Source organism: Ostrea edulis, chromosome 6, assembly GCF_947568905.1.
Source record: "Ostrea edulis chromosome 6, xbOstEdul1.1, whole genome shotgun sequence".
Lineage (NCBI taxonomy): Eukaryota > Metazoa > Mollusca > Bivalvia > Ostreida > Ostreidae > Ostrea > Ostrea edulis.
In genome coordinates this window covers 57365767-57509945 of record NC_079169.1, presented here as the reverse complement: position 1 = coordinate 57509945, position 144179 = coordinate 57365767, and the positions used below count along the sequence as shown (strand labels likewise).

The window sequence follows — 144179 nt, the reverse complement described above, 5'->3', positions numbered from 1 at the left end:
TTTGTGTTCATAAAAACATCCTTATGAATTCCTCTCTCTTATTTTTGTTGGTCGCCCAAGCCCACCAAATTATTGTGCTTTTGTTTTAATATCAGTGCTCCACAACAAGTCTGGCAACTGACACACCGTATTCAGAAAGCGCTTCCTTGATTGTGACTAATCATTGATAATATTTGGTTTAATAATGATAATACAATGGCATGGTTACCCAACCAAGCAGCTTGGAATTGGGGTGTACCAAGTTATTTGGTACACGCAAAAATCTTTTGTTCGAGGTGTGAAACATGTACTAAAATTATTTAGCCAGTTGGCGATATTTGCGATCCAATCATAATCGGCATTCTATTTACACATTAGGTTAGCAATAAATAACACTGTATTTAAACTTATCATGTTACGTTATATTGGGAAGACGCGCGATGAAAAATAACGCGATTATTGGAATTTACGTAACAATGCTAACAGTTTCAAACATACTCCAATTTTTATCTCGCAGGTTTTTTTTTCATTGAAATTTACAACCTGGTTATGTAACACGTCTTCTGCATGCTTTTCTTGTCATTTAGCTTAACGCTTACCGATGTGAACAACGTGGCTCTCAATCACATATATTCTTTCAAATGCTTTAACTTCTTGGGATTATGTTATTGGGCATGTCAATAAAAAGAAATTCAGAAGATTGATCCAGAAATTTAGCGCAAGTATTACGTAGACCTAGAGTCTGGTATGCGACAATGCCTATCTACATATAATACAATTATTTGCAATTGATATAGTAAAATACAGTCATACATGATGTATATGATCTGATGGCCATTCACGAAATGGATTAGAGGGGCGGAAATTGCACAGGCACTTGTTTCATACATGGGCCCCCCTCCTTAATAATACCACAAGGTACCTAACTAGATTTCGGACACCTCTCGCTTCAAGTCTCATTTTACGATTAGTTCGCTATTAATCCTCACTTTTGTGATATAAGTCGCTTTAATAGACATTGTCCTTGCTGGTATATCGTTTTCAGCACCTTACACGAAGCCCCATGTCTGTAAACTACTTGTTTATTAATCGATTCCTACAGTTTAACATTTTCAGACGATCCATCTACTACAACAACTTCCGGTCGTAAGATCAAAATATTACAACGTAATTTGATTGGTTACTAAGTAAACTCACAAACTTGAAGGTAAACGTCATGTCGTTTACAACAACGCAACAGCTGATTTTCGACAAGGCGAGGAATGGCCATTCTATACTAGTTTTGAGGCAGAGCGGTACCGGTAAAAGTCATTAAGTAAAGGAAATCACCCGAGCATTGATTCACGATGGAAAAACCGTGTCCGTAACAGCAACAACTTAGTCATATCTCATTAGCGGATTTAAGGGGAGGGGCGCAGCTCCCCCCTTCAAAATTTTCAAATTGAAGGTAAACCGTGGTCTCTTGTTTAGAAAAATGTAAACGACAATAGAAGCACTAATCTCTTCCACTCTCGGAGAAATAAATGACGAAATCTTTTGATTCATTGAATCATTTACTCTTATTGGGAGAACTTACATTTTTTCCAAAAAGCCTTAAAATTTACGTCATTTGATTGATTTCACCTTATCAAGGCAGATAGAAAATGGTAGGAATGACTACATGAATGTAGGGAGCATTTTTCAAGCCCTATAAAATCTGTAAAATTCAGGAGCTTCCGGGAGCTTCGCTCCCTGGGCCCCCACCAGGGTTTCGCGCTGGACCGCCCACTGGGGTTATGAAGGTGTCCCCAAGACTCCATGTCTCATGAAGTTGCGCCCCCTAACCGTGATTCATGCATCTTACAATATGCATGCAAGGGAGCATATAATTCATTAAGCTACGGTACCTATTATGTTCCGGATCCCCAAAAGGATTAATATTTGCAGTGAACAAATCACTAATGGCAAAGATTGAAAATTAAGATTTTTACATAGCAGAAAGAAAAAAAATAGAAATGAAACTTAATTTGTATTAATTATTATTGTATTGAAATTGAATTTGTGTGTGGGGGGGGAGGGGGGGGGGGCTTTTAATCAAGCGATCAGAGATTGAGACCTTTCACAAGCAAAGGAAAGAAAGAGGAGGAAAAGGGATATTCAATTCATATAAATTGAATATTTAGATATTTATGAATACATTTACTTGCAATTTCATATAAAAGGGAATGGAACCCCCCACACACCTCGCCCTTCCCGTGACATGCAACAGGCAAGTGTTTACCACTACCACCACCCAGCTAGAAATTCACTTATATACACAGCTTATATAAGCAAAATATATTAGTTTTTAAACAATTCTTAAATGGCTTACCAAAAGGCTAACGGATAACAATCCACAAGTATCTGAATTTTAATCAGTAATTACATGTAAATGTAAATTTAAAAAAAGGAAAAAAACCCTATATACATATTATGTTAAAAACTATATACATGTATATAATATATGATACATATCAATTAATTAATACTCGATTTGAGTCCGATTTTATTATCAAATTCGCCGAAACAAACCTATTCTCGGACACGGTTAAGCTCAGAAATTATTTTCCTTCTCATCCGTCGCTTCAAAGATCTAAACTCCCCCGCAACAATCCAGCAACGGACATCTATCTTATCGATATTTTGAACATTCCCACCAACAAGGTCTGACTACCATGTCGTGACGTCACGAAATTGAAGTTTAAACGAAAGTCTTTTTTTTTTTCAACAGAGCTCAATTACTTTTATGTTAGTCCTACATAGCCCCAAAAATTATATTATTCCTTAAAATAATTACTATTTGTTTTTCAGACGCAGTATATTTTATATCTATAAAAAAAATTATGTCCGTAGACCTCAAACCGGAAGTTGTTGTAGTAGATGGATCGTCTGAAAATGTTAAACTGTAGGAATCGATGAATAAACAAGTAGTTTACAGACATGGGACTTCGTGTAAGGTGCTGAAAACGATATACCAGCAAGGACAATGTCTATTAAAGCGACTTATATCACAAAAGTGAGAATGAATAGCGAACTAATCGTAAAATGAGACTTGAAGCGAGAGGTGTCCGAAATCTAGTTAGGTACCTTGTGGTATTATTAAGGAGGGGGACCCATGTATGAAACAAGTGCCTGTGGGAAATTGTTCTTTATTTCAAATTCTTGTCGATTTTTGTTGTTATATATTCATGGGCCACAGAATTGGTCATGTACGTCCATCATCCATTCACTCAAACAGTATTGTGTTTAGTCTTTTACCTCTATATTGAAATAACATTTGAAGGTAATTTTCATGGAGGTCGTGAGTAAAGTGTACACATTTGATGAATTTCCGCTAGACTTTAGTATTAAAATACCATGTAGAAAAATACCATGTAAAGCAGCGTCATTAATTTCATTACAGACCATCTAGTATGACCTAGTTATTTTATGGGAGTTTTCTCAAAGATATCTTCTTTTGTGCAAAGCTCGTTTTCTAGAATAGACCCCATCTCATACACGAACGCAGTTTTGCACGAACATTTTGATCACTTTTAAGATTTTCATATGCAAGATAACTGTAACCCTTGTCAGGGCATCCATGTCCTTTGGATATATTCTAGCCACGATTATACATTGTTTCTCCTAATTGTGTTGTCGCTGTCCTATCTGATGGTACTCTAATGTACATAATGCCGCTATGAAGCGACCATCAATAATAATTGATATATGGCGCTACTGTAAATGCTAATTTCATCGGCCAGGCCACTAATACATGTACCATTTATGAGAAATCTGGTGTGTCCATTTTCAAATCACCGTACTTATAAATTTCCACAACACACTAATTTAATTAAACATTAACACACCCATATAACATTCTGAAAGTAAAATAATGATGCTTTTCGAAAAATTACATTTGTATGATATTATAGTTCAACTAATTTCCTGTGAAAGATAGATAAAATAGAACTGATAATTAATGTACATAGACAACGCTATGCAGAAAGTGATAAATATCGACACTTTCACTGCTAAAGGAATAACGTTTGTTTTACTCCAGTAATAATTAACAACACGCTTTATTAACTTTGATATATACACCCCGTTGGACAAAGGATCAAACACACATTAATGAAACCATACAGGAAATCGAGCGGATCCATCGGAGATTTATTTCTTACTCATTTTTAAATTACAACGACGACGTGGAGCTGAAACGGGGAAAACGATTCTCCTCTGAAATGAAATTGGATTCCCTGAAGATGAATTGCGTCATTGCATCCAGACGTGTTTCTTTCATGGTGAAAATGAATTGTCTTAATTGAATGATATACATATAATATATGATTATACATGTAATATTGGTGTACTAGGACATAACATTCAAATTCATCATTTACTGTTAAATCGATTTATTTGTCTTGTTTATGGACCTATCATTTTTAAATGTTTGATTTTTATTTCTTATCACAAATGCAATGCAAAATATATGCAATATATAATAGAAAGTATATTTACAGTGGCAATGCTCACATGATGTATACACATGGGGAAAACAGTACTGCAACATCAAAGCCACTCCTTTATAAAATGTTTACAATATACTTGTATTCAATTGTCTATTATCCACTCTGTGGGCGGGAAAACGCCCTTGCGACTATCGTACTGACTTCCAGCATTTTTACGGGTTTTGTACGCAGTGCTTTAGCTCTTTATCTACCATGTACAGTCCGACAAATTCTGTTTACATTTCTTGCACATCAAAATTATGGGTTCTATGCAAATCTCATGCAAACTGATGGCAGATTATTGGAATGAGGGAAGCAGATCCATGTATGTCATTGAGGCAAATAGGACATCACGTGGGTCATCACCATTCAATCATCTGTAGAATTGTCAGGAAGTACCAGTTAGCAAATGACGTTAAAGATCGTGCAAGATCTGGACGACCCTGTTAAATATCCGTTCGGGAGGACAATGCACTCAAAAGGATGGTTAGACCTTTTTACCAGTTTAAGAAAGGGAATGGTTGCTATGTATACAATGTACTACAATGTATATCGTATATATATTTACTCACAAACTTAACATAAAAGTGCTTCGTACTCTTATTCAATTTGTGAGTAAAATGTCTAGAGTTTACACGTCGATTAAGTCTTCAAAAAGAATGTTTAATCCTATATTAACCTTAGTTAACTTTATGAAAGCTTAAGATAACGAACAGTGATCAATCTCATAACTCCTATAAGCAATACAAAATAGAGAGTTTAGCAAACACGAATCGCTGGATATACCAGAGGTGGGATCAGGTGGCTAGGAGGAGTAAGCATCCCCTGTCGACCGGTCACACCCGCCGTGAACCCTATATCTTAATCAGGTAAACGGAGTTATCCGTAGTCAAAATCTGTGTGCCACGAACGGCCTAACAATCGGTATGAAACAAGTCAGACAGCATTTGACCCAATGATAAGTTGCATTGGCAAATTAAATTGTTATAACGACCATAGAATTTGCGAAATGCTGATTTTAAACGAGACTGTTGGAACCCTTGCACCATCAACTTGTTTGTCAGTAGCCTGCTTCGATTCAAAAACTGACCATACGCAGAACAAGCTCTTGCGTATCGAATCAGTTGAAATGTGTAAACACCATATGCAGGTGATAATGGACATATAAATAAATAACCTTGCTCAATTTGTTATTGTTGTTGATAAGATTTGCCCAATAAGAGATCATTCTAGTAAAAATTGTTATATACAAAGGAAATAGTGCAATTTTAAGCTGGTGTGCAACAATAATCTATATTTATGTTTAGAAATGAGGGATATTCGACATGTCAAAAGGAAACGGGGTTAAAGAAGACGTCAGAGTAGCAAGCTGTAAAGGCTTGATTGGTTGAAAATAGGTCTGTTTATACATTATCGGATTGAACAGAAGTTCTATATTCACAAATATTGTCATCTTCCTAATGGACACAGAATCAAAAAATCAACCTTTTCTGGAACTAATATTTGAATATTCTCTTCTCCAAGTCCATGTGAAATTCAGTAATTTGTACTTAGCCTATAAGATAACTAGAAATAGCCAATTGGAGTTCATGTCACGGACGGCAATTTCTATTCTAGATAATTACATCATTGAGTTAATGTAAAACTTATACGGTACCAATTTTCATGCACCAGATGCGTATTTCGACAAATAATGTCTCTTCAGTGATGCTCAACCGAAATGTTTGAAATCCGAAATAACTATGAAGTTTTAGATCTAAATATAGCCAAAAACAGCGTGCCAAACAAGTGGAGCCAAATTCGTCCAAAAACCTTTGTGAATATTGCCTAAAATGTCAATTTCTGAGACTATGAAATTTTGGAACTCTTCACGAAAAAAAGTTACGAAACGTATGCGCCTATTGGGCAACTCTTGTATGTACAGCAATTAGTGTTAGCCATTTTAAAAAAGGTTTAATTTCCGATACAAAAAGATCTGTCTGATTTGAGGATTATTTTTCAGGATGTTGAAAGCGATATCCTGGTACCAAAACATGAATTATTAAATTTCTGATGTCTTCACACACATTTCCCCTATCTTATGTGGATATTTTTTCAGTTTGTTAGTTTTCCCGAGTTAGTATATAATAACCGACCGCTATGCAATTATGTCATAAAAATTGCATATTGTGCAACAATCTCCAGGCACGAAGCAACGGGGGGAGGGGCTCTTCCACTTTTCTTGCGGTGTGATGCGCTAACACGTTATCATCGCATTGACAGTTCGTTATTTTTACATGCAAAGATCGATTTATTAGCTGGCAGTAAATGGTAGTGGAAATGCAAGGGTGTGCCGGTGAAGTGAACTCATGTATTGAACGATAGACGCCCCTCCCCCTTTCCACGATTTTTGGGATTCTACTTTTCTTGCTAATTAAGAAATATTTTGAGACAAATATGAAGGCAACGTTTTTCCTCGTTTACCCACCCTTCTACTTTTAAAAACGACGCTAGGTATACCTGAACCCACTACATCTGTACTATTTGTTACGTGTGCCGGTTTAAAGTTGCCCAAGTTAACAAAGAAAATAAGATCTCGTTGGACATATACTATTAAAATCGCGATGTAATTTTGGACAAAATAATGGTTCTGATATTCTGTACCATATGGACACCATGAGTGAACCAATAGCGCAGTATCTATTGCTTTGTGGCCTTTTTGTGCGACACCTTTTTGATATTATTAGTGCTTTTTAGATGTACTAGATGAAACCCCGCACAATCGCGGGAAACCACAATTAAATAATAATGCATAGAGGAAGGACTTTTTTAATGCGTGTTTCAATTATTACGCACATGAATTGAATGAACGATATCTTTAATTCAAAGGAATTGAAGAACAATTTTTGAATAATTGAGTGCATTAGTAATGTTATATTTATTGATATCATGTACAGTAAATAATAATAATTTCAAAATTTGAAATTCAGTATTGCGAATATGTTTATAATGGTAGTTTTTGTCCAGTGCGACAATTTAAAGACAAATTATAAAATACATGTCGTTTCTTCCCGTCAAACGCAATAATCGAAAACATAATGCACTGTATGAATGACAAACAGAAAAACTGCTAAATTGTAAACAGTGGCCTGATTTCTTGGACATTATCAGGTATCGTACAACCTAATTTCGGTAAAATGTTTTAACTTTGAAGTTATAAGGTGCAAATTTCCCAGAACAATCTAGGACCATTCGATATCTGACATATTGAACAGTTTTCGACTTATCACTTACTTTCAAGATCTGTGTCATCACAAAACATGTTCAACCAAAATAAAAACTTGTTGTCTTTATCCATGTGTTTGTACATATCAGTGACTTCTAATCAATTATTACTAAAACTTGTAACAGTGACTTCTATAATCACGGAAATAATTAAGAACATCGAAAATATCAGATGAATATCGTATTTAAAAATTCATCAATGTGTCAAAACGTTGGTCTTGGGAGAAGGGGTGTCCTTCGTTGAGTGAGATGTATATAAGTAATATAATTATAAATCTTCATAAATTTGATAAATATTGGCCTAGTCATTTTGACTAGGATTATTATAATTATATATTAGCATGATTATAACTAACACTGAACACCTAGATGATTGTATGCTGATCATGTTGTAAACCAATCGCAACTTCTCGGCTTGCCGGAAAGGCCCGAAAATGTGCAATTGGTTGTAGATCTAAGCGTCTATGATGTCGACTCGTTCTGGGCGCTTCGTTGTGGAAATTTCCATAAGGCTGAATCAAAAATAAAATCACGGATTGAAGAAATGAACAGGCATTAATATTATATTTATTCAACAATTATCAAAATTTATTTCTTCTGTAATATCAAAACCAAGCATAGATAAACAACGAATTTACCCCGTGTCGTATTATCTTAGGTTGTCATTTAAAAACAAAGGAAAACTGGCTTAGATCCACCAAAGCGTGTCCGCCACTTTACTTTCATGTTTGCCATTTCAGGGTAGTTTATCGAAAACGAAAGTAGTTTTTAATTAATTTTACGATATTTACTAATCAAGTAAGATTCTATTATAGCTTACGGACTTCACCTCACAAATAAAACAATGTCAAAGGTGCAAGCAGTAACTCTGTAGCAAGCTTAATGGAGCTTATTGACAAAATTTGTTAATTTATAAGTATAGATATTGGCTGGGGTCAATTTGTGTAATTTACATAAAGAAAAATAGCAGTTTAGAAAATAACGAGAAAACTGTAACGCTTTACAATATGAATTAAGAATTGTTTGATATAAGGATTAATTCCAGGTATCAAAAGAAATAAACCTATTGGGAAAGTTTTTACAAAAATGTCTTCCATATTTGTTATAGTTTATGACTTTAGGCCAAAACAATGTAATAAGTTGTTTTTAACACATCATAATGCCTTTAGTATGTGGATATAGGAGGGAGCTTTTACTAGATCTCTTACGATGTAGCACGATGCATGTATTTATTCGTATATCTTCAATTTTGTCCAAAGAATGTAAGAAAAACAATTCTGGTAATTTGCAGCTTGTTTTTGCTGTACATTACATATGAAAGGAATAAGAAAGAATACCACTGTGTGAATTTATCATTTATCAACATTAGAAACTAAAACTGCATATTGCATAATTCTGTATAACAATTAACCGGCTGGGCTTAAATCAGAAACTTTACTAATTATATAATAGATGCATGTTGACTAGTTAGAGTTTAATGCAGGCTGACTAGTCACATGTCACAGAGTAATAAAAATCCACTAAATATATCAAAAAGGATTGTTTACTAGTACGCATTTTAAATTCGTAATTTCCAAGTGATATTTCATATTTTTGCAATGATAATATCCGGTCTTAATTACTTGGGGCTAATTGCTTACTTGCTTATATTTTTTTCTTGCAGCCATAACACGTCACTGATGCATACTATGAAAATGGAAATCTGAGGGAGTGTATAGTTAATGTTTCCCAAAGAAGTTCTTGATTGGCAAACACAGCAATGTTTGCTTGGCATGCGTTTATACGTGGCACATGCACTTGAGTTGTATATAACACAGAATGAATGATTATTATCCTCGGAACAAAGTCTGCTACCTCGAGATATAGTTTCACTTAATTGCGTTTGAGTACAGAAAATTTACGATTTGGTTTCTCTTAGATGCCTTTTATGAAAAGGTGAAGATAATGAACAGTGATCAATCACATAACTCCTATAAGCAATACAAAATAGAGAGTTGGTCAAACACGGAACCCTGGATATATATACCAGAGGTGGGATCAGGTGCCTAGGAGGTGTAAACAACCCCTGTCGACTGGTCATACCCGCCGTGAGACCTATACGAGGAATGGGCATGTATTGTAACCAAATTACTGAAGAAAAATACACACATTTTTATACGAAATATAAAACAACAACATTGGTAAGGAGAAATATTCAAAAAAGTAAAAGTGTAGCGTAGTGTGGTTTCGAACCATGGTAAAAATGAACCTCAGCATACAGTGACAGCGGTGTAGCTGACTGAACTACATTAACTTCAAGAACTTTTAGGGGGTATGAATATGAACCAGGTTGTCAAAAAGTAGGTTTCCTAATTCTTGTAGCTTTTTTGTTGAGAATTTCGACCCCCAAGACAGGGGTAACCCTATCAAAGTCCTAATATATAGGGAAAGGCATGCCCTGGAGGACTTCAAGGCCAAAATCCAAGTAAAAGTTGGTTCTAAAATAGGGAAAACGCCGTTTAGGTAAACTTTGAAGATTAATTTCAGCATTTCACATAATATATTGTAAATTTAAAATTTTCAAACATATACACGGCAAACATGGTGGAAAAAACAATGAGTGGTTGTTTGTTTGTTGAGAAATTTTCACTTATATTGAGACGTTACCAGCTCTAGGTGAAGTAACACAAATTTATACCCATGCTTATAGTGCTCAGGGCGAAGGCACAATCACTACCTACGTTTACATCTTAGGATGGCCACCATTGCACGAGTGGGGCTCGAACTTGTGATTTTCTGGTTACGAAGCGAACGCTGTACCACTGAGCTACCGCTACCGGTAGTTGATATAGTGATGTGACTTTGAGGACAATTGTTCTCCCCTATAGGTATTTTCTTTTTGTACCCTCAATTGATCCTTATACATACATATCTAACTTATTTAAAGATAGATTTATATGAAATCACTGTTATTTAAATAGGATAAAATTCTCGTCAAACTTAAGGCCAAATTATACTGTTAGTGAACTTAGTCCTTTGATTTTCAATAGAAAGAGAATGGAGATAATCATATAGTCATCACTAATATGCCCTGCAACGCTCAACATTATATTATCCATACAGATACATACAATGTCCGATGCTTAATCATCGTGTCATGTATCTGCATATTCCCAATTGTTTCATTTCTGTCTGAGATTTCTACTTAAGATCAGGCTTACCTAGAATCCCGGCATAGATTGAAGAAAAATCATTGAATTACATCCTGATATACATAGCCTTAAATCCTTCTGTGCTTTGCACGTAACCCAATTATAATCGTATTAATTTAATCAAATGGAAACCTCGGGGAAATCCTTACATAATGAACATCACTCTTCGAGTAAGCAATGGATCTGTATAAGGCATATGTCTATATTTGAAATAAAATACGTCTGTCTTCATAAATATACCATATATTCAATGAATTAAAACTATTCATAAAATAATTGTACAGATATTGAATTCTTTAAATGAATGAAATGAAATAGGCATGCACGATTACTTTTTTGAACGACATCTTCAATTCTTGTCAAAATAAGAATCAGAAGTACGGAAAAGAGCGCTAACTGTGCGAATTCTGGCATCTACATGAAATAAGGCTTTACCTCGGCAACATTAACACAGAATACTAATATTGTAATTTCAACACAGACAACGGAAACGTAGTTCGAAAAATTATACAATACATCTTCAGACACTCCACCATGAATTTGACGGAGAGTCATTATCTGAGTGGAAGACTGGGAAGACACTAATCGAAGTCGTAAATCTTCCTAATCCGACTGAGGACCTTTACTTATTGGAAACACCAGAGAAGGGTGTAGAATATTAATGGTTCCCTGCAAAGTGACCGTCGAACTTCCTGCGAAAGGTACTTTGTGACGTCTACAATCCCAGTATTCAGGTGACACGCCACTAGATGTATATTGTAATATGTCCGGTCATTACCTCCCTAGTGGAGAGCGCTTCATTTTCTATTATTGCTTTGCAGTCAAAAATATGCACAGCGAAATCCCATAAAATAAAGATTTTTCATAACCATATAAATTTGGGCCAATTTCTATTTTTAATTTGCTATTATTACTCGCACAAAGAGAAAACACTCTTTATTCATAAAACAAAGATCAAACAGTGCAAATTTAGTTTTGTGTATTGGTTTTTTTGAAAGCAGTAACTGTCCTTTAGAGATTGAGTTGGTGTTTGTAGTATTTCAATCTAAGATTCAAGACTTTAGAAATTATCAAATTACTCATGTATTTCATGAACATTGAGTGTGTTATTTCGTTTCCAGTGTCTTTGTCGAATGGATTAAATACAAATATTCCACGCCAGCACGGAGATATCAAATATGGCCATTATATTGATGGATAACTTACCAAATTTGTATGAACGTTCCGAGACAAATCCTATACTATAAACATTACGTCAACAGTCTCTCAATACGTTAATCTTTGTCATGAACACAATTGCAATACGTAGAAGACAAATTATTACATTCGACTGTGCATGACAAGTGCCAGACATCATAAGATATTTATTAGGCAGACACAATTCATGAAAAATAATCATTATTAATAGCTTTTTTATTTCAAAAGTGTTAAAAAATTGAATAAAACATTAAAGTGAGTAAAACAATGGAGTTGAATGCTGTCACGTGTGTTGGTGAAATTCATCCCTTTTGCAAAAATTCTGTATGGTTAACCAACTCCTTTGTTCTCGTACAAATCCATTAGAACTGCTGCAAAACCCTGCACAAGTACTGTTACCATATGTTTTGTCATTACTGTGAAAACGATGAAAGGGAATGATGTATTATGCACACAGCCATTACAAGGAAAACATGTCATCTTCAAAAATTTAAGTAAATCCCTTGACGGATAGCACCATATCTAATGAACTTGTCGACATCTTTGGTAAAGGTTACTAGTTCTTAAGCAAAGCCTGTAAATTGCTAATGTTTTTTTTCTTCGTGAAATGGGATTATTGATGCCATTAGAAATGCTGTGAGTTTGTTCTTAAGGACAGCATGGTTTCGTCATCCAGTAATTTAAAGATTCATTGTGGGAAGTCAACAAATGTGAAAGGGGGAAACGGATTTGTACTGTGGAATATATGCTAATACCAAATGACAATTTCACACAATCTATCTTGTACGTATAAAGTACTTATCAATCAATTCAAAGTACATCGTTGTTCTTATCTATCTCTAATCCTTTCCCCCCAGTCATATTCTACAACATACTACAAATAATATTGGTCGAGAAAGAAGATATTGAATCTGGTGGTTAGTATAATTAACGTATTATACATGTAATCACGTGTTAGGAGTACCAAGAATTAATTTCTGCTATCCGTTAGAGATACTGAATTGATAAATAGTTTGGCGGTTAGGTAATTTTGAAAAAGAGTTTGATTTATTAACAATGGAAACTGTTAAATGATCATCAATATTTAGTCCACGAAGAGTGCCTCTAAATGACTTAAAATTTGCAAACGACAGACACTTTGCTGTACTAAATGAACTTGAAACATGATGAACAAATACTTTCATCCATAAAGAGTAATAGCATAAAGGACCTACAATTTTCAGTAATGAAGCACATGGCAATTGGTATTTTCAAAGCCATTTAAGGTTAGAAATTTATCCGAAGATACCATTATTGATGAGGAGGTATCTGATAGTGTCTTTCCTTGGTTACTTCAGCTTTTTTTAAAAGAAGAAATGGTCGCCAAAATCATTCGATAGTCCATGCCTTAATGTACAAAATCTAAGAAGACTGAATTAGATTTCATAGAATCAGAAAAATTAGAAGGCGGGAGTGATTACGGGATTACAGAAACACAGCAGCACTTTGATATGTTTCTCGAGGACAGAAATAGAACTGTTGCACTTTTCTTAAATCAATTTAATGTTTGTAAAATTTGGCAGGTATTAGAATGTGTATTGATTTTCGCCAAATATTACAAAACATCGTCCACACGGGGTATTTTCAATACAAATAAGAACGGTGACTATGAATATTCGTAAGCATCACTAATTATTATGTAAAATTTTCACTGGAATCAATATTCAGGATCTACTGTCGTTACAAGAACTTACAAACTGGACGAAAAAACCATATACCTACAAAGGACCAAATAATGGAGATGAAAATTAACGCGATCTCGGATAATTCTGTAAAAACCCAGTGTCCTAAACTCTGCAGAAATCAAAAGATAAATAGGTAGACCCAACATCCGCAGTACAAAGACAACATTTTGTATTATGATTTAAAAAAAATACATTCTAAATAGATTATTCAAAATTCCCATGGGAGACGAAAAGCTTAAAGTATTTGATTTCGTTTCGTAAACAATTCTATAAGAAATATTTGAAGTTCATATATATAAACAAATCCAATGTGCGTTGAAAGATTGATTGATGTTTTCCGCCACACTCAACAATTTCTCAGTTATCTGGTGGCGTCCAGTCTTTATTGGTGGAAGAGAGAACCCAGATACAATGTACCTGGGAAGAGACCACCGATCGATCTTCCGAAAGTAAACGGGGAAACTTTCTCACTTACTGGCACGAACGGGATTCGAACCTGCGCCGACAGAGGTGAGAGGCCGTGTGATTTTGAGCGCGATGCTCTAACCACTCTGCGACGGAGGCCCCTGTGTTGGAAGGAAAGTTTATTGAACAAAATATGAAGATATTCTGATCAGTGTGTACTGTAGTGAATGTGATGATTGTGTATTGTAGTGAATGTGATGGTTGTGTACTGTAATTAATGTGATGATTGTGTACTGTAGTGAATGTGATGATAGCGTACTGTAGTGAATGTGATGATTGTGTACTGTAGTGAATGTGATGATTGTGTATTGTAATGAATGTGATGATTGCGTATTGTAGTGAATGTGATGATAGCGTACTGTAGTGAATGTGATGATTGTGTACTGTAGTGAATGTGATGATTGCGTATTGTAGTGAATGTGATGATTGTGTACTGTAGTGAATGTGATGATTGTGTACTGTAGTGAATGTGATGATAGCGTACTGTAGTGAATGTGATGATTGTGTACTGTAGTGAATGTGATGATTGCGTATTGTAGTGAATGTGATGATTGTGTATTGTAGTGAATGTGATGATTGTGTATTGTAGTGAATGTGATGATTGTGTATTGTAGTGAATGTGATGATTGTGTACTGTAGTGAATGTGATGATTGTGTACTGTAGTGAATATGATGATTGTGTACTGTAGTGAATGTGATGATTGTGTACTGTAGTGAATGTGATGATTGTGTACTGTAGTGAATGTGATGATTGTGTACTGTAGTGAATGTGATGATTGCGTATTGTAGTGAATGTGATGATTGTGTACTGTAGTGAATGTGATGATTGTGTACTGTAGTAAATGTGATGATTGTGTACTGTAGTGAATGTGATGATTGTGTACTGTAGTGAATGTGATGATTGCGTACTGTAGTGAATGTGATGATTGTGTACTGTAGTGAATGTGATGATAGCGTACTGTAGTGAATGTGATGATTGTGTACTGTAGTGGATGTGATGATAGCGTATTGTAGTGAATGTGATGATTGTGTACTGTAATGAATGTGATGATTGTGTATTGTAGTGAATGTGATGATTGTGTACTGTAGTGAATGTGATGATTGTGTACTGTAGTAAATGTGATGATTGTGTACTGTAGTGAATGTATGATTGTGTACTGTAGTGAAAGTGATGATTGTGTACTGTAGTGAATGTGATGATTCTGTACTGTAGTGAATGTGATGATTGTGTATTGTAGTGAATGTGATGATTGTGTACTGTAGTGAATGTGATGATTGTGTATTGTAATGAATGTGATGATTGTGTATTGTAATGAATGTGATGATTGTGTACTGTAGTGAATGTGATGATTGTGTATTGTAGTGAATGTGATGATTGTGTACTGTAGTGAATGTGATGATTGTGTATTGTAGTGAATGTGATGGTTGTGTACTGTAATTAATGTGATGATTGTGTACTGTAGTGAATGTGATGATTGCGTACTGTAGTGAATGTGATGATTGTGTACTGTAGTGAATGTGATGATTGTGTATTGTAATGAATGTGATGATTGTGTACTGTAGTGAATGTGATGATTGTGTATTGTAGTGAATGTGATGATTGTGTACTGTAGTGAATGTGATGATTGTGTATTGTAATGAATGTGATGATTGTGTATTTTAATGAATGTGATGATTGTGTACTGTAGTGAATGTGATGATTGTGTATTGTAGTGAATGTGATGATTGTGTACTGTAGTGAATGTGATGATTGTGTATTGTAGTGAATGTGATGGTTGTGTACTGTAATTAATGTGATGATTGTGTACTGTAGTGAATGTGATGATAGCGTACTGTAGTGAATGTGATGATTGTGTACTGTAGTGAATGTGATGATTGTGTATTGTAATGAATGTGATGATTGCGTATTGTAGTGAATGTGATGATAGCGTACTGTAGTGAATGTGATGATTGTGTACTGTAGTGAATGTGATGATTGCGTATTGTAGTGAATGTGATGATTGTGTACTGTAGTGAATGTGATGATTGTGTACTGTAGTGAATGTGATGATTGTGTACTGTAGTGAATGTGATGATTGTGTACTGTAGTGAATGTGATGATTGTGTACTGTAGTGAATGTGATGATTGTGTACTGTAGTGAATGTGATGATTGTGTACTGTAGTAAATGTGATGATTGTGTACTGTAGTGAATGTATGATTGTGTACTGTAGTGAATGTGATGATTGTGTACTGTAGTGAATGTGATGATTGTGTACTGTAGTGAATGTGATGATTGTGTATTGTAGTGAATGTGATGATTGTGTACTGTAGTGAATGTGATGATTGTGTATTGTAGTGAATATGATGATTGTGTATTGTAGTGAATGTGATGATAGCGTACTGTAATGAATGTGATGATTGTGTACTGTAGTGAATGTGATGATTGTGTATTCTAGTGAATGTATGATTGTGTACTGTAGTGAATGTGATGATAGCGTATTGTAATGAATATGATGATTGTGTACTGTAGTGAATATGAAAATTATTGCGTATTGTTGTGATTGATTGAATACTGTTTAACGTCATTCTCGAGAATATTTCTCTCATATGGAGACGTCACCATTGCTGGTGAAGGGCTGCAAACTTTAGACCTATGCTCGGCGCTTATGGCCATTGAGCAGGGAAGGATGTTTATCGTGCCACACCTGCTGTGACAGGGAACCTCAGTTTTTGCGGTCTCATCCGAAGGACCGCCCCATTTAGTTGCCTTTTACGACAAGCAAGGGGTACTGAGGACCTATTCTAACCCGGGTCCCACGCGTATAGTTGTGAATGTGATGATTGCATACTTTCTTATAGTGAATATGATGATTGCGTATTGTAGTGAATATGATGATGGCGTATTGTAGTTATAGGATTGTGAACTGTGGTGAATATGATGATTGCGTATTGTAGTGAATATGATGATTGCGTATTGTAGTGAATATGAAGATTGTGTAGTTTAGTAAGTCTCGCAATGATTGTGCATTGTATGATGATATACATGAAATAATGATTGTGTACTGTAGTGAATATCATAATGATTGTAGTGACTCTGCAAAAGAAATGAAGCAATGAAATGAAATCTAGTGAGTAAATTGACAAACCAGCTTTTCCACTTACAGTATCATACATAACAGAAGCACATCCCCCATTTGTTAAGGTTCGAAAATTACATTAATGGCGACTATTTGCAAGATCAGGTTGCTCAATCAAGGTTACAAAAGAACAAGAATAGATTTGGTATCGTTGACGAGATATTTGATTTCATTCCAATGTTACCAGTGATTAATGGCTGCTGCAATTGTCATTCATTTTCATTAATACATGTATTGCGTTCGGTTTAAGTATTCAACTCATGTTTATAGTTTGAATTGAGATCTACTGTTTAAAGCTTTAATACTTTGCTGTTCCATGTCTAAATACCTTTCCATGTAGCTCTAAATTATGTCTATTCTATAAAAATATGGTTAGCTTAGATTCACTACAGTGTAAATGTTACGATTTTAGTCTACATAAGAAATAGTGAAAATTAAACTGCAGTTGCTCTTCAAAACTGAGAGAGAGAGAGAGAGAGAGAGAGAGAGAGAGAGAGAGAGAGAGAGAGAGAGAGTTCATCGACTTCAAATATACATGTACGTCTTGGACTAAAACATTCAAGCTATATAAGGTTACTGGAATTAAATAAAAGTAATTGCGTTGCTTAATTGGGTAATTACTAAACCCAAACAAATCTTACAAAAACATCATAAAGTATTGTACGTAGGATGGATTTGGAAAAAGTAGAACAATGCAAATGAACTAAAGTTATTAAGTTAATTGTTCATTGAGTCTACTCAGAGAAATGTTTTCTCCCACGCAAGTCAAGGAACTATATTTATAGGAGGCATGCACGATTTTCCATGGTTTAAATATTAATGCCAAGAACTTGTTGTTCGAGAAACAAATTGTGTTCTATTACTGAAGTGTTAATGATATATAATCTGTGTCCTATTTTCATCTGTAATCAATGCTCGTTTACGAAACCGATATAATCATTTTTGTAGATTTTAAAACCTGGAATGCATTATATTTCATTCATGATTAGGGATTACTATATTCGCACACGATGATTAAAGTTTTCATAAATCTATACACAATATTTGGATTAAACAAAGGAAGTCCCTTTTCATTTATCGGTTTCGTCTTTACAGCGTTAATCTAGTTTAAGACTTAGAATCAAGATAATAACACTTTTTACAGCACGCAATAACTCAGAAGATTCATAGAATCCATGGCCTATGGTAATCACTCTGTCTATCTTTCTGTCAGTCCTACAGCAACTTCTATGGCACGCGTTCATAACTTGAAATAGGCAGAGGAAAAACCCTCCCGATTTTCAGACTTATCGCGGTGCCCTTTCTGACTTGTAAGTTTTCTAGTTGCTCTAAAATTATTTCAACCTGGGATGAAATTGAAAATAAATGTACGTGTAATTGCTATAATTTAATCCAGTATATCGTCACCATGACACTTCCATGTTAAAAATGTGCTATCCCCTTAACAACAAAGAACGGGCCTTACTCAGAGGGTGTGCGCGTCTTTAAACATTTCCATGTCACATGATCCCACCTCTGATATATCCAGGGGTCCGTGTTTGCTCAACTCTCTAATTTGTATTGCTTATAGGAGTTACGAGATTGATCACTGTTCGTTATCTTCACCTTTCATGATGGAAGAAGAAAGGTGGACAGAAAGTTAATGAACACATATTCAGTACCTGGGGATACTTGTATTGTCTACCAAAGCTGTATTTGTATACACAGTGGGAGTGTATGTGTTGTTTTAAGTCCCTGAGAGAATTTTTCACTCCTATAATGACGTCACCAGCTATGGGTGAAGTGCCTTAAAATTTGACGTGTGTATGGCGCTCAGGGCCGTATTGTATGACGCATGTGTATGACCGTAGCAGTGGAGTTCTTTATCGTGCTTAATGCCTACCATGACACGAGACTTCGGTTTAATCCCAATGACCTTGAGTGTTGGAGAAAATAATTAGTTATGAATGGGTTATGAGACACAGATGAACTGATATGGATAATTAAATAAAACAATCCCTACAACATTCAGAATTTTTTCATCCTTCATTCCTCTATCAATTATTTAAATATCAATTTCACACATGCTCCTCGTTTTATCATTAACACTGTTGGTAGTTGAAACGAAGCACATGTAAGAACGCCGTTTTTACATTCCGGTTTTTGTAAAGGATTAACCTATTTGTTTCACAATACGCTGCAATTACCAGGCATTGATCCGTATGACGACTACTAAATTAGTTATCAAATATGCATGAAGACGTCCTATATCCTAGTACCTTATCCTCGTGCCCTTATCATTTTTGTACATATCTTGTTTTAAAAAATGTGGAAGAAGATCACACAAAAAGCCCTAACATGCCTAATAAAACAGATAAAAATGTGTTCGGATGTTTTGTTTGTGGAAGAAGATCACACAAAAAGCCCTAACATGCCTAATAAAACAGATAAAAATGTGTTCGGATGTTTTGTTTGTGCCCTTGAAAAACAAGATTGCCAAGGGGGAAGATTAAAGACATCAAGAGAAAACGAATTGCAATGTATCACCTTTACCTATTTTGAATTGATAAGAATGAATATAATAGGACTAATGTACATATATTTTATGTAATTAAAATGTACTCATAACTAAGATTGCACCTGGTCCGTGAATAGTCAATACAACCACTCTCCAGGCAGGTGTCCTACGCATAACAAGATACCCTTGCGCCTCAAGGCTCATCTGAGTCATTGTATTCATACAGAGTGAAACTCTTAGATTAATTAAAAAATAAGGCAAGACTTCCTAATCAACAAATCCCCTGTACATACTTAACATGTATCAAGGCGCTTGTGTGTTATCTTGAATTACTGTTATACATGTATGTACATGTAGGAACGTTAATTCCCACACATTTACACCAAATTCAAGATTTAAGATTTCCCCCAAAAGGTTTACACTGATTTCTCAATGTTTGTATCGATGATATAGAAAAACACAGACTAAGAATAATTAATTCGGCATTTCGCAAATTCTTTGGTTGTTATAACGATCTAGTTTGCCAATATAACCTACATGTATCATTTGGTCAAATGGTGTCTGATGTGTTTCATGTCAATTGTTGGACCATTCTTCGCACTCTAATTTTGACTACGGATAACTCCGTTTACCTGGTCAAGATATAAGGCTCACGGCGGGTGTGACCGGTCGACTGGGAATGCTTACTCCTCCTAGGCACCTGGTCCAACTTCTGGTGTGTCCAGGGGTCTGTGTTTGCCCAACTTTCTATTTTGTATTGATTATAGGAGTTATGAGATTGATCACTTCGTTATCTTCACCTTTCATTCAAAAATTCTTTCAATGACACACTTTCAAAGATATACATATTCTGTAAATACTGGTGTCAATATTGTTCACATAATTAATGCATAATTGAGGAATGGAAATTGATACAAAAATGTGCTCTTCCTCATCAAAAGATTGAAAATGCTAACATTTATGACGTGTTTGTTTTTCAATATAACATTGTATCATACCGTTCATCTTACAAAGAACAGTTCACCGAATCCTGTTTTAGTCCCCTAGCGACGAAGTCGAAGGGGACTTTATGTTTGCGCTCCGTCCGTCTGTCAGTCCAGTTTTCCGCACTTTTTTCTCTGTTCTTGCAGATATTTATTTTATATTTTGTATGTTGCTTTGCCATAACAAGTTACAGATCAAGTTCAAATTTCGTCTCGGTCCGTTGATTTTTCGCTTAGTTATGGCCCTTGGACTTAGAAAAATAGCATGAATGATCAGTTTTCCAGACTTTTCTTTGGTTGTGCTTGCAGATATTCATTTGATATTTGGTACATTGCTTTGCCATAACAAGTCACAGATCAAGTTTGAATTTCGTCTAGGTTTTTTCATTAACTTATGGCCCTTGGACTTAGAAAAATAGCATGGATTGTTACTTTACATCCAAGTTTCTTATCTCTGTAGATAAGAGTACTACACTCATTAAAACTTCTAGCATAGTAATACAACAATATAGCTAAATTATTCATGATCACCTACATATGTACATGTCACAGTTTATTGACTTGGTTAAAGATCTAAAGCTAATTATAAATTTGTCTTTTTCCCTGGTCTAGTCTCTACTCGAATAGTAGTTGATTTCCAACCATTCCTATCCTGGTTCCCCAATTTTCCCTTTTACCAGAAGACATAACCTACATAATGAACTTTGAATATTGTTGTGGTACAGTAATTTTTGCACCTGGTAGGGGACTATGTATTGCCATGCAATACTCTCAGAATGCTTGTTGCTTTAAGGTAACTCACTACATCAAGACTTCTACTACGTCACAAGATAGCGATTCAAATTGTGTGTGAAATTATTGGTATCAATAGATCTGTTTGTATATCATCGCAGCTCAGTGAATAAGGTGTCGGATTAATTTACTGAACCGCAGATCCTGATTTCAAATCCGCTACTGTCTTTTGCTTATATTTATTGAAATAAAGTTTTGAAAATCATGTTTTTCCTCTCCCAAATTGCATATTTTTTGCTTTTGTTGAGACATATGTACATCAAATCTCTCATAATTAATCATTTCGCGTTGATTTGATCATTTCTTTCAAAGTGAAGTGAACTACCTTAAATGTCAAAACACAGGGGGAAAGTGTGAGAATGAAATATGTCATTTATAAAAGAAAACAAACAACGAAAATAGGGAATCACACACAAAGGGAGAAATCAGCAAATACAAGACATTGTCATATTGCACACGATATCAACACAACTGTCCCGATTTTCCCCATTTATATAATGGCGATGGGCATGACTAGATACTCACATCTTTGGCCTTATTGTTCACTATTCATTTGCTTTTATACGCTTTGGAACATTTTTTTTTCAAAGTTTGTGTTTGAACTAATCAGTATTATTGTTAGCTGTGAAAATTCTTTACGGGAGAAATCACGACAGATGTGTTGAAATCTTGTGTAATTATATGACAACATGTTTTATGTATTCCGATTGAACTACTGAGTCGGTAGTATTGTTATTGGTGTAAGTTGTTTATGGGGGGAAATCAGGGCAGATGTGTTGATATATTATGCAATGATATGAAAATGTTTTATATTCGCTGATTTCCCCCTTTTTGTTTGTGAACCTTATTTTCGTTATTTGGTTGGGTTTTTTTTAATAAAAGACATGATTCATTCTCACTGTTTTTTTTCTTATGTCATTTAAAGCAAAAACAAGCTTCGGTGAGCTGTGTATTGTAAGATGAACAGTATGAGACATAAAATAGCTATTATGTAGATAATAGCATTTATGGTGAAACTATTTTCCATAATATTAGGAGACCTTATTGTACCCAATTCACTAGTAGAACAGATTGTGTCTGAACCAATGAGAACTTTCTATGAATCACATGTTTTAAATTGTTACAAATCTCTTTGTTACTGCATTCGAAGTTGAATTTTATTGACCCACCGCCTCCGAAAATAACATATATCCAAAAGATATGCATACATTCTATCAAAATAAGGTATAGTTTACTTCGAAATTACTGGAAGGTTTCCGTTATATTTTTCAGGAATGCAATTATGAAATTAAGGCTATTGATGTCACAGTCTTGTTTAAAGTCGGCATTTTGCAAAATCTTTCAACATTATTCTGCTACTAGAGATAACAAGGGCACAAGCAGTGTGAAATCTATGCTACAGCAAATCCGGTGACAGTCATTCCGGACCCGAAAGGTCGTAATTCTGTATAGGACCGTGTATAACTCTGTGGACATCCCAGGTGACAGCTACCTATAGAGGACATCAGTGCGGACCAGAGGCCATAACCTGCGTTTCCCTATACCACACATTAGAGCAACTTTGAACGGCCTTCTTCTCCATAGCCTTCAGGAAAAAGTCACCAGTAGGAGTGGTGATAGCCGAAAGCCTAGACAGCTTTAATGCCCAGCTGTCCAAGGCTGCAGAGCAGTAGATAGCACACTATGATTAATGTTTAATGTTTTTAATTTGCATTGTACATGGACGTTCAAGTTCCACCTCACACGGAGTGGGAAATATTTATATGTATATTGCACTAAATCGGAAGAAGAAATGATAGAATTGTTGAATTTTGACACCTAAAACAATATCATACATATTAGATTAATTATAGAAGTTTAATAATTAAAAAAATATATGCTGCACATTTTAGAACTCAGGTTAATAGATTCGAGGGATTAATCCACGTTTTAAGGGAAACTCTTTTTAAAAGAAATATTAGGAAAATCAGTCAAGGGTTTGGGAGTCGCTATCAGGGATGGGCATGATTACTAAAAAAATGTAAGCGATTAATAATTGATTGCTTGGAGGGGTTTTGTGTAATCGATTATTAATCGATTACAGTCATTTTTCTTCTGTAATCAATTGCAATCGATTACTTAGGATGATGTAATCCATTAATAATCGATTACTTTAAGGTTTTTATTATATATACATGTATATAAAAACAGTTGTATTTAACTATTTATATTTACATTTGCAACTGTTTTCTCCTACATAACACTATTACAAGCAATACGTATTTATTTCTGGATAAATCTACTACGGGGTCAACAGAGGTCACGGCTGTGCGTATGAACATTTCTTAAAAGTAGGTAACAGGTACTACTTTTACTAAGGCAATACACATCTAGCAATCGCTCTCACTTACTACAGAAATCTTTCAATAGATGAAATCAACACCACAAAATGTATTTACGGTTTTATTTGTATTCCAAGCAGTGGACTTTCATCAAAAATTGATAAAATCATAACTGTAAACAATGTCTTTAGTTACTAGCCTACTAGGCCTAATGTATGTCTAAAATTTCGTCTGCTACTTCACCTTGGTCATCGGTGATGCGGAATTGTACCTACTGCTAGACGATGACATTAGGCTTTAGCAAAAAGGTCGTTCACAGGATGTATGGCCGATAAGTCGTCAAAGTGCATTAAGACCTACACACCACACTGCTTCCGTGCCACAGCAGCCATAGTGCTTGATGTCGGTTTCCAAGTTTATGTCGGGACATCGAAGCGAGGCGTCGTTAACAACCTATTACAAAAAATTATCGAGTCAGAAGAAGCGTTCAGTGAGCTCATCTATCAATAATTACATATCCAAATCCAAACCGTCCCTTACCTTCGTGCAGTTCCACATTCTCTGCGATGTTCAGTTCTTTCCGGAGATTCATCTGAGCTGCGTCCTCTGTCGAGCTGTCCTGTCTATAAATAATTTGCCTACACCTGACGACTGCCGCCCTGTTCTTCATGTTCCTCCATCTCAGTCTTCTGTTAACTCCGTAATATCCACAGAATATCTTTCAAAGTCGGTCTTCAACGTCTTCACTTTTCAAAAGTCAAAGCGCATCACAACTCTAAGTGTAACACTGCGCATCCCCGTTTAAATCATAATTCCCCCACCCCCTAAAATTAGACACATGGAAGAGTTTTCCATTATATACTCCCGAGTTAATGTATAAGTATATGTTGATATACTTGCTTTCTAGCGTCTTAATAATTAAAACAGTTCTTCATTTTATAGAACTTTGTTTTGTGTTGTCGTCATTTTGAACATCTATGACGCTTCGTTGTGGACGTCAACAATTTGAAATGTATGGAAACGTGTTGTTAACACAATTCAGCAATGTTACCGACCAAAAATGTAAATATAAGTAATAAGATATCATTTAAAAATATTTATCGGGATATAAATACGGGTTGGTACATGATCAAATTTTCCATAAAGCCCTTCGGGCTTTATGGAATTTGATCACGTGACCAACCCGTATTTATATCCCGATAAATATTTTTAAATGATACCTTATTTCTTAAATATATAGTTGAAACATGGTTGACATAATTCAACTATTTGTACACTCAAGTGAAGTTCTGTATATCCTTAGGGCTATTGAATTGTGATGAACAGTCATCAACATTGATTCACTAATTTAAACAGCCTTGCCAGGAACTTAAACTATATTTCCAACTTAACAAAATGACAATATTTTAGTGTAGAATAATTCAATGTAATTGAAAAGTAATTATAATTACACCACAAAATTTAGCCGTAATCGATTAAATTACGATTAAAAGTAATTGAAAATAGCTTCGATTACAGATTATTGTCGATTACTAAAAAAAGGGAATGATTACAATCAATTACGATTACTCGATTACGATTACCCCATGCCTGATCGCTATAGACCTCCAGTGAGTGCAGAGTAAAAGACCTCCGGCAAAAATTGCATCTAAGAATATTATAACCCTTTCTAGAGGCTAAATTTGCAAGGAAACACTATATTTAAGTGACTATATAATGTATTTTGCAGTTTCTCATTTGAAAGAAACTTGATATTTCAAAAAATACACAAACATTCTCTTGATTGATTGATTTTATATAGTTTAACGTCCCTATCGATAATATTTCACTCATATGGAGACGTCACCATTGCCGGTGAAGGGCTGCAAAATTTCGGCCTATGCTCGGCACTCTCGGCCTTTGAGCAGGGAGGGATCACGCCTGCTGTGACACGGGGTCTCGGTTTTTGCGATCTCATCCGAAGGACTGCCCCCTTTTAGTCGCCTCTTACGACAAGCAAGGGGTGCTGAGGACCTATTCTAACCCGAATCCGCACGGGACCAAACATTCTATTAATAAGTTTCCATATTAAAATATATAAATGGATGATATGAAAGGCAAAGACCAGTGTTAAAATGAGGAACTAGGGTCATTGGCTTTCTTCTACTTTTCTTACTTTTAAAAGCTTCCATTTGATCACATTCAGGGGCGAGTGGGGTTGGAATCAGAAGTTCCGCCATGTTTCTCTTTCTGAAACAGTGAATTGCGTCAATTTTCAGTCGAGACTATGCATCCGCTGTGTGCTACATGTTTAATTACATAGTTAACTCGTTCTTAAACCGATTTTATATACCGGCAATGTGCTGTTTACACGTATATGATGTAGCTACAGGAAGAATTGCGAATCATTAAATGTACAATCTAATTATCATAGTCAATTTAATCAAGTTAATTAATTAAGTTTTTTTTACTCAGTAAAACAGGAAAATGGAAGATTCAAAGGGAGAAACCTGTTTGAAAAATACCGAAAATTGGCCTCGATTAGTCCTAGGCTCATTCATATTGATGTTTTCTTCAAGTCACTTTATCAGTGTTAAATTATACAATGATGTATACAAATAACGATTTATAGTTACATAAAATTAAATTGATTATAATACTCATTAATAGGTTTTAAATTGTGACCATTGAGACGAGCGACGACCCTTAACATATTGTAACACAACTTTCGCCATTCATTTAACACAGTCGATGTAAACATTAATTAAAATTGCAAATAGAAACACCAGGAAATACACCACTCATAGTGTCATCTTTCTATCGCCAACCAAATAGAGATGTAAACCATGCCATGGCATTATGCAACGACATAAAGAAAATTGCAGAAAAATTTCCAACATCAACTATATGGATTGAAGGAGATGCCAATGTACCAGACATAGATTGGAACACAGATACAGTAAATGGCAACAAATATCCGAAAGAAATAAATGAACACTTCCTTACAATTGCAGCCGACACAGGACTATCACAAGTAGTAGACTTTCTGACACGTGAGGAATAAATTTTGGACATCTTTTTCACTAACCGACCCAACTTGATCCAGAGATGTACTGCTACTCCGGGAATAAGTGATCATGATACTATCCCATTTATTGAAACACCGACGAAAGCTAAATACCAGAAACCATCTAGACATAAAATTTATTTGTGGAAAAAAGCAGACATTAAGTCACTTCACAGCAACATGACAGTATTTGCTGAGGAATTCAATAAAAACTATACAGAGTCAACTGATGTCAATAAACTATGGAATAAATTTACTGAACAATGCAGCCAACTTATGGGGAAGTTCATACCATCAAAATACACAAGCCAAAGATACAACCAACCTTGGATAACTGGAGAAATCAAGCGTCTTACTAAGAACAAACAACGTGCATACAACAGAGCAAGAAAATCAGACAAGAAGAAAGACTGGGAAAAATACAGGAAAATGAAGAAGCATGTTCAATCCAAATGCAGAAAAACATACAATTCCTACATATCAAACATGCTAACTGACGATCATTCCAACAACCCAAAACGATTCTATGGATTTATCAAGAGTAGACGCACAGAATCTTCAGGTGTAGCACCATTGCGGAAGGAAGGTATACTTCACAGTGACACCGGAAGTAAAGCCAATATACTGAATGACCAATTTACCTCAGTATTCACAACAGAGAATGAAGACCATATACATGTACCAACCAAAGGAGATAGTCCATACCCCCACAGTACCAGACATCTCAGTACACCATGAAGGAGTCTACAAACTGCTCCGGAACATTAACCCACATAAAGCCACTGGACCAGACTGCATTCCAGACAAACTTTTAAAAGAACTATCAAAGGAAATACACCTATTCTGACTACCATATTCAACGCCTCAATACATCAAGGTAGAATACCAGAACAGTAGAAAGAAGCACACACCACACCCTTATTGAAGAGGGAGACAGGGAAGGCTTCCAACTATCGCCCTGTCTCGTTGACTTCAATTTGTTGCAAACTCATGGAGCACATAATACACAGTAACATCATATCACACTTTGAAAAGAATACCATTCTGTCCACGTACCAACACAGATTTAGAAAGAAGAGATCATGTCAGTCACAGCTAATCATCACCATCCAAGAGCTAGCAGATGCATTCAACTCCAGAGAACAAATGGACTGCATCCTACTTCTCCAAGGCATTTGATAAACTGTCTCACCAACACCTGCTCAACAAATGCCAATACTACGGAATCCGAGGAAACACACTTAATTGGATTACCAGCTTCCTACAAGGCAGGACACAACAGGTACTTCTGGATGGGAAGAAGTCAGAAACATCTAAAGTCACCTCAGGCGTGCCCCCAAGGAACTGTGATGGGGCCGTTACTCTTCCTGATATACATCAATGACTTATCTGAATTAGTATCATCAAGAGCCAGATTATTCGCAGACGACTGCCTACTGTACAGAAAGATCAGTACAACAGAGGATGCAAGACTACTCCAAGAAGATCTAGACAACCTGCAAAAATGGGAAGACACTTGGCTGATGCAATTCAACCCAGACAAATGCGAGATACTGAGAGTTACCAACAAGAGAAAACCCATCATTACTGACTACACCATCCATGGAAAACCACTAGCTACAGTAAAATCAGCAAAATATTTAGGTCTTAACATCAACAACAACCTATCATGGAACACCCACACAGGAACAGTGATTCAGAAGTCAAATAACATCAATGCATTCCTTAGAAGAAATATCAACACATGTCCTAGTAAGATCAAGGAGCAATGCTACATCACCCTAGTGAGACCAGTGATGGGATATGCATCAGTGATCTGGGACCCAGTGACACCGTCAAATATCAACAGACTAGAAATGGTGCAAAGAAGAGCTGCACGTTTTGTCACTGGAGACTACAGAACCACCAGTAGTGTAACCAGTATAATGGAACGATTGCAATGGGAGACGTTACAACAACGAAGACATACAGCAAAAGTCATCATGTTATACAGGATCATATACCAACTCATAGAGATACCAACAACTCATCTCATTCCTAGAGTGGCCACAGTAACAACCCGTGGACATGACATCCGTTTCCTCGTACCCTACTCTAGGACAAAGGGCCACCAGCAGTCATTCTTCCCATCTACCATCCGTCTTTGGAATGACCTACCAACAAGATCTGTCACCGCTTCCACACTGGATGGATTCAAAGATTCAATGACTGACCTTCCATAATACCAAAATGTTTTAGCTGTACATACTACCATACCAGCTATGGCTTTTAACCGCACCTGCACCTGATGTAAATATTCACCGTACAGTTTGCTAGCACGATGGTTCACATGGGCATTTGTAAATAGTCATCTGCGACAATACACCAGAGGTGGAATGCAGATTATTGGAAGAAGAAAAAGAACAGAGCATTGTGACATCATATTAGGTGCGATGGTTTTTTCTCTTTTTCAAACCAACAAAACGAGCGAAGATATGAGAAAGCTTGCCTGGAATCTAAAAACGTTGGTGGTACTTTCCAAGCAATTTATTTATTTTATCTGCAGAGTTGTCATTGAAGTATACCACAGTGACGGCGACATTTTCCCAGAGCACTACGGGCTATCTTCATCATGCTCCAGCTGATGAGAGCAGATCATGCGACTCAAATGTGTAATTATTGGAGCGAGCTTGTCGCGTCGTTGCAGATGTTATTTTTGTGGACTAGCATTGGATAAATTGCACCTATAATGAACCAAATCCACACAAAAAATTCGAATCGTTCTGTTCTAAATCAAAACCGAATCGAATCGAGGTAAATCGTTCCAGCCCTGTTTCCAGTATAGTGTCTAATAATAATTACTTCAAAATCAACATTACACTTGGTTAAAATTCACATTGGTATCAACGTCAACTGTTATATTTTTTAGGGGATTGATGTTGCATTTTGTTGTATCGTTGTTGCAAATATTTAAGTAAACATATCCAATCAAACTTTTTTTTATTACGTATACATATGTATATAAAAATTCTTTCACAAAATTTCATTCTGGCAGTTTACAATTTTAATGGTATTAAACATGCGCATTAATTGCAGTATCTCTGCCCATCAGTATTTACTCGTCCTGGGCGTCCGGACAAGGGACTACTGCGTCATGGTATAGAACCCTGACAAATGGTCTGGTGAATTCTGTTTCTAGCTAAAACAGCACGATGACACCTGATTCAATGTCTGCTTTCTGCAGTCTCGCTTCTAAGCTTGGTGAATCTGGCAATACTGTAAAAGTGGTTATTTACACGTGGGGGGAATTTACACTAATTTCACGGTCATGTAATATGCGCGGAAATTTCCCCCACGTGTATACTTATAAATAGTTCAATAAGTTGATATAATATATATCATATTCAGTTTGCGCGTATTTCCCCCCACGCGTAATGTTGGACGAGGAAAAACGCGTACTTAACTCCAAGCGTAAATAACCACTTTTACAATATTCTCTGGCTACAACAATATACACAATTTATCAGGAAATATTCCCTGACTACGACAATGTATAAAATTTATCTGGCAATATTCTCTGCTTACGACAATGTATACAATTTATCTGACAACATTCTCTGGTTACAACAATATATAAATTTATTTGGCAATATTCTCTGACTACGTTAATGTACACAATTTATCTGGCAATATTCCCTGACTACGATAATGTACACAATTTATCTGGCAATATTCCCTGACTACGACAATGTACACAAAATTTATCGGAAAAAGTAAATCATAAGAGCAAAAAGCATCATTTATATTGTATGTGAACGATTAATATCATCATCTTAAAAAGATCAGATGGCGACTCTGCAACAACAACCATCCCGTACACTCAGACCCAATTTTCTTAAAAACCGAATTACATGTAGAAGAATAAAAATGTGATAATAATATACATGTAATTACATGGTAGAATTGTACAAATCATTTCATATAATTATGAGAAACAAAGACGCGGCTTGTCTGATCGAAAGACTACGTGTCTATATTGCCTTGTGCCCTTGAATGGGATGAAGTAGTTGGCTGTGAAGGTCCTCCAATCGAACCATTTTCCGCCTGCACCGACTTCGTTGGATGTAGCAATCTTCCTAACCACGGATGCTACATTGTCATTGATTCAACAAGTAAACCTCCGACCTTTCTCTAAAATTGTAATGTAGGCAAAGCTGACATCCATTAAACATTTGCCATGATAAGGTACATGCATGTGAAAAATTGTTTTGAACTGCTTGCCACTCAATGTTCTCCAAACTAATTTCCCGGTGAAAGAGAAATAACATTGCATTTTTCAAAATTGCAAGATTAATATGCAATTACACATTGTGTTCACTTGTTGATCATTATTTTTTTTAGAATTAAGCTCTTTATTTTTTCTAACCTGAAGCATTACCACAGAGTAAGCGACAATCTATTTTACCCAGTCCAATATTCTCAGGATAGTAATGAAGCCTGTAAATTACACCAACAGTGCCCTTCAACCGTGTTTCATTTCCCCTCGTCAATAAGGAAGTTCAACTGTTTTCTTATACCTTTGTAAATTACAACCATCAAACTCTTCGTCGAAACTGCCATTATGTATTATATACACATTGTCTGATATAGAGCCTATTCAGAGACATACGTTGTAGATGCACAGCAGCTACTTTCCACTGCTACTCCGAACAGCTGAACCTTTCTAGGGTTGCAAAGTAAAGAGATGTGACTTGACAAATATGATGCGGGTGTGAGAGATAATTGAGGGTATAATGAACAAGAGGTAGATATGTTGACACTGAAAGCTGGCTGTACCGGGGCCGGTTCCTCGGTTATCTTAGGCTGTACCGGGGCCGGTTTCTCGGTTATCTCGGGCTGTATCAGGGTCGATTTCTCGTTTATCTCAGGCTGTACCGGGGCCGGTTATCTCGGGCTGTACCGGGACCGGTTTCTTGGTTATCTCAGGCTGTACCGGGGACGGTTTCTCGCTTATCTCAGGCTGTACCGGGGACGGTTTCTCGGTTATCTCAGGCTGTACCAGGGTCGATTTCTCGGTTATCTCAGGCTGTACCGGGGTCGGTTCCTCGGTTATCTTAGGCTGTACCGGGGCCGGTTGCTCGGTTATCTTAGACTACCGGGGCCGGTTGCTCGGTTATCTCAGTCTGTACCGGGGCCGGTTGCTCGGTTATCTCAGGCTGTACCGGGGCCGGTTGCCCGGTTATCTCAGTCTGTACCGGGGCCGGTTGCTCGGTTATCTCAGGCTGTACCGGGGCCGGTTGCCCGGTTATCTCAGGCTGTATCGGGGCCGGTTGCTCGGTTATCATTAGTAATATACTGGTCATATAACTGTCATTAAAAAAGCCTCAGTAACATCGAAGGATCTAGAGCAGCTAACTTGCTTTACGACATGGCCGATTGAATGTCACCTTTGTGTTGTTTACAGATAGGTCAAAGGTCAGTCGGGGGGGGGGGTGTCTTAAAAGCACCTCTGCCAAACTCCCTTCAATGTTTTATTTTATTATAATTGCAAACATTTTTACATATTCTATAAAGGGATTTCACTGCATGATAAAAGTATGCGTCAATCTATATTTCAACTAGGGCAGACCATGCTCCTCAGCATCATTAAATATGAACTAGGCAGCATTTACAGGCCGCCTATGTTTATTTCTCCGAGTTTGTGAAAGTCTATTTGTGATTAGATAATGCATCAAGAGATTTTGATGTAAATTCGCCAATGCTGTGGGTTATCAAGAATATTTGTTGGAAAACTTTGATATTCTGAAATCTATAGACGCATCTTAATCTTTTTTATAGTTGCATCTTAATTTTTTATAGGTGCATCTTCATCTTTTGACTGTCTACATCTAGCTTTTACTTTCGTCATAATGTAAAAATCTATCTTTTTTCGTTTCTTGTCATTTGATATAAAGAAAAGCCATGTTCCCTAATGGCTGAAAGACTCGCACATTCACATCTACATTCTCCATGCACGGATCATCTGATATATTGATATTCCCTTCGCCGCCATCAGATAGATTTCTGTACCTCGCTCTTCATCATACAGAGCATGTACACATGTGTTGAAATCTCGCCTGATTCACTGTCGTTACCTTTCCCACTAACAGATCACGTACCATTGTTCTGGTTAATGAGCTTTCTTGTGGGGGGAAATATTCAGTTGATATTGTCTAACTCCACAAATTTTATAATCAAAAATATTATATGTAATGATTTAAAATGAAATTCAAGTTTGTTTTAATTTCACCTCTTTTCTTCTTAAAATACTTTTTTCAACAAAAGTATATTATATTCTTTCTGGAAATTTTACTAAAATACAAATATGGAAGAAGTTGTTTACTGTTTGTTTTGAAAAAGAAACGAAAACTTCATAGAAACTGTTGATGTTTACAGTATTCTATAATGTACATAGTTGGAGATAATTTGGTAATAAAAACACTCGTTGAAAGGGGGAAAAGTATTTGCATCATTGTGGGCAGTTAGTAAGCGCTAGTGACGACTCTTAATCCCAAAGCCGATAGGTACTCGAAATGTCACCGACTTGGAGTAAAACATTATACAAACAACCAATCATTGGTGTAGTGTTTGAAGGACTCATTGGTGACGTCAGTAGTGACCGCTAGTTCTACACTGCCACAAGAGATACTAGACTACAAATAATAAACAATTTATTTTACATTTCTATAAGTCACTGTATGCCTTTTCAAATAAAGTCAACGTCTGTTAGCGTCCACTGATTTTTGATGAACTATAATTGTATTAATTAATGGTGACATCTCCATGTAAGTGAAAAATTCTCGTGAGGAACGTTAAACAATATACAATCATTTCCAATGCGAAAGATGGAAAGCAATACGAATGAATCTTGAAAATATTCGAAACTGCAACTACATCACATACCGGCCATTTAGTGCATGGGAGCTACATTTATTTATTGTGAAACTTGAGAGTCGCGTGGTCTCCTTCAAAATTTTCACAAAATCATGGCTGTCGTTTGGAAATCCAATTTCCGGACGTCCTAGTAAATTGAAGACACTATTTTAAAATTCCTTTGAAGTTCGAAATGCTTGTTATGTCATAAACATGTCAAAAGTATAAATATCTGATCAAAATATCAGCATCATAAAACTGAAATTCAAATTTTTGAAAAAGGATAGTTCCATAAACCAATATTATGGTTATATACGAAACGTTGTAATTTTAAAACGAATATAAACTTCGGTATTAAATGTATACTATTAGAAATCGTAAGATATTGGTTTTAATACAAAGACATCACTGCAATGTCTTTCCCATTAGATTAGTAGTGCAAACCGAAAAAGAGAAATCACGCTTATTTCACTGGTAACGTAATGCAACACACAACGTATTGCTACCAGGGATCTCTTAGCCTTATATCAGAAGTAAAATGTGCAAGTGTTTGTAACAGACTGATGAATTTACCTGACAAATGGATGACCTAGAATGTCCACGCTTCACTAAAGGAGACAATAAAACTCAAGACGCTGAACTTGAAGAAAGCGTTTGATGCCAATTGAAGAAACAATAAATGTTATTATATTGTACACATGACTTTAAGTATGTCGAAAACACGAGACATTTTGTATTACCGACTCCTACGTACAGTGTACGATTTATACTGTGCAACAAATATGTAGAAACTTTCTGTGCGCCTTATATAAAGCAGATTCTTAATACTACTAAGTAGAAAGTTGGGAAAAAATTTCACGATGCTATCATCTATTTTCCACGAAAGCCGATAAGTGCCAAGGCAACTGGCGGACGCCACTTAATTTATAAGGCGATCGCCACTAAATTTAACTGGCAGTCGCCACTTATTATCCGGTGTGAAATAATCGTATTGCTATCAATTTATTAAGTCATATAAATGTTTGGTTTCAATTGTTGAAAGCTAGATATGTGCAAGAAGATATCAACGTGCACTAAATATACCAATGTAACCAGGCACTTAGAACCGGGCGTCTGCACTCTTTCACATGTCAGACAACGTTGCTTTCCCGTTAATTTTACATACCCCCACCCCTTTATTTTGGTAGTAGCAGTGAATGGTAAGAATGTAAGATCGAATGAATGAACTGAGGAATGGAAGGACGAACGGTGCCCCCCCCCCCTCGATTTAGAAAATATGAAGTTTGGGTAATTTAGAATTTTAGAAGTCAATTTCTCCTCTGCCTGCCCCCCCCCCCCCCAACTTTGAAAAACGATGCTACACGTATGTTTACTGATCTAACATTTTCATGGGGAAAAAGACAACTCAGCAGTACGAAGTAATCTTTTTTAATTGGCAGTCATAACACAGTAGCGGCTTCCAGATAAATTAGGTGGCGGCCGCCAGTTGAATGAAGGGGCAACCGCTATATAAAGTATGTGGCAGTCGCGCGTTAAGTAAGTGAGAACCATCCAATGAGAAGTGGCGGCTGCCAGTTAAATTAAATAGCAGACGCCACATAAATTAAGTGGCGACCGCCAGTTAAATTAATATTAATCTATCTACCCTGGCTCCTAACGGCTTCCGTAGTTTTCATATTTTTTCAACAGTATCAGTAGAAGAAAAGAGCATAAATTGTACCAATGTAGATTAAAAGTGATAGTCGATTAGTAAAACACGTCACTTTGTCATATTCAGTGTTTGACACATATCAGAATCAAGATATAATACGATTCTGACAAGATTGTGCAACTACTGGTCCGCTGGTTAGGACATAAATTAACCAGGATGCATGAAAATTACAAAGTTCTTAATTGAAAATAGAAGGAGTGGTAACTTTATGGACGTGCAACGAAACTGCATTGCCATAATGAAAGCAAAAATGCTTAAGACAATAAACCCTTCAAACTTAAGAGCCTCCAACCTTTCCAAAGTGTGATTTTTCGCAATTCTGTGAGTAAATAAGGTATCACTTTCCCGATGTATATTCGTATTCTCTAGTCGGATATAGAAGGAAAATGGCCAATGCGGCGACAAAAATGAGTTTTCTTGATTTAGATAAACAGTTCATTCAATTTCCAACATCCATTACAGACTATAATCCTCCACATTAAGTCACTGATGTCCATTAGGGGAGAATGAGAATGCATGCCGAGTCCCAAATTAGCTTTGTTTTTTGAGCTGGCCGTCACTGCTTAGCAAATTTGCAACGCCTGAAAATATAAATAAAACATTTCTCCTAATAGTAATGTGACTTATTCAGTTATTTGTGCATCATTGGACTGCTACATAGTCTTATAGTACCCGACATTGAGCATAACTAGTTGTCAAAAACACTGTCGAATCTTTCGTGATGACTTTTATTTATTATTTTTATACGTTTAATGTATACACTCCCATCTGATATAAGGCAAACGGTGTAGAAAGATTCAAGTGCACTACATCTCGTCCTGTGATGACGTCATATAGACTGCGGATATCAATGTAAGCAATGGAAAATGTCAACAGGTTTTACAGGTTTTACATACATGAGCTGGAATATACATATTCCAATGTTACTGTTGAGCAAAGCCTGTACATGACATTGTTCAATCGTTATTTTGAATAAACCATACCAGTCTGTGTTTTTACTCTGTAGTTGATAAGCTGATGCCATTTGCGCAGTAATATCGATATTGGGTACATATTAGTTACTTGTGCTTCTTCTCATAATATTCTGAATATGCGTTGATACTTTTGGTTTCCTCGGTAGTAAGCACAAGTTTATATTATGACGTTGTAGTGAAATCAAGCACTACACATAACCAACATTAGGTGTGCGATGCATACATGTATTTCAGCTTCTCAACATTCCGTGTTTATATCAGTTATAAATCTATATACTGATAGTTCATAACATTTAACTTAATACGAAATGTCAGAGGGGGGCTTATTACAACTTCATGCAATTTATTTTTCTTGTAAATCCAGGGTATTTGATATTTAGTTTTCCTTTGATGAAAACGTTTTTGGTTAAATAGGTATCAAATGCCTTAAGGTGAATTGTTTTTCTGCAAATTAAACTGCCTTCACTTACATGTTCGTGTAAACACTGTACAGAAGCCATGTGACTATGAATCCTTTCACTTTTCCCCATCTTTAGATTTCTTACAATATACATGTACTTGCTTATATTCTAAAGCAAATTTTTTATACAGAGTCCTGTCTCGTAACATAATTACTATAGTATGTTCAACATTTTACGCTTTACATGTACATGTTTATCATGATTTGTTTTATAAAAAGGTAAATGTTTACAGATCTATGTAGTGTGCTTTTCTCATCTTTCTGTAAAATTCCTTGTTCAGCGATCATTCATTTCATCAAACCATTCCGCTTCTTTGATGCCTTCAAAGGGAAAGTGTATGAAGGACAATTTTTGTTCTCATGGTCATTTATTTTAATTTTACCTTACTAAAAAGGACTAAATTAAATAACATACTGGGATATTCACATTGATATTTTTCATTTGAAAACATACTGGTGAGAAAACAGTCAAACGTCGGTACGCAGTGTCACCGCGGGTAACCATCACATAAGACAGAGACACGTTTCTTAATGGAATGAGTCTTCACAGTGTAAAAAAGACTTTCCTGTTTATTGACAGTGTCATTTATAGCGATATCCTAATGACTGAAGTTTCATTTAAGTAGACACACAGCTGTATTGATCTTAACCCAAATACATTGTATTACGTCCGTGACCGTCGGATATTAATTTATAATTCAAAATAAGACGATGCTTTGAAATCTGTGCTTGGTGAAATTAACTTTGATGGAGAGGATATGAGATATTGCTATACATTCAAAAGTAGTATTAGATATAATGGATGTTCTTAGATCTTCAGCAGCCCACCGGGTTTGTGTTCGTGAAGAATAGCAAACATCTTTGATATGGCGATATACACGTACAGTATACATTATTTAGCGCTGTACTGGTAATTACTAGGATTATAAATGTAGTTCCAGATTCCATATACAATGTACACAGTATTTACATTTGCCAGTGATAATTTTAATATATTTTAGTTTTAGACATATTTTTACAAAATATGAATATAAGGAATTTTTTTTGCATTGAGGGGATATTTAAAGAATAGAGATATGGGACTGGCGATTGCACGAATTACCCATGTGTTTCCGCTGTGTATATTAACGAGCTCGCGCGATTTGGACGAACTTCATTCTTGTAGCTTCAGTGCCTTTATTTCCAGACTTTCTCTTCATAGTTTCAACACTATAGAAAAAACACGACTGGTGTTGTGAATTGAATTCCAGGGGATCGAATGATAAATTTCATTAATAAAATTGTTCTTGATATATAATTAAAAGTTAAATGAATCTGCAACACAAGGGTTTCTTTCCGAAGCATTCATTTACATCGTAAATCTCCTTAAGCGCAATTATGCGTGGTTACATTTACATTTTTCATATTTTTTGCGCAATAAACACGCAGTATTATTAATATCTTTTCCCTCGCAAATGACCTAGGCCAGATAAGCAATATTAATTATGAATATTCTTTTATATCAATAGACCATAATTCCCGAGAAATTTCCTCTAATTTGTCGCTAAACTTCCCAAGGAGAACTATTTATTTTATCGCCCGTAAGATGATGTAAGCACCGTCATTAACGTCGTTTCACGATTCTTTTGTTACAAAAAATTGTGATTCGCAGATCTCATGGAACTAAGCATCTCAAAACTTACTGTACTGGAAAATAGACCTAATCTAATTGTTTCAGCGGAAAACATCAAATGGTAAAATAGCTCATTTTATGGATTTAGCCGATTACAATGTTTATCTCAGGAAATCAGTTGTATTCTTTCAGAGATTGGCGTGATTAATAAGGTTGATTTTTTTGCGTTTAATCGATGTCTAACGCTTGTTCTTTCCCAAAGTTTTGTTTTGTCGCTACATGGAAGAGGTCAAATAAAATCTATAGAAGAGTCATAAATCAAAGGATACGTACCGACTTCTGAATCAAATAATCTTGCTGTTGGCAAAGAAATGTAATGGGCAAAAAAATTATATAGAGAGAAAATCTTCATCTAAAATGATTGGTTTTACACTGAACAAGGCCTCAGACAGTTCAAAAGAATTAACACAAGGCTCAAGAGGACGCACAGGCTGTTTCAATATAATTATTTCTGTGTGTACAATGTTGGAACCTTGACGGCACGGTTTTAAATTATGTAGGTTCAAGCCCGTAGGAATACCCACCGAGGTTCTTGGTTTTCAAAAGTCACATAGAAAGTCAATGAACATGTCTCAGAACTTTGTTCACCAAACACGGACTGCTGAATTGCGGAAACACTTATTATAGATATTGAGAGATGTGGAATCCATGTTTTTAGATCGATTCTATGTTAAAGAATGAATTATTCATGCTAAACAAAATATATTATTATGATTTAGGGGGTATCATTTTATTATTTTGTTTATATATATTGTGTGACCGTATAGTTTTGCCCCAGTTTGTCCACTATTAATTGCAGCCTCGCCCGGTCGCCTTCGGATGGGTGGATCCAATTGGTACATGTAATTGGATTGTGGTCTCTGGTTTGGTGGCTAGCCACTATTATTGAAGGCAGGCAGCTATTCTGTGGCATTTTACATGTTTTTTATTACTATCATGTATTTTGTTGGAATAGGGGTAGGTGGGTGGGATGGTCAGCTTGCATGATAATACGATACCAAATGGATACGACCAATGTGTACTAGTCTCCTCATCAGGAGTTGTGTAATTTGCATTTTTAATATAACAAATTAAATTAGTGTTTTACAGCAAAGTAAACACTAAATTGTAACCAATTTTTCTTAAATATTCGTTAGATTATATGGTCCCGTGGGGATCCGGGTTAGAATAGGTCCTCAGTACCGCTTGCTTGTCGTGAGATTGATTGTACATATTGTTTAACGTCCTTCTCGAAAATATTTCACTCAAATGGAGACGTCACCACTGCTGGTGAAGGGCTGCAAAAATTTAGGCCTATGCTTGGCACTTATGGCCACTGAGCAGGGAGGGATCTTTATCGTGCCACACCTGCTGTGACACGGGACTTCGGTTTTTGTGGTCTCATCCGAAGGACCGTGCTTGTCGTGAGAGGCGACTAAATTGGACGGTCCTTCGGATGAGACCGCAAAAACTGAGGTCACGATAAAAATCACCCTGCTCACAATTTTACAGCCCTTCATAGGCAATGGTGACGTCTCCATATGAGTGAAGAATTCTCGAGAGGGACGTAAAACAATATGCAATCAATCAATCATTCGTTAGATTATAAAAGTCAAGAATGTACGATATTGGATGACAAGAAAATTAAGAACTAAAAATGGATAACGATATCAGTAAAACCAATGAATGATCCCCGAAATTCATTTAACCAATGAAGTGCTTCATATAAGATATGACTCACACAATGATCACTAACTGTTGAAATATTGTTTAAATGAAGGTGTTTTTCATATATAAGGTATATGTTAAGTGACCGTGACCTTTACAAATGACCCTGAGTGACATTTGTCTGAAAGCCATTTCCCTATCATTTATTTGTGGGATATATGAAAAATACCCATTCAAAAACTGTTGAAACAAGAGGTACTGTGAGCAATGCTCACTAAGAATACCTCCCGCTCACCCCAATCTCCCAAAGGGTGTTGTTAATAGGTATAAATTACCTCTTTCCTGAGTGTAAAAAAAGAAAGGGTATGACAAAACCTTGGGTAGTCTCTTCTCTAGGGAGAAATGGATAAGAGAGAGAATTAAATGTGCGTTTTATTATGATCTTGGCTTTGAAGAGGGACCTTTGTTGAAGGATATGTAACGCACCCCATTGGATGGCAGGCGAACAGGTTAATAAGATATAGGACACTTGTACACAACTGACAAATAGGAAAGTTGTTGAAGTTTATTTCAGTGAAGGATTACATACCAAAGTATAATTTACATGAACTGCTTCCAAAGGATGCCTGCTGATATGAAAAAATGGTCACTGTAGTATGATCCAAAAGGTATCTAGGAACACAGCATCTCCATGCGATGAAAAAGGCCGTTTAAGAATTTAAATGGAAACCATATTACTACTTCCATATCCAGTGCGCTTGACCTTTGACCCAAAAATCAATAGGGAACATCTTCGTCCCATGGGTAGTCCACATGTATGATATAGTGATTGTAGGTGGAAAGGATTACGCTTTAGAGCCCGGAAACCATATTGCTACTTCGGTGTCCAGTGCGCTTGACATTTGACCCCAAATTCTATAGGGAACATCTTCGTCCCATGGGTAGTCCATATGTATGATATGGTGACTGTAGGTGGAAAGGTTAACGCTTTAGAACCCGGAAACCATTGCGTCTACAGACGGACGGACAGACGGACTACCCGATTCCAGTATACCCTCCCCCCCCTTCAACTTTGTTGTGGAGGTATAATAAAGCACTTTCTCCTCATATAAGATATATTTTAACAGACCTTGACCTTCCAAAAATTACATAGGTCCAAAAGATCAATAATTGTTGAAATATTATTGAAATGAAGTTTTGTTTTCATTTCCAAGGTATATGTTGCGTTACCTTGACCTTTCCAAAAAGACCTTGGTCCAAAAGATCGATAACTTGAAATATTGCTGAAATGAAGTTTTTTTTCCTTGTAAAAGGTATATGTTGAGTGATCTTGACCTTCACAAAATGACCTTGAGCGACCATTGTCTGAACGCCATTTGCCTGTTAATGATTTGCGTGATATATGGTCAATACCCGTTCAAAAACTGTTGAAATAAGGCAATTTCTCCCCATATAAGATATATTTTGACTGAATTTGACCTTCCCAATATTACATTGGTCCAAAAAATCAATAACTGTTGAAATATTATTTAAAGGAATTCTTTCTTTTTTTTCACTTACAAGGTATATGTTGGGCGACCTTGACCTTTCCAAAATGACCTTGAAAGACCTTGGTCGAAAAGATCAATAACTGTTGAAATATTGCTGAAATGTTTTTTCATGTAAAAGCTATATGTTGAATGATCTTGACCTTTACAAAATGACCTTGAGGGACCATTGTCTGAAAGCCATTTGCCTATCATATATTTGCGTGATATGTGATTAATACCTGTTCATAAATTATTGAAATAAAAAAACTGTTTACTTACAAAATTTATGTTCCGAGTGACTTTGACCTTTCCAAATTGACCTTGGTTCAAAATTCCTTGACTCAAGGAATATTTGTGATCAATGTCTGATGAAAGGTTTAAGAGATTGGGACTTTTATATTAAAAAAATGTTGAAATAAGGAACTTTTCTGTGTTTTGGGTGACCTTTACCTTTAAAAAATGACCTTGGCCCAAAACTCCTTGTCTCAAGGAACATATGTGATCAATTATATAATTTCTGATGAAAGCTTTAGGAGATCGGACGAACAGACAGACATGACAGCTAAGAGTAAATAAGGGGTACTTATTCGAAGTGAACGTCGTGTGGATATATTAAGCGATGCAGTTCCTAGGATGGACTGGGAGACGCAGGATCTAGAATCCGCCTGGAAAACGTTCAAACAACATGCTGATTTCATGTTCTCATGACCCCTCAAAGAAAAGTCGGAACCGGAAAAGTGTTCGTACCTTATGCTTTGGGTAGGGGAAAAAGGAAGGACGATATTTTCTACATGGAAACTCTCAGACGAGGAAGAGAAGGAACTTAAAAACTAAGTAGACAAGTCTGAGGGATACGTGAAGCCCATATCAAACGTGATTTTTCAGCCGTTATATATTTCACAGTAAAATTCAAGAAACAGGTGAGACATTTGAACAGTTTGCAAGTCTGATGGAAATCTTAGTGAAAGATTGTAATTATGACAAACCAGATGAAATGGTAAGAGACAGAATTATGATAGGAGTTCGTAACCCCAAAAATCAGAGAAAAACTTATTCAAGTCGGTTCAGAACTGCAGCTAGGGAATGCTATGGAAATAGCGCGCACTCACGAACTCTCACAGGCGCAAGCCAAATCTATGGTAGAAGATCCGTTGGTTAACTATGTTCACAAGGGAAAACCATCTCCACACAGGAAAAGTTTCGCTAAATCTGATAGAAATCAACAACCTAAAGACAGGATCAGTGACTCTAAGCAGGAAAAACTGTGTACTAGATGTGGATACAAACATGATGGAAAACCATGTCAAGCCATTGGACAAACATGTAAGAAGTGCCACAAAAGAGACCACTTTGCACAAGTTTGCCGAACCAAAACCAATAAAAGCAAATCAAAGTATGTTTGCCTAGTCGAGGAAGAAGACTACTCAGATTCAAGTGACACACAGAGAGGAGATGCAGTTCTGTATATGGGAAGCCTGGACGTTGACATAATAGACAAACACAGATGGACTAAAGAACTAGAAATATATGGAAAACGGATTACTTTTCAACTGGATACTGGAGCAATGTGCAATGTGTTGCCATTTCATGAAATTGAGAGGATGCACTGCAGACATTATAAAACCACCTGATGTACCATTGAGATCATATTCAGGTCACACCATAAAGCCAACAGGATTTGTAACTCTACCAGCCAAACACAAAGACAGAACAATTGATTTAAATTTTCGTGTGGTTAAAATGGATGTCAAACCAATTCTTGGAGTGAATTCCTGTGAAAGTCTAGGACTTGAATCAAGAGTATATCAACTTGAGAACAGTGGCATACCAAGTGACTTACAGGAGAAATACAGTACAGTTTTTGAAGGATTAGGATGCATGCGGGGTGAGTACACTCTAAAAGTGGATCCAAACGTCACACCGGTCATTCACGCACCTCGTCAGATACCAATATCACTTCAAGATAAAGTGAAAGCAGAACTGGACAAGATAGAAGCAAATGGTGTTATTGTGAGACAGGATCAGCCTACACCTTGGGTAAATTCAATGGTCACGACCATCAAATCCAATGGAAAAATTCGTGTATGCATAGATCCTCGAGACCTCAACAGAGCCATTCTCCGTGAGCATTTCCCACTTAAGACAGTGGATGAAATCATCACACAAATCAGAGATGCTAGTATGTTTACCAAACTTGATGCAACATCCAGAATTTGGCAGCTCAAACTTGATGAGCAGAGTACAAAGCTATGCACTTTTAACACACCATATGGGAGATATAGTTTCACCAGAATGCCCTCTGGCATCAAATCTGCTTCAGAAGTCTACCAGAAACCTATCTCTGATATGGTGAAGCCATCATAGACGATATTCTTATATGGGGCAAAAATCGACAGCAACATGATGAACGTCTACGACATGTATTGGATCGCGTAAAGAAATTCAACTTGAAACTTAATCCAGAAAAGTGTGAGTTTCGCAGAGACAAAGTCACATATGTAGGACATGAACTCTCTAAAGCTGGAGTGAGACCAGATCCAGAAAAAATTAGAGCAGTACAAGAGATGAAACCACTAGGAAATGTGAAAGAGCTACTGACATTTCTTCCAAATTCATCCAAAATCAGTGCACTGCACCATTGAGACAATTACTCGGCAAAGACATAGCATGGCACTAGGAAGAGGAACAAATGAAGTTTTGAGAAACTGACGAAGCTGGTGACAGAAGCTTCAGTACTTCGATATTACAACCCGAAGGAAAATTTAGTACTTACAGTGGATGCAAGTTCAAAGGGACTCGGAGCCTTATTCTTCAAGAGAATCAGCCCATTGCTTATGGACCTAGAGCATTGCCAGGCAGTCAGCAAAACTATGCTCAAATAGAAAAAGAGACATTGACAATCATTTTTGGCTGTACCAAATTTCACCAATATATATTTGGACGTCATGTCGTAGAAAGTGATCATAAACCTTTACAGAACATACTCAGAAAATCCCTTCATTCTGTTCCACGAAGATTACAAAGACTTTTGTTGTGTTTATAGAAGTATGACTTAAAAGTGATCTACAAACCAGGGAAAACAATGAATTTAGCAGACACTCTCAGCAAATCATATCTCAGTGAAACAAAGGAAAAGCTTGTTCCAGACATTGCAGTGAATTCTTCAACAAAAATGGAAAACGGAAATATTCATATCTAGTGATCAGTCATTCAAAAACTTATTTTGTTAAAGGGAATGGCAACCCTAACCACATAGTTGCTTTTATGAATAAAGTATTACTTACTGATATCGTAATTGACAGTCTTTAACAACAAAAATCCTTGCTTAACAATTAAATCAATATTAATCTATCATGTATTTTAAATTACCCGCCGCTAAGAGAGTGGCCATTGAAGTTCAATTTATGACGTCCCACTGTCTATTCCGGTTTATATCATCATTCATGACAAGTCACGAACAGTTAAATTTGGAGCCGTATAGATTTGAGCCCGTTCTTTCGCAAGAAGAAATAGAGAAAAGAAGATGTTCAGTCGAGTCGCAGACAAGGCAGACGGTAAACGTTCTTCATACAAATGCCTTGAACCTCAACTTGTCATTACGCAAATGATAGATCCACAGTTTACGTAGTTTTTCTTTTCAAATGACTTGGTTGAGTCGGGAATTTCGGGAGAAAACCAAACCTTTTTTCACATCTCCCCTTCGCATTAGTGTAATTAACTGCTTGCCAGGAAGGCATCAACCTATTTATTCGTAAGATCTACCACATGCACATCTTTGATGATCTCACAGGTGCTTGGGTTCAGGACCCCCCTCTGAATAAGGTACATGAGTTGATTTAATTAATTTCTTTGTTGAAAATATTTCTAATGAATGTCAACGTCTTGCATATCCAAAAAGTCCATAATACATGTAATTCAAAATAAGCCTTTAAAAAAATACCCTCACTGGTTATTATAAGTTCTGTTATAATAACTAGTGAGGGTATTTTTTAAAGGGCTTATTTTGAGTTATATTGGACTTTATAGGTATGCAAGACGTTGTTGACATGCATTGGAAATGTTTTCAAGAAAAAAAAAATGATTAAATCAACTCATCGAGGTAAGCTACTGACAAACAAGTGGATGGTACAGGGATTTCAACAGTCTCGATTGAAGTCAGCATTTCGCAAATTCTATGGTCGTTATAACGATCTAGTTCGTCAATACAACCTATCATTGGGTCAAATGCTGTCTGACGTGTTTCATACCGATTGTTAAGCCGTTCTTGGTACACTGATTTTGACTGCGGATAACTCCGTTTACCTGATCAGGATATAGGGCTCACGGCGGGTGTGACCGGACAACAGGGGATGCTTACTCCTCCTAAGCACCTGATTCCACCCCTGGTGTGTCCAGGGGTCCGTGTTTACTAAACTATCTATTTTGTATTGCTTATAGGAGTTATGAGATTGATCACTGTTCGTTATATTCACCTTGCATTCACTTGATATCTTACTTACCAGTTTCTCCTTCAAAGTATGAAGAGTTCAAGAGTGCTATAGCAAATGATGCAGAATTGCAGTCACTGCTAGACACAGTATTAGAGGGATGGCCAGGCTCTAAAGCTGAAGTTCCAGATGAGATCAGGACATACTGGAATGTTCGAGACGAAATTTTGTGTGTTGATGAACTTTTCTTTAATTAAAAGCCACAAGTTGATCATCCCGCAGTCGATGAGAGCAGAAATGTTAAACCTGATACACAGCTCCCACTTAGTAATTGTGAAGTGTAAAAGCAGATCCAAAGATGTAATGTATTGGCCAGGAATGTCCGAAGACATCGAGAAAATCGTGTCTCAGTGTGAGGTATGTACACAGCACTCTCCATCAAACCCGAAGGAAGCACTTATTCCTCTGGAAGTACCTGACAGACCATAGGCAAACATTTCAGCAGACAGCATTGAGTTTAAGAACCAACAATACCTGGTATCAGTTGATCATTACTCAAAATGGCCAGAAGTTGCAAAATTACCAGGACTTAGTAGTTATTCTACCATACAGTATCTAAAGTCCCAATTTTCCAGAAATGGACTACCTGATAAAGTCTTTACTGACAATGGACCACAGTTCAACAGGAAAGAGTTCAGAGACTTTAGCAAGGAATATGGTTCTGTTCATGTAAACTCATCACCTCATTTCCCGCAAGCCAATGACCAAGCAGAAAGAACTGTTAGTAGTCAATAACTTGTTGCGTAAAGTAAAAGACCCATACAAAGCTATGCTTGACTATCGTAATACTAACATAGAGGAAATTGGCTTATCACCTGCACATATGTTCTTAGAGAGAAGACTAAAAACAGATCTTCCTACTGCTTCTCCACTATTGTCAGCAGCAACATCCTCAAATGATCTCAAGATGCGCATGGAGACCAGAAAGAGCAGACATAAGTTACACTTTGACCGGCATGCAAGCAGAGAACTCGACCACTTAGATCAGGTGAAAACATAGTTGTGAAAAATGGAAAAGATTGGATACCTGGAAATGTGATGAATGAACACAGCAACAGATCCTACAGAGTCAAAACCAAGGATGGATCCAAATTCAGACGAAATCGTAAACATTTAAGACCAACTGCAGCTCAATTCAAGCATTATCAGAACCCCACAAAACAAAAATCTCTGACTCTTCAAATTCAACAATTAGGAAAGAATCATCTGATGAAAATCCACAGAATGCTAAGAGCACACCACAATTATCAGACTTACCAAAATCTGCTGAAACAGTTCCATCGTCGTCTTGCGTTGTTACCAGATCAGGACGCGTTGTGAAGTCGCCAAAGAAATTTGAGGACTTCGCCAATTGATTGTGTTGTGAAAATAGTGTTTTTGTGAAAAACCAATTAATCGTGTTGTGAAAATAGTGCATTAGTGAAAAGTGCTTTATATCTGTGTGTTTAGTTTGTTTGCTATTCAGTGATGTTTTGTCTCAAGATTCTCAGGAGCTGGAATTCTTAAGGATGACTCGGATTCTTCAGGACATTAATATATTGTTATTTACATTTTGAACTGATTGTTTTAAAGTTAAGACTTAAAATTTGCTATTGGTAAATTTTCTTACATATTTTAAAGTTTTATTTATGTCATAATGATATCAATCTTAAGTGGAAGGATGTAATGTATTCTACTTTTACCAAATGCCGTTCAGTCCCTGATGCGTTTGATTGAATGTGTATTGTCATATGTGTTGTTTGTTCTTGTATGATTCAGTTCAATAAAAAACGCACATGGCGTGGTCAGTCACGTATCAGTGGACTTGTTTTAAGAATATTACAGATGATCACAAGGAAATGCTCTTAAAAGAGAATTTCAAACCATCTATTAACACTATCGAAAACCATGAATAAATCGTGTTTTTATCAGAGAACATAAAACCTGCCGGTGCTGTTGGAATTGCTGTATAGGATATGACGACGTGCGTGTGCATCGAAAGCACCGGACAGGATAATGATTTTGTATCCCGGACCAGTCCTTATCTGATCACACAATAGGAAATAATCTGGCTTACAGAGGTTATGGAGTGCGAATTTGTTTTTTTGTTTTTTTTATCAAAATACACTCGTCCAATATATTCAGTAATGCAGTAGTAATGAAAAAAGATTAATATCGAAATAAACCGCTCTTTGATATGGCATGTCAGATGTTGCAATATTTTTTGTTCGGAACTTACGGCCTTTGAGCAGGAAGGGATCTTTATTGTTCAACACCTGCTGTGTCACTGGGCCTCGGTTTTTTCGGTCTCATAAAATTTGTCATTTGCTTTACCATGACATTTTTTCTAAAACAAATCATAGTTCCCAGAATTCCTCGCATAATCTATGCAGTAGCCAAACCATCTTTTGGAAAATGACTGTGGTGTCCTGTAGATGAGGAATAAGTTTATAAAATTCTCATTGTCATCACAGGAGTTAAATTGGCGTCAAAAACGACGTTTTTCGACTTAACAACCCTTATTCTCAGAATTTCTCTTAGATAATTGGTGGTGTCCTATAGATGTGCAATAGGCTTTCGGAATTTTCATTTTTATCCTGGGGGCCAAATAAGGGGGGGGGGGGCGAAAAAGACGTTCTTCTATATGTATCAGGTCTGGCGTTCGTATAGTCTGTACTTCGCTTTATTTGATAGTTTGTTGATCAGGTCTTCCAACAGTCTGTCGGAATACCCATGGGCACAAATTGTGCTCCTTTGTTAGCTGACCTGTTTTTATATTCATATAAAGTAGAATTTATTCAAAAACTTTTACACGAGAAGAAAAAATCTCTTGCTGTGGCCTTCAAATCGACATTTAGATATATCGACGACGTTTTATCTATTAACACTAACTTTCATTCATATGTCGATTCGATATATACCTGCGATCTCGAAATAAACGACTCCATGGCCACAGAGTCATCCACTTCTGCTTCATACTCAAGATAGTTTATAGAAAGTAGATATTGACGGCAAACTAACAACTCAACTTTATGACAAATGGGATAATTTCACCTTCTCCATCGTCAAATTCCCATATTTATGTAGCAATTTTTCATTATCACCTGCATATGGAGTTTATATCTCTCAACTGCTTCGATACGCAAGAGCTTGTTCTGCGTATGGTCAGTTTTTAAATAGAGGCAAGCTACTGACAAACAAGTTGATGGTACAGGGGGTTTCAACAGTCTGATTCAAAGTCAGCATTGTGCAAATTCTATGGTAGTTATAACGATCTAGTTTGCCCAATACAACCTATCATTGGGTCAAATGCTGTCTGACGTGTTTCATACCAATTGTTAGACCGTTCGTGGCACACTGGTATTGACTACGGATAACTCTGTTTACCTGATCAAGATATAGGGCTCACGACGGGTTTCACCGATCGACAGGGGATGCTTACTCCTCCTATGCACATGGTCCCACCTCTAGTGTGTCCAGGGTTTTGTGTTTGCCCAACTCTCTATTTTGCATTGCTTATAGGATTTATAAGATTGATCACTGTTCGTTATCTTCACCTTTCATATTTTTTATTGTTTAAGGATTTATGAGATTGATCACTGTTCGTTATCTTCACCTTTCATATTTTCTATCTATACTATAGACAACACCCTGGTCTCTTGGCCAGGTAAATAAGAATGACCATAGATGAGCTCCGCCCACATCCAGTGATCCGTGAAGAAACCGTACGGTATTTTTATTTATTTTTTGGTCTTTAATAGTACCCGAAAGATACTAATGGATCAACAGACAAACACACTGAACCATGATACATCTCGTCTTTGATAGTTGAAGACTAGTATGAGCATCAAACCTTGCAAGTATTGTTCATATCGTAATGAAGCTAGCCTGATTATATGACAAACAAGGTCCTGGCAGACTATTGCAGACTCGTACCATGATACGACCTGGCTGTCTGTAATAGATATGTTTATTTCACAAATAAGGGTCCAGGGGCACGCACAGTTTAAAAAAAGATACACTAGTAATCATTACAGTTTTAACAACAACAAAAAATGAACCATTCATCCATTTCATTTACTCGCTCAAAGCATTCACAATGGTACATGAGGTACGTAACCAAAATCATTCCGATGGACTACAGCTGTCAGAGTTCGCATTGCTGACCTGCGCACATTAACATAGTGTTACAAATATAATAGTGAAGATAAAAATGTATTTAACCCAATGAGATATACAATCAAAAATTACTAAACTGCTTTAAACACAAAAAAAAAATCTATGAAAATGTGAAAAAAGGGTTTAGTGCAAAGTGCTGCAATTTCGATTAAAGTTGGTCAACTGTGACGAAATCCAAACTTCATATATAATTGCTTATTAGGAAGCAGCACAGCGGGTTCCATATCAATAATTCAAAGAAGGAAACAAGGGGGTGGGAAATAAATGTACAAAAAGGGATAGTATAACCTTATTTCATTTCAATGGGTCAATCATGACGAAAGTTGAATGTATTGTTGTTCTCAATTTTTCTAAGCACAAAGAAATATTTGATGTGGAAAACAAATATATACAAAGAATGCAATCCTGCAAAGTGACTCATTTATGTATAGATATTCCGTACTTAAACTACACTGCAATATTCAAATCAATATCTTAAAACAGAATTTTAAAAAAGGTGTGGAAAACGAAAATGGGTCAACCGTGATGAAAGCCCAACTTGATCTGTAGCTGTTGATACCTGAAGGTTTAATGATACAGAAGAATACCTAAAGTATTTCCGCTGATTTCACCGATGTGTGACTCAAAATTCTTATTAGAGGTGGAGAAAACAATGGGGGGAAAAGAAAATCACAAAACTTGTTTGTACGGATAATTATACATTCTGTTAATTAAGGAGATATGCTACACCAGGGAAATTTGATATGGGTGAAAAGTTGAGGATACAATGTATGTACAACAATATTTTGAAATTAAAAACTTTCAAATTTACTTTATTTAGTCAAAAAATACAGATTTAGTAGAAAGTAATCTGGAAAAAAATTAAAAGCCCCGCTGGACTCGAACCCGCGATCTACAATTCAGTAGTCGAAGTGCTAACCTATTGAGCTACTCGGCTAGGCGATGAGATTTGAAATAAATAGGGAAATATTGCTGATATTTATATTTTCATCCATGTTTTAAAAGGAAGTCAGCCATTATGACGATGTAGAGTACATCCTTAATTAGCCACTTTGTGGGTATGCAGACGTTGACCTGTCAGAGAGGACAACGATTTCGATATCAGTGAAATACATGTTTGAAATTTTCGAATTAGCAGAGTCTGGATCGATCTTTCACTATTACTATCAAAGACGTATGTCAAGCAAAATTGCAACATCATGACGAAGTATAGTTCATGCAGATTACAAATATTAAAACATTAATCATTCATTTAAAATGACGAATAAATGTGAGTCCTAAAATAAATACAGAAACAAATTGGCTTGGAGACATACCCACATCTAGACTAGAAATGCAAGATATTAAAACGCGTTCTCCCAGCCACAATATTATTACAAAACACAAATGCGATAAAATCTTTACTGAAAACACAAGTGGTAAATACATTATCAGCTATTTTTACGTTTTCATTCGGTTGAATTTTGAGAGAGAGAGAGAGAGAGAGAGAGAGAGAGAGAGAGAGAGAGAGAGAGAGAGAGAGAGAGAGAGAGATTGTTTCAATGTCTTATTGATATCCGCATAATGATACATATAAAACCTTTTAATTACTATATACATGTACCAAATATATTATATTTTATTTTCTTGTTACAATTTAGCTCTCAGCCAATGCAGCTTCAGCTTCATTTTTACTTCTGTACAGTCATCCAAAGACTCAGGTGTGTTATGGAGTATGCCATAATCCTCAACCTCTATAATGAACAATAAACTCGTCCATATAGTAACCCTCAACCTCTATAATGAACAATTGAATAGACTCGTCCATATAGTAACTCTCAACCCCTATAATGAACAATAAACTCGTCCATATAATGCCTAGCGTACGCTGCATGTTTACAAATATAAGTGAATTTATCTTTTCCAATCATTTTGTAAAACGAACATACAATGTATCTGTTGATATGGTACTCATAATTTGAACTAGGCTACTTATAAATATAGGATGATATTGTTTTCTGGGACATGTATCATTTCAAATAAAACAAGGATGTGAAGAGGTCGGACCACACCAGAGTCCTTTACAATGTATTCATGCGCGCGGTGCGAGATGACCTAAGTAAGTCAAACAAAGTTAAACTCTCAAAAAGGTTCGAAATATTTTGTACTTTGTCTCAATTTTTGAATAAAGTAAAATGAAGAAAAATACTTTCGATAGCAAGTACTGCATATGACCGCAAATATTAAAGATAGATTGTGTAAACTGTATTCGAGATTTGAAACAAAATAAATCGCTCACGGCGGGTGCGACCTGTCAACAGGGAGTGTTTACTCCTCCTAGGTAACTGATCCCCCTCCAGTGTTTTTAAGGATCCGTGTTAGCCTTTGTATTTTTATGGTATTCATGAGATTGAACATTGGTCGTTATCTTCACTTTTTCATCTCGTCTTTGATTATAGTTTCAAATTCTGAGTTTTTATATTTGTGAAAGGTGAAGATAACGAATAGCGACCAATCTCATATAACTCACTGTTCGTTATCTTCGCCTTCCTATAAGCAAGACATAATACTGTGGAATCATCATTGTTCGTGGGGGATTAATGTTCATGGATTTCGTGGGGTACCTCTAACTTACGAATTTACGTGTCCTCGAACACTTTTTTTTTTAATCATGCAGGGTCACCTCTCCTAGTGACATCATATTGCTTATCCACGAAATTACGTCCCCACGAACTATCAAAACTTTGCTTACCCACGAATATTGGCCCCCACGAAATAAAATGATTCCACAGTAGTTAGTTTGACAAACACGGACCCCTGGACACACCAGAGGTGGGATCAGACAAACACGGACCCCTGGACACACCAGAGGTGGGATCAGACAAACACGGACCCCTGGACACACCAGAGGTGGGATCAGACAAACACGGACCCCTGGAACACACCAGGGGTGGGATCAGGTGCCTAGGAGGAGTAAGCATCCCCTGTCAACCAGTCACCCACATTGATACTAACATTGCTGCATTAACACGGGTAAATCATTGACTGTATTATTTTCCGGTACGTCATTCTGTTTGATAAGAAAATCATAGTTGTATAAAAAACCGAAATTATATTCACTAACGGTTACTTCCTGTCGTCTTTAACGGCTAATTCCCGTGGTGTCATTAAATTCCTGTGGTGTCATTAAATTTCTGTGGTGTCATTAAATTCCTGTGGTGTCATTAAATTTCTGTGGTGTCATTAAATTCCTGTGGTGTCATTAAATTCCTGTGGTGTCATTAAAAGCTATACTGTATGCATCATACTAACAAAATATATTCAAATACTTCGTCAATCAACTGTAAATATATGAATTGTCCACCATGTGAATTATTTCTATCTACTAACATTGCAAATCAACAATACAATTTGCACTCCATTAATTAATACTTAGGAATTATTAAACTTTTGCGGGAATTACTCTGATATGGTTTGGAGCTTACAAAACTTTACATGCAATTAGTGATAAGAATGAGGACCTTGGTCCTTACTCTCATTAAATGATTGTTAAAGAGTGTAATGGACAATCTAAGGGGGACATATGTAAAGGAGTTGCACCTCCAACCGACTTTTCATTGCAAAATCTGGTCTTAAACCGTTTATTTTGTGCCGCAAGTGGGGGACCGAGATTCCTCCTCTAAGGCACTAAGAGTACCATCAAGGTGCAGCACCTTCCATGGAATTTTCCGGATGTATCTTGATCTGGAATATCATTGAAATTTATTTCATACTAAAAATGCGTTAACTGTCTACCACGAGAGAAAAAATCAAAATTTATTTCAATATGTTTCAAACAAATAAGATTTCAATGTACATATATTTATCAATTCTTTCATTTTGCACTCTAGCATATGTGAACCAACCTCAATTATGCCTACCTTGAAACTAGTTAAATATTAGAGTATTGGCAAATCGCATGAGATAAAATAAGATGAACATTAGAGGTGCATGTACCTGTATAATATCATAAGTGAATGTACTGGAATTCATAGAAGTTAACAAGTGCATGCCATTGTAGATATTGAAAAAATGGTGTAGTTTGTTTACGTTTCATTTCTTTTACCAGAAATGTACTAAAATATTATACATTGATATTTGTATTAGATATTGAACCAGAAGCAACTACCTCAAGTTAATTACAGGTCTTGGGTAAACATTTTTCAGCCAACGTTTGATGAAATACAATTCTGTAAACAAAGTCGTTCATACACGTGGACATAATCACATGTCACCAGTTCGCGGGGAACCGTAAGATAAAGAATAAATATTTACTGCCGTTCAACTTCTCTATGGGAAATACATACAACAAACACTACATGTAAGTGCTGCGTTACTTTTGTCCAGATATTAAAGACAGACTAGAAAACAAACACTAAAAACGCCGTGTCTACGTTCAGAGAAACTCATTTTCACCTCTCGTTACTATTCACAAATCTCTATATACATATTAATGGAATAAAATTCATATCAAACAAGAAGTGTCTTAAAACCAGATATGCCACCATGTTGCAATAATGAAAATGATCAACTTTTCATTAATTGATATTATATTGTTTAACGTCCCACTCGAAAATATTTTACTTATATGGAGACGTCACCAATGTTGGTGAAGGGCTGCAAAATTTAGGCCTAAGCTCGGCGCTTACGGCCTTTAAGCAGGGAGGGATCTTTATCCTGCCACACCTGCTGTGACACGGGGCCTCGGCTTTTACGGTCTCATCCGAAGGACCGCCCCATTTATTCCCCTCCGACGACAAGCATGGGGTACTTAGGACCTTTTCTAACCCGGACAATGTACAATCAATGATACATGTAGGTTGTTGCGGCGCCGGGAGTTGGATCTTTGGCTCCAAGATCCATACCTCTAAAACACTGCAGCAATTAACGTATTTCATGATAAAAAAAAAAAAAAGAAGAGAAAACTACTGAGTACCAATTCATTTTGTCTAACTTGAATTGTGGGAGGGTTTTTTTCAGAATGAAATTCGGGGGCATGTTCATCAATTAGCTATCTTAAGACTAAGATATGTCTCAGACCACTCTTAGGACACATATTAGTCCTTAGATAGTTTCTGGAAGCTATGCTAATTTATGGTACATTAGTCTTAAAAATTGTCTCAAACTTAAGACATTCTAAAAGCTGTCTTATCTTAACTTGAGGGTAAATATGACAGTTGTTTACCACCGCTTGACCAACATCCACGTCGTGAGCGTGTGTTTCGGGATATAGATAACCCCATCGACTATTTAGATGACAACAATATCATCGCTAGGTACATACTTCATCGATATTTAATCTGTGCAGAAGTTTCGAAGGTGACCTAAAGTGACGCTCATTGTCCGTGTCGCTCCAAGTGATGACAGCTTTACGTTTTATGCGACGGGTAGCTTTCAGGCCGCGGCACCTGCATGACGTCCACTGAATATCTAGGACTTGTGTATCTAAAGTGATCAATGACGTCACCGACTGTTTAGTGAGACTTAACCGCGAAGACATCAAAATGTCCATTCAACAAGAATTAGGCCCTGTAATACAAGGGTTTCATGAAATTGCAGGTTTTTCCAATGTAATCGGCGCAGTCGATGGAACACATGTAAAAATCAAATCACCATTTAGTGATGAACACTTGTACGTAAATAGAAAAAACCACAACTATCATTCAGTTAGTCCACAGGTTTTTTGTTTTGTTTTAAAGATATTGATTTTTAATAACTTCTCAAGCAAATTTTCTCAAACAAGGAAAAATGTTAATTATCCGTATGATAATAAAATATCATCACAACAAGTCTTTGTGTGTTATCTGCATCTTCTGGTCTCACATGTTTGTTCCTAATTTGAGAAATGTTTCAAATGGTACAAAAACTTATCAACAAAATATAAAAGATATGTGAATATTTTCCAAGCAAAATGTTTTAATGAACTTTTACTTTTTAGATGCACAATGATGTTCTTTTGGGGGGGGGGGTGTGATGACAAACTAATATTTATTAAATTAACATTGTGTCAAAATGGCCAGGCAGCACACACAATTCTTTTATACTTGAAAACAGTGCGTTAAAATTATGTTTGAGACTGGTGTTGTGGCCGAGGGGTTAGTAGTTATCCGTTGCGACCATGGCTGTTGACACCCGTGATCAACCCTACAACTCCAGCAGAGGACAGATACAACAGAGCACACATTAAAACAGGCTTTGGTGTGCTTAAATCTCGATTCAGATGCCTCGACATGAGCGGAAGAACCCTTATCTACTCGCCGTTCAAAGGTATGTAGAATTACTGTGGCTGTTGCCGTTTTACACAACATGTGTATCGCCCATGGGGTCCCTACACCCGCAGACTGTGTTCCTGTACATGACAGGGGAAGAATCGGGAGCCGCAACTACATTGGTCCTATCAATGAGGATTTGACTGCGAGGAACCGACTCGTTAACGGAAGATTTGCTCGATAGTGAAACATTTTCATGAACTGTATGTTGTTACAGAGAAAGGTTTAGAGAAAAGAATACTTTCATTTCTCGCAACTTCTTTCAGGAACGTTTGAAGTTCGATCTCGGGAAAAATGCGCTTCGTTTTCTTGTCACAGATGCCTTGACTCGCTCTATGTATTGCGGATATAGATGCATGTGCATGTACTAGTATTGCACGCACGGATGATTCTAAATTGGAGCGAATAAAATGAATTGCTGGTCAAATAACTACAATGTGAAACTGCATAAACACAATACGCACCTTTGTGTTAAAATATAAATTTTTGGTGGATAGTAAGAACATCGTGTTTAAAGTTAATATATTTTTGTCCTTTCTTATTAAAAAATAATGTCAAATTGCTTTTTAACCAAAAGAAAATATCCATTTCTGCAAATGAGAATTACTAGTATTCAACTTAAGACATCGTAACTTACGATATGACTAAGATAGCTTCGGTTTACATCCTAAGATATGTCCAAGAGTGGTCATAAGATGTCTTAAGACACATCTTAAGAAGTGTCTTAAGACTATTCTTAAGATATCTTCATGAACATGCCCACTGATTTATGCTGCATGTAACTTTATCTAACTTTGACGTACTCACTTACAATAATAGGCCTACTTAATGCTGGTCAGATAAAACGTTAAAACCTTGTTTATCATTAATTATTCAAATATAGTTCAAACGTTTCACTCTGATTCAGTCATCTCATTGGTAACCAATATCCACAGGGGCTTTTTGAATCGTCTCCATTAGTGCATATCCCCCTCTGTAAAATACATAATGAATCATAGTACTGGTATTCAATTGACTAGCGAGGAAAATGAATGATTGTTGAAACTAATTATGTAAAACAATGGGATACAAGCACGATCAGCGTTGGGTGCAAGTGAACGTATCGGTGTATACAATTTCATTTGCTTCATGTTTCACTTCAAAGAGTTAATTTCTAGCAATTGGGTACACAACGTGCATGTCTAGACCGTCTATAGATGGCAAAGTGTGGCGTATTAATTATCTATGAGAGCATTTCTTTCATGGTAAAATTATACTTAAATCCATGTGAATTGAAATGCTATTTACGTTTAAAGATGTAATTCGTAGAAATACGTATACACGAAGATCAACAATCATCCAGGTATATCATTACAGAACGCATAATCAGAAAGCCGGATCCGCGTGGAGAGCTTTCTAAACAGATATAAAGACGAAGTGGACCAAAACGTAATTGAAAATTTCCGAAATTTTGACATTCTACTAGTGCATTGCTATTGATGACAAAGGTATATACGATGTCTATAAACTTTTGTAGTTTTAAATGCATTTTTCTTGGTCCTCTTATTAATATTCTTGCCTTCTAAGATTTATTTTTCACCGACAAATTGAAGATAATTTATTGGGATGGGGTGGACGAGAATAGTTAAAATAACACATTAGTTGTTGAATATACCTTGTGACTCCCGTATCTATTATATCATGTCCACTATTCACGTTGTTTTGAAGGATGCAGTAAAACTGCAGCTGATTGTTAAGTCATCGCAGTTTGATCAAAGCGTGGTCCTCATCACGAATAGCATATTTACAAAGGGAAGAAGTTAATCTCAGAAAAGTTTCAAATATTTAATTATTTTGGACTTAGATAAAATAGCTAAGTCTCCGTTGTCCGCGCATGCGCCAATCACCTTCCACACGCACAGTGATTGTACAATATCCTGTAATGCTGTTGAATTTTACTTAAAGCAGATGATTAGTACAAACAAATCTCCGCACAAGCGCGTCGCGATAATTTCCCGAGAGACCATACTTTCAAAAGCCGATTAAGATATCTTTCAGCAAATTATTTACCGAAGGAAAAAATATATCATCGTTATTAATGCAATTCTTTCAAAATCTATGGATGCATTTCTCATTATATTGACTCTTGGGAAGCGTTCATTTTTTTTTTTAGATGAAAACAACTCATGGAATCACAACATGCATCGATCTCTTCAATATGTAAACCCATTCTACTTTAACTTCGCGGGATGCTGTTGTATAGTACATTCGGTTGACCTAGGCCTTGAGAATGGGTGACCTGAAGTCTCATTTTAAACAGCTTAGAAAGAGAGCTGTTATAACTTAGTTCATGTAATAAGGTTACAAAGTGATGTCAGAAAACTCGAAGTTGAGGTACATTTCATTCATTACAAAGGACACGTGGACCTTTATACAGATCAAACACCATTTCCTTTGTCTAATACTTGAGAAGATAACTACATAGTATCAATGCTCTTCATTGTTATACGTTTTTGAAAAGCTTCCCCGATAAAACAAAATCCAGAAACCCATATCCCTTTGAAATACAACGCTATTGATTGTGATCGATCACTGGTCATGGGAAACCCTTATTCAAAAGTTTAGAAGAACCTCCTTTTCCATTAAGAAGGGGGATAAGTTTTCCAGTAAGGGGTAGATGATATGCTGCTCTAATAAAAATAAATCCCGAACGTGAATCTATAGACGTTCCTCACCAGCCAACAGTTCATCATCTGAAACTTTATACATTTTAACCGAAGAAAAATTTGCTATATAGGAGATTGCATCCTATATCATTGTATGCTCTGAAACATAAACGTCTGTTTTAACAATGAAAAATCTGTCTGAAAGATGCTCACATTTTTAAAATACGTTGTATTATATCATATTCGGTTAGTAAGGAGGGAATACATTTTGAGGTTTAAATGCAACTTTAAAGTACTTTGACTTCAAATATATGTATTAGTACATGTTTCACACTTCAAGCAAAAGATTTTTGCGTGTACCAAATAACTTAGTACACCCCAAGTCCAAGCTTCATGGTTGGGTAACCGTGGCTTTGTATTTCTAATTATTAGACCAATAATTAGAAATGATTGGTAACAATCAAGGAAGGGCGTCGTGCTTTCTGAATACAGTGTGTCAGTTACCAGACTTGGTATGGAGCACTGAATATTAAAACAAAAACACAAAAATTTGGGTGGCTTGGGCGACCAACAAAAACAAGAGAACAGACATGCTCTCTCTCTCTCTCTCTCTCTCTCTCTCTCTGATGTCTCTGTTATGCTCCATCACTAACATTTCATGAAAATAACCAAGGATGTGTACTCACTATCTTGTGTTCGGGCTTCGTTCACAAAATGATACATTCAGCAATCTGTGATTTGAAACAAATTCAAAAGATACAGGGACAGTTTTATTTCACTCTATCATCATATCTGATCCGTTTTTATTGGTCACCCAAATAGTCTGTTTTCATGATAATTTTCAGAAATGATATCTAGGAAACGCATGAAAGTATTTTCTATCATGCCCAAAAATGTCTAAAACATTAGTTTTAGTAAGTTCTCAGCTTAACTCCATTTGAAAAGACATGGCAGACACTCTTGAAACATGGAGATATAGTATCCATTGTATTTCCATATCTGATGACAAAAACAAAATTATAATATTTTGCCGACAGCCCGCCGTAGTTATTAGACACCGACTATTTATTAATATTTGACATCCACTTATAATTCATATTCATCAAGCATAACAGTGTCTATACATTGTGCAAGATTCATCTTCACATAATTATTCTCGAATATTCTATGGAAAAAAGGTTATGTAATATACGAAGCCCAGTGGAAACAGAGATGAAACCCCTTGAATTTTGGGACAAAAAACTCTGAAAACTGGGCATCCTATATTACTGCAAATCCTATTTCAACACATTTTCATTATATTGAAAATAAGAAAAAACTTGAGTTCACAGCTCGAAAGGCGGCTAGAGAATGACCACCTGAGACACACAATCGAACACTATGCATCGCAAGCATTTTCATTGGCTGAAATCATCAGCCCACGAATAACATACATCACATGACTAAAAACCCGTTTATACAATATTTTTCAGCTATACTTTGAAACACGGAAAAAATCTAGCATCCACTATATTTTCATATCTGATGACAAAAACAAAATTATAATATTTTGCCGACAGCCCGCCGTAGTTATTAGAAAATACAAAGATAGGATGTAGCGTATGTTCAAGTTACAATAAAGAAAACCACTATAATTACATGTGGCCATGTTCATATACAGATATACATACATAATTACAAATTAATGAAAATAACCAATGACACTTAAATGCCCAAACGTTTGGTGACCTCTAACCTATTTTCAACTGAATCCACAACATAGCAATCTTTGCTAGTTTCGCTTTTCCATCGTCCATGCCTTTTCCAGCATCTATCTCTAACACGATCTGAAGCATTGGCAACTGCCGTGGCTCCCCCAGCACGCATGGAATGCAACCCTAAATTCAAGTCACCACCAGTTAATTTCAACTTAGAAATGATGCTTTCTCTTGCACCAGTATAGATTATTTACTTTGTCTGCTTGGACGTTACGCTCGGCCCTGTTTTGTGCTTTGAATATTCGTTTCTCGTCTTCCGAGTCGTCGGCAAGTGAATTAGTTTCGTACTCCTGCACTACCCTCCATCCTGCTTTTGAGGTATCGGCCAGTTTGATAAGCTTTTGTCTGTTTCATAATGTCAATACCTTAAGATATTTTACGCCGACATGCATCAATGTTGTCGTTACTTATGACCCCGGTTAAGCTGGTGTCTGCCTCCTGTAGCTTAACAATAACCTTGTTATTATGCTTAAACTGTTCTTCGTTTCCACATTTCTTGTGAGTGTCACCGATAGTATCTTCAATCTTATTTAGCTGATTTTCCGCCAACTTAAACGACCGACTTCGCTGACAATAATGTTTCTCATTTCAGTCATCGTGGTACTTTGAGACGTTGTTAAAGCATTTTGAGCTTCAATACGGATGCTTCGTTGAAGGTCTCTGTCCAATGAATAGTTGGAATTATCGTGCTGCAATTCTGCGCGTATTTCATGCTCGGCGTCAATAACTTGAGTTCACAGCTCGAAAGGTGGCTAGAGAATGACAACCAGAGACACACAATCGAACACTATGCATCGCAAGCATTTTCATTGGCTGAAAATTATCAGCCCACGAATAACATACATCACATGACTAAAAACCCATTTATACAATATTTTTCCGCTATACTTCAAAACGCGGAAAAACAATTTATTAAATGTGTACAAAAAACCTAACAATACTTGAAAACTACTCACTGTGCACCCTCACCTGGCTGTTGAATACAGGTAAATTTCTTTTTAGGGCACAAATTATCAAACCCAGCCAATACAAACTTGCACCAATCAAGATAAATGCTGATGATCTTGATTAAAGGATAAAAAATACCGAAGGGTTATAATAAATTAAATAGAGACCACAAAGAGTTTTCATTTCTCGTGTGAAACATGTACTTATGTATGTTGTTAAATTTTTCTCTTGCCACTCCATTTGGTCCCTCGCTTCGCTCGGCACCAGATCTCTTGGTACTCGAGAAAAGTTTCCAACATATACGTATATAATAATTCATATGCTATTAAATGGCAGATATTTTGACAAATGTGACCTGCTGAGATTTCATGAGATCATTAAGCTAAATTGTTTGGTACTAGATTATATTGCAACATGAAAGGTGAAGATAACGAACAGTGATCAATATCATAACTCCTATAAGCAATACAAAATAGATAGCTGGGCAAACACGGACCCCTGGACACACCAGAGGTGGGATCAGGTGCCTAGGAGGAGTAAGCATCCCCTGAAACGATCTAGTTTGCCAATACAACCTATCATTGGGTCAAATGCTGTCTGACGTGTTTCATACCGATTGTTAGGCCGTTCTTGGTACACTGATTTTGACTACGGATAACTCCGTTTATCTGATCAAGATATAGAGCTCACGGCGGGTGTGACTGGTCGACAGGGGATGCTTATCCCACCTCTGGTATATCCAGAGGTCAGTGTTTGCCCAACTCTCTATTTTGTATTGCTTATTGGAGTTATGAGATTGATCACTGTTCGTTATCTTGACCTTTCACAAGTCATTGTAATTATAGATATAAGATTAAGAATGAAAGAAGAGTACTATATAAAAAGAACTGTGAATGAAACAGATATTGCGATATATACCGATATGCTGTAGTATGAGACAGCATTTAATAGCATTTACAGGATGTAACTTTTTAAGGACACACTGTATCTTATGGCCACTATTTTCCGGATCTTTGGGTCATTTAATTCTTTCAGACCCCTGGGGGTCATTTAACCCTTAACACTACCCACCGCGCAGTGTGGTTACCGATTCTCAAACCAAAAGTCAACGGTAAATTGTTCTTGAATAGCATATTCTTACCCAGCGTGTTAGTGCAAACATTGCTGTGCTAGGTTAAATTGACCGGGTGCGTTCAGTGGACGAACAATCCTTGAGTTCTGGTAAAATGTAACTGCAGATCTTTTGGACTCATCGGTTTGCTGCCGTAACTATGAATTAAAAGTTTATTGTATATTTCTTCAAGTAAGTACACTAAATTAGGAAGTACAATGGAGATAAATGAACATTTGCAATTATAATTAGGTTAATTTAGTGCAGTTTGTTTTGTTGTTGTGTCATTGCAACCATTCCTTTCGACTACTACTCACATTACCAGCATGGTTCTCACACACATATTTAGTCAATTCTAACTCTTCAAATGGGCCCAGGCGAGGTAAATATGTTAAAATATATGATATTAACAATTTGAATTGAAGTTTGAAGTAGGAATCATGTACATAACAGTTGATAATAGTCTGAAGGCTGATTGATACATGTATTTAGACACTAGGGTGGGGGGCTCTTATCTATTTAGTAGATAATTATTTGTCATAAAATTGGAAACCTCTGTGTACTGTATCCTAGCACCTAAAATTGTGAATTCTCATGTAAAAATAAACACTTTAGGGCAAAATATATTTCAATAGCTAAAAGACGCTAAGTATCATTAGTTTGTTGTCTTTGAAAAAACTTCGATTGAGCTCAATATTCACGTAAGCTATTTCCACAAATGACAAGCGATAAAGCTAAAAAGTAAAGAAAATCAAGCTCATTTGAGTGTTTATTATCACAGCAAATTCTACTGGAAAATATTGAACACGATTGACGAGCGAGAGCGCCGAATACATCTAGCCGGTACTGAGTACTTATTCTAACCCGGATCCCCACGGGATAGGTAAACAGAGGAATCTGTGTAAAGAACGGATTCGAAATATTCAAATTAACTCGAAATAAAAGACACAACAGTATTCCATATGTGCTTCATATTTATATATTTCAATGAACTTGCCTAACAATCGGTGTGAAACATATATGTTAGAACATCTTTATTCCCATTCTCTACCCAGAGTTCCGTGCGCTCCTTGCGTAACGCGTCCTCTGGTGAGGGAATGCTATATTCCTGGACATCAAGCATGTAAACTGTTTGCACGATTACCTATAATGAACCCTCTTCAAAAACGTTTTAAAAAACCCTCTTATTACAACTCGAGTTGACAAGAATATTAGTAAAACTGGTGGATGCTCCCCGGACTGCATCTAACCTAAGAACTATTTTATATGCCGAATGACTTCCACAACGATCAATCAGTAACCCTAACCTTTACAAATTAACCTTGAGTGACATTTGTCTGAAAGTCGTTTGCCTATTACTTATTTGTGTGATATATGATCAATACCTGTTCAAAAACTGTAGAAATAAGGAACTTTTTCCTCATGTAAGGTGTATGTTCTGATTGACCATGACCCTTCCAAAATGACCTTGATAGATATTGATCCAAACGATCAAAACCTGTTGAAATATTGTCGTAACTTTTTCAAACTGACCTTGAGTGACCTTTGTATGAAATATGAAAGGGTGTCCCGTGATAAGGATCACAACCTCCCTTGGCACGCAAAATATCGTTTCCTTGAGTTTCAAAAAAGAGTAGGCGCACTTGGGGCCGTCAAGGAAACTGCAAAACTCACTACCGAACACATTTCAGTTAAGTTAACCAAAATATGGATCTTTTTCTTGATTTAAGGTGTATGTTCTGAGGGACCTTGACCTTTCCAAAATTACCATGGTCCAACAGTCCCCTGTCCCAAGGAATATTTTAGATGAATTACGATGAAAAATTTAGGAGATGGAAACTTGAAATAACGAAAGTTTGTTCTGAGTGACCTTAACATTTCCAAAACGACCTTGAGAGACCTTGGTCCACAGGTTATTGTCTTAACGAACATTTGTGATCAATTTCTAATAAAACGTTTAGGAGATGTGAGCTCGGACGGACGGAAGTGATAGCAAGTTTATTATGCTCCCCCGAAAAAATTCGGGAAGCATAAAAATTGCAGTCAACAGTCCTCGATATAGGTAATACTAATTCGACAATACGAGGGGGTAGCTACATGTATTATAGGTTCCTTATATTTGTGGCTCTGTTCGGACGTTCTTTTAAATATATAAATAGTTTGCAGATTATTTTTCGAATAGTTTTGAAGGGTTAATTCTTTCTCAGATTCATAATCAAAATTTCAACAGGATAAGGAATTTCCCCGATATATTCATCGAGGGACTTCTCAATACAATTATCGTTTTTCATTTGTGAATATTGCGCCCCGGAATTGCTAGACTGTCTATCGCTTAGCGTTAAAAAAGATTTAGAAATCCCGAGCTGATATAAGGAAGTCAATATGAACCATATATTACGACAAATAATAGACAAGGGACATTTTGTCACTAACTTCCGATAAAGATATTACACATTAATGAGAAAACGTTTTAACTTGCTTGTATATAAAAGTAAATTATTATCTGGAGATTCTAGTATAGCTGGATCACGTTGATTGGTTGGTTGTTTATTGTTTAACGTCCTGCTCGAGATTTTTCATTCATATGAAGATGTCAACATTGCTGGTGAAGGGCTGCAAAACCTTGGTCTATGCTCGATTGGCGATTACGACCTCTGAGCAGGGGGGGGGGGGGTCTTTATCGTGCCACACCTGCTAGGACACGAGGCCTCGGTATTTGCGGTCTCATTCGAAGGACCGCCCCATTTAATCGCTTCTTACGACAAGCAAGGTTTACTGAGGACCTATGGTGACCCGGATCCCCACGGGATGGACCACGTTGGTATAGATCAAATGTTGAAATGTTTGAATAAAACAGGATTATTTTGATAAGTGAATTATGTGACGCGCACAATGTAATAAAAGTTTAATGTTCTGTTTACTTTCAATTTTTTTTAAATTCACGATTTCGGATAGATCTGCAAAGCCCCAAGTAGCAGTTCGGCGCCCACCATTTCTATATCTCTCAGAAAATATGTCCTCTCGTAGATTATCACATAATACAGACGTTGAAACCATCTCTATCACAGTTGAATCACATGACAGGTGGCACATGAAAGGTGAAGATAACGAACAGTGATCAATCCCATAACTTCTATAAGCAATACAAAATACAGAGATGGGCAAACAAAGACCCCTGGCACACCAGAGGTGGGATCAGGTACATAGGAGGAGTAAGCATCCCCTATCAACCGGTCACACCCGCCGTGAGCCCTAAATCAAGATCAGGTAAAGAGTTATCTGTAGTAAAAATCAGTGTGCCAATAACGGTCTAACAATCGGTATGAAACCCGTCAGACAGCATTTGACCCATTGATAGATTGTATTGGCAAACTAGATCCGTATAACGACCATAGAATTTGCGAAATGCTGACTTTAAATGAATATTAAAATCCCTGTATCATCAACTTGTTTGTCAGTAGCGTGACTCGATTTAAAAACTAACCATACGCAGAACAAGCTCTTGCGTATCGAATCAGTTAAGAGATATAAACACCAATGCTGCAGGTGACAATGGCATTTTGCTACATAAATATGGGAAGTTGACGATGGAGAAGCTGAAATAATCCCGTTTGTCATAAAGTTGAGTTGTTAGTTTGCCGTTAATATCTATTTTCAATAAAATATCCAAGTATGAAGCAGAAGTGGGCGACTCTGTGGTGTCTTTTATTTCGAGTTCACTGGGATATATCGAATCGACATATGAATGAAAGTTATTATTGTTAACAAATCAGACGTCTTCGATATATCTAAATGTCGAATTGAAGGCCACAGCAAGATATTTTTTACTCTCACGTAGAAGTTTTTGAATAAATTCTCTATCATATGAATATAAAAACAGGTAAGCTAACAGAGGAGCTCAATTCGTACCCATGGGATTTCCAACAGACTGTTGGAAGACCTGATCACCAGAAATCACGAAGATATTGTTGATGAGGAACTCCAGCATATTTTTTATTTCAACTTCTGAGTATTTGTGCGTGGAATCAGTATTTGTTAACAAAATAATGTTTTTGGATGACTAATCACTAAATCTGATTATTTCCGTTTTCCATTTTTTGTTGAAGAAGCAACTGTCTATGATGTCCAATACTTGAATATAGACGTCAAAATGTATAGTGCATGGGCATTCATATTATAAACCTACAAGCAAATATTTCCATGCATTTAAAAAACCCGAAAGATGACAGCAAAGCAATGAACGTGCACGTGTGTACGACGCAGCATTAGTGTTAATGAGATTCAATAAACATGTTAATGATATACTTACAGTATGAATTTCACTTTGTTTCCATCATATATAAGAGACTTGTGAGGATTTCAAAATTGTCCAATTAGCATTTAGCACACGTGCATGAATGTTCTGGGAAGCATGTTTGACTATACAACAATGTACCTTTGTGTTGAAAAGTTATGGCCATTCAAATAATTGAACTTTCAAAAACAATGCATGTGCGTGCGCATGCTAGTTTGAAATGTGTGTTTTATTGATTTGTAGATAATTGGAATTTCTATTTATGCTGTGATTATAATTTCATTTTTCATTCCCTTTGTTTATAAGAGATTTGCAAGCCTTTTTTGCATTATCCAATCAAAATGCAGACAAACATTCCAGGGTAAAATTGTAATTTTGACAATACCAATCAATTAAGGGTATCAAGATATACTCGGATATAAATATATTGTTTCATTGAAGAATAAAAAAGTTAGACTGATTCTAAAGTTAGTAGACCAAAAATCCAATGCATGTATTTTCAGACAGAATGATATTCGTTCCGCACATCTCCCATGCTATACTATCATTCTAAAAAGGTTTCATAGTGATCCCATGACACGTTTATGAGAACAGTCGTGGACAAAAATAGTCATAAGAAGAAAGAAATCTATCATTTATTTATTATTAGTAAATACATGTGGCATGTCTCAATTCAAAAACGTATCATACGTAGAACAAGCTCTTGTGTATCAAATCAGTTGAGATATATAAACACCATATGCAGGTGATAATGGAATATTGCTACATCAATATGGGAAGTTGACCATAATGAAGGTAAAGTAATTATGTTTGTCATAAAGTTGAGTTGTTAGTTTGATGTTATCATATATGTCCAATGAAATATCTTAAGTATGAAGCAAATGCGAAAGGTGCTGTGGTGTTTTATTTCGAGTTCACTGGAATATATCGATTTGACATAAGAATGAAAATGATTGTTGTTAATAGTGAAAACGTCGTCGATATATCTAAATGTCGAGTTGAGGGCTACAGTAAGAAACGTTTTCTCATATACACAAAAATCGTGTCCTTGATTTTCGAAAAAGAAATGGTTTATATGGGGTTGTCAGGGAAACTACAACACTTACCACCAAATATACTTCAGTGAGAGAACCGCCGTAAAATTGCTGAAATATGCCAAAACAGCGTAAAATCAATGAATCTCATGTAGAAGTTTTTGAATAAATTCTACCTTATGAGAATATAGAAACAGGTCAGCTAATAAAGAAGCACTCTTCGTGCCCATGGGTGTTGGAAGACCTGATTACCAAAGACTACGAAGATAGTAATGAGGATCTCCAACAACTTTTTGTTATCAACTTTAGAGTACTTTTGCGTAGAATCAGAGTGGTGTGAAACAAAGTCACTAAATATGAATACTTCCTTTATCCATTTTTTGAAGATATTTATGATAGCAAAAAGTCATGTCTTTAGTTTTATCGTGAGGAATGGTCGTGTAGATTGTTGAAAGTCATACATTTTGGTGTTGTTAATTTCAGAAAACTTTTGTGATTTCAACTTTTTTGAAAGTCCTTTAGAATATTTGTTAGAATCCACATTTGATTTTCACCACTTCTGGGACATGTTGTGGCTCAATACGTTTGGAATTCATCCTTCAAAGCAGTTAATATTTTCTTGAGGAGCAAAGATAGGGGCTTGGTAGAACATTTACTGGATCCAGCAATGTATCTTTGTTAGGGTTTTTATCAAGTTTAGGAATGCCTTATATGTACGGTAACTCATGTCCATTCGTTCTATTGTCTGGGATATTAAATGTGTTTAAACTGAAGCATGATTTTGAAAACCTAGATCGTTTGATTGGGAATTTGGGGGTATGAGTAGGGTTACAAATGTGGATTGAAATCTAAGTTCGTTTACAATACAGTTGTAATAATGAGTCTTACAAAGACAATGTTGTTATAAGTTTTAAGTCAGCTGGAACCAAAACATATCCCTCATGTACATTTCTAACCTTTCCAATTCTTTTATCACTAAACACAGAAGGATAGATATTACACATTTTTGTTTTGATGTGTCTAATACGTGGTTTTAATTTTCATTGTATACCTTTTATCCATTCTGACAAGGTATCAATTTCTTCTTTCTTTTTTTCATATTTAGCCCATCGTCTGGCATAGTCTTCGACAGAATTCATAATAGAGATGAAGTTCTGTCCCCAATTGAAAGACCGGGATTCTCTGAATTTAGGATTTTTTTTTAAGTAAGAGATCTCAGGGCCTCATTTTCAAATGTATCACCAGTAATGGCATATCCAGCTGGACTATAGTTGAAAGAAGACGAACAAGAATACGTAGGTGGATTAAGTAAAAGATGGTCTATATCTAAGCATTGTAAAATTTGTTTGTAATTAAAAGGTTTAGATGCAATAGTAGAAGTATATTTGTAGGAAATACTGGGTGTAGACTTGAAATATGCTGGAATACTCAAAAGACTCAAATATTTATGGCAAAGGGTGTTACTTACGTTGACGGCATCTATTCCTTTGTTCGTAAATTTAAGTTTAAGGAAGTGACTGCATGATTTGGAAGGATTACCATCCATAACCCGCAATGTTTTAAATACAAAATGTAGCCTGTGGTGGTCAACATCCATAATCATAGAGTTAAGTCTATATTCTGGTGCTGAAAATCCAGTAAGGACTAGCTTTGGCTTCTTCAAATAATGTGTTCAAAACTTTAAATGGAACAGAGCAAAGTTTTATGCAAATATGATGTGGAACTTATAATTGCCTGTTGATGTTAAGTAAAAGTGAATCAAGTGCAACACTTATCTCATTGATTATTTACTTGATTGAAGTTTGAAGTCCCTGTGATACCAGTCATCTACTTCATTTTGGCATGTATTAATTAAAAAGACTCCCGTTATAAATCTCGTCCGACACTTATGTTTTGAATACGCGTTTGGCGAAAAATTAGCTACTTGGATTTGTCATGTTTATCCTTAATTCTCAGTCATGACTTGTCCGGGAGAAAATGTCACACCCATGACCTCTTCATTGACGAATGGACCTCTGCCCTAACATCATGTCAAGAACAGAACAGGAAAAGATATTGTTTATGCATGGATAAGTACATTGTAGATACATACATGTGTTTCTTGCTGTAGTTAGTTTGCAAAGCATTATGAATAGATCATGTTAAGATGATTTTTGTAGTATGCTATATAAGTAGATCAACACATTACCCTCTTCTTTTGATTTAGTTTGGAAGAACCATTTGTACTTATTACACATTTGAATTTAATAAGTATGTTTTATTGAAATACCCGAGACTGGAAACATGTGAAAATGGATGAACACCTAGTAAGTATTGATTTCCTCGTGAAAGATACATGCATTAATGTTAAAAGTTGTGAAAATAACGTGTTTGTTAAGTAAATCCTGCCATATTTGAGTCGAAACGTCGGTCGAAGCGTGAACCGTCACCGGTTCCGGCATTTACACGTTTTCCAGATTCAAAACATGAAGGTGTGCGAAGATAAGTGGATGTACATGTAGGCTATTCCTGTCCACTTCTCTAAAGAGAATAAGCATTCAGGGCCGTAGCTATCAGTAAGGGTTCCTCTTCGTCTTTCGCGACCAAGGGGTTTAAAGTTCCATACGAAAGCCCCCGACTCTCACTTCTAAATGGCACGATATTGGCGAAGAAGCGATCTGTACGGCTAAGGTACGTGCGGGGATTCAACCTACGACATCCTAGTCTCTTCACTTACAACTGGTAACATATCAAATAAGTGAAACAAACAAACCCAAAATCTATTCATCCACTTGGTTTCATTTCAAACTCTTTAAATTTTCTTTAGTACATGATTCTATATTTAATATTTGAAAATGTCATTACAGGGAAGACAGCAAAAAATTACTGCAATTTGTACGCCATCCTAATAAAACCAAATTGCACCGCTCATTTGGAACTACCTGTATATAATGTTTATTTAGGTTTGCATACTCCAGGTGGAGTTAGGCTTTACAATGTGAAGATATGATCCCGAGAAGATTTGCTCAAGCTAGGCAAAACAAAAATTGTAAAATGAAGCCACAGTGACCTACTTTTGGGTAACGACACGCACAGATGCATAACATGACTGCGTTTTGAATGTCCTTCGCTTTCCATGAATATTCTAATTGCTGTATAAACTTTAATGTTATTAATCCTCTCTGAATGAATAAAAATTTAATGAGTAAATTGCTTAGCTTGACAGCAATCAGGTTCGATTTCCATACCTTTACTTCACAAGTATTAACTCGTTAGTTCAGTACTTCTTTCTGTACAAAAAATGATTCAACGTTAGGTAAAGTTGTTACCAAACAGGGGCATACAAAATGGTGTACAGCACGAAGATAGGAGACAATGCATTGAAGATAATTCCTTATGTCACAACCTTAGTTAATTGATATTTGTTATGATTAACTGTTCTAAACTTGTCGATCACTTCCCGTAGCAAAGGAATACGCACAATTCTTCACTGCTTACTACAGTTTTATTTGTTACAAGCTTCAAAAAAGATGTTTCGCATCTCGACGGTGCAGGTTTTGCTCTTTACTGTACATTATGAAAATAAGTTTTAATAGGGAATCTAATTAGTTAAAATGTTTTGGTGTGCTGTATGCTAAAGCTTTCTCCGAAAAAGGACAGCTTTTACAAACAATCCCAAATCATTGCAAAATGATAGCTATGTATGTTTAAATCATCTTTCATTGAGAAATAGTAATCTGGATGAAGTATTTATAATGTAAGGTAGAGCATTTTGATGTAAGATATTTAAAGAAGAGAGCTTTTGAGTAATTTGCATTCTAGAAGTCGTATTTGTCCGGAATAATTTCTTCGTTTTCTTGAACATTGCAATATTGTTTTGAGGCAAGTAGAGAGATTCAAATTACATTTTACGCAAGTATGGTTTAAGATTAATGCGTAATTGACATAATTTACTGCATTGAGTTAACATCGTCGTGTAACGAGATTATGTAATCATATTTGGTCTAAAATTTAGTGTTTTCTTTGGATTCAAGATTTGCAAGACGGAACTTAATACGGGATATATTTTCGATCTTAGTATGAGTGTTTTATTCTTCGAACCAGGAAATCCATCGCTGACCATGTCAAGAAACAGTGATGAAGTAAATCCAGCACGAATATGAATCTCACTGACACCAACAAAAAACATTAACAAACATCACCCAACATAACATTTGTTGTGTTTCTCTACTCTATCTAACTTATTTGATACGGTACCAGTAAAATATTCAGGAAGTGCTCCTCCTAAGAGAGCCATTTTATGACATTGGCAAGATGTGCGATCTTAGATTGCACAATGTAATCTTGTTCAAGACCTTTATGAACTGAGGCAATACTTTATGCCGTGTGTGATACTCACCCCAGTGATCGGTTATAACCTTTAGGCACAAAACATACGTGAGCAGTGTGACGTAGATCTATGGCTGCGGAATTTAATAGCTGATGAAGGTCATTTATAAATCACGTGAGCAGTGTGACGTAGATCTATGGCTGCAGAATTTAATAGCTGATGAAGGTCATTTATAAATCACGTGAGCAGTGTGACGTAGATCTATGTCTGCAGAATTTAATAGCTGATGAAGGTCATTTATAAAAGGTGATGGCATTCCGCTTGCAAATGAAAATGCTCTATTTTTATGAAGTCAATGAGTAGGTTTTGAATTATGGGGTCAAGTTTTAGAAATTTAACCATTTACATTATGTATCTGTTTTGATTAAACAGTGTAAAAACGAAAACTAGGGACTGGTTCACGATTTTTGAAAAAAAAAATTTCATTTTTGATGTTAAACATTAAAAATATAACTGAATTAATGTTGGCAGCCAAACTTTTGACCATCTGAACGCACGAATAAAAGCAATATTTTAGCCTTAAATCTGTATTATGTAAACCAAAACTCAAGTCTTTTCATGTATACAAACACACTAGTGAAATGTTAATTTTGTAATATAAAGCATCTTAGTTTTGCATACTCACAAATTTGTACTTTTAGATGACACATCTTACCCAAAGAATGCTTGAAATGTGAAAGATATAATAAACTTAGATCGATATCGATTTCTTTTGAAAATTTCGTAAACAATAACATACCGCAATCTTTGTTTACAAAACAAATAATAAACTCTCTAAAATCAGCTTCTGTGATAATGTATAACCATAATTTTTATGTGAAATTTTTTAAACACACATTTGACAATAGATTTTGATCATTAAAAGTGAAAAACAAAATTTTGGGGGAAATCGTGAATCAATCCCTATATCTAAACCTCTTCCAATTCTTTCTAAAAGCACGTTAACTTGGTAATATTTAATGAATGGGAGAAATCAAACCCGTCGTATAGAATACAGTGTAGGCGTTTTTAAATACCATAATACTATTGAACCACATCATGATCGAGACTTTGTTATATATGTATTAGGTTTTACATCCAGTTTACCGAATAATAAAGCGACAATTTATCACCTGTTCTAGGATTCCACCTGTTCAGTCTATATCTGACTGGATGACTGTCCTAACCGCTTACTGGCTAATCGTCCCAACCGCTTAGTCTACTGACTAAAGCACTAAGCTCTCAGTATTTTACTGTTTTTGACTACTGTAACCGTTTTGATGACAAAATGTCTTACTCCTCAGTCTTATTGTTTATGGCTAACCGTTCTAATGCTAAGTACTCAGTCTTATTGTTTCTGACCAACCGTTCTAATGACAAAATGTCCCAACTCTTCAGTTTTATTGTTTCTAGCTAACCGTTCTAATGACTACTCCACTAACTTCTCAGTTTTATTGTTTCTAACTAACCGTTCTAATGACTTCTCCACTAACTGATTAGTTTTATTGTTTCTGACTAACCGTTCTAAAGACTAACTCCACCAACTCCCCAGTTTTATTGTTTCTAACTAACCGTTCTAATGATTTCTCCACTAACTGCTCAGTTTTATTGTTTTTAACTAACCGTTCTAATGACTTCTCCACTAACTGCTCAGTTTTATTGTTTCTAACTAAACGTTCTAATGACTTCTCCACTAACTGCTCAGTTTCATTTTTCTAACTAACCGTTCTAATGACTTCTCCACTAACTGCTCAGTTTTATTGTTTCGAACTAACCGTTCTAATGACTTCTCCACCAACTGCTCAGTTTTATTTTTTCGAACTAACCGTTCTAATGACTAACTCCACTAACTGTTCAGTTTTATTGTTTCTAACTAACCGTTCTAATGACTAACTATACTAACTACTCAGTCTTGCTCTTTCTAACTAATCGATCTATTGACTAACTCCACCAACTGCTCAGTTTTATTGTTTCTAGCTATCCGTTCTAATGACTAACTATACTAACTACTCAGCCTTGCTCTTTCTAACTAATCGATCTATTGACTAACTCCACCAACTGCTCAGTTTTATTGTTTCTAGCTAACCGTTCTAATGACTTCTCCACTAACTGCTCAGTTTTATTGTTTCTAACTAACCGATCTAATGACTAACTCCACTAACTGCTCAGTTTTATTATTTCTAACTAACCCTTCTAATGACTTCTCCTCTAACTGCTCAGTTTTATTGTTTCTAACTAACTGTTCTAATGACTAACTCCACCAACTGCTTAGTTTTATTTTTCTAACTAACCGTTCTAATGACTTTTCCACTAACTGCTCAGTTTTATTATTTCTAACTAACCGTTCTAATGACTTTTCCACTAACTGCTTAGTTTTATTTTTTTAACTAACTGTTCTAATGACTAACTCCACCAACTGCTCGGTTTAATTGTTTCTAGCTAACCGTTCTAATGACTTCTCCACTAACTTCTCAGTTTTATTGTTTCTAACTAACCGTTCTAATGACTTCTCCACTAACTGCTCAGTTTTATTGTTTCTAACTAACCGTTCTAATGACTTCTCCACTAACTGCTCAGTTTTATTTTTCTAACCAACTCTTCTAATGACTAACTCCACCAACTTTTCAGTTTTATTGTTTCTAACTAACCGTTCTAATGACGAACTCCACCAACTGCTCAGTTTTATTTTTCTAACTAACCGTTCTAATGACTTCTCCACTAACTGCTCAGTTTTATTGTTTCTAACTAACCGTTCTAATGACGAACTCCACCAACTGCTCAGTTTTATTTTTCTAACCAACTCTTCTAATGACTAACTCCACCAACTTCTCAGTTTTATTGTTTCTAGCTAACCGTTCTAATGACTAACTCTATTAACTTTTAAGTTTTATTGTTTCTAACTAACCGTTCTAATGACTAACTCCACTAACTGATCAGTTTTATTTTTCTAACTAACCGTTCTAATGACTTCTCCACTAACTGCTCAGTTTTATTGTTTCTAACTAACCGTTCTAATGACTTCTCCACTAACTGCTCAGTTTTATTGTTTTTAACTAACCGTTCTAATGACTTCTCCACTAACTCCTCAGTTTTGTTGTTTCTAACTAACCGTTCTAATGACTTCTCCACTAACTGCTCAGTTTTATTGTTTCTAACTAACCGTTCTAATGACTTCTCCACTAACTTCTCAGTTTTGTTGTTTCTAACTAACCGTTCTAATGACTTCTCCACTACCTGCTATGTTTTATTGTTTCTAACTAACCGTTCTAATGACTTCTCCACTAACTGCCCAGTTTTATTGTTTCTAACTAACCGTTCTAATGACTTCTCCACTAACTGCTCAGTTTTATTGTTTCTAACTAACCCTTCTAATGACTAACTGTACTAACTACTCAGTCTTGCTCTTTCTAACTAACCGATCTAATGACCTATTGAACTATACCCCCAGTCTTGCTTTTTCTGACTGACCATTTTACTATCTAACGAGCTAACCACCCACTCTTTTCAGTATCTGACCAACCGTTTTACTGACTTTATGTACTAACTGCTCAACCTACTGAAAAACTCTACTAACCGCCTAGTGGTTTAAGGTGTCGCACTAATCGCTCTAATTGACATGTCCTTTTTTGTGGCAGACCAGACACTGTACTAACCGTTCTCTCTATAACTAATGACTATCCTTTATTGTCGACTGTGTTCAGCCTGCTACTGATGTACTCAAGCGAACAAGAGCAGACAACTGCCATGTTACGTGAAAGAACGATATAACTTTATACAAACTGAATGAAAGGGTCGATATGCATACAGTTGCATATAGATGTAATCAACAGCATGCATAATTCTTTTCATTGTGAACGATCCATTATTCTGTTCACTTGATGAAAATTAAAGCTGTTTAATATAAACATTTATTGTATAACTTTGTTCAACATTTTTCTCACACATATGTACACAATGGTAAATAACAAAAAATGGTCACAGAATTCGGACTTACATGTACATGTTGCATGGGTAAATGAATGAAATCATATGTCTCGTGTACACAGTTACAGCACGTACAGCTGTATAGATGTTACAATGAATGAAATCATATGTCTCGTGTACACAGTTACAGCAGGTGCGTACAGCTGTATAGATGTTACAATGAATGAAATCATATGTCTCGTGTACACAGTTACAGCACGTACAGCTGTATAGATGTTACAATGTAATTAGTCTATCATGAAAATATAATTAAATCGATACATGCACTTTGTTAACGAGTATTTAATGTCCACTTCTGGACATGAGTGATTATTACATCAACAGGTCAATGTGAAATATTATGCTAACTATGAAATGGAATTTTAGATCCCACTAGAAACTTTACACCAATGATTCAGTTTTCAAATCTGCTAACTCTACGATGCAATTTCAGAATGTGTTAAATTATAATGAATTAAATCAAGTATACAGCGCAGGTTTTGTCTCGTGTCAATATTGCCACATCTGTTATGCAAATAAAATACTATATTGCTTAGTCTGTTAGTGAAAGAAGTCTGTTAGTGAAAGAAATATACCCGACCCTATATATATATATATATATATATATATATATATATCCCTAAATCTGTATATTCCTTATTTTAGAAGTGCCCATACGTCTACAATTTTGGAAGCAGACGAAGTGTTATTGTGAACAGACGTGACGTCACAATTGAGTATATCATTAAGAGTAGTTCCCAGGCTTTTGCAGCGTGGGTTTTTATGGTTCGGTAAAAGCCCGGGTACCCTCTGTAGAATCTATCAAATATGTAAATGATAAGTAATACTAATGCATCTAATAAAATATATGAGAACCAAACACGCTACAAACAGCTGTATGAAAAGTGATATATATGAAGTATATAATATACACATTTCTGTCTCCCAATTATCTAAATTAAATTCAATAACATACTCTCTACTTTCATAAAACATCTGATTTTAGACATCAACGTTTAGACAATTTCAAAGCAAAAAAAGTAGATACATACTCAGATAATGTTGATTACTGCACAAGCATTAACAATGTCTCGCCTAAATACGCCATGATAAGACCATGCATGTACATCAATCCGTGCATTTTTCAACTGATTTACATACAAGCTTTCAAAGTAGTCGGGGGGGGGGGGGGGGGGGTTGCAGAGGAAAAAAGACCTGATAAAACCTGCATGTAGTTCAAAGAGGCAAACAATACAGCGTATCAAGCTTCTGGGTTATATTTTTCAGAGGGTTAAGGCATTGAAGCTTAGAAATGAATATCGATATTTCATATGAAACTGACAGATAAATGAATCGACTCTTCTGTAGGCATTTTTGATAAATAATTGTTCAGCTAACCATGGACCATCACAGATTCTATGAAAGTCGAAATAGTTCTCCGCTTTTCGTTATGTCTTGTGACAGTCCAATTTCAAAATTCTAAGGAAGGTTTTCTTAAATTGTTGATTGGCTAGCGCATAACAGAATGGATTGATTGGGCTGTTGAGGTAACATAACCAATAAGTAAACTGGTACAATTTCATGTTCACACAGTTCCAACCGTCATCGCAAACTCCAATGATTAACACCATTATATGATAAGGAGTCCAGCACAAAATGTACGCTCCAAGAATAAATGTAATTGTTCTCAAAGCTTTTCTGGCCCTGTTTTCCGATCTAGAATTCACCTTCTGGCGGGTTCGCTTACTTCGTTTTCGCCTTTCGCGCATAGTTTGCACTAGATTATGAAGAGGACTCATCAAACTGGGCTTTTCTTTATTAGCATCGTTATCACTGTTTCCTTCCATTTCATGGTTTATGTCAAGTGAATGCAACGCTGAAGTTCCATTGGATGGATTTTTAGTGGATTTGCCCTCCTCAGTGTTCGCATGATTAGGATCCCCCTCGGCATTTGTAGATATAGTGTTGCTTGATCCCTCCGTATTTGGAATGGGTAAATAGCGCCCTTCCCTTCGTTTCCAAACGGGCGAACATCGTTCATCTGTGGTTGCATCAAACGATATGCTTCCATCAGGATATATCTTCAGATTTTCGTTCGACGTGAGATTTTTCAGGCTGTCTTCCTCAATATATTTACATCCTTGCAATAAATCATTCTCAAGCAATTTATCGGTTTGCTTTGATACCTTTTCGTATGTCTCTGGGATCACTTCATCATATGATGGAGGGGCTTCTTCTATTAAAGCTTTTGTGGCGTTTATGTCCTCGTTCCCATCTGTTTCGGTTTCAGAGCCAGAAGTACCGGTGATAGTAAATGCTATTTTGGAAACATGATTAAATGACATTCCAAGCATTCCTTTTAAAGATGGCCGATATGTTGTGTCTGTTTGAACTGCACTGTTAACAAAGCACGTTTGTTCGTCATCATCAACATCGGGGTTTTTGAAATGCGTCGTCGACAATCCACAAGCACCCTGGCTACTGTTATTTTCTTCATCAGATTCAAATACAGGTGAACTTGAACGGTCCTCCTCTGGAGCTTTCGTAAAGCTCGTGGACTCGTCTGCTCTCATTGATCTCCCGTTATTATTTTCAGTCCCAAGGGTATTACTTCCTGTTGTTGATGTAATACGGATAGATTTAGATGCGCCCTTGTTTTTCGATAGTTCCATGGCTGTGGTCATCTTTTTGTGCTTGGCTTCAGCTTTCCTCTGCAGTGTGAGAGCAACGTAGTAGATCGCACCATAAAGTCCTATCATCACGACAAGTGTCGTCCAGTAGTAACCAATTGTTAACAGAAAGGTGAACAAAGGATCACTCATAAATTGTACTTCACACTGATCCGGTTGCACGGTTCTCTCACCAACAAAATATTGCCATCCAACGATGGACGTGAAGAAGATCAAAGTTGGAAAAATCCATGTCAATGATATCATAATAATCACCTTTTTCTCTGTCCGCCATGTCCGATATTTGGCTGGAATTTTGACAGAAAAAAATCGGTCCACCGTAATAAAGAAGACAGTGTATTGAGAGGCAAGACATACGGTCCAATCCAATGATAACCACAAGTCACATACTAACTCACCGAGAGGCCAGTATCCTAGAAGCAGATACAAGGTAAAACATGGCATAGAAAAGGTTCCGATAAGCAAGTCAGAGACAGCCAGGGAAGCAATAAAATAATTCGTAGGTTGACGGATCGTCCGCTCCAAGGCAAATGAAAGCAGTACAAGGATATTTCCAGCAACCGTTATCAACACAATGAAAGCCACCAGAACCCCCAGTAAAATTGTCAACCACAAGGAGTGGGGTGGGCTGTACGGGGCAGCGACCGTGACATTGGTATTTGTGCAATTGTCGCATAGAGTGGTGTTCACGTCCACAAGCCATGTGGAAACAGCAGGGGCGGAGGTTGTGGTCAATTGTCCGGCCATCGTGATTTACAATAAACCAATAGGATAGGCTTACACTCTTGAAAGATTATTCCAATGTCATGATTTCGTCACTTCAGCGCCTTCTTCCACCGGCGAATGATATATACACATTTTTTATTGAGTGAAAACAAGCCGAAGTGCCGTTGAGTTCAACTGGTCATCGTCTGTTCATCTGTAAAATGTAAAGTAGAATTTTTCCATTAAAGGACACATCGCATGTTTTTAAACTTTTTAATTTTTTCAGCAAAATTAATTCATTTCATGCCTAAAACTACTTTACATGTGTTTCAAATGAAACAGTTTGCCTAGTTTTCGAGTTTGAAAGCGATGAAATTCAAATCTTGCGATATGCATATTTTCTTCGATATTTTACGCGCCATTATCTGTGACGTCATATGCGACCTCGAGCGAGAATATTTGAAAACAGTTGATAGCCATTTCATAAACAGATTAGATTTAATTGACAAACAAACAATTATCACATTAACAGCTTGTAAATAACACTGCATTAGGGTGTTTTGTGCCGTTTAAGGGTGTACTTGCTGTCAGTAGAGAGGATTTGGACTGTGTTTTTTCCAATTTTCGAAGGAAGGTATGAGGGACAAGACGTGAATATTTTTTGTCGGCACAACGACTTTGCCATAAAACCCCCCAGTAGAATTTGTCCCTGTACTTTTTCAAACAAGCACTTGGACAAAGACGTAGATAAACTGCGAGAAAATGGTTCTATCGAAGCTACGCACTGTTACATATAGGCCTACGGCATATGCTTTCCGTTCTCATGGTTCTGCTCTCGAATTCAATACACACTCGCACCAACTGACCTTCACCTTGTAACAACATATAGGCAGAACTTTGCGAGCTGTGTCTACCAACTGGTAGTTTTAATTGAACATTCAATTATAAATAATAAAATATAATATTTCCCGACTTTGAATTGAATTATAATGCTTTCATGTTTTTTAAGGAACGCGTACGTGTTTACAACAACAGCACGCCGCGCTCCCACTTCCTAAGTAACAACGTTGTTGATAACAAAAAAATAATGATTAGGCCTAATAAAATTGTTGTAATAAAATAATTGAAAAGTATTGTGATTTTCACAATAATTTTGATCATCATTATTATTTTTTTCCTTTTTCGAAATGCACCCGTGACAGTAGGCCTATATAGTTGTCAATGATACATAATCGTATCATAATTTAGGCCTATCTAACTTCTCCAAAAATAAATTTAATAATAATTGCACTGTTTATTTTAGAAAAGCAACAACGCTAATTACAGTTGTTTACAGAAATAGCATTGCCAAATTATGTTTAGACAGTGATCCCATGTAAACATTATTTACTCGCAAATTTATGCAGATTTCATACTCGCTTTTCTCGCTACATTTGGGTTCGCTATTTGTATGCACTGGTGCCTAAAAGATATGACTCGGGGAATTTGTCGACATCGAAATAAATGTTATCCATGGTAAATAAATTAGGCCCCTAAAACCCGAGTTTTTAAAAATATCTAACACTACTTTTACAACAAGTTGATCGACGAAGGTCGCATATGACGTCACTGTACCACGTGACTACCTATCTAATTAAGTAGGATTTTTGAAATCGGGGCTTAGATTTAAGTCCGTATTGTGGCTAATTATCGCAATACTTCAGCGAACGAACTATTACAATTAATTTCTATAAGCAAAAGGAAGACAAAATACATATAATTCTGTATACTTTGAAAACACGAGATGTGTCCTTTAATAGCTTAGAGAGACACAAGACATTCTATACTGTAATTATTATATGGGATCAATATTGAGACCATTGATCAATCGGTTATAAGCATCATTTCTATATCGTGGAATGAAAAAAATGGACGCTAGTGTGCAAACGTAGATATCGAAAAGAAAAATGCGATCTATAAGTCAAATAGTGTAAGCTAAGGGGAAAAGTGTACAATTAAATGCTGTCAACCTTTCTCCTCAGGCAGACGCAGAAACTCTTTCGCCATAGCTCTCTCTCTCTCCTCTCTCTCTTTCTGAATATATATATATTATATATATATATATGTATATATATATATATATATATATATAAAGCACATAAATAGCAATGAACTCTTAAATGAACATAACTGCCCTAAGTGGAGAAATACTAGTATTTAATATAAAGCACAGAAAATTTCACTTTATTTGGATACCCACTTCCGCCCCTACCCGGGGTTGAACTCACGACCTGCGGAACCAAATCTCCTAGCAACATGTAACCAGCGCGCTAGACCGTTCGACCATCTAGGCAAGTCTGGCGTGTTGGTTACATGCTGCTAGGAGATTTGGTTCCGCAGGACGTGATTTCAACCCCGGGTAGGGGCGGAAGTGGGTATCCAAATAAAGTGAAATTTTCTGTGCTATATATATATATATGATAGTTTGTGAAAGTTATCAATTATCTTGGGGTAATGGAAACTACAGCATCTTAGTCGTACCTGCATGAATTGTTGAAGACAATTTATACCGACATTTCCGCTATTATCCTTATTTGTTATAAACATGAACTGTTGGCATTGATGTGTGACTTGTTGCATTGTAACATGCGAGTCATAGACTTAGTAGGTACAAAATGTCTTCATGCATGATGTCGTTCTACATAAGGGAAAGATAAAAACTACTAAATGTGTGTGCATTTGTTTGTGATGTGACCACGAGACGATGGATATGTATCACAAGAGTGACAGTATATGCCGCAATTAATTAAAGTCAAATTATTTATTTTTGTGCATGGAAAGGTGAAGATAGTAAACAGTGATTAATCTCATAATTCCCATACAGAATACAAAAGCAAGAGGAGGGAAAACACGGACCCCTGGACACACCAGATGTGAGATCAGGTGCCTAGGAGGAGTAAGCAACACCTGTCGACCGGTCGAAACCGCCGTCTCAATCGGTTATAAAGTTTAAAGTATCTAACCTATATTGGAACCAAATTATTGTTCACCATGATACACTTGAGAATTTTTAACTGATATTCTGATTCAATATTGCTGAATGGGGCGGTCCTTCGGATGAGACCGCAAAACACCCCCCACCCCCCCGGGGGGGGGGGGGGTGTCGCGGTGTGTGTGACACAATGGGAATCCCTCCCTGGTCAAAAGCAGTAAGCGCCAAACACAGGCCTAAATTGTGCAGCCCTTCACCGGCAATGGTGACGTCTCCATATGAGTGAAACATTCGCGAGTGGGATGTTAAACAATATGAAATCAATCAATCAATCTTGTTCATTTCAGTTTGCATTGATGTCAATGCTTATTTATAATTCGTCCTGAATAAAAGTGTGAAAAGGGTGAATCTGAATAAAAGTCAACAGCAGATACTTTGCGCTAATTTTACGAAGAAAAGTATAGGTCACCGTGCGAGATTAGTTTGTATATGCTAATTTTCTCAATCTCTACACCGGTCGTGGTTGCTGAATGGTTAGAACATTCGCTTTGCAACCGGAAGATCGCAAGCTCGAGTCTCGGTCGCAGAGTGGCCATGTTATATAAACCGAATATGTAAAATTAGGTACATATAGTAATTGCACCTTCACTACACGCACGACATTTAGATGTCAGGGTTGTGGTTCTTTGGCATGAGACTTTCAAACATCAAGGCCCTGTGTAACGACAGACGTTGATCGATGAAGAACCCCCACGCCTACTGCCCTGAGCGACATGCACAAGTCTGTGACACGCCATCCGTAGCTGGTAATGTTTCAATATGACTAAAAGTTATAGAAGGGACGTAGTCTTATTTATAAACGGGTGAGAAAAATCAAAAGAAAATTGAAGCTTACTAAATTTTGTACATACTTATCGAAATTTACAGCTTTAAATATTTTTACTTCATGTCAGGTTCTAATTCGTCGTCCTATTTTACATATAGGCGTATTACCACGAGACTGTGCCACAAAGAATCCCATTGTACGCGTAGGCTGGGTATTTGTGTAATAGTAATACTTTTTAAATGAAATAACAGAAAAGTTGATAATTATGACACAAAATTACGTTTTAGTCCATAGTCTTTCACCTCTGGGTTCACTAAATGTTACCGCTAACATTTCACGATAAAGTTTGCTATTATGAACAGTTATTCCTTGTTATATATTGCAATTCGAAATGTCCACTTATGATTTTAATAAGAATAGACTTTACGTCTCAAGCACGTGTGTGTGTGTGTGTTCACAGCACTAATATGATTGTGCAAATGGGCAACAGCATGTGGGAATTGTCACCGAAAACAAAATACATCTAGGAGAGATCATATGTGTTGAAGCAATCTAGAAAAAAAAAATCAATTACAATTTCACAAAGGAAGAACATAACAGTCCCTAAGGATCCGTAATTAAATGTTGAATCACCACTATTCATTGATGTCTGAAGTCTTTTATCTTATCTCAGTGAGAAAATTCTTTAACCGATTATTCATTTTATTACCTACAGATTGCAATCAAAAATCATTCGAGAGAAAGCCCAAACTTTTACAGGGTAGGTCAGGGTTACATTTTCGTAACCCATCAGATCTAACATGTAATTCTTAAATCGATCGTATTCGTTAGAGGGGTTAATCTTATAAATTATTAAAGATATAGGGCTCGGAAATACTTTAACCATACTGGAAGAACAATCGATAACCGAGGACACGAAAACAAGATTTATTTGAAAATATAGCGTTTAGTGGTACAATGCAAAGATTTCTCCAGGAAAAAGAAATGATACATAAAATTTCAAAACAGTTTCATGCAACTGTCGTTTTTAAATGTACCAGGTACTAGAAGCCACCAGTCCTGATACAGTTTTTCCAAACTATGAATTTTCGTTCAATATTTATGAGAAATTATGATAATGAGAGAAAGAGTGAGGGGTTGTCTGGCTGAACAAACAGCTGCACATCATAGTCTGGTGAATATTTTATACCCTCATCCAAAACTATCTGACTTTGTATTTTCCTTAAATATTCATGGCGGATACACGAAAGTAGAGAATACGGATCAATCCTTTGGGAAAGTTTATAATTACTGCCAATGGAGGGTCCAATCAAAGAGAATTATAACTTTAAAAGTACAAAGAAATAATCGAAATGAATGAAGTCCTTTTCACTACTAGTTGGCGTGCTAAGAAACTCTTAAAAAGCTAGAAATGGAACAGTGACTACAACACCGGCCTCGTAAGCAGGGATTTACACGCCTGAATATTGCACATCTCTGTTTTTCTGAAGATTTTAATGACGACCATAAATGCCATTCGCAAGTTCTGTTTCGCTTCCCAAGTCCCAACAAATTTAAGAACTTAATCAAGTTTCTGAGGATGAAAAATTCAGACAACATGCATTATTAAACGCTCGACGTTTACATGTGAGAGAGCTTGGTTCAATAAGTATTCTTATTAAATATATATGAACTGAATGCACCTTTTTTATAAGGATGTTTCGACATAACACTTGTAAAATGTTTTAAAGACAGAGAATAAACTGCATTAGTGAAAATCGACAATATTGTAGTATACCTTTAGGACGTGTATCTGCGTGCGTCTTTCCCTCTGACACCACAGTACATGTAAACTGTATTTTCAATCTATTGAACATGTTTAATCACTATAAGGTGTAATTTTTTCGAAGCGTGCATTTTACGAATTTCTAAATATCTCTGGGTTTTGTCAGCTGGAATTTCCTCAGTAACAAATGTTTAAGCTTATCGGTATGGTCATTTTCTTGATCCTATCAACTGCTGTTCGAAGTTAAAAGATAATGATATTATGTTAGTTGAACTCCACAGAAGGGAAATGACGTCACAATTATGTTTTCAATGCTGTTTGCCATATGCTCGTCACTGATGGTTACATTTTTTTTTATACTTCAAACTTGTGCTAGGCACAATAAATCTAAAAGTTTGTAGGAATTTTTACCTATTCTTTAAAATCATCTCCTTATCAAGCAATAAATTTTCCAATCATGCAGTGCACTCAATATGTAATGGAAATCAATAATTTGATCGGTAAGAGTATATCGACTGTCTTGTTAATCGTTATCATACTGGAGGTGGGGTTGGTTGAGGTGTGTGTGTTTTTTTGGTTGTTTTTTTTTTTTTTTTTTTTTTTTGTCTTTTGAAAATTCGATTTTTAGGAAAGTCATTATCACCATTTCCAGATTGTTGTTTTTAAAGGAAAATCCTTTGTGACAGGTGTATTTATATTCTTGGTCATTAAATAAAAATCACATTCGACACCCCGCAGCCGTATGAAAGAAATCGATGGCAGAACAGAGAGAGCTTTGACAGAAAAGCAGTGATTTAAGGCTATCCCTTGCATACTGTATTTTTTCAGATCATGAATTATTTCCCTACAATCGTCAGAAAATTTTATCAATTCTGTTCTTAGGGTCGTCGCTTTTAATTCCGATGAATGCGAGATATAATCTTAATGAGTCCGGTTAATATCGTTTTCCTGTAAATATGTTGATGTGGCGATCCGGAGGATGTGTATTAGTGCGTATAGGTCAATGTAAATGCTGTACAGAGTGACAATTGATAAAATCACAAAAAAATATCACAAAGCCTTGAATATACACGAATATACTCGAGTAGTTACTTCATCAGGAGTATAATGAATGTTAAAAGACACTGTGTATATATATATATATATATATATATATATATATACACACAAGTCTCTGATACATTGATTAATTAGGGGTAAAACTTTGATATATCAAATTTTAATTGACTATGGTAAAAACTCTCATACACTGATTTACTACAGTAAACAATGATTCACCATGCATTGGGAAAACTTTGATGCGTTGATGGGTACGAGCAAATGCGTAATTTCCGGATTAATATGCATTTTTACACGCCGGTCTGATATGTGATATGTGTAATATTTATTTATGAACTCTAGTAAATTGCTAAAATATTCTGAAGATGAATGTAAATTAAGGTTCTGAAAAAATTATAGTGCAGTTTAATAACGGTATATATTTTACATCCAATCACCAATGCGAGACAACACTTTCTAAGATGACGAATTATATTTAGTCTGAAAAGTCGTCCGCCTCCCACTAGCAGACTCAAATTGGGGAGAGTTTTGACTGCTGATATTGATAAGAAGAATCAAATCATCACTTATATTAATCTTGCACATGATAAGAACTCATCACTCTTCTTTGAAGTTTAAGTAAATTACGAAATATTAACCGATAACATTATATCACATGGTTATATTTCACAAAGGACCTACAAGACGTCGCGTTTGAAGTTCTGATGTTCTACAGATAACTCTAACAAGCTTCTTCATTATAAAAATTAAAACCAGCCTACTGTCTTATTAATATTTCAAACCCTCCTGTAACATCAAAGCCATCCTTGTCAATACAAACATGCATTATCTTTTACATAAACCTGCACATGTAAGTTCAAAATTGGCCTCTTATCGATTCTATACAACATCAAAATTATTAGACTGGTTTTATTTCAGCAAGCTAAAGTGCATGACTAACCTTTCAAAATAAACACAAGTCTAACTTGGGGTCATAATGTTTTCCTTCGATTCATTACAATTTATTCCACAACCAAGAGAACATAGCAGATCATAACTGACCAATGCCATGCACAGGAGTATCACCTTGAACCCGTATCACAATCGACACGGCAATGCCACCCACCCTCGCAATCAACGGGTAATAACAGCCGCATTTCCGTATTAGGTACCCCCAACTCTCAAGACATTTCACCCATTGTGGCAGACGACACACCAAACGTCCAAGGGAATTCTGAATCGATCCATTTTTCTACCAATGGTCATATATATTAGGTCTTGACAATCAATTGTCGCTAATGAATTCACTGTTTGTTTAAGTGCAAACTCAATATTTGGGTTTGCAATCGGGGTTTTATCTTTACATTGAAATGTTGACCAAATCCGAGCTCATTTCTGTCTCTAAGTAAATTGTTGGATCGAATCACGCCACGATTGAATGTTCTGTTTCTATCTGTGTTATATGTAATAGATATCGAGTCCCATACTGGTGTACCAATACAGGCAGAATGCACTTAAAAATCTAATTCGACAGATGTTGCTCAATGTCAGTCAATTACGTCCTCTACATTCAGTTATTTATGTATAGATACATACAAACCTTAAGAACAAAATCAAATGAGGATGAGTTGACTAAATGACCCGAAATATTTGTTAGATTTTGAAATTATTTAAAATATTCCAATTATGCATTGTGTCTAAAGCATGTAACATTTTTCCACAGCAACTGTCCATAGAGAGCAATTCCAGAATGCATAATGGTGTAAACAGTTTTTTTCAAATTTCAAACATGGAAGTCAAATTTCCGTTTTGAAACACTCATCAGACACTTTGGATACTTAAAAAGCACCTGAAAAGGCTAAGCGGAAATGAATATTTTTAAAAATATAAAGCACCTCTTTTACCAATGTATAAATGATAGTGTTTTGGACGAATGTTATAGTCAATGTATGAACTCAAGAAGAGTCTAAATGTCTAAATTGGCAATGAAAACATCCACTGCTTTCGCGTAAAGGACAACATTTAAGAAATTGATGCACGAATAGCCCAATAGAAGGGACTGTATTTAATTACACGCTTTCAACAATATTACAATGGCCAACTTTGTGGACAATAAATGTCGAGCTTGGACACAAAGGAAATGAGAATGCACAGACAATGAGGATTTTATTGATTAAAATCTAGTACCTATCTTGGAACCAAAACGCAAAGATTTTTCTGTCAAGTTACATAAAATCAGAGCTCGCCTGTTTCATACGAAAATCCGATCACACCGCCTGTTTACAGCAGAAAGGGGATAAGCTAAGTCATTATCCATTCATCTGCTAAAGGAAACTTGAATGTATATCTGTACCGAAGCATTTACACAATCTCAGTGGCTATTCAATGTTCACCATTTTGTTACCATGATGGGTTAAAATACTTTTTAAGTGATTACTTGCTTTCACCACACTGGAATGTATAAAACAGAAGCCTTCTTGGGGCCCGATAAAATTGAAAAAGAAAAAATAAGGCTTAAAAGGAAGATTAAATCTTTTTATTTCACACATTAGACCAATCCAATATAGTTTCACATAGATTGTCTCTGATATTCATTGTCATCTAAAGTTCATAACACCTATTAAAAATATCGCAATATTTAATTTCATTCAAACTGAGTTAAGATTTTGTGAACGTTCACAGCGGTAAAAGCTATGCGTATGATGTCATCATTTCGGCTCACCATCATTTTCATCGAATTAAAAATACCAACTCAATTACATCGAGATTCTTGCACTAAAAGCACTTAATTAAAAATAAAGAAACAAGACCGTCGATTTGGTGGGCAAATAGAACCCTTATCTTATATAGTACTTTCCATATCTGCCAATAAATGAAAAATTGAAAATTTTACATTAAGAAACACTATGCCAAAACCAATAATCTATACATCAAATAATTAAAATTCGCATTCCACGCCCCATCCATTCCATATTGACAGAGACATTAATTATATTGCAGAAAACCGCATATTTCAACTTAGAATAACATCATGTAATTTTATATGTTGCATACGAGCTCAAATGACAGTCCCAGCGAACATCAGTCTACTTGATATGTCGGGTGTGACGTTTCCAGAAGAAAAAAATCGGTCTAGCAAAACAACTAGCAAAAATACCAAGGTTGTCATACCCGGAAAGCACTCTACGGCTGTCCGACTTCGGAATCTTATATTCTCCCTATAAAATATTTAAAAGACCGACTAGGCGGTAAAAACGACATTTGACAATTATGGAGTAAGCGATCTCTAAAGGACGTTATTTTGCAATTAAATAATTTATGAATGGGAGAGGCAATGATCTCATGAAAATTGTGGAGCCTAAACAAAAATAACTCCAGCATTTTGTTTGGCCTTTTGTTTCTGAAAATGGACTTCAACTTTCCAAATCCTAGAAAGCCAAATGCTTTGGTATACACAACAGATGTAATCTACCAATTTCTGTGCACGCTTAAAAGTATATTTCAACATTAAAACATCATTTGCTATCTGTATTTCAATACTTATAATAAATTATCCTCTGCGAGTAAGTACAAAACCACAATTAGTTTAACTACAAAACTTGGTTACATCAATAAACAGGAAAGGAGCAGAACAATAAATTCGCAAAACGTAAAGAAGAGGGCAAGATTATTACAGTACAACGGTCCAAAATATCAAGATGATGATAGCACTATTAAAACTAGTTCCTAATAGATAAAGTCATGATGAATGATTGCGGGAAAATTCATCGTTTGCTTAGCAGTCCTTACACTGTCATTTTATGTGAAAAGTAGTACTGTTATTCAGACATTCTGAATTACCCTCAATATATTAGGGTCAAATATGGACACAATCGAACCGTGTTCTTTGAATTCCTGGGGAAATGCTACAAACATTAAAGTTTTATGCTTCTCTAAGTTCACACGGTAATCCATGTACTACCTTACAAAATCAAAGACGTCAAAATCGACATCCACTGGAACGCATTGGTCAACATCGAAACATGGGCATCATTACACCTTAATCAAAGATGGTATTCTATCTATCTTGACATAATTCTTGCATATTCAACAATATCTTTTATTTTTAGTAATTGTTTTCCCAGAAATAAAAAACGCTGGGAATTGAGATGTTCATCATTCCGAATAATTTTTACATGTCATTTTAATTTATCATTCCGAATATTGGATATGAATATTTTATATCATACTGTATTTTTCTGTTTATTGTATAATATGCTCAGTACGAATGTGAAATTTGAGGGGGAAATAACTTAATGATATATTCAACATTTTAAAAATTATGACATCATTTGAATTCATTTTTTAAAAAGTATTAGAATACGTTCCTTTATATCCTTTATACTTTTACTAAACACGAATTACCTTTTCAATAAGAATCTGTAAATTCCATATCAATACTCATTTACGGTAAAAACTCCTCTTACCTTTTAATGCAAATTATTTCCATGGAACCATCTTCAAATAATGTAAAACTGGAAATGGGTTTCAGAATGAAACAATCCGAACCAAGCACCACTGCTGTATCTTAGCACATCATTTTAGAATTCAGTAACCAAAATTTAAACATTCAGACAGAACAGAAACTCATGAAAGAAGTGAACCACAGTGTCGCTAAACTAGGCGAAAGCATCGATTGGACAATGCATTGATTAAGTTTGTACTTCACGGATGCTTCACAAGCTAATCAATTGGACGTCACTCACCCTAAAACCGGCGGATCATATTTTAGATTTGACTTTCAATTTGACATTTTTGACCAAAGGCTAACGATTGTTAGAGCTGTATCCAAGGCGTGCCAACATAGGAATCTTCCTTAAGACGCATTTTATTTGGCGAACTCCAGCGATTGATTTTCAGGTCAGAATTAGGTATTGAACGGTTCACACTCGAAAAACATGCAGAAAGCGTCTATCGTTATCTTTCGTGAAGCACATTCTGTAACCGGCCTTCCCAAAGAGAGCGTTTCTTTGAATTTAAGTTTCGATTTAAAGGAAATCTCGACTTTGGGCTCGAAACTGTGATCCGATTCCTGTCATTCTTCACATGGGGATGACAGACACGCCAGTGCATACCAGTCCCCATTCCCAATAATTCAAAGCAGGGCACTGTCAATGATGACAGAAAACCATTTAACAACTATTGAAAATTTTCATCCCGATCTCTGCGGAAAAAAAGGGAATTTTATTTACATCTAGTAAAATTGATGGTCCAAATAGTTAAAATATTTGAGGAAAAAAATTCTAATTTGTTTTAAGCACTCTATCCACTATGTTATATAGCCATGAACTATTTCATGTAATTTGATTGAAGTAACTATGCAAGTGAAAATATAAAAACGGGAGGGTTTCGTCTTTATGTGCCTCTCTGCCCACATGATTATGCTGAAAATTTTCCAAAGTTTATTTATCTCAATGTTTTTTTCTGGGAAATCCTGTCAATTTTATTTACTTTCAAAATTAAAACACTTGGCATTATTGCTGTTGCACTGATATAACAGACATGCCAATAACAATCTTGAATGATGTAAGTCTTTGCTAAAGACGGAACTATAAGGACCATTGCTGTTATTGGTGATGGCATATTACTATCATTTGTGACATATTCTATCAATAACATAATTTCACGGATGTATGTACCAAGATGAGAGGTTTTGACAGTCACATGATGGATTTGTTGATGACATTCCAGAATAGCAAGTCTACAAGCTGGTGCCTTACAATGTGTCATTGTCGCATTCAAACTGCTGGTTGACATATATGATATTGTGATGCAGTCCCTTGAGTACAGTGTATATGAAGATGTTTTATGGCAGAAATGCCAGTACATTCTTTAAATCCCTATAGAATTAGCAAAATACAAAGGTTATTTGCCTGCACGTTCACAACAGCCAGATAAATGTCGCTTTTAGGGGCACTTTCTATATAGGCCAGCATTCAAAACGATTTGAACATAAAACTTTCATAGGAACTTAAAACTTCTTCTATAAAATATGCAACCACATGTACATCTGCAACTGATAACCAGCCTGGAATCTACTTTCAGCAAAAGCGAAAACAGACCCAATGGCCACGGTGCTCACCTGAGCCGTTTTGCTTACACAAGAGATGTACCTCATAAGTCTTACAGTTACACAGACAATGGCTTACCCAATACTCACCAATTGATAACCACTTGTACATATGTGCACGTCTCAGGATGCTTGTACATATATATTGTTATTACATGGATTTTGAATCTAAAGAGGGTGTTGCATCGAATTTGGAACCTTTCTTAATCGGAGCTCCGTCCCAGCACATGTGACGTAGAATGACCTTCATCCATATTTATACTCTTATTTAAATACATGTTGGATTCCCCAGTACTAAGGACAAGCCTAATACATTTTATGTGTCAATACATGATACATGTAATCTAAACATAATTTTTGAAATCGTGAAAATTAAATGGTCTTTTTTTCCCTTCTGATTATCAGATACAATGTACATGTATACGGTTGCATGTTACGAGTGTATCAAATATTCTATACTACTCCAGTCTAAAAGCTCTTATACTCGTATGGATCATTTTCCACAAACATCTGTACATGACTGACCATAAAACAAATATGGGAAGTTTAAAACGCATTGATAAAGTTCAACATAATTCAAAGTATATGCACATGAAAACGTTCATTCACCATAGCAATTTGCTACTGGAATACATATCCTATCCACTCAAACTGTTTGACGGTTATTTACATTGTTTGGCCTTAAAGTTTTTCTGTCAAAGCTTTACAAAGTTCAAAACAGATTTTCGTAAAAGGCACGATGCCTTTGTCAACAACTTTCTCTCAGAAAAACATACAGGTTCTCGTTAGCAAGCTTGACTATTAAAACACAATTATTGTATGCTGTGTTCGGCGTGTTTGTTGCGAGTCCTATTCACAAACTAAACAGCGTCCAGATTGAAAGCATAATTCAAACTCGGCACATTGTAATAAACAGAGATTTGACATGAAACAATTAAATTCTAGATGGAAAACGTAATATGAAAAAAATTATTGTGTTCGTGAGGGATTCGAACCCGGTCGCTTTAAAAAAATAACATCTTTACATATAAAAGTCAACGACCTTATCCACTGAACCACACAGTAGACCATACATTACTAAGGGAAATTAACACGAGACGTGCAACACCTTCTTACCTATACTTATCTTTTACATGTATATTGTTATTACATGAACTTTGAATCTATATTACCTATACTTATGTGTTATCTGAGTATTATTTTTCCATTTTCCACAGTGTTGTTTATGATAAACATTTTGTTGTTCTCTTACTGTGGTCATTTCCATTATTTGGCAGAAAGTTTGATCAAAAATGAATTTAATTGCATGAAGGTGCATGCATAGCAATGTGTTAGTAGCCTTGTTCTTCAACAGATTTTCAAATTATCTCATTGGTAGTCAATATTAATGAGTGAAGAAATTCTCGACGGGACGCAAAACAAACTATCAGTAGACATTCTGGTCTCCAGTCTACCTCAACAACATATTTCAGTGACTTCCGTGGTGCATTACGCTCTTCAATCCTTCCCCAGGTCGAGAACGGTTGGGTCATCCTGACTCACATTTGACTTGATTGAGGAGAGGGCACTAAGCCGGATGTATCCGTGTCTATAAAATAAATCTGAAGATGCGCATCTTTTTCATGCATGTTGAATTCAACAGCATTGAAGTTGCTTGTGCTCTTTAAAATATAACTTTAATAATCTGTTATAACTGACACCCTGAATGAAATTAACAGACAATAAATAGGTCTGTTGATTGCAGTTCAAAGATGCGTGTACATCTTATGGGTCACTTGTTTCAGCGATTATAATTAGCTCTTTGTAATAGGTTCGTGACTGTACACACACCAAACACACACTCACAATATGCTATTGCCTGGATGGTCTTAAGATTTGAGGTACTGTTTTAGAATTATCATCTAAAAGTGATCAGATGTCGATGAAACCAAGGAAAGGAACGGAGAGGACAACTTTACACAATAGTTTCGGATTTCTGTGTTATGGATAACTTGTGCTGCCGCTATTTTGATATCATGGGCTCACTTTTGACGCACGCCATACACAGTATCACATCTAAAATCAACGCTGTTCAGTGATTTATTTTTTATTGAAACCTACTGGAGATTTTCATAAATAATACTTATTTAAATCTCATTTCATTGCGTTTTTTCATATATTGCAGATAATGAAATATGATGTTTTAATGGGAATTACATCTGCAATAAACAAGATACTTTGATTCACAGCAATGATTTGGCAAACACAACAGAGCATTTCTTTATATAAATTACAACTAGGTTGCGATTATTGACGCCTTACAACTTTTATCAGGGGAGATTAATCGACGCAATAAATATTGTATGTAAACGTCTTCAAACAACTTCGAAAGATATTTCCAGATTTGTTTATATGATATAGATGATTGCTTACAGATCCGGGTTCCTATGTCGTGCATGATGTGTGTACTTTTCTTTTTATTTGAATTTAGATTAATGTTACAGATGGGTTTTTTTTCTCAGGTCTCGACTGTTTGTGATATTGAGGTTATGAAATCGTAAACATTTTGATATGCCATGCACTTTGATATAAGTCTGCTTGCATTGGATATTCAAATAACTCGTAAATGAACAAGTTCATTTCCAAAGCCGAGATTGGATTTGACAGAACATTCAGTTACTAATAATAACATCAGACAATTAAAATATCTCTTTGCATGTAAAAGGTCAGAATGAATGTTCATTTGTTTCCGATCAAATTATCAGAGATGTTCGATACAAGGATATTTTATAACTCCAAACCATATTAATTTTTACTCTGTTATTCTGCAAACTTTAAAAGTATTGTTTTTGTCCAAATACTTGGTAATATTATTGTTTGCTGACATCAAATCTTGAGATCCTCTGAGGGTGGGACGAATAGTGTAGATCTTATGGTGGGTAGGCTTAGGGTAAGTAGAATGCAACCTTTTCAGGTAGATAGTGCAGTGTAGATCTAAGAGTGAGTAGGATTGTGCATGTCTGAGGATGGGGAGGATGATGTAGATCTGACAGTGGGTAGGATAGTGTATGTCTGAGGATGGGAAGGATGATGACAGTGGGTAGGATAGTGTATCTCTATGGGTAAGTAGGAAGGTGTATCTCTACGGATAAGTAGGATGGTGTATGTGTATATATAAGTAGGATAGTTTATGCCTATATATAAGTAGGAGAGTGTATGTGTATGTAGGATAGTGTATGTGTATGTAGGATAGTGTATGTGTATGGATAAGTAGGATGATGTATGTGTATATATATAAGTAGGATAGTGTATGTTTATGGGTAAGCAGGATGGTGTATGTGTATATATAAGTAGGATAGTGTATGTTTATGATAAGTAGAATAGTGTATGCCTACGTGTAAGTAGGATTGGTGTATGTGTATATATAAGTAGGATAGTGTATGTTTATGATAAGTGGGATAGTGTATGTTTATGGATAAGTAGGATAGTGTATGTGTATATATAAGTAGGATAGTGTATGTGTATATATAAGTAGGATAGTGTATGTTTGTGGATAAGTAGGATGATGCATGTTTATGGATAAGTAGGATAGTGTATGTTTATGATAAGTAGGATAGTGTATGTGTATATATAAGTAGGATAGTTTATGCCTATATACAAGTAGGATAGTGTATGTGTATGTAGGATATTGTATGTGTATGGATAAGTAGGATGGTGTATATGTATAGAAAAGTAGGATAGTGTATGTGTATGGATAAGTAGGATGGTGTGTATGTATAGAAAAGTAGGATATTGTATGTGTATGGATAAGTAGGATGGTGTATATGTATAGAAAAGTAGGATAGTGTATGTCTATGATAAGTAGAATAGTGTATGTCTATGTGTAAGTAGGATAGTGTATGCCTATGTGTTAGTAGGATAGTGTTTGTGTAAATACGATATTGTATGTTTATGGGTAAGTTGGATAGCGTATGTGTATGGTAAGTAGGATGATGTATATCTATGGATAAGTAGGATGATGTATGTTTATGATAAGTAGGATAGTGTATGTGTATAGATAAGTAGGATGGTGTATATCTATGGATAAGTAGGATGGTGTATGTTTATGGGTCAGGTGGATGGTGTATGTCTGATGATAGTTTACATTGCAGAGTTAGTAAAATGGTTTAACTCAATGATCGGTAGGTGGGTGTAAATCTGAGGACGAGTCTGCATTCTGCTTCGTTACTTAATTTGGATAGACCACCTTCTCAGCCACACTTTTCTGGAAATTGAATTCAAATGTCACTATTGCATATATGTGTATGCACATTTAGCTGATAATGTACCTAATATCAGAATTGACTCCTAGTGATATTGCATAGCAGAAAAGAAAGGCTTTGTGGATGTTCCATTAAAAATGAGGTTTCCTGCTGCTAGCAGCAGAATGCTTTTATTGTCTATAATGAGTACATGTCAAAAAGTTGGTGATAAATGCCTAGGATTTTCAATATTGACATCATTTCCGATTATCCTTTTGAAAGCTATATTGGAGACATCGATCGAAAATTTCATATTTCTCTTCATAATAGGTTAATTATTGTTTTAATAATCTCTCCTAATCCCAGCACAGGAACTTGAGTATAGATTTGGATTAGACAATTTAGTATATACAACCAGTGTCTTATTTGGATTGTAAACGATCGGGTACTTTTACATTAGCGACTTTGTGGTCGATCTATGTAATCAGGATTATTTGAAATCCAATTAGATGTTTATAAGATGGTTCATCGTGCTCTAGTTAAAGCTTCAAAACAAAGGAGGGAATGTCACGTGACTAAACGTATGGTAGCTGGTAGCTTATAATAACTTAATATCATTTCTACTCTTGTATTGCAAACCTATATATTTATTCTGGGAAGTTTGCATGGAAATACCCAAATCACCTCAGAGAATAGGATTTAGCATTAAGTAAGGTGTACCTAGCAAGTACACGGTTCAAATGAGATTGCTTGAAATGGCATCATAAAAAAAGCATTCAAAGAAATCTGTTATTTATTTGATATTAAAACTGGTTATTTGGATCAAATCAGCCATTCCCAGCTATAAAGTCACTGTCGCAGAAAGATGTAATAATGAGTTCAATATTACGAAACCTTAGTGTCGCATCCAAATAGTAGGATAAAACGCCAATATAACTCTGAGGCAAAGCACTGTGACAGAAACAAAGGATTGGAGAATCGAAGGTAAATAATACCGTATCCTAAAAACGAATAAACGATGCAGACACCACAAATATAGATTTTTATTTCGTTGTCTTAAAGCTAAATGGCCGACGAGGAGAACAAACTGAATATTTAAGAGAACATACTCAAAACCTGACTGCAGTATCACGGGCAGAGACGTCAACCAAAACCGAAGATTGCGAATTCGCAACTTTCACAGAGACGTCAACCGAAACTGAAGATTGCGAACTCGCAACATAGCACATCGTCTGGTCTTATAGTGTGATCTGCTACATTTATTAAGAAAAATAAAGATTAACATATATGTTTGAGATAAATGACATTATTTTTACAGAAAATTGTTAATCAAAAATCTGGATAAGATATGATAGAAACGGAAGCGATGTTTTCAAAACTATATCCAAAGAATGTGACGTGGGGCTTCATTACCTATAAGACTTCTTCAGGGGTCAGCACCCTGACATATCACACTTTAATAAGACATCAGATTAAATGCTTGTATATATATAAGTGTATGGTGTATAATAAATGCTAATCTTAATCAATACTTTAGGCTAAACAAGTTTAATTCGACATCTATATATATATATATATATATATATATATATATATATATATAGTTTGTAAAAAGAATTCAGTATTTGATACAGTAAATAAATCCAATAATAAGTCAAGAAACCACAAAGCTCGAATAACATTTCACAGTGAAATGTTAATCGAGTTTTGTGTTTCTTGACCTTTATTATTATATATATGAAGTATATATGTCGATTTAAACTTGGTACCAATATGACCAACGACACAAACAACTTTAGACGAATCCAAGGGACGACCCCTCCCTTCTTCAGGACAATTTGTCTCGCTTTCCTAGACTCTCGCTTTCGAGACTTTGCACAAGTGAGAGCGAGAGTCTGGTACGATTCCAATTTTATTTTAGTTTGTGATTTCAAATCGAGGCTTACCGAGAAATTGGCATTGTTTCTGATTGACTGATAGAGAAATGTGGAAGAACTGAAGTTCAAAGCAACTGTCAAAGTTTGTTAACAAAGACGAAAATCACGGTTTCAACTGAAAGACCACTAAAAGACATTTTGGTTAAACACACAATAAAATAATTTGTTTGCTTTGTAACGAACAAAAAACCGCATATATCCTTATCAGGAGTAGCCATTGTTATTGTTTGAACGCCCCCTGCTGGTCATAAAATTAAAATAGGAATCGTACCAGACTCTTGCTCGTGTAAAGTCTTGAGAGCGAGAGTCTGGGGAAAGCGAGACTACAGGACAATCGAAGAAGTTTTACTAATAAAAATACACATGAAGGGCGGGTGAATACGGAACCCAGAACGTACCAGAACCCAGGATAATATAAGTCGTACGTTAAATCATATTTACTACTTACAAATTCGATTTCAACCAATAAGGGACTTGAATGAATTTGGAGAAGACAAAATTGAGTGAAAGAATTCGGAACAATATAATAATGGTGTGATTTGAAAATTGAAGGCTGAAACCTAGTTAGATGAGTTTACTTGAATTACTTATTTAGAAGTTAGAATTACGTGAAAAGATCCGTAACAATACAAACGTTTTAATCGTACCATTACTACATGTATATTGTTCCGGAGGTGTTTTTTACGTGCTTTTTGTCTTCTAAAACAGTATTTCAATGTGCAGCTTATTGTACCTCGTTTCGACCTTGAGTATCGACCTTGTGTTTCTATATCGCACCAGTATTCTATTTCTTTCGGATGTTACTTTAAAAATGGAGGTCATGGTAAGCCTTAACCTCACTGTTACAGCTATGAGCCTCATGCGTATGTCCAGTTTTGTGGCACTTAACCTAAAGCTGCTGAGGTCTCCGTATGAGTTCAAAATTCCCAAAATGAAACAAACATGCGAAATAAAAAAAAAAATCCTCCCAAACAATGACTCAGCAGAGTTAAAGTCCCATGAGGGGGTCACCATACCATATTGCTCAGTTCCTTTCACAGTTATGTATCGGAAGGCTAGGATTAACCGTGATGTTGACAAATTTCGTATAAGAATGATATTCGACTAGATAACAACGATCACCGTGGGTGACAAATACGCTTTTCCTTAAAGCCATCAGGCTACGGGGTTGCAATTAGCCTTTTGAGCTTCAGTTCTCCATCTTCAATATGGAATCATTATTTCGTTGGTTTATTTGATCTTCCAAGAAATTAACAAATGACAACTACAGCAAACATAAAATCGATGTTTTCCTAAGAACCATCATAGAACTTCCTGTCGAGAGCTTTCATCAATTTCCGGTACTTACTGCATGAAAAAATTTGATCCTTGCATCCCATTTTGGTTCTGTAAAGTTATATATACGGTTAAATCTCGCTGTGATCCTTACAGGCAAACACCAATTACATGTAACTGTCACCTACATTAAGTCTTCAATTATTTCTGCCAATTTCTGGGAAAATGCTACGAAAATGTTTCATATGATACACATACAATGTATACAGCACGTAATCTTAGCACTAAATTATATCTTTATGTGTATGAACAATACGCAAAGTTCAGGTGTGTATTATATCGTCTAAAAATAAAAAACAAAAATGCTAAATGAATAGAAAAAATATATTTGACAAAGGTAAAAAAAAAAAGAAAAAAAAGAGAACCCTTTATAAATGTTTATAGATTTCAACAGCACTTGTTTGACATATCATTTTGGCTTTTCGGAAATAGTGAAGAAATAAATTTTACTTTTGAAAATACATGACAAATGTGCCGACGTGAAATGTTGCGGTCCATACCCTCGTATATTCAAAACTGAAGTTTATTTCTTATATTTACATTTTAATTTCATTTCTGTCGGAATAATAGACGTACTGTCATTATTATATCTATCTGTATACATACGCACATTCTTTACAACTGCAACGCATTCATGAGGAAATGGCTATCATTACAATTTGTAAAGATATCAAAGGCGAAAATATTGGAAATGTAAATATATACTGGTATATGAAAACAGCGGGACTCTTTTCAATATGTCGCTCTACATGCATGTTGAAGGAAATGTAATTTATGAGTACAAAATTCCGCATTTTCAATTACACGTTTAAAACAACTCCGAGGAAACTCAATATTCCCGGCATCACATCTCAGCATCATAGCCATTTTTCTGTAAATTGATCAGAATTAAGTTTACCTGAAGATATTGAAAGTTAGCATGGTGACCAAATCAGACTACCATCTCAAATTTACTTCCTGCATTGGGGCATTCAATTCTTCCGAGGTATGGGAATAATGCATTACCTTCATTGATTTGATTCCACCCTATACAGCAGACCGAAGGCTAATGATTAAAGATATGCCATAGGATTGTGTTCTTGGTATATGGCTGAATCCGTTCGAAAAAGAAAATTCATGGACATATTTGTGGCTGTTTATGTTATTATTTTAACAATTGATACTTTTCGTGTTCCATCACCATTCATTCTAATTATGTTCGTTCTTTGTTTGCAATTTTGTTAGCGATGAATCCTTCTGCCAAGGGTTCCGTAATTTCTCATTTGAAGGAGTCAATCTCCTGGACATTTAAGATAAGGTCTGGGCATTTAATCTCGTTTATGGCACATGTAAGTGTAAATGTCTATTATCATACCTTTTGAATGATGAAAAATTGCGATGCCTGATCGGATGCCTCTCGTTCCGATCATTGACTAGATGGCCGCGTAATCATTAAATGCATAGCTGTTATCAGAGAGCAGTTCCAGTCGATATTGGGAGTACTGGCTCGGAATTTATGTAAAACCACGTTTGCTCTGTTTTGGATGGATTTAATTTCAAGTCAAAATGACGTCTTAACAGTACTGTGCTCTTGCAACTCTTCCCCTTGTCAGATTCAATATACCAGAATTTAAGTCAGATTTAATACACCAGGCCTCAAGTCAGATTCAATACACCGGAACTTTCGGGGAGAAAACATAAACTCACAGCTTTCCCACACCACCAACCAGGGGGAGAAAGAAAATTGCGCTTTGGAAAGAAAATCTAAAGGGAATGTTTGGCGTTACATTTGATGCTGAATAACGCTCATCACAGTACAGCTATCTGTTTTGGTAATTGAATCTCATTCTTGTAATGACAAACCAATATTTACTGGGGCTTGTCTTTGTGTTATGTATCGTTCAATCTGCCCGTAATACTCTCTTCCTAGTAAATTTCACGTTTGGTAATAAATACACTTTGATGATCGAGAGGAACGTTTTGATTTGTTGAAATTAATGAATCACCCATATGAACAGTTATTGAATGTAAATTAAAGGAAATTGTGCTATCTTACACGGAAATTGCTTGCTGAAAAACCAAATTAAATGTCGTTCAAAAGCTAGAAGAAACTTGCTAAGATGAGTAAAATGAACACGCAAATTATATAACGCGCATGAAGACAATAATGAAAGAAGCGACAAAAAACCCTCATCTAATATCTATGGAGAAAATAGTCACGCACACAAACTAAAAGAAAAGCACACATTAAAATTTTATTACAATAGACACTTAAAGTTACGAAATTAATGCTCTTGGAAATATGTTGTTTAGAAAAGTGCTGACACATTCTACAGAGAGAATATTCAGGGGCAAATTACGAAATCCTACACATTTCAATATAAAGAGCCACTTTCCCAAATAAATGAAATAATGACGATTTAGTATCTCGTTCAGAAGAGTTAGTTAGCTCTTAATCGCGATTTAGTCATTTCTGTGTTGCGGTATAACCTACTCTGCGTAGAGACAACATTGAGCTCATTTTCTTCATTAAAGGGTGTTCATATTTAATACAATGCATCTGCAACAATGCTTATCAATCATTGGTGTGTACATTTACAGAGACACATATTCACGTAATCTATCATTATCTATTTTCATCACAATGTACGTCTGCTAGTGAAGTCATTCTTGTGCTTCTGGATAATATCATTTCCATTTAACTAAATAAAACTATACCTATAGATTTAATGAACATGGTTTTTGTTCCGACTTTGCCTATAAGATAAAATGGGAAACATTCTTTCAATGACTTTCTTCTGTTCTGTGTAGTAAGTTTAACTAAGCATAAAATCACTGGTGCAGTTACTAGTACATATGCATGTAATGACATGTAACGAATTACTAGTAATCGACTCATGTGCATTACAATGGAATAATCTAAAATTTTCAACTTATTATACGATGTTCATATTCAAATTATTTACTTAGTGATGTAAAGTTTTCGTTGGTTTCAAACTAATTGATTACATAACAATTGTTATAGAAAATAATTCGCAAACTGCAATGAAATAATTCGATCGTTTTACGAGGTACACATCACATGTACATTGGAATAAAAAAAATCGTGAGAGTTTACTTTTCGTGCATTTCCGTGATTATATTGCCACAGATATTTTTAAAGATAAGCTTGAGTTGTAAATTCATGGCCTCGTTGTCACCATAACGCCCAAGAACTCCTACCAGTACTAGTGATCATTATTACATACATTGTATGTATCTAATTTTTAATCAGAATTTAATCAAATGTGTAAGATATCTCTTACATGTATGTATCAACAATCCTTGAAACCATAATGTACAAAAATGTATTTTATGTTACATGTACTATAATTATGTATTTTTTTTTTAAATTAGTGCTTTCTTAAACTGAGAACAAATTAAACATGTTGTCCTCCTAAAAACATGAAGATAAAGTTTCAAACAAACCGTCATGGTATTTGTATTTTAACATAAATTTATACATATTCTCAATTCTGTCCTCAAACTTATAAATTTCAATCCCATACACAACTGAAATGAAGTCCCACCCTTACTCGGGAAAGTGAGACCTAAGGATTGTAAAATTGTTCGAATTGATAAAAGATGCCATCTTGTCATATCTATTTTAAATCCTACAGACTTTTATGATAAACAAATTTCACGGCAGTGGTACACAATATTGGCAGCAGTGGGAAAAAAAATCAACATTGAGTGGAATTATTTCTTAAACGACGCTTTATTCACTTACATATTCAAACACAACACTTCAAAATAGAGGCCGCATGCCACCAAGATTGGTGCTAGGTGTGGGATCGTTAGAATTGCTTTCTTTTAAAAAAGACTAAACTGTGTATGCAGATTAGATATTACTGCAATATGGTTTTGGGGGACATTTTAAGTACAGGTGGGGCGTGCGCACTGTACGCTGAAGCCATCAACAGCAACACGAAATGCATCAAACTTTCATTGTTAGCAGCTTTTTAGCGTGCCTATACTTCTAATTAAAGGAGTACCTGTGTAAATTACTAGGTTACATAAATCGGGTTAATACACGAATGAAAGGAAGTTGGTTGATTCGTTGTCGATAAGTGCTTTTCGTTTTGTCACAATAAAGTTCACTTTCAGTGACTACAGATTGGACAACAATGGCGAATTAGCCCACATTCTGAGGCACGGTGAACTGTTCATTTGAGGTCAATACAATGAGAATCATTGTCAATTTTATTTAATTTGTCATCAACTGATTTCGACAAAAAAAATTGGGATTTTTTAATGTGTTGTGCAGAAGTTCTGAAAGAAGCTGATATTACACATAACAATGATACATGAACCCTAAAGAGAGCCCCTGTATTTGAGATTCAGTTGTTACATTCATTTCTACATTATGAATAAGTTTCTGTTCCAATCCAAATCTGCCACGTTACCGTAAAAGATACCAGTATTTTCTTACTTAAAGGATGCATGCTATAAACACATTTGTAAACCATTGAAACAGGTGGGAGAACACGCAGTGGATTTGAACCCAGGCCCCCGAATCTCTCGTCAAGTGTTGTGCCGACTGAGCTATCTTGCACCGCGATCGTAACCGTCTGACCGCCACAACTTTGATAATCATTAAATGAATAGCCATTAAGACATGTATTCTTAAATCTACGAATTCTTATCACAGTATAATAGTACTCCTCCTAGGCACCTGATCTCACCTCTGGTGTGTCCAGGAGCCCGTGTTTGCCCAACTATCTATTTTGTATTGCTTATAGGAGTTATGAGATTGATCACTGTTCGTTATCTTCACCTTTCATTAAAGAGTTGTGGACTGAATAATCGGTACATATGACCGCCCAAGGTCATTGCGCGGCAAAGTGACCGAGCTTACGATGTCCGCTTCCGCGCAAGGACCAAATGTTTCCAGATATTCAACCAATAACCGTTTTCTTACATTTTTTTTCTTCAAAATTGAAGTTTGTAAATTTTAATTCTAGAAGTGCACATTCTTATACAATTTGGGTAACAAACGAAATGTTTACTTCTATTTTTAATTGTTAACAGGTGTAACGTCACAATCATCTAGATATGTAAGCAGATGTGACGTCACAAATGAGTTTAATTAGTCCCTGGACTTTGGCAGAGTGGGCTTCCATAAATATGTAAAAGCCCGGGTACTCGCTAAAGAATCTACAGGGAAAAAATATCAAATACGCATATTTGTTATACGTCCTGTCGATAATTTTCCAACCATGGTAATAAAGAACAATAATACTAGTATGCATTGATTTTAAAAAAAAAATCTTTCAAACAGTTACAGCAACAACAAAAGAATACAGGTATCATCCTATCCATGCATTGATAGTTTTGTTTGTAAAAATATGTTCTAAAGGATAGATTTTAATATCAGATACAACTTCTGTATAATGAATATCCCAAAATTAATTGATCGATTGATTATTATACACTCGGTAATAAACGTTTGTTAAAGACTGGTTAATATTTCATTATCTATTAAATTAACATAAACCGCTCTTGCCTAATTCTACAATGACTTTCGACATCGTGATATATTTACAAGGACAACTGGGTGTTGTTGAAGTAGTGAGTATCACATATGATCCAGCTTAATAGGATTACACTATTACAACCAAGGGCAAATCGACATTTGATTTCTGGTTGTTGACGCTAATTTTTGGGTCAATGCTTGTTATATACAAGACGTGAGGGAATGGAATGAACCATATATCTATTACATCATCACAAAATCTAATTATCAAATGAGTGTTTTAGCATCAGATTTTGCACACATGTATTCACGATCGCGATCGGTACGTAAATCTTTCTTTATATCTGTCTCTCTCAGACAAGTGCGCGAGCATGAAGCCAAACAAAGTTTCCTGCGACTAAGTTAAAGTTACCATGTTAAGTTGAACAACGAATGGTATACACTATTAAACACTATTGTATCCTTTTCATTGATAGGATCACGTGTATATATTGTATCTTCTGTGAATTAAGAATTTTTTCTTGATAGTTGGGTTAATCAAACTCTCATAACCGCAGATTCTCTGGAGGAAATTTGCGGTGGACCAGAGACCTACATGTTTACGGTGCAACTGGTTTTTTTCCCCCGCACGCGTCATGTAGGTGTTACATTTCGCACTGCTGTCTGAATAGTCTTAATGTCTAGGAATTAAAAACCATAATATTTTCCCAATACACTTTTGTTAAGGTACTGGTCTGACTTCTAAATGATGTGCTCCAGTATCCAACTCTCTACAACATATCAGTATCCTATGTTATGTCTTCATGAACACAATAATACAAGTCAAATGGCTCGATTCCAGTGTTATCGCATCTAATTAAACACAATTCAACGACAAACAATGCAAGGTATTGGAACATTTTTCTAAATACTTTAAGACGCAGATAATACTTTAAATATTTTCTTAATACACCAATCGAGGACATGTCAGTCTGGATTTTTTACATCATGGGGCATATATTTATATAACACTGAATATTGTTTAATAGAGAGGGACTCTTGAGAATATTTCACTCATATGGAGACGTCACCATTGCCGGTGAAGGGCTGCAAAATTTAGACATATGCTCTGCGCTTCCGGTCTTTGAGAAGGGAGGGATCTTTATCGTGTCACACCTGCGGTGACACAGGACCTCAGTTTTTGCGGTCTCATCCGAAGGACAACCCCATTTAGTCGCCTCTTACGACAAGCATGGGGTACTGTGGACCTATTTTAACCCTGATCCCCATGGTATATATGCCCAATATGTCTGGTTTTAAAAAAAAGAAAATTTTGATTTTCAGTTATTTTGCTAATATGAAAATGTACGAGCCTTTCTGTAGGAAAACAGACTGGCATGCTCTCCATCAAAATTTGCAATTTAAAGAAAATATTTTAAGTATTATTTCTGTAAAGATCGCATGGTAGATTGCCAGTCAATCCAAATCGATTATTGTATTTATTTCTTGTTTCCAAAACTTAAGTGTGTGCTCTTCATGAAATCTTAAAAGCAAATGATTAATATAAAATGAGAAAAGGTTCCTGTGTATTGAAAATTAATTCTGGTATATTTTGAGAATCATATAAAAACAATATTCAAGCATCTTTAAACATTTCTTTAACCAAATAGGAATGGGTTTTTTTCTAAAATATTTGTAAGAGAGTAGTTTACATAGACGTTCTTGTTTGTAAATATAGAGTAGTAGAATTGAAACACACTGATATGGAAATTAATAAGGTCGAATTTTAAAAAAGGTTTCGTAAACAAGCGACTTCGTTGAAGGTGCAAGGTTTTAGTTCGAATGGAACTTTGAAGGTATGTAATGCAAGTGCACAGAGAAAATATGTTAGAATTCTTCGACATTTAAAAATTCTTAAGGCGGTGACGTAAAAATATCAAGAAATAACACCTGATTTGTGTTCACAAAAAGTCACGCTGTAAATTGAAGGTTTGGGAAGGGGCGGATCTGTTGAGCTCTCTTGTCTATTTCAATATTGTCCTAAAGAGCTACGGTTTTAAAGCTAAATCTGCCCTTGGCTGTTAATACGGGCATAATTGCCCGTGGTATGCGTTTAAGCAATAAATTTCCTACCCGGAAATTGTTCCAACGATAGAAGTGCCCCAGTGACTTTCTGTTCGACTTACTTAAATGTGTAAAACAGTCCTTTTGAAACGCATGGGTTTGAATTCAAATCAACAATTTAGAGTTACTGCAACCATAATGTGATTGACATGGCAGTTAACAGTTTGGCCTAACATGCATGGATAAATTTCCGGTAATATTCCACCTGCAGTTTATCATATAGGAAATTCGGGCGAAATTTTATACAGGATCAGATCTGCTTGATGAATATTGCAGATAAAGGTTCCAAAGCATCCCAAATATTCTATTTAGAAAACAAAAGTAGTTAGAGAATATCGGTCAAAAATCTTATGTGGAAGTAAAAGATTGGCCAAGGTGTGCCACGTGATCAGAGGCGAAACTATAATTATACACAAGGTACGAGTATATTAGAAGCCACGCAGTACTTGTTAAGTTATGTACTGTTTTAAAGTAAATCTTGATTGGATGTCAATTTCACTACTAGCTTTGACAGATAATTCATCGGTTTTAGCACAGTTAAATTTGCACACGTCTAGCATCTAATTTGAATCAACGTGTCATTTACATCCATATTTTACACAGTTAGGTAGGCATTGTTGTAACTAAACTCTGTACTTATGAGAAATAGAAGTGTTCGCATTATCTGACAGTTGTACATACCTGACGCGTGTCGGACTGCTTAGAACACCATCTTCTAATTCTATGGATACCTTGAAAAAAGCAAGGAGTGTGCGATTACATTTCATTCATTTTAAGAATGAAATCAACCACATAACATAAACAATTATATCTCTTGGACAGCATACGTATCAGGTTAGCAGTAAAATGGGATCAGCGATATCAAAGAGAGAAAAAACAATACGATTTACAGAATACTACAAATACGACCTTCGGGTGATAATGCTATCTTATCAGCGACAAAATTTACGATGTCATGCACCATCCGCTTATTTGATCCGCACATGAGTTCGGCAGAAACGAATAATTGTTCGTGGATTTTTTTTTTCCAAACCCGTAATTCAATCAATTTTGCATTGCATCAAAACGTAATTTAGACCCATTCATTGATTATTCGACGGTACGGAATATTTCTGAGACCCTCTTTATATTTGATACTCGTTGTTCTCTCTTCATGAAATTTAGATTCAATAAACTTGGTTTACGTCTTTCAAAGAGTAGCTCGTAAAATCGTTTTCTTTGATCGAGTGTGAAAGGTTATTCTTTATGCCGGAAGTCAGCTTCCGGTAGGGACATGCGCGCCGAGGTTTTAAAACTATTTCAGTAATATAAACTGAGATCCATAACGATTTGAACACATTAGCAATCAGGGGTATATTTAATCAACTTGACACAGGGGATTTATTCCTCGTTTCCACGCACTAAATATGATTATATTGATACAGCTAAATTTGTTTGTTATAAAAATGTTTTGAACGATGTTTTAAAGTGCTATTTAATACAATGTAATAAACGACTTTTCAGCTGCTGCATGTGTCTGTTCGACATGAAACACTGCATCCCTTAGTGCGAGTTATTAATCTTCGAAAAATGTTTGTTAGATTAAATGCCAAATAGCATTTAAAGGGTTTCTTTCTGAAAGAAAAATGTAGGGGCATTGCGACAGCGATATTGCCCAAAATGTCATTTTTTTTCTAATCATGATAAATTTTACATTTCCAATGACAGGTAAATTAGCTTTATAACATTATAGATAAAAGAATATGACGTCACTAACATGGAAAACCCACACTGCAGTCTTAAATTGTTTCATATCACGTAATTTGATGTCGTTTCTTAAGGATTTATACGATATCACATCAAAAGATAGCGAAGAAATCAAGACTTTTAAAACAGGTTAGATCGTCAAAAGAAAAAAATGTTGCTGAAATGACACTTTTGAGTCAAATTTATATAATCTAAGTGCAATTATACAATCCCGCGGGGATTCGGATGATAATAGGTCCTCAGTACGCCTTGCTTGTCATAGGAGGCGACTAAATGGGGCGGTCCTTCGGATGAGACCGCTAAAACTGAGGCCCTGTCTCACAGCACTGAGCAGGTGTGACACGATAAAGATCCCTCCCTGCTCAAAGGCCGTATGCGCCGAGCATAGACCTAAATTTTGCAGCCCTTCACCGGCAATGATGACGTCTCCATATGAGTGGAAAATTCTGGAGCGGGACATTAAACAATATACAACCAATCAATCAACAACTAAAGATGACGTAATGACACAGTCATGGGAATTGTCAAAAATGCTTGTTTTCATAGATGCATTACTCTTAACTTGAATTTTTAGGAATAGCGATAGACATTCAGTAACATCTGGGCTAAACCGGACGTCTGTGTCCTTAGCCTTTTGATGGTTTTCTTTACAACAATTATCAAGATTACAGGTATCTGATTTTACAATACACTATTTTAAAAAGAAATTAGATATATTGAGTCAAATGGACTATGATGGAAGTCGCGTCAAACACCGTATAGAGTATTCAGTACTATTAAGCGACAGAGAAATTTGGAAAATTCATTAATAATTCTGAGTCAATAGAAAATAAGGGGGGGGGGGTAAAATGGTCTTATTCTGGACGCAGATTGACAATTCTGTCCATCCGCCATTAAACACCTGGTTAAATGAGGGAGTGCGATACGAGTACGACCAATGTGAAATACGACTACATCAGAGACTACATAGTGTGTACTCGTCAAATTAGAATTGGTGAAATACTTAAAATATAAATGATGAATAAATGAAATCACTTCTTAACTCACGGGGAAACCTTTAAAAACATTTTTGTTGAAAGCTAAAGGCACAGTGAAAATATACACACAAAAAAGCCAATAATGCAATCTCGGATCCATTATGGCATTTAGAACTTGCTGTGAAAAATCAAACATCTCCCCTAAGGGTGTGGATTATTAAGTTTTCGAACAAGAGATTGATGTCTTGCATTACAATAAAACACAAAAAATCGTAGGTTGAATCATATTTTATTCTTAAAGTTCCTCACAGCAAATTGAAATGATTCTTGTTCTTTTTTTGTTTTTGTTTTTGCTTTAGATAAACAGTGCGACATCGCACTCTGGACACGACAAAGTCTTTAACTTCCCTTTATAACAGTGATATTGAGGATATAACAGTGCGACATCGCACTCTGGGCACGACAAAGTCTTTTACTTATTTCAGAATTAAATTTCAGTTTTTATATGAGGGTATGGATTGCGGCGCGTCACACCAGCATACTTCTTGAGGCGCGGTTTTGTTTCCGAAAATGAAATACTTTCACTGCAGTTGGAATTCCCAGCCGTAAAAATAACACGTACAATATTTATCAAGATTCATATGCGCATTGTTTACAATTTCAGAGTGTCCATGAGGAAATGGCTATCGTTACAATTTGTAAAAGGCAAAACTATTGGAAATATGAATATATATCTGTATCTCATTGCTCAAGGTTGAACTCGCACCTGCTTGTAGAACTATAAATATCAACCCCCAAAGACAAACGGAGAGTGGTAGGAATCTTATTCCAACCATAAAACCCCCTCATTATATACAGCTATCCTAAGGGAAAACAAATGCGATAGAATAATTTCTCCCGTGAGATGATAAGTTATCCGATACATAATTACCCCGAAAAGTATTCATGAAAGAAATTTTAAAAGCTCTGGTTTTACGTTACACGGCATCAACGTAGAAAATTATTTAACAGGAAATTCTCTTTTTGATAAATGAACACGTAATTTCAAGAGTTTGCCTAATTAATCTCACATTGATACTTTTTTTAACATATGAAATAGTTCTTGGTGATCAAAATTGCATATCATTATTTGAGCAATGGGAGAAAACTCATACGAATATATATACTAAGTCCCGATACTTAGAAGTGTCGGATCCACAACGTGGCTACTTATACATGTTGGTCAAATACAAAAAATTATGGTAGTGTGGCTAGTGGGTAAACCCTTATAGCTCGATTGGTAGAGTGCTGGACTTGTGTGTCCGAGACCCGGGTTCAAATCCCATCAGAGGCATTCAAATGTCTCTGTTACATATGGCGCCCTCGTTGTGACCTGGGTTGTGTGTGTCTTCGAGGGCGAAAACAAATTAAGGAGGGAGGAATGAAGGAGTTGGGACTATACGGACCGCGGACATCGGCCTGGGTAACTCAGTGGTTAGAGCACCTGACTAGTAATGCAGGGGTCCCGGGTTCGATTCCCGGTCCAGCCAAAGATCTCTCCTATATATACTACATTTGGTGCCGTTGACCACCCCTGCACTACAGGTTGTCCTGCCAGGGGCAAAAAGGATCAGGGTTATCTCTGGTGGGTGAGAGAGATTGTCCTCAGTACTTCTCAGTATGTCTGTTACAAAATTATATAAAGCACTAAAACGACCAACGACACGAACAACCAGATTGTCAACTTTTCGGGATGACCTGTCCCTTCTTCAGGACAAACCACCAGAATTACATAAAGTGGCCAATATTAAGAGAGAATAATAACAATTTATATGTATAGTTCTTGTTGTTTTATTATTATTCTCTGTTGAAATTGGCCACATTATGTAATTCCATCCGAAGGACGGCCCCATTTAGTAGCCTCTTACGACAAGCAAGGGGTACTGAGGACCTATTCGAACACGGATCACATACTACACATCACAAAAAAAAACCCTGATAAATATCAATAATATATATATATATATATATATATATATATATATATATATATATATATATAAGCACTAAGTTCCAATAACACCCGATACCTAAAAGTGTCGGATCCACAACATGGATACAAGGTCAAATACCAAAAATTATACAAAGCACTAAAATGACCAACGACACGAACAATTATTTTTTGGATCAGCTCTTTGGACGAATAAGGCATGTCCTAATTTGCACCGCATTTAACATTGATTGACAAGCCTAAAAACCAAAAAACATGTAGTCTGCGTTGTAAATACGTTTGTAGATTCGTGTAGTTGTAGTGCTAGATGTATTTATATGTAGTTTTTGTTATTATTCACTGTTGATATTGGCCACATTATGTAATTCTTTTCGTTTGTCCTGAAGAAGGGACGGGTCGTCCCGAAAATTTTACAATCTGGTTATTAGTGTCGTTGGTCATTTTAGTGCTTTATATATATATATATATATATATATATATATATATATATAATCTAACGCACAACCTATCTTACTTCGTTTAGGCCTTCAGTAACAACCTTGAGTTTTCAAACTGTACCATTATTGTATTTTTTCGGATTACGTAAATATGTCAAACTTCCGCTAGAGTTCGTCTGCACACAAAGCAATTAAACTCTTCCATACAGGCATTGTGTGGTAGGGAATTCCCGCGAACTACTTCTCATAAAGATGGTGATGGGGTCATCAGAAAGATTTTTTTTAAAATTCATATTTTCCATAGCTAGTTAGTAGTGGGCATACAGTGTCTCTTGCCTCTATGTACAAAGGGATGAAGTGCAGCGCCTTGTTCCCACTTTAATGGATAATTGATTCTTAATCTCTTACGCACGTGATATGTCTGAATCCAAGTTTTTTGAAAGTAAAAGTAGAAATGGTACACCTTTATAACATTTACTTCAATGTTTTATTGAACTTTTTTTCTATCTACCAATTTTGTACATATGTACCTCGCAAATTCAATTCATTTTTGAAACTAAGTTTTCTATTGAATGAAACCTCTGATGATAAGTGCGCACTTATTGCGCTATGTAATTAGGCCGCGATGTAATCGCGTATGTACCTTATACCAAATTGGTATGTGTTGCGCGATATCTGGTAGTGTTTTGTGTGTGCGTAGACGTAGAGAGGTAGTATGGTGATTATGTATTCTAAAACAGAAATTCGTTCAAGTCCCTTATTCATATCATTGGTTGACTCGCTTTAATCCAATTTGTTCAGTGCTAAATATAAGTTAACGTACGACTTATCGTGCTTACGGTGGGTGGGAACAATTAACAGGGGATGCTTACTCCTACTCCTCCTAGGCACCTGATCCCACCTCTGATGCGTCTAAGGGTCCGTGTTTGCCCTTCTCTTCATTTTTATTCTGTATCAGTAAAGCTTTTTTGCTTGTCCTGAGGAAGAGACAGGTTGTCAAGAAAATTTATTATATTGTTCACACACACACTGCACCCAAATCTTAAATGGGAGAAATTTTCCTTTGTGTATTACTCCTGTCTTATAGAAGTCTTAAAGTAGTTGGAAAAAGATTACAGAAAGACTACTGTCAAACTCAGATTAGACACAAAGCTTTCTAGAGCTCTCAGCTGATGAGGGCAGTACAATCTGAGACCCCACACATGTTTTATGTAAGATTGATTATCCTATTGCTAATAATGCGATTATTTATCCGATTAGAGTTTTTTCGATATAGGATAATGATAGGCCCTTTGGTAGGACTACAATACCTCTCCTTCCCTATTAGGACTTTTGTCTTTGATATCTATCATACTACGAGCATGTGCGAGCTCAATTTGTGCGATGTGAGATATAGATATCAACATTTCACCCCATGTATTTCCATTTCTCTCTCGATTTCAGTTTTTCAAAGGACTTTGTCATCACCGGAATTGTTGCAGACCACACATTAAATAATCTATTCAGCATTTCGCCAATTCTACGGTCGTTATAGTGATTTAATTTGCAAATACAACCTGTCCTTAGGTCGAATGCTGTGTGACGTGTTTCATACCAATTGTTTGGCTGTTCTTTACATGAAAAGGTGAAGATAACGAACAGAGATCAATCTCACAACTCCTGTACGGAATACAACATAAAGAGCTGGGTAAACACAGACACACTAGAGGCGGACCTAGGAGAAGTAAGCATACCTGTCGACCGGTACATGCTGATTTTAACTACAGATTACTCAGTGTACTAATACATTATCAAGATATATGCCTCAAGGCGGATGTGACCGGTCAACAGGAGGACCTAGATCTTCACCGGATCCCACCTCTGGTGTTTGGGGGTCAGTGTTCGTCCTACTCGCGGTTCTGTATTTTTGATAAGATTTGTGAGATTGATCGATGTTCGTTATCCTCACTTTTTCATCGATTAAATGAACAGTTATAGATGCATGGATCTGCAGATCTTCCGACAATAATGTATAGATTTGTGTACTCACTTAATTTCTACGTTTCTAGTGAATTTAATTTCCTTCATTCCAGAACAATTACCATACATTAACATTAATTTATACAAAATTTTTATAAACGTACTATGATTGCTTGTGATCTTCGATGTGCATTTCAGCTAATTATCTATGACTGCATTTACGTGAAATTAATTGACAAAATTCCATTCAAAATGTTTCCCTATACTTTCCCACGGATTTCTGACCACGTCCTAACCATACAATAGCATTCCAGTGTACACCAGCTTTGGTAATGAAATCGAACAACAATCAGAATACATCGTGTTATCATTATGTATTTTCAACAAGTTTTTCTCAAATACAAAGTCTTATTTATCAAGAAAGAGGTTTACTTTTTGTTTTGATTAGGTTTAATTGTGGATTTATATTGCTATAGAAATCTGCATCTCGCTAATTTTGACTGAAGCAGATAATTCATTTACAAAACGCTTTCTAACCTCAGAATTCCTTTGAAATCCCTTTTACAAAGCCCGAGCCTCATTGTTCTGTGGACTTTAAAGTGAATAAATATTTTTGCAACTTCTGTAAACATCAGAAGACTAATCCTGGAAATCGTTTTATCAGATCAAAGGATCACACGTTTTTTCTCCCATTTTCACCGAACGTGCAACAATGTTTACATCTACATTTTTGCTTTCCATGCATGTTGAAAACAAAGATTGGAAATGCTTTTAGACATCAGGAGTATTTTTTAATTTCAGGTAAAGAGGCAGATTATTTCTGAAGCTAGGGTATATTTTTTTAACTAACCTATGTAACCTCTAATCGTTGATGACGAATTACCTACTAAATTTGCATCATACCTGAAAATTGTTTTTAAATAGATACGTACCGTAGCGGGATTTTAAGGAATGATTTATGGCACAGCAAGTTTAATTTGGTAAGCCTTAAAGGCGTATTTTGTGATATGTGGTGCGTGGCAAAAATCATCTAATATTTATAAAAGGTCCTGAGAAAATATATTTGCCTATCCTGTGAGAATTTTGATTATTTCAATAACAGTAGATGTAATTCCCGGAGAAAAGAAACACCTTTTCGTTTAATAAGAGGCAGATTGTCTGCTGCGATTGTTTTATTTAAACAGCTAACATTACGTGGGTGGCTCAGCTGAGGATGTGTTGACATACACGATATATCAAAAGTCGATCTTTTTAGTTGTATATTAGAAATTGAAAACCACGATAAACTGCATGTGCAACTTTTTCATACGATGACCTATATTTTTTTCTTTATCTTATTAGAAGTTGCTGTCAATCACCAATCGCCAAAAATATGTACAATAGCAAAAACATAAAGTTTGTTAAAACTTCTAGCTCAGTTTACTAACATATTAAGCTAATACATTAGTGTTTCAGTAAATTTGAAAATGCGAAATTTCTTCAAAATGCGAAGTAAAGATTGATGACGCAACTTCAATGAAAATTGTCCTAACCATAAATACAAATATGAAACAATCACATGCGAACAAAGCCGAAATTACCTGCATTAGTTAACCATCTTAAACATCGCTCAGTCCGTAACACCGGAGTATCAATGTTTGCAAGGTATATCAATTATGTATAAAACAATATACTAAGGCAAAATCAATACCGACATGCTAATATTCTTATTGGAAAGCGACTGTCTTACTTGCATAGGCAAAACAATACACAAGATTAGGAAAGGGTATTAAATGACTGGAGGGGTGCATCACACCACACAAAAAATTACTAGGGGGAATAAACAACATTATTTTGAAATCGAACACTTCAGAATTACCTTATTTAGTGAATAGTCGCAGTTTTCGTAGACAGCTACCTGAAAAACAAAATTAAAAATCAAACGAGACTTGAACTCGTGACCTAAAGATCGGCAGTCATCGGGGAGAACCCACAGAATGAACCACTTACATGTAGGTAACGAAATTTAAAAGGACAGAATCCTCATCAGCTAAATTATGACTATATGTTGTTATTCATTCTCAGTTTCGACTTTAGCAGAGAGGAGGGGTGTTAATTGCGGTATACTACACGCGCAGTTTCGTTGCCTATGATACATGTAAATACTCACAGATTACCAAATATAGAGAGCACACCTGCAATCTATATTTGCCTTGAATAAGATTCACTTTAAACAATCAGAGTCTGTACCTAAAAGAAAATTCTCTGATTCTTAATGACAATTGAAGATTCCTATTGACTCGTGAAAATTCTTGTTGATCAGTGAATTCTAGGGTTACCCCTTTTTCAGTGGGAATGCTTAGATTGGCGTTCTTTGTGCATCATTTGCATAGCAAATTAACAACTGGCCTAAATGGTTTCCGTAGCTTTCTCATTAATTTCACCCTTGTATCAAGGAATTTACTTACGATAGACATTACTCCAAAAGGAATTATCGAAATTCTGCGAAGAGAATAAACAGTTAAAGAATGGTTTCTTCCTAAGCCCAAGGTTTCCCCTCAAGTGAACTCAATATCGCCAAATCTATAGAATGTCTGGCTAATCATTGCAGGGGTATTGACAAAAGAGGGTATTGATCCGCCACTTCTATTTATTGGTTGTCTTTAGACAATTTTTTGCAATAAATGACTGCTACAGTCACCTAATGTAGCGGCTCAGGCCGAGCGTTAAAACGTATTACTCCAAAGAAGCTAGAGGGAAGGACGTGTAATGAACTATCCTTAATTTAGAAACTGCATGTAAGAGAGATAGCACCCACTTTAGCTGCTCCATAACCTAATGAATATTCATACATTCTTACAAGGCAAGGAAACAGCGGGGAAAAATCTTAACATACATGTAGTAATGTAAGGTACATGTACGAGTCCAAGACGCAACCGATCACGCAAAAACTCCAAATTTCCGAGGACTCTGGGGGATCTTAGCAATCTTCTATGTTTGAAGAGCCTTGTCTAACTGCGCTGTGATATACGTCAGAGGCGCGTGTTCAATGTTTGACTGAACCGGACACTTTGAAAAGATAATCAATGTCAAAAAGTTTTCTGATAGATAAAACGTTCTTCAACTACTTCCAATGAGAAATTTTGACATATGTTTTAACAATTATAGACAGCACTTGCTTTGCTTCGTAAATTACACGCGTCAAATTTTGAGTAAATATTAATCATATCAAACTAACAGACACCGCGGTTTGAAAAATTTGCTTATGGGAAAAGATGTGGCCATGTTCTATTTCACAGTGCTAACTCACCATCATGGGTGTCCTCGCTCGACCGATTAAATAAATCTCCCGCACTCAAAATTTTAATCACACTATTTTTTTTATCACGAGATCTCAATATTTTTGCTTATGGTGTGGGTACATATGTACCTCAGTTGCACAGTTTCTTCAGTTTCAATGAAGTTGTCTTCACTATTTAGAGTCTATCTGGAGAAATTATTGAATGCAGACGGTAACATCCTCTACATGACGCTTTTGTCCACATACTTATCCAAACGTTTAAGATATAATGCAGAATTTTTGACGATGGGTTAGTAGTGCATGTATAATAGGTCCACGCAAATACACAGTGCAATATTGGAGAAGACAGATGCCATGGTTTTAGCGCAGACGTTTATTGTTGTTTATTCGATCAATCAATTAGACTATTGTTTTTAGAAGACAATTTTGTCTTTTGTCGAATAACCTGATCGACATGTCAGATAAAACGTCCTTTTTAAACAGTATTTCATCATGTATAACCCTTCTCCTATAAAGCGTCCTTTATTTTATGTACGTGTAGCTCTCTCTATGCAAGCACTGTCGTTGATTCAGTGATTTGAAGCCAATTTCAGAATGTAAAGCTAATTTTATACATTTCAAATTCAGTTTATAGATTGCGCAACATTTAGCTGTGACTTATTTCTACATTGTTGACTAATATTTGTACTCCCACTGGCCCAGGGTTATCTCAGTACGCACACGACGACTAACATCACGGCCCTTACCCTGCTACGTGTCCAATTTAATATTGTATGTACGTTTTTAGAAGCACGTGGAATCAACAGTGTGAATTTCACTTATTACGTTTGATAATGCAGTGTTACATTTGGCTGGTTTAGCCATGCAACAGATCAAATCTAATGGGTTTTTCATAAGTGTGTTCTTTCGGAAATCCTCTACAGTATCCATGTAGCGTTGTGTTAAAACCAGAGCACACATTAAGGTATCACACCGATTCTTATTTTCACTATATATATATTACTATAGAGGAACAAATCATTAATAATCAGTTTGAAAAAATTTACGCCAAATAACGCAGTCCGAAATGTTCTGTTACCTGAAACAGGTCTGCCGACACCGGAAAAACAACACCCTACGCGGCATTTTCGGAAAATAAATTACCCGTAAACAAGACTACCCTCAAATCCACGTGTTTTTCACTTTTGTGTAAACAGCCGGAGTACACCTCAGGATGCAGCCTCAGCTACCAACATCAAATAGTTCATCTGTATACAATTGATTATTACTACAAATTACACAAAACCTCCTAATCAGGGGTACAAAAATTGAGAGAAAAGAAGAAGAGGGAAAATCGCGCATTAAAAAACCCCCAAAACAATTCTTTTGAATATATGGACCTACAAATGAGACCTTGAAAGCATCCGCACATGGCCTCGTTGTTAAAATAACACCCCTCCTTAAAAACACAGCAAAAATCATTACAATGGAATAATTATTGAGACTTTATTTTTTACGACAGAAAATGTTTTTAGATATAAAAAACGAAACTATTTTTTTTATAGAACGGATATGCATGGCCCATAATCATATTATTTTTGCCAGGTTAACTCGATTTAATTGACATTTGTTGTTCATAAAAAAGGCATATGTTTCCTTTTGATCAAATGACATATAATTTCCATCGTGTTTACTCGTTGTTTATATGATAATTTCCTCTAATGCAAATTAATCCCCAATAATTATACAACTGCAGCTGTCGAGTAACATGTGTAAAGAACAAGATTTCATAGCGATAAACAATGTCGATTTATGTTCTTACCTTTGAAGAAAGCTGTATCTTTATGTTTTATGCTAATCATGACAAATATCAATTCAAGTTATCAATGTTTACTCGGCTTCCGCTTAGGTAGAACATGGTGATCTAGAGAGCATTGAACGCAGAATGAAAACACTCTAGAAAGACTCACATGGGAAAGCTCGGACAATGTTGAAATAATACTGTTTTTATGTCTTTCTTTTCAGTTTTCTGTACAACTAATGATAATCTAAGTATTGCATGATTGTAAAATGATTTCCTGCGTGTATACCGTCCATTCTATGTCTTTAAGTATGTCATTGTACTTCAGTAAAATACAAATTGCTTGTCTTGGTATAGACTTCGAGGTGTCAAAGCAGAAGAGACGGGTTGACTAACTGATGAAATATTTATTGCACACACATCCAAAGAGGGTGAGTGAATAAGAAAAAAATGCGAATGTCAGTTCATCGTCCATCAAGATAGGTAAAATGGTACTGAAATGTCTCAAAGTATGATTTCACGAGAGTCTTTGACATTAAGCTTATAAACATTGCAGAAATCAATCAACATGCCCAGAAGCCTATGTTGTAATCTAATGTATTAATGTAGACCTTGACTGCAAATGGGAAGAAAATACTAGTTCATCTAAGTTGAACAGCTGTCGTGATACACCAAACAAGTTAGATATAGGGTCAGCCGCTATCTAAATTGTCTCTGTAGTGATAATTCTTCATTTCAAAGAGATGCTAATTATATATATTGTTTGCAAACACTGTAATTGTTTGACGGTGTTGTTGGTGTGACTATCTTTTAACGGTTTGAAAATGTCGCAAATTATAAAGATGAGTATTTATCTTTTAAAGAATAACTTAATGACTAGGATAAATCATTAAGAAAAGAAAAAAAAAACATCTTGAGAAGTTTAATTTTCTGGGCTCTAACAATTGCAAGCGTTTACTACATTTGTAAATAGATGTCAGAACCTCGTGCAGAGATAAGAAACGTGTCTTACACATGCTATTTAGATCCACATATTTACTTGCAAACTCGTAAATTAAAAGTTAAGCGAATCAACCTATCGGCAGAATTCTGACAATATGGAAATTGGATATTTCTAGAGTCGTTTGATTAATCCCTTTTTTCTTCTTCTCCAAGTGTTACTTTATCAATCATATAAAAACATCCAGAATAATTAAATTTTAATGATGACTTTTAAAAAAAAAATATCTGGAAATAAGGTATTGTACAATTTATAAGAAACTTACCTTGAATATACGGATTACTCTCCAAAATTATGAAATACAATAAATGTGGTCGCTGCTGCGATAAAATGGTAAATAAGGAATATGGAAAATAATAGGTGGAGATTCTCCAAAGATAGCACCTTGCACACGGCTTGACGGGGGAAAAATATCCGGCAGAAGAGAACCTGTATGAAGCGCAGGCGGAATCCGAATTGATTCAGTTGTGGAGTCCACGGCCTTTATGAAGCATTAATCAGTAACTTCTTTCGTATCGATAAACTATTTATTATTATTTCTGGAAAACAACTAGGTCTTTCACAACATTCTCGCTATAATGAAGTCGGGCCTCTGAGTTATTTCTTGGGGGGATGTAAAAGCTGTCAAAATTGTAATAGAAGAACGGGTATATGTTGTAGTGTAGAAGTGTGTGCTGGCTTTAATGATTAAACCTCTCGCCCTGGTGTGTACTTCTGTGGGTCTTCAGAGGAAATAGATTCCTCGATTGTATACTCTAAATTCGACCTTAATTACGGTAATAGAATGCTCATTGTAAAGCAATGTAGAATCTATAGATTTTGACTATTGATAGATGAACATGGCAACGATGATTCTATTAGAATTAGTAATGAGATTTATGGACTAATTCACAGGTACCTAAATAGGTACGGATCAAATAATATTCTTTATATCCAAAAGTATTTTTAAGGTATTGTTCAGCGAGATTTAGTATTCATTCCATATCGAGACATCATTCATATTATGGGAAGTGTCACATGACCTACGCTAAGGACGGACTAATTTAGCTATAAGGGTTTAACGCCTATCGTGACGTCAGTTGGTAAGGTCACATCCAAAAAGACATTCACTACCTACTTTTACCTATCGTGGACGGGCATCGAACACCCAACATCGAGCTTATGGAGCGAGTGTTCCACCGATTGAGCTACCGTAGCGGTACAAACAAATATAAAATCTTATCACCAAGAAACATATATTAGTAAGTGAACACTTTACGAACACCCAAGGGAAGTCAATCATCAATACTTGTCATGTAGGATTCCTCGGAGGAAGCTTGCATGACTAACGACAGCTGATACAGTAGAGCACCAACTAGCACTAGGTCATAAAGCACGTATATCGATGTTTCAACCCTGTGTATGATGCAAAGTTAAAAATAAGTTTAAAAGAAGAGGGCACGAGTACCATAGCATGCACAAAACCACAACGAGAGTATTTCATGGATCAATAAAGTATTTATTTCAATTTTTAAAACAGATTAGTCAATGTTGTATTTACATATAGAATAAGATGTTACTATATGTGGGGGAGGTTGTATTCCTTCTGATGGAAATTGCAATGGGAACCGCTTTCCATGTGGCTGTTGTGTATAATATATACATAAAGGAATAATGTTAAAACAAATTCTCAAGAATTGTTCTGGGAAAGTTTTATGTACAAATGCAAACTTTGTATTATGTCAACCCAACAACGGGTCACGAGGTGAGATCCTTGTCCTCCATTTCCTCGCTCCACTTGCCTCCGTTAATTAGGTCGTCATTTCAAAGAAGAATAGAAATAATAATATGGTACGCTGTGCATTTTCAGTGCGACATATGCATATAAATAGGAGGCAGCACGTGCCTTTCTAAAAATACCCTCGCATTCATTGAAGTCGATCTTTTATAATGAATATTAAAAACCGCGTTATTTCTAAGCTTTCTTACGGGTATGATAACATTTATCTAGATCCTATTTCTGAGCCTTAAACATGTATAAATAAATAAAAAAAAAAAAAAAAAAAGGACCATCGAATTTCAGAGGGTATAGAATTTTGTGTCTGAAAACGAGCCACACCTCTAAATATATGGGATGTAATAAAAGACAATTTTGAAAGCCTCAATGAAATAATATCATCTAAAGTAATACTACGTGGAATGTAAAGATAGCGAACACTGATCAATCTCATAACTTCTACAAGCAATACAAAATAGAGAGTTGGGCAAACACAACCCCTGCATAACCAGAGGTGGGATCAGGTGTCTAGGAGGAGTAAGCATCCTCTGTCAACTGGTCACACGAATGGTGTCTCGATAAGTTCATATGCGAAGGTGCAAAGGCGCGTTAGCCTGTTATCACATGACAAACCATTGCACTGACACAAGTTATTTATCCTGCCTCTGATAAAAATTTTGGAACCGATCCACGTCCGAGTCTTCTTACCGGTTACGGAAAAGGACAAGCGCGTAATCCGATAGCTTATATTATGACGTCATAAGTATACGAAAACAGATGAATTCATTTTTGAATTTACAGTTTGTCGAAAACTTTTTTTTTTTATCCGTTGTTGATGATTTAAATGTTGTAGAAACTTTTTCATTGTTGTATGTTTAATAAAGTATCTTAAAAATACATACACTGCAGTCATACAATTCATTACATTAGAAAAGCATCAAGAATGAATAATGTCGATATGCCTTTAATTAATGTATAGGCCTACATAAAGTCATCGACAGGATAAAGTCGTTATGTACATATAGTCACTTAGAGGGGTAATACGGAAATATATGGGATCCTTTAAAAAAGATAACCAGTTTACGTCATAGCGCTGAAACAGAACATGCCGTTGAGCTTGCACAACTTTTCCTAACTGCAATAGTTTGACAGCGTGTTATGTGACAACGTAATGGCGCGTCGTTTAAAATATGTTAGCGCGATAGCGCGTTGTATTAGCGACACACTGTTATTGAACTTTTGCAAATGTCCTTATTGGGTCACCATATATTTGAATATACAGACCCCCAAACTTTGCATGTAGTCTGGATCATCCTGACGTTTGTGAGGAGTCGGCGTATACACAAACGTCGGGATGATTGAGACTAGTTTGAACGAGACATGATAGCAAAATGTCCACGACCTTGAGTGGGCCATATATTCAATATTGTGACAATATGAAGTTGACTTTTTTGTTTGTATATAACCAATAATGGTCACATGTATTTGACTTTGAACAAGGAAAACCTCCACCTTAGATGTATGCAATTCAAAAGTCAGACAAGGCGATAGACATATCAAAAAAACTATCCTCTTCGATCCCGAGAGGTTAGGAAAGTTGGGCAATATAATAAAAGGAGTAAACGTCATGTATTGAGGTGACACACATATCACTGAAATGGTTTCTTGGTACACGTGCATTGTAGCTGTTCTATGAAGTGTTTCTGATATTAATACAATGTCACTTTCGTTACAAATAATTCGTTTGGAACCCCCTATAAATCTTCGGCTGTATTAAGGGAATTCATTAACGCTGAACTACATAAAATCTATAAATAAATACTTGATGTTAACGTAATGTTATCTTATAAATGCTGCTAAAATGTAAAGTGAATTGTCTTAGGAGGCAGTCTAAAATAAAATGCGTTTATCACATTAACGCGGGTCCATTCTGTGTCAAGTGCATTTAAAAGTTACAAAATTGTCTGAAACGGGAAAAAAGATGTACTTCAACGTGATGTCGACGGACGCAAACTTAATCTATCGGGAACAATAAGTTCACAACACGGAAGCTGAACGGGTTTTCATTGGTCTTAGAATTGTAAAAAGAAAATACTCGAGAACATTTGTAATCATAATACTTATTTATCAACAATTTGACATATATTGTTCCTTTTTCTTTAAATCTGTGCTTAGATTACATGGGTTATGAACAGCATGCTGTTTTAGCAGTTCGACGACCGAAGAAACATCAAACGGGATTCTAAAGAAGACTCATAGGTGACCGATATTTGAGCTACATGTTTTTAAGCCATATCCACCCTAACATATTCTCAGCATTTCTTCTAAATGAAACAATGAATATTGAACAGAGATGCCATTAGTATTAGACGAAAGCCACATATAAACTCAACAAACTGTCCATTAAATGAAAATCTTATAGAATAGTAGATCTACAGCAGGTTAACAGCTGACCGAATCTCCATATACACGACCTCCCCCCCCCACCTCCTCCTAAAAAAAAACGGAAGTCTGATGCACACAAAACTTTTGCTTGTGATTTGATTATGGAACTGCAATTTAAACAATACAGATGTAAAGTTCCATGAATTCAAACCGATGCCTCCACTGAAAGGATATTTGGTGAAAATAGATGTGGTGTATTTGCTATCAAAATTATCATTCTCCACACATTAGCTTTTTATTATTAAAGTACCTTCCACATATAGGTGTGAAGCATATTTACACCTCCTCTCACGAAATAAGTAGGCGTTACTTACATTGTTGTTTAAGTGGTAGAAGGAAATTAGGAAAGTGTTTCCTTCTAACGTAACACGACATCACAACGCTATCATCGTCATTTTAATTGAATATGTTGTACAAAGTACACATGTTGCTGGAAAACGACTAACACTCCACGAGCGTCAAGTAAATTAATGTTTCCATGGGAACACAAAGTCTTTTCAAAGTAATTCTACTCAACAACCACACGCCTTTTGTGCATTGTATATGAGATGTATGAATTGTTTAATAATGCTTTTAAAAAACAAGAATCACCCTTCTTTTCTATTAGAGTCGATATACAATTTATTTTCCACTGTTAGATATTCCATTTTCATTTGCTTGCAGAAAATGTCTTTCCATAGTTCAAGAAAAATGTTTACCTATACAAATCGAGCACGTCCATCATTCTGTCAAAATAGTTGTTTGTTGATCTGTTATCGTATGACTCGATGTGATTTTTCTGTACTTCGCCATTTGGCTATCGAAAATCTGTAAATTGCATGTCTGGACACTCTTCAAATGTAAATTGCAGTGCTTTGTTTATCAATTTTAGCCTTTGAACGTCCTTCTGCGATCTCGTTCATCCAATTTCCTTTCATTTATCGTTGAAAATACAAAAAAGAGGTAGAGTTGTGAGGAACTGGATGGTTTTAATTAAGATCAAACGTACTCACATGTGTTACAATACTTATCTCTATAGACGTATCTACAGGCATTTCAATCAGAAGATATCACGACAATCTTGACCAGTTGTATTGTTAAAAATTTCTCGATTAAAATTGTTAAAAGCTGCATCAACTTCATTTTGTCTCACGATTTTCCTCGGGATTTTTTTTTACTTTCAAAGTCCAGCTAGGTGATTCCACTGGTATTGTGTAATGATGAATTGAATCTCTTTACACCTCTTAGTATATGTATGGCTTCACTTTTGTTTTGTAGAAGAAGACTGCTGATTGCTAACATCAAATTAACTTTTGTTCCTGTTTCTATGGCCTATACATGTGTCTTATTAGTACGTATCTTTCCTCGGACAGCTAATCAAATAATGGCCCATGCTAATTTGATCCCCACACGTTCTGGAAACACGTTTAAGTTCCGAGAAGTATGAATGCTTTCTTTGTGCTGTTGGAAAACACGCCTTCATGCATCATATCAAGGTAGAGTACCTTGATGACAAAATTATTGGATAATATGTTGCGAAATAGTAATTCAAAAAAGTGTCTGGATTAACACAATTCTGTAAGCACCCACTGAAACCTTAAGTGTTGATAGAAGAATATACTTCATTATACACAGAAAACTTCAATTGGACACAAATAAGTAAACCATGACAGTTTGTAACTTCAACTATTGTTTTATTTGCAGTATATGGATGGTGCCATGTTTTATCTGTATTGATTTGAGATGACTTAAAACACAGAAAACCTTAATTTGAAACGAAGAATAAAGATGACAAATGATACAGTTAAACTAGGTTCTATTTTTAGTGTACGAAGGATGTATGGCAGATCTTAAATCTCAGATAAGATTACAAGTCTCGTAATACTGCCCCGGCAAAACGTTGTCCTAAAGACTTCTTAGAAATTAAAGCTGGCAAACATTGTACTCTAAATACATTATTTACACCACAGACTATGTTATCATTATATAAGATGATAAAACAAATCAAAATGTTATGAAACAGGGCACTTGGAATTCGTGCCAAAGTGATGTATTTATTTGTTTCAAACAAATAAAAGCATGAAACCTTTATTTCAAGTTTGAGCATCTTGTTAGCATCACTCGTTCCCTATCAGTTTCAAAACCAAAATTTCATGCAGGTCAAACATATGAAAGATTTCTATTTTATTTTTAAAGATACATAATGTATTCTCCTCCGCAGTTTATGAGGCACACTCTAAAATCAGGACTGGTTGCGATTGTCTCAGATTTGTGTCTGTGATGCTTTTATTATCAGGTTTAGCTTTACCTGAAACAAGAAATTGAGTTTTTATTATTATCATCAATTGATGCAAGACTTTCCAATGTATAGAAGAGAATCAATTTACAAGGGTCTTTGTTGATGTTCCGATTGAAAAAATACTACCAAACACAAACAATGGTCTAAAGTTTGGCTTTACAGAGTTTTCGCAACACACTTATTAATATTATTATTTGTTTTTTGATTATAGCTATATAACTGATCATAGCAAAAACAAATTTCAAACAACCTACAGAATTATCTAGATTCCACAGATAACAGGAAGCAAATGTCATCATACATGTATTATGCTGTAACAACTCGAACAAGGTAAAGTAGATATCTAATCAGTACGTTTTAAACTGTCACTAACATTGTAATTGGATTTTTGTTCTGAAGTCTCCGTTGATTCTGATTGCAATTTTATCAAGGATATCAATTTCTACATTACATTATCACAATATAGTTCTTGACAGAAATATTAAGGTTGATCAGGGTTGTCTTTCATTAGAGCATGAACTCCTGATAAAATGTTTTTCATCAGAATAGTACAGGCTTTTACAGATTTACAGATTTCCCTATAGAACTCAAATACAAGTCTGCAATGAAAATGTGATCACTCTTTATTGTTGTGATCCCTATATTTCAAAATTGTAGCACTCTGTTTTCGCATGTATAGTAAACAGTGCAAACGACAATTTGAATGACCACATAAGTAATGAAATACGTCTGATAGGATTGTCTTTTAAGATCAGCAGACCAGTAGACAGGGGGGATTGATTGCGCGATTCTAAGACAACCAGTACGTCAAGAGTAGCTTCCTTTCTTCCATATGAGCTGTTCATTTTCCAACTGAATTTCACGGGAAAGCTTGCACTTTATTTTCTCTATCACAGACTTAAGACAATTTTTAACATTTGGGTTTTCAAATATTTTTTGTCATTCATGATGGTTAACTGGTCGCGTACTTTAATACAAAATAGACGTGCAGTCGTTCTTGTGCAATGAATTCATTACAACATACAACAAACCGAGGTAGGCTACCAACAACCAAGTTGATAGCGCAGGGGTTTCAACAGTCTCGTTTAAAGTCAGCATTTCGCAAATTTTATGGTCGTGATAACGATTTAGTTTGTCAATACAATACATCATTGGGTCAAATGCTGTCTGACGTGTTTCATACCGATTGTTAGACCGTTCGTAGCACACTGATTTTGACTACGGATAACTCCGTTTACCTCATGACGATATAGGGATCACGGTGGGTGTGACCGGTCGACAGGGGATGCTTACTCCCCCTAGGCACCTGACCCCACCTCTGGTGTATCTAGGGGTCCGTGTTTGCCCAAATCTAATTTGTATTGCTTATTAAAAGTTATGAGATTGATCATTTCATTATCTTCACATTTCATACAATCTTTTTATGTTAGAACAGCCTGTATATCAATAGTAATTGTGCATTTCATATGTACTCCAACTGCAATTACCAAGTTACAAAATGCAAGACATTATACATGCACATAGAATTATTATAAATTTCCATCTGTCTTTTGATGCAATATAAGCCAATAAAACTCACTATCATATGATGGAATGATTCCGTGCTTTCCCATTGGCTAAGATCCAACAATCCAGGAAAAGTAGATTCACCTGCACGGACTTTCGGGGTGAATGACCGACCAGATATCATTTCGTAGACTATAGTACCACTTTAGATGTTTTGAATTATTCAATAGTATAATAAAACAATTATTGGCATTTCCATGGTCAATAAGTTGATTTAAGTACCTTAAATTACAGAACCAAGAAGTCCTTGACATAATTTCAGTTCTGTCCAGTCAATATAAGGCTACTGTTCCAGATAATATCTCATTAAATATTAAAATATACTGAATTTACTATATCAAAGCCGTACCACTTTTCAAGAAAGACGGTCCATCTATTGCTAGTATATGTAATTACAGACCAGTTTCTCTTTTAAACTATGTCGGTAAAATTGTGGAAAGATTAATTTTAAGCCTTTCATGAAAACAATGTAATTTGTAAGCATCAGGGTGGTTTCCTGCCGGGGCAGTTGACTGTATTTCAGCTGTTAGACACATATCAAAACATTGTGAAATGTATTGATGATTGTTAAGTGTGCTGTATGATTTTAATTAATTTGTCAAAGCTTTTCATTCCAGGATTCGTACATATATCTGCGGAAATCTATTACATCGGTTTAAAAATCATTTTTAAAGATTAGCTATCATTAACATTATGCATAGATGCTGGTGTGCGCAAAGGATCCGTCTTGGGACCACTTTTATTTATTTACATTAATGATGAAAAAGTGAAGATAACGAACAGTTATCAACCGTATAAATCATAAAAAGAATACAAGATTGAGACTAGGGCAAATGGGTATCCCTGAATAAAATACAGATGGGATCAGATGTCTAGAAGGAGTAAGCATCCCCTGTTCACGGGTTATGCACGCCGTGAGCCCTATATTTTGGTATGGTAAACGGAGAAATACCTAGTATTTGATCCCGTGGGGATTGGGGTTATATAGATCCTAAGTAGCCCATGCTTGTCGTAAGAGTCATCTAGATGGAGTAATCCTTCGGACGAGACGGCAAAAACCGACCCCCGTGTTACAGCATGTGTGCACGACAAAGATCTCTCCCTGCTCAAAGACTGCAAGCGCCTAAAATGTGTAGCCCTTCACTGGCAATGGTGACAATATACAATTAACCAACCAACCTAGTATCTGGTGTGTAATTTTACCTTTTGTAGATCATACGGTGATGATAATTCACGACAACATTGCGATATCTACGTTCAAAATATTGAGATAGATTTGGGTCATGATCTGAAGGTGCTCAGTGATTGATCAGATAAGAGGTTATGGAAATTTAATCCTAACACAAAAGTAAGGGATTTTCACCTGACTCTAGGAATTAACACAAATTTGAAAAATAGAAATACAACCTCTTTCAGTATATTCGAGGAAATTATTTCTGAGCCTCCACAATCTCACTCGGCAATCGCACTATCAATATTTTGCACACCAAACAATGACATCACTGTTTACAAATTCATATTTACAGACGAAATATCATAGTTTCTACAAATTGTACTTGTGGTAAGAACAGAGACGTTTATCTTTTTTTTTTTTCGATATTAAGATATGCGGGTGTGACCTGTCAACAGAGGATGCTTTCTTTTCCTGGGCACCTGATCCCATCCCTGGTATGCCCAGGGGTCCGAGTTTGCCCTACCATCAATTTTGTATTCCTTATAGGAGTTGCGAGATTGGTCACTGTTAGTTATTTTCATGATAAAAACAACATGTTTGACTCTTTAGACTTGATGAAACTTTCATAATAGACACATATATATCTCTTACTATGGGGCAATGACCCTTTGTTTTATAAAATTAATGCACTTTATTTACTTTGCAGTTCAAATATGACTGTCTTTGTATTTTCATTGTACTATGCATTCATATTATATTCTTCAGGCTAGAAAGTGCAGCTAAATATCATAATTTCGAAACTTTAGATTTAAATGAAACATTCCATTGTATTCAATATTTAAAGTGAAGACCTGTCAAATTCTTTAATGGGGATAACGAACAGCGATCAATCTCATGAATCCTATGAAGAATACAAAATTGAAGGTACGGCAAACACTGACCACTTGATAAACCAGAGGTGGGATCAGGTGTCTAGGAGGAGTGTACATCCCCTATTGACCGGTCACAACCGCCGTGAGCCCTATATTTTGATGGAGTAAACGGAATACTCCATAATAAAGGATAGTATCTAAAGAACGGTCTAACAATCGGTATGAAACACGTCATACAACAGTCCACTCAAACAGGTTGTTCTAGCAAACTAGATCATTATAACGACCATGAAATTTGCGAAATGCTGTTTTTAAACGAGACTGTTGAACTTGTAACATCAACTTATTTGTCAGTAGCCTACCTTGATTAAAAAATTGATCATCCGCAGAACATGCTTTTGCGTATCGAATCAGTTAACAGACATACCATATACAGATGATAATGGACTATTGCTACATGGGCAAATAAAGTTGACGACGGAGACGCTAAAGTCATCCCGTTTGTAATGAAATTGATTTCATAGTTTGCCGGCAACCTCTATGTTCAATAAAATGTCCAAATATGAATGTTTAGAAATTTGAAAAATTATCATACATTCTTTTTAGTTGATTGTATTGTGCTTTAGCGTTGGCGACACTACTACGATATCTATAAACGAGAGTATACGATGTAATTTACATATAAAAGTTGAAGATAACGAACAGTGATCAATCTCGTAACTCCTATAAACAATACAACATAGATAGTTGAGCAAACGCGGACCCCTGGACACACCAGAGGTGGGATCAGATGCCTAGGAGGAGTAAGCATACCCTGTTGACCACATCAGACAGCATTTGACCGAATGATAGGTTGTATTGACGAACTAGATCGTTATAACGATCATAGAATTTGCGAAATCCTGACCTTAATCGAGACTGTTGAAACCTCTGTACCATCAACTTGTTTGTCAGTAGCTTGCTTTGATTTAAAAACTGATCATTCGCAGAACAAGCTCTTGCGTATCGAATCAGTTGAAAGATATAAACACTATATGCATCGTCATCGTCAACTTCCCATATTTATGTAGTAATATTCCATTATCACCTGCATATGGTGTTTATATCTCTTCTCTTCGCCCAATAAAAATCACCGTTGCATCAAGGGACTTATAATATATGCAATGGTTAGACAACTGTGCTTTGTACATGTTACAAATATCACCATCGAAAACTAGGGCAAATACCACGTTGGAATTGTTGAAAGAATAAACACCTCGCCCCTCGAGGTCGTTTCTATTTTCTAACAAAATCTCGAAACCGCAAGAGTTATTCTTCAACAAATTCCCCATACGCACTTCTAATTTCTTAATTTTAAAAAAGTGAATGTTTTCTGTTATGTGTAAAACATATCAATAAAATCGATGCAGACTAAAATAACATTCAGTTACAGTGTTTTAAAGTATCCAACTTAAAAAGCTAAGTTAGTCTGAATATCTGAAATCAGAAAGGCCACAGTTGGCTGTGTGACAATACCTGTAGAGGGATCTGTAACAATACCTAGAGAGATATGAGACAATACCTGCAGAGGAATCTGTGACAATACTTACAGAGGGATCTGTGACAATATCTTCAGAGGGATATGTGACAATACCTGCAGAGGGATCTGTGACAATACCTGCAGGGATATGTGATAATACCTGCAGAGTGATATGTGACAATACCTGCAGAGGGATCTGTGACAATACCTGCAGGGATATGTGATAATACCTGCAGAGGGATATGTGACAATGACAATAACTGCAGAGGAATCTGTGACAGTGATAATACCTGCAGAGGAATCTGTGACAATACCTACAGGGATCTGTGGCAATACCTGCAGAGGGATCTGTGGCAATACCTGCAAAGGTATCTGTGACAATATCTTCAGAGGGATCTGTGACAATACCTACAGAAGGATCTGTGACATTACCTGCAGAGGGATATGTGACAATACCTGCTGAGAGATATGTGACAGTGACAATAACTGCAGAGGAATCTGTGACAGTGACAATACCTGCAGAGGGATCTGTGACAATATCTTCAGAGGGATTTGTGACAATACCTGCAGAGGGATATGTGACTACCTGTAGAGGGATATGTGACAATAACTGCAGAGGCTAGCCTTCGGATTCAGGTCAGGCCGACGAATCCAATCCAGGCTCGGTTGTAGGGCAGGCCAATTCGTCATCTAAAACACAATAAATCGCCGGCACGGGTATCATTATTTCATATCGGCCTTTGATAAAAAATGATAAAGATAACTAACCAATCATTTTTATGCGTCACTGCGACTACTTGGGCAAGTAAAACAGTTCTGAAAATAAACAAAACGTTATGGGTGGTGTCTACCTTTCTGCTGGAGGTGCAGAGAGCACACTCTTATCGCCGATTTTCTTGATAAACCAGATTTTCGCAAAATTTAACTAAATAATATCGGTCATGCGATATGCACAACTTTCCTTCTCAATTCATCTAGTCCACTGTCTTTACTTTAGACCTTCAGTGAACAAATTCTTGTCAGGAGGAATATTCAATCTCATATATTTTACATTGTATATTTACAATTCCTTTTTTAATATGCAAACGAAATTTTTCTACTAAAGTTGTGTGATTTCCTTTAATGATGAATCGTTTATCTTCGTCTTAACTGATTTACAAGAAAGAAACAACAGCTGGCTTCTAAACAACACTGCAGCGATTTTAAGACAATTATCCAATCTTTCAAATGCCATCATACGGCGGGTGATTGATGGAGCTTTATGAAACTGTTACATTACTTTGCACTGGAAAACCGTCTCTGGGTTTCTTTGGAAATTTGTTGTACAAATCTGCAACTTTTCCAAAAAAAAAGTTCATAACGCATACGTCATGGGTGAATGTCCTGTTAAAATCCATGATTTTGATGTATGTATGTGCATTTTCAGAGCGGGGATACTTTAACATACAAGCATAGGTTTCTTGATATTAATTTTTCACCCATTTATTATTAATATTCCTCAGTTCTAACAATATTTTCATGTTGCAATACCATGATCATGATCTGATATAAGTCGATCTTAACAGATAAAAAACCTCATTGATATATAAACACCGTACATTAAATCTGTAGAAAATGTAAATATTGATAATTCATTAACTGTTTTAAAAGATTTGCCTGTGACGTAAATGCTGTGATGCGAAACAGAAATCCAATACCATTATTTATGCATAGTATTTCTTCCAAAACATATTTTTGAGGCAGCATTTTAAAAACCAATTCAGCATTAACCGACCTTGATTATTTGATTTACAATTATCATCATTCCATCATATGGACACATTTTGCATTACATTGATGTAGAGAGATTATGAAGAAAACCCTATCCATCTCGTATTTCACTCAACTCTTCCACAGGATATCATCGAGGCATTATGAATGATAACAATCTTTCTGGATCTCCGTAAAACTCTCAGTTTTAAAGTTAGAAAGGTGCTATATTTATTTTTATTTCATGCCCGAGAGTTTCACCTAATTTGTCAGAAATATTTACAATTATTTGTGGTGCATAGCATTAAAAGTGAGCAGCTTTTCAATTTTACACCTAATTCAAAAGTTAAATAATGCTGATGTTTATTAATGTTCTTTTTCAGGAAAGATATTGCGCTGGTTTGACCAAAGTAACTTTCTATATCGTATAAGTATACTGCAAAGACGAATCTACGACATATAGATAAGTTTGTCCAAGTCTATACTTCATGCGTGAAAAATAAACATTTTCTGGCAAATTGGCGGAAAAACACTATTTTTATGATATGTCAGTGGGGACCCGGGTTAGAATAGGTCCACAGTACCCCTCCCTTGTTGTAAGAGACGACTAAAGGGGGCGGTTCTTCAGATGAGACCGCAAAAACCGAGGCCCTGTGTCACAACGGGTGTGGCACGATAAAGATCCTTCCCTGCTCAAAGTCCGTGGGAGCCTAAATTTTGCAGCCCTTCAACGGCAATGGTGACGTCTCCATAAGGGTGAAAAATTCTCGAATGGGACGTTAAACAATATAAAATCAATCAATCATTGTCAGTCCGCCTCTGCGTCATCATTGTCAGTCCGCGTCTACTTCATTTTAATCAAATGTAGCATAACAACTGAGTTGCACTGGGATTCTTGTGAGAGAAAAAACAACTTTTGATTTTGAAACAAAAGCACGATTGCCAATTTGGGTAGACAAATAGAGTCCCTATCATGCGTAAAGACATTTAATCAGATACTGGTTAGGTCCGTTTCAAGATTCGGTTCATAATAGTACTTATAGCAGCATCATGAACGAGTATACCTCCGGTACTTGTGATACCGAGACGGTAAACAACCAGGAATCAATAGATAGAGAGACTTGATAACGAATCAATACTTAAACTCTAAATTTTTCACAAATGGGCCGTCGTTTTCACAACTACTTGTTTTCCTCAATTGTATAAAAATGGTAACGAGGATGTGTAGTTGAAAATCATTTATTTCATCAAATAATAAATGACACAGCAAAGCTGGAGGAAAGGTTAAAGTATAATATGATATATACATTGAAAATAAACAAAAACGCTTCATCCCAGCAACGTTGTACGTAAAACAATTATGTAATAAAACATAAAGCATCTGGGATGCAGATTTTCAAAAATATTCATCATATATTCTGAGGTCTCCCAGTCGCATAACAAAAAGTAAAAGTCATAATATAACACGCCATAGCAAACAAAGGTGGCACATAAAAAAAACCCAGACACACACGTCACAGACGCGGAACTTCAGAAAACAACAAGAAAGCAGCCACCGTCCCCCAAACAAATACAGCAAAAAACTGTTTAACAAGCTTCTATAATGAAACATGTAGTCTCAAAATGTACCCGCCTTTCTTCCGATTCTATACTTTACATTAATATATAGGTATCGAACTGAGCATTAAACGTGCATGTGAGCATGAAGGTCATGAGTCGCTATGTAAATATTTCATATGATAAATTCAATTATTTAATCAATGAAGCATACATTCTGTTTAAAAAAGAGTTCGGGATAAAAGATGTTTGTATTAAAAGGGGTTTGTTAAATTTTCCTCCTTCAATTGAACAATATATCTTAAAACTTATGCTATACTCATGTAAATGTCTTTTCAAAACCTGTTGAATTGCCACTCTATTGATAACATTGTTATATATCGCATTTGAATGTATTACACATAGTGACAGTTTAGGCCCATGGGCCTCTTTTTGTAGAAAAACCGTCGTTTTATTCAACCCTTAATTGGCCCCCGGGTGAAAATTCTAACAAGCAATCTGAGAGTATTGCAAGGCAATACATAGTCCCCTACCCGTCACAAAAATTATTGGACCGTAACAATATTCGAAGTTCATTATGTAGATTATGGTTAAGGCGAAAATTGGGGAACCAGGATAGGAATGGTTGGAAATCAACTAGTATTCACGTACAAAGACTAAACCATTAAAAAGACAAGGGGAGTAGGCCCACGAAGGGTCAAAATCGGCCAAGTCACAGAAATTAATGGTGAAATATGTATAAAGTTTAAGTATCATACTTTGAATATCAGAAGGAATTGTAATTAGGTTTATAGATCTTTAACCAAGTCAATAATCTGTGACATGTAGGTGATCATGAATAATTTAGCTACATTGTTGCACATGTATTACTATGCTAGAAGTGTTGTACTCATATTCAGAAATAGGACTTTAAGTTGGTGTGGAAGATTGATTGATTGTATCTTCTTTAACGTCCCTCTCGAGAATTTTTCACTCATAAGGAGACGTCACCAAGACCGACGAAGGGCTTCAACTTTAGGCCTATGTTTGGCGCTTACGGCCATTGAGCAGTGAGGGTTCTTTAGCGTGCCACACCTACTGTGCCACTGCACATCCGTTTTTAAGGTCATCTCCGAGGTTCCGTGACATTCACACCTGATGCCGAGCGTTTGTCGATGGAACTGTCACTACCTGTTTTTAACGACTTAGGTCTGTCGCTGCCGAGATTCGAACCAAGACCTTCCGCATGCCGGGCGAACGCTCTACCTCTAGACCACCGCGGCGGTCAAGCTGGTGTGGATGTACATGTAATTCCACTAGTTCTTTCTAGAGGCGAACTAAAAATGTATGAATATCTGCAATTTTTCTTTTGTTGTGCTTGCAAAAGAAAAGTAAGAAAAACTGATAAGTTATACATTTTTCAAAGTCCAAGGGCTGTACCTCAGCGGGAAAAATACCCACATAATTAAAACCTTGATCTGTAACATGTTATGTACCAAATATAAAAGTAATGCATATCTGGTAGCACAACAAAAATAAGTCCGGAATCAGATAATTCACGCTATGTTTCAAAGTCCAAGGGTAATAACTTAGTGAAAAATCAACGGAGCGAAACCAAATTCAAACTTCAACGAAATCAACGAAACGAAATCGAACTTGATCTGTAACTTGTATGCAAAGCAATGTACCAAATATGAAATGAATATCTGCAAGCACAAAATATCTATTTTCAATATTAAAAAAAAAATCTAAATATGACGCAGAAGTGGACGACTCTGTGGTTTCTTTTATTTCGAATTCTCAGGAATATATCGAATCGAAAATGAATGAAAATCATTATTGTTAATAGATAATACGTCGTCGATATATATAAATGTCGCATTGAAGGCCACAGCAAAAGACTAGTTCTTCTCACGTAGGAGTTTTTGAATACATTCTGCTTCATAAGAATATATCAAATAATTATCTGGAAGCACACAAAAAAATCTAGGCTCTGATGATTTACGCTATTTTGTTAAGTCCAAGGGCAATAACTTAGTGAAAAATCAACGAAACGAAATCGAACTTGATCTGTAACTTGTATGCAAAGCAATGTACCAAATATGAAATGAATATCTGCAAGCACAAAAAAAGTCCGGAAAACTGATAATCCATAATATTTTTCTAAGTCCAAGGTGACAAGTCATTAGTGAAAAATCAACGGACCGAGACGAAATTCGATCTTGATCTGTAACTTGTTATGACAAAGCAATGTGCCAAATATGAAATAAATATCTGCAAGAACAGTGAAAACAAGTTCGGAAAACTGATTTGTCGGACTTACGGACAGACGGATGGGCGGAGTGCAAACCTAAAATCCCCTTTGACTTCGTCGGTAGGGACTAAAACCTTATTGCACATTTACAGGACACCACCAATCATATTCCAAAATATGATTTAGATACTGCTCAAAATGTTAGAGGGGTCTTGATTTTGTTTTAGGAAAATGGTGTTTTCCGTTCCTTAATAGGCCTTCGGAATGAAAATAGAAATTCCGAAACACAACTGCACATCTACAGGACACCACCAATCATATTCCAAAACATAATTTGGCTACTGTGTAAGATGTAAGCAGGGTTCAGGGAACCAGGTTTTTGTAGTAAAACGTCGTTGTTTTAACCAGAATGAAACAGAATAACAATATACCCGAACTCTCTTTAGAGTTTGCAGGTATAAAAACAAATGTAATTGATTGACATGTAGAGAGCCAGGAGTCGAGATCAGTTCGATGCATTCAGGAAAAGCGTGGTTTTTCTTTCATCCTTGTACATGCTATTTCTGAGCAATTCAGATTCTGATGGTCCAAAATTGAAATTATTTCCGTTAAAAAGTCAGCAATAAGCGTAACTGTCCGTTTTATAATTACAACTCGATGCATTGCACTAAAAGCAATTACTGGTGGACTTTCAAATTGCTTCTAAATGCGTCGTCATGATTAACAGAAATGAAGTAACTTTGCTTTCGTATGATTGCAAAAAGAAAAAGAGAAAAAGCAAGTAAAATTGGATTTTCACTCACAGTTTCCCTGAAATGTGTTTATGGGAGATTAGTCGATCTCCATTACTACAGAATGTCGCCGCTACCATGCATATCTTATCATAACTGTATTTTGGTTATGACGAACTAACCCCATTACACAATATTTTCTCGAGAAGGAACAGTGTTCTTTTAACATGACAAACCCAGTGACTAAATAGTTCTTACATGTAATATGGCGCTGATCTAATAATTAATCGATGGTATATATATATATAGATAGATAGATAGATAGATAGATAATATCAATTAAAAGAATATCATTTTGGATTTATATATATTGGAAGTTATACGATATTTATCATGACTACGCATTCAGAAGTAATTTGAAAGTCCACCACTAACTGATCTTAGTGCACCGATTGTATTCATGAAACGGACAGTCACGTGTATTACTAATTTTTCGACGAAAACAATATCAAGTTGAAACCAATAAAATCAAATTACGAAAATACAACGTTTATACAAGGATGAATTTGTAAGTGGGAAAATTTTAAATCAATAATGCAATTCTTCCAAAGCTGTAGCAACACGAAAAGTGTGGGTGCAATTGAAACCAAGCATTTATTATTTGGGAGAAATGCCTCAGATAAAAAGGATGCAATTATACAGCATTCAATATCAAAAGCCGTTTGTCAAAAATTCTGTAGACCCACAACACACAATATTTATTTCATCCTCGCTATTCCAAAACATTTATGACGTATATCCATATATCATATTTCAAACACCTTGGTTATTTTTGTTTTAAAAAATTGTCAAGTCATCGATGAAAAGTAACCCATTAACAGCGATCGTCTATTTATTTCCATCGCCTACTGCAATACTGCAAAGAGCTTAACTTTTCACATGTTCTAACGACAATCGCCCTTAAAAGTATTATGCTGTGAAGAAATAATATCGGAAAGACTGGATACGTTCTCTACAAAAATGGAGGCAAAATTGCCGGAAAATAAACATTTTATCCCAGAGCCAAACAGAATATCGATAATTTTATATAAATACCGACATTTCCTTTATGTTGCAAAAAAGAAAAAGAAATTATTATCTTCCCAATACATTATAATCTGTAAATTATTGATTTTAATCTGGCAGTCGAATGCTATTATTCAATTCATTTGTAGACTTAATTATTCTGATAATAAAAGTACACACACACACACACACACACACACTTCCTTGAAATATTTTGACCGTGTTACTCGTCTTCTTCATTCGTGAATATCACACATATTTCGTTAGGAAACTGTCTATATCACGACTGATTACCGTCGAAATATTTCAAAAAGTGTTTAGAGTTGTGGTTTTTTACAACAAATTTTACTCCGTATAAATAAACATCAGTATATCAAGAAACATATTTATAGATAGATGGAAGATATATCAAACTCAAACTTTCATTAAACTACCCCAGAGAGTTTCACGTGGGTATATCTTCGTTACTTTTCTTCATTCTTCAATTGCATTCGATGGAAGCATTATCATATAAATAATCACTATTTCCTCTATCAGCAGCATCATAAATTATATTAATCCAAAAATATCTATGATTTGACATTTTTAATATCTGCACAGTTGAAGCTGTTTATGTCCTTCACAATCACAGAGATGGTGTATCACTCAAAGTTCGAACGGGTTGTATATTTAACACCGTACTGCAGATTTGATGCATCAGAAATTGCAGTATCTTTCTTCTGCAATATGTTAAAATGAGTTGGTTTATAGACACTATACGATACATTCAGAATTTAAAAACAAGTATCGTATATGTAATGATTGATGAAAAGCAGGAGAAAATAAAAAAGTTAACATTTTGAATGGTGAAACCTATATATGAAACATCTTACTATGATTACTTACTATACAATCCTAAACTGTAATAACTTCTAGATCTGATAATGTGTAATGTTTATCCAAGAGTATTAGTCTATGAAATGACATTAAAAGCAAACGACAATAAAATGCATAGACAACTCAGACTTGGGTCAATTTATGAGGGATAAATGCTCTCCTATAATGATTATCAGGGGTGTAAGAACAATATCAGTCTTTCACAAGCTTTTCCTCGGAAAATTGCTAGAAAACCATTAAGGACTTGGCCCGTATCGGTCAGGCACCCAACAACTTTGATAACATGATGTTTTCAGACATTTATAACTGTTATTCGACATGAACTGACAGCAGTTGGTTTATAAGGTCTCTTCACTCCAAAATTTGATAAAGAAAGATGGAATTCGGAAGTGACGCAGGATGTTCATCATTAAGGCAGAGCATGGTTTCTTTATGGTGGCCTTCGTTTTCAGCTTATAATTAAGTAACAATTTGCGGTGTTAAAAAATCACACATATTTCGTTAGGAAACTATCTATATCTTGTATGATAAAATCATTGAAAAGAAATGAAAACACATTCCATTAGATTTGAAAACTATCGTTACCGTAGCATCATTTATGCAATGCTCTAGGTACTTTCATTTTATACAGTTTGTATTTACTGTCACCCGTCATTCTATTATTCAGAATGGATTAAAAATTTACAGCAATACAATATTCTGCATTCAAAGTTTCCAAACACTGTCAAAAACAATCAATGTTCTTAATATTTGCGACGGCAACACCAAATGAATCGAAAATGTAATCCTTTAAAGAGGTTTGCACCTGAGATTTGGAGTAATGTCAATTTTTTGGGAAGTGTTTTTTTTAATTTCTACATTGAAGGAGAATTAGGAACTTAAAAAGAAAAACTGGGGTAGCAACGCTTGTTATTAAGTTTCAGTGTTCTAAACATGATCATTTTGCACTTAAAATTCATTCAATTAAACTTGATTTGTCTGTTGATATGAACACAACATAAGCAACACAAATCAATCATTACATAAAATAGATACATAATCATGTCTTCTAACATTACAAATTAAAAAAAAAAAATTATTACTAGTAATTGAAATAATGACCTTTTTGCACTTGATATACGAAAAAATTCATTATATCAAATTTGAGGGTTTAAAAGAACATAGTAGGAGTAATGTCAATTTCTAAAATTTCACATAATTTTCAAGGTCTTGTCTTAAAATTTAAAATGAAACTTTAAAAAATGAGGTTGGAAACCAATTTTCTTAATTATTGGCGAAACTACTTGTATAAATTATAAAACTGAAATACAAGTATAGGAGTATAAAAATAGAAGATATATTGGATGAAACAGTAACTGTAATATCACGCAGATTTAGATCTTTTTGCTTAATCAATCCTTCCGCCACAAAATATAGTCCCTGCAAAACCCTTTGAAAATTTGAAGTGTCACAATTTTTTCAACTGGATAGGGTTCAGTAATAGATGTACAATATGTTTGCACCAATGGGATCAGTATTGAACCAGTAAATACTTAGTTGCTCTGGTGCTAACTTCCTTAAGCGACAATATGATATATACACAATATATATGAACATTTAGGGGGTCAGGAGATCATTAAACACCTTATAAACATATATTGTGCAGTCTCATCCACTTTCCATCATAATTCAAATGATTGTAGGAAATAAAAGATGTCAAAAGGCAATAAAAAAAAACCTGCCCGTCCTAAAACAAATGATGGGTAACAACCAACAACAAGCGATAATCTTTATTCAAAGTATCATTTGCAAACAACAAATATGTATACTGCGAATAGCTATTTGGAATGAGAGTACCAAACCCCCGTATACGTAACCCGGACGGAGTTGACCCAAGATTGAGCGGAGGTATAAATGTCTAGGTGTTGCGCGATTGGCTAATATCAAGAGTGAAATTATTTGGAATTGAAAGAAATATTATAGAGGTTCAAATTAATTGTCAGGATGAAAAATTATCGCACAAAATCGAGAAATGACTGAGGAAATTACCATGGTAGTGGTGTGCTTAAAATGAAGTGTGTAATTTACTGCAGATTGCTATGTGTTTTAAAAAAGTACAAATATGGCCTATAAAAGGCACGGGACCCTATATATTTTTTGTCATTTTTTATCAACACTTGGATTAAACTTTGAAATGTTTGCGGTCATTTGTTTAAAATCGATATAGTTAATTAGTGAGAGGGCCAAAGGTTAACATCGAGGTCTATGGGAAATGAATTGGTACTCTTTTCCCATTTGTCGACTTGGTGACGTAAGGGGTCATGTGATAGAAAACTCTTTGGCTGTGTGGAGTGCTAGCGGACGCTCTTATCTCTAAACACTGCCTATGGATCAAACACAAGTCGCATTGGTCAGAGAAGCCTTGAGCTACCCACACCGCTGTCTGGATTAACTGAAGTCGAAAACAAAGCAATGGTACAGGTACTTTGATGGAAGTTTCCCCAGAAACAATTAAATTTTTATTTTATTTTTATTTATTCACAAATTTGAAAGCTACAGAAAATTTAGTCTGTACAATAGAAACGCATTGCATATACCCAATCTCTAGGTACATGGATCCTCAGTGATTGGTGGTTTCAGTGGCTTCCAGATATGTGGTAGGATCCGAAAGTAGACCTCAAACAGATTAAGGAGGCTGTCCACAGAAGTCAATACCCGGAGTAGGGAAAAGAAAAAAATCACCAGTCAGTCTGACCAAGTCCAGAGTATGACAACGAAGGCTACAGCTAGAAGTCTAATGTGCGTTACATGCCTATTAAGGTCATGAGAAAATATTTAGTCCATCCAAAACATCTATCCAAGTGGTCCTGGATAGACATAACATATACAATGTGGTGAAAAGGAAGACAATGGTTGTAAGGAGGCAAAAAAAAGCACTGAAAGCCGGATTTCAGGCATCACGACACCACCATGTCAACAGAGCATGGCATGTTGTAACCCTGGATCAAATACAGAT

The 144179-nt window shown here is 35.8% G+C and overlaps 1 protein-coding gene and 1 long non-coding RNA gene across 6 annotated transcripts; both read right to left on the bottom strand.

Moving 5' to 3' along the window:
- Positions 1-24146: 24146 nt before the first annotated feature.
- On the bottom strand, positions 24147-25186 carry LOC130046869 (uncharacterized). Its single transcript, XR_008795906.1, has 2 exons — positions 24580-25186; positions 24147-24492 (listed from the first exon to the last, which is right to left on the bottom strand). It is a non-coding gene; the product is annotated as an uncharacterized LOC130046869 (long non-coding RNA).
- A 51746-nt stretch (positions 25187-76932) lies between these two features.
- Positions 76933-121940, bottom strand: LOC125647567 (muscarinic acetylcholine receptor M1-like). 5 transcript variants are annotated; one of them, XM_048874283.2, is made up of 4 exons: positions 121629-121940; positions 117162-117200; positions 108876-108925; positions 76933-80610 (listed from the first exon to the last, which is right to left on the bottom strand). In XM_048874283.2, the coding sequence occupies exon 4, from the start codon at positions 80436-80438 to the stop codon at positions 78450-78452; it is 1989 nt and encodes a 662-aa protein (XP_048730240.2). In that variant the 5' UTR covers positions 80439-80610; positions 108876-108925; positions 117162-117200; positions 121629-121940; the 3' UTR covers positions 76933-78449. The 5 variants fall into 5 exon arrangements, with proteins under 5 accessions (XP_048730240.2, XP_055996167.1, XP_055996168.1 ...); XM_056140192.1 differs by lacking the exon at positions 121629-121940 and adding an exon at positions 118593-118858; XM_056140193.1 differs by lacking the exon at positions 108876-108925.
- Between the last annotated feature and the right edge of the window lie 22239 nt (positions 121941-144179).

Coding starts and splice junctions, on each gene's coding strand:
- LOC125647567 (XM_048874283.2), bottom strand. CDS start 80,438: ATGGCCGGACAATTGACCACAACCTCCGCCCCTGCTGTTTCCACATGG.